General features: G+C 43.4%; 2 protein-coding genes and 1 long non-coding RNA gene across 11 annotated transcripts; 2 read left to right on the forward strand and 1 right to left on the reverse strand.

The window, feature by feature from the left end:
• Positions 1–346: 346 nt before the first annotated feature.
• On the forward strand, positions 347–99,863 carry PPP3CC (protein phosphatase 3 catalytic subunit gamma). 4 transcript variants are annotated; one of them, XM_003937162.4, is made up of 15 exons: positions 347–783; positions 35,801–35,998; positions 36,347–36,471; positions 55,105–55,216; positions 69,070–69,215; positions 70,903–71,042; positions 75,199–75,276; positions 75,363–75,457; positions 81,135–81,260; positions 82,253–82,324; positions 89,159–89,185; positions 90,077–90,158; positions 90,778–90,875; positions 98,178–98,207; positions 99,330–99,863. In XM_003937162.4, exons 1-15 carry the CDS (start codon positions 735–737, stop codon positions 99,512–99,514), a joined length of 1,563 nt encoding a protein of 520 aa, XP_003937211.1. In that variant the 5' UTR covers positions 347–734; the 3' UTR covers positions 99,515–99,863. The 4 variants fall into 4 exon arrangements, with proteins under 4 accessions (XP_003937211.1, XP_010346013.1, XP_003937210.1 ...); XM_010347711.3 differs by lacking the exon at positions 98,178–98,207; XM_003937161.4 differs by lacking the exon at positions 89,159–89,185 and having other exon boundaries at positions 348–783.
• An 11,115-nt stretch (positions 99,864–110,978) lies between these two features.
• Positions 110,979–134,651, forward strand: SORBS3 (sorbin and SH3 domain containing 3). 6 transcript variants are annotated; one of them, XM_039461064.2, is made up of 21 exons: positions 110,979–111,315; positions 113,784–113,940; positions 114,194–114,311; positions 116,188–116,381; positions 117,847–117,910; positions 120,704–120,742; positions 121,204–121,297; positions 123,817–123,907; positions 124,108–124,194; positions 124,291–124,344; positions 125,092–125,178; positions 125,621–125,667; positions 126,074–126,213; positions 126,400–126,452; positions 126,547–126,593; positions 126,784–126,898; positions 128,376–128,501; positions 130,102–130,413; positions 130,906–131,015; positions 131,528–131,634; positions 133,830–134,651. In XM_039461064.2, exons 2-21 carry the CDS (start codon positions 113,839–113,841, stop codon positions 133,889–133,891), a joined length of 2,049 nt encoding a protein of 682 aa, XP_039316998.1. In that variant the 5' UTR covers positions 110,979–111,315; positions 113,784–113,838; the 3' UTR covers positions 133,892–134,651. The 6 variants fall into 6 exon arrangements, with proteins under 6 accessions (XP_039316998.1, XP_039316999.1, XP_039317000.1 ...); XM_039461065.2 differs by having other exon boundaries at positions 123,820–123,907; XM_039461066.2 differs by having other exon boundaries at positions 121,231–121,297.
• Positions 122,348–124,184, reverse strand: LOC141580867 (uncharacterized). Its single transcript, XR_012513267.1, has 2 exons — positions 124,098–124,184; positions 122,348–123,011 (listed from the first exon to the last, which is right to left on the reverse strand). It is a non-coding gene; the product is annotated as an uncharacterized LOC141580867 (long non-coding RNA).
• Positions 134,652–136,392: the final 1,741 nt, after the last annotated feature.

The following is a 136,392-nucleotide window of genomic DNA, read 5'->3' on the forward strand; positions in this document are numbered from 1 at the left end:
GGCTCTCGACGAGGGGGTCACGGGAGGTGGCGCAGAGCAGCTGCGAGGCCGTAGGGGCGGGTCGCAAGATGGCCGCGGCCTGGCCGGCCTCCCCGCGCGAGCCACGCGGACTGGTTTCAGGCGCTCTGGCCCCGGCCGGGGCAGCCAGGAGAGAAGGGCCGACTAAGAGGAGGGCTGGCAGAGAAGGGAAAACGGGCGGTTGGCAGCAAGAACCCGCAGGCGGAGGAGCGAAGAGGCGCGCGTGCGCCGAGGCCGACGGCCTCCCGGGAAGGCGGAAGCGCGGGGAGGGCGGGGCTCGGGGCGGGAGGCCTGGGCAGCGGGGCGCGCGCTGGGCCTCGGCGCGGCAGGGGGGGCGCGCGCGGCCGCTGAGAAGTTGTGAGAGCGGCGCGCGAGGGCGCGCGTGCGCGCACGAGGGCCGGAACCGCGAGCGGCGGCGGCCGTCCGGGTCTCCTTCCTCAGCCGCGGTCACGGTCGCTCCCGAGTCGGTGTTCCCGGCCTTAGCCGCTGGCACCTCGGAAGAGAGCGGCTGGTGGACCCGCGTCCTGTCAGTGGCGTCGGAGGCCGGCGCTGCGGCGGCCGCGCCCTTTTGGTGCTCTGGCAGTGCTGAGGAGCCGGGGCCGGGCACTGCGGGCTGACGGCTCCGGGCAGCTGAGGCAGCCCGAGGAGAAGGCGGCGGCCGCTGCGAAGACGCACGTCGGGCAGGCTCCCGGAGCCGGGAGGAGGCCTTGGGGACCATGTCCGGGAGGCGCTTCCACCTCTCCACCACCGACCGCGTCATCAAAGGTGCCTGGTGGGCCGGGCTTTCCTCCGGGACCCGCGGGAAACGGCCCTCGACTGGGCGGCGGCTCGGGGCGGAGGGAGGCTGGGGCCGGGCTGCGCCCACCCTGGGAGGGCTCGGAGGGGTGTGGACGGGGCCGGGCGGCAGCCCCGGGAGCGGCCCCCCCCGGACCCGGCGTTTTCTGCTGCACCTGGCCGGCTGCCTGGCCGTCATTGCCAGGTTCCTTCCCGAAGCGTTCAGGGTGCAGTAGGGACTTCTCCCACTACCCCCAAAGGGCCCAGATCCCTCTCTTTTTTTTCTCTTTAAGAAACGACTCTGGGGAAGCCATCTGGGGTGGTGTGGGCAGGGAGTTGAGTCGACTCTTCCAAGTCACATCTTTCTTTTAAGATTAGATCTTTCTTGACACCCGCTCCCCACCCTTTTTTAGGACGTATACCATGTGCCTTTTGACCCACTTTCTCTAGATCATTGTAAGTCACTGCCATTAGCGAAATAAACTTAGTATGGTGAAGTCAGATAAATCCATTATATGATGTTTAAAATAAGTTTACAGAGCTCTTAACATGGTATTGGTATTTTATTTTCACTTTGGTTATAGATTTGGAGAATGATGTTTTCTGATTCCTATGTGTACCTGGGTTAGATTTCTGTCGTTACAAGAACAAAATGTAAAGTGCTCCTTTCGTTCTAAATCTTGTAGGGTTTTAGGTTATAGTTGTTTCTGCCTTTAAACTAAGGACACGGATTAAACATAACCACTAATTTATGTGCTGCTTTTTATTCAGCCATAAGACTTAGGCACAACCCTTCTCTCTGAGTTTAACAATCGGTTTGAAAGCGCTATTTTGTAAGAAGGGAATAGACTTGGACCAGCAGTGTTAGTGGCCTTTGGATGCAGGGGTTAGTGTGACAGTGGGGATAATTATTAAAATACTTTCCTTCTTTTTCATTTTGGTATTAGAAGGAAAAAGGCAACTAAGATTGGTGATGGGAATACATTTTTAAAAGGTGAAACCCTATTGCATGTTCAGGGAGGGGGAAGAATTTTAGTGTATAATTTAGATTTCCCCCATCTCAAATCAGCCTCATAAATGTTAATTATCTATACGACAAAATTATAATGGGATTTTTGAGGTTTATCTACTTAGCATTTGTATGATATCATTAGAGGTTTAACTGAATTGTTCATATAACTGGCATTATACCCTAAACAGCTACATTATTTTGACCATTTAAATGCGATTCTTCATATTAATAGTGGATACCCTATAATAAGTATATAACCCTCTCTTGAGATTCAGAGTGTACTAAACATAACCTTTTTGAGGAATCAAGGTCATCATTATGTACATTAATTTCTGTACTGTGCTCTTAATATGGCCGGTGCGTTCTGCTGTATAAGGGTGTTGGCAGTTTCGTCCTGTACTAAAATGACTCCACACTGCTGTACCAGTTCAGTGTTTTGTCTGCTTTTAGTTTCTCTCTCCAATACTGTTTTCTGTCAAAATATGCCCTTACTGCCTTCTAACCTGCTACATCTAAGCTGAAGGAGGCAGGGAAACCAGATAAGCCAGAACTGTGGGTCAAGTCAGAGTAAATAGGATCTTAGTGAAGCTTAGTGGCAGCCTTCAGGAACCTCACTATCTAATCACCATTGCACTGTGTAATTTCCACCATAACATGGCATAAGATCAAAAGAAAATTTAAAAAATTTAAATGACCCTTAAACATAGTAAAATAAAAATATAATAAAATAAAACTGTTAAAATGCAGGGGCTGGGAGCGGGCGTGGTAGCTCATGCATGTAACCCCAGCCCTTTGGGAGGCCCACATGGGCAGATCACCTGAGGTCGGGAGTTCGAAACCAGCCTGGCTAACATGGCGAAACCTCATCTCTACTAAACACACAAGAATTAACTGGGCATGGTGGTGGGCACCTGTAATCCCAGCTACTCAGGAGGCTGAGGCAGGAGAATCGCTTGAACCTGGAAGACAGAGGTTGCAGTGAGCCCAAATGGTGCCACTGCATTCCAGCTTAGGCGATAGTGAGGTTCATGATTAAATAAACACCATCATCATATCCTGTAGGATGCAAATTTGTTCTTTACCAAAATGAATTACTGAATGTTGTGTACTTTTAAGATTGCTCTTAAATAAATGAAACAAATAATTTCAGGCCTTTAGAATGTGTGGATTTCTCTCCTATATAAAAGGAGAGCCTAAGAGCTTGACCACAGCATTTGTGGCTTTATAGTGACTTCTGTTGCTTTTTTCAGGGTTTTCCAGAGTTTGAAATAGTTGAAAAAAATGAGGTGTCACTGTGTGCATAGCTAAGGTCCGTTGTATTGGGTACTAAACCCTGGTCCAGTGCTATACTGTTTAGCCAGAGCTGTGGGTTTATTCACAGCTTGAAAGCTTTTTCAGAAGTGATACCACACCCCAGTTTTTTTTGGTTCTGTCATTTCCTGTTAACTTTAAAGGGTACCTAATTGTTTTGTTTGAGCAAATTTTGGAGAAGACTGAGTACTTGGTAGTGATTTGTGTTTTAAGTGTCCTTTAAACAGCAGCTTTCTTAAGTTGAAAGACTTAGATTACTGGCCAGAAAATCTTGTTTTTACTCCTGCTTCTGGAACTCATTTGTGACTTTGCCTTTAAAAAAAAAAAAATTTTTTTTAAAAAAACTTTTTTCTTTTTAACTTTTTTTTTTTTTTTTTGCTTTAATAATCTCATCTGTACGCTGGACATAGTGGCTCGCACCTGTAATCCCAGCACTTTGGGAGGCCGAGGTGGGTGGATCATCTGAGGTCAGGAGTCTGAGACCAGCTTGGCCAACATGGTGAAACTCTCTCTACCAAAAATACAAAAAAAAAAAAAAAAAAAAAAAATTAACCAGGTGTATTGTGGCAGGCACCTGTAATCCCACCTACTTGGGAGGCTGAGGCAGGAGAATCGCTTGAACTTGGGAGGCAGAGGTTGCAGTGAGCCAAGGTCCACCACTGCACTCTACCCTGGGCAATAAGAGTGAAACTCAGTCTCAGAAAAAAAGAAAATCTCATCTGTAAAATAAGGTTAATAATACCTTCCCTGTTTAGCCTGGGTCATGCAAATGACATAAAGGATGTGAAAAGCTCAAGTTAAGATAGTACTGTGAAACATGATAGTAGGTTGGTAAAAGACTGCTTACTACAGAAGTGGTTAGTAGAGAAATCATTAACATTTTAAAATATCAGAATTAGAAAGTATGTGAAATTACAAGCTATGAAACTGTTCCTAGTCAGGAGAATACCTGTTCTACAACATCATGGATATGTGGGTGAAATCTCATCAGTAACAATGTGAAGAGACCAGCACACTTCTGTCTGGTACTTCCCAGGCAGTAAATTTCTCCTCTGTCTGTTGAAGGTGTTTATGTTTAAACATTCTTATGATTTTGCTCATTCATTAAATGTTTACTGAGTGCCATCTGCAGTGTACCCTGGTAGGTTACTCATTCATTTCTTCTTTGCTTTTAAAGTAGCATTTCTCTGAGTCTCTATAGCAGTTTGTATGCATTGGGGCACTAGGAACTCAGATGATTAAATTGTGGTATTCTTTCTGCTTTACTTTTTTTTCTAGTTTCCAAGTTTCTTTTCCTGTTTGAGGACATATTTTTTCTTTAACAGTGATTTTTATAAAAGCAGTTTATTCCCCTGGAATGAATCTTTTCAGTAGCAACAAGGAGATTTCAGTAGGAATTAAATGATTAATATGGAGAATCTGTTGTCTTCAGTTTGTTATTTGATGGCCAGATGGGGTTTAATAGAAAAGTCAGATTTATTTTCAGTAAGGTGCTGATACATTTCTCCCTTTCTCTTAGAATTCACATATATTGTGCATTCACAGAGTACTGTGCCATTTTTACCACACATGGGAGGCGACTGTTTCCTTAATATCCTGGCACTGGGAATATTGTGCTTATGGCTTTCTTAAAAGATATTAACATTAGTGTGGAGAAAAATTGCTATTTCTTTTTTTCTTTTCTTTTTTTTTTTTTTGAGACGGAGTTTTGCTCTTGTTACCCAGGCTGGAGTGCAATGGCGCGATCTCGGCTCACCGCAACCTCCGCCTCCTGGGTTCAGGCAATTCTTCTGCCTCAGCCTCCTGAGAAGCTGGGATTACAGGCACGCGCCACCATGCCCAGCTAATTTTTTGTATTTTTGGTAGAGACAGGGTTTCACCATGTTGACCAGGATGGTCTTGATCTCTTGACCTTGTGATCCACCGGCCTCGGCCTCCCAAAGTGCTGGGATTACAGGCGTGAGCCACCGCGCCCTGCGAAAAATTGCTATTTCTACAAGCATACCCTGAACCCAATTTCAGTCTCTGGTGCTATACCTAATTTCTTTCCACAGCTCTCACCCCCCTCTCCCTTTTTTATATCGAGAATGGATTTACCGAGGATTTAAAATTTTTTCTCTTAAATATAAGCGTAATCCTGCTACTTACACAATTTGAAAGTCAGAAAGGGAAGAAAACTAAGACTTCATATTCCTTCCAACCAGAAATAACTGCTTCTAATACCTTTGTGTATTTCCATCTGCAGGTATATTTTGAATTCAAAGGAAAATGGATCACACATATTCAAGCTTTTGTTATACAAATATTTCATATTATTTTAACATAAATATTGTTATTTTACCTAAATATTTCCATAGTGGTTTCAAAGTGCTTATATTGCTGGGTGTGGTGGCTCATGCCTGTAATCCAAGCACTTTGGAGGCCAAGGCGGGTGGATCACCTGAGGTCGGGAGTTCAAGACCAGCCTGACCAACTTGGTGAAACCCCGTCTTTAAAAAAAAAATTGAAAAAAATTAAAAAGTGCTTATATTAATATTTTGGTTCTTTACATTTTCAGTGGGGCACGCTTAGTCATTTGATACAATACCAACCCAGAAGAAACATTTTCAAGTATAAATTTTCAGTGTGAATATGTTTTAAAGTTGGTATCTCCTGGATTTTTCAACAGTATTTGTTTAATTTATGCTTCATTTATTATTATAGTTAACAAGCTGCCAAACTTTCGAAGCATTCAAAATTAGTGCTAATTGAGATTCATACCTCTGAGTAGAAGTCTGCAACCTCTGAAAGGGCATCTTAATTTAAACACTTCATTTTTTTTTTTTTTTTTTTGAGCAAGGATAAAGTATTCTTTCTTACCTATATCTTATTGGTTGTGATCAAAGCTTCATTTATGGTCTAACATTTGATAATTAAGCTTTATCTCTTTTTTTGCATTTTAAAATGGGATTAAAAATTTTTTTTGCCTTATGTAATTTTTAGTGTACCATAACTTCTACTGGAGTATATATGGGAAAATATACAAATTATAAATGTACAGCTTAGTGAGTTTTTACAAATTTAGTACCCAAATGCCCATGTAACTGCTCAACCAAAGTAAGAAACAGATTACCAGAACCCCAGAAACAAGCATGAGTTCACTTTCAGTCACTGCTTTCCATCCCTAAATGGGCAACAGTGGGAAAAATATGACACTTGTAACCATTATTCTGGCTTCTAACATCGTATTTGTGAAGTGACATACTAATCACATCTTTACTGTAAAGTGAAAAAAAATGGGATTCTTTGAGAGAAAAATGCTAAGGACTTACTTAAAGTGAAATAATTAATTAAAGACCTTTTCCCAAGCAGTATTTGATACTAGGAATTGAGTATCTTTCCATTAAGGTAGCATTTTTTGAAAAAGCTCATTTTTAGGCCAGGCATGGTGACTCACGCCTATAATCCCAGTACTTTCGGAAGCTGAGGTGGGTGAATCACCTGAGGTCAGAAGTTAGAGATCAGCCTGGCCAGCATGGTGAAACACTGTCTTTACTGAAAATACAAAAATTCGCTAGGCATGGTGGTGCACACCTGTAGCCTCAGCTACTCAGGAGGCTGAGGTAGGAGAATAGCTTGAATCTGAGAGGTGGAAGTTGCGGTGAGCTGAGATTGTGGCACTGCACTCCAGTCTGGGTGACAAGAGTGACACTCTGTCTTACAAAAAAAAAAAAAGCTAATTTTTAGACACATATCCGTTAGAGACAGAATGATTCAGTTAATTCTGGGATTTGTAGTCGTTTTGGAACTTTGCTGCTACTTAATTACTAAGTGACTAGTGGAAATAAAAGGATGTCTTACAATCATTACCATCCTTTAGTGCAATCATTACTAGATTATAATACTCTTTTATAGTTTTTTTTGTTTTTTTTTGTTTTTTTTTGGTGGGGACAGGGTCTTGCTCTGTTGCCCAGGCTGGAGTGCAGTTGCATGATCACGGCTCACTGCAGCTTCAGCCTCCTGGGCTCAGGTGATCCACCTCAGCCTCCCAAGTAGTTGGGACTACAGGCATGTACCACCATGCCCAGCTAATTTTTGTATTTTTTATAGAGACAGAGTTTTACCATGTTGTCCAGGCTGGTCTCGAACTCCTCACCTCAAGTGATCCTCTTGCTTTGTTGGTGTCCCAAAGTGCTGGGATTACAGGTATGAGCCACTGCACCCTGCCTTTTATAGTTGAATGTTAAAATTTAGCAGCATTTTAAATTTCAAACCTGAGGCCTAAAACTTTCAACCTAACCTAAGTGCCATATTTCTTACTTATCTTTATGTTCTACCTAGTTATCTAGATGAATACAGAGAGAACTGTTAGTTCGAAATACTCAATTTTGTTTTGTTGGCACATTAGATTATCCTGGAATTTTTTTTTTTTTTTTTTTTTAGAAGGAGTTTCGCTCTTGTTACCCAGGCTGGAGTGCAATGGCGCAATCTCGGCTCACCGCAACCTCCGCCTCCTGGGTTCAGGCAATTCTCCTGCCTCAGCCTCCTGAGTAGCTGGGATTACAGGCACGCGCCACCATGCCCAGCTAATTTTTTGTATTTTTAGTAGAGACAGGGTTTCACCACGTTGACCAGGATGGTCTCGATCTCTTGACCCCGTGATCCACCCGCCTCGGCCTCCCAAAGTGCTGGGATTACAGGCTTGAGCCACCGCGCCCAGCCTCTTTTAGTTTCTTGAGTCTTTGCTTGTTGTTAGAAAAGGGTATAACTTGGTAACCAGGATCTCCAAATTGGGCGCAGAAAGATATATTGGATGACTGGACAAGACAATGTGTTTCTTTGATGATCATGATTAGATTTACTAATTGCTAACAATTAAGGCTTTGTTTTTGCAGCATCTAGACAATGTCAGCCCAAGAGTGTTTATTCTAAATGAACAAACACTGAGAGATATTTTAATAATTCATTTAGTAGGCTGCGTGCAGTGACTCACACCTGTAATCCCAGCACTTTGGGAGGCCAAGGTGGGCGGATCACGAGGTCAGGAGTTGAGACCAGCCTGGCTAACATGGTGAAACCCCATCTCTATGAAAAATACAAAAATTCGCCAGTCATGGTGGCGTGCACCTGTAATTCCAGCTACTCAGGAGGCTGAGGCAGGAGAATTGCTTGAACCCAGGAGGCAGAGGTTGCTGTGAGCCGAGATGGCGCCACTGCACCCCAGCCTGAGTGACAGAGCGAGACTCCATCTAATTTTAAAAAATCCATTCAGTCATTACCTATGTAGCATTCTTGCTAAAAGTGTTTAATTTAAGCTGAACCTAATTATAGTAGACAATCAGACAAATCCAGCTTGTGGGACTTTGTGCAAGACAGTTGGCCTGAACTCTAAAAATGTCAAAGTGATGAAAAAGAAAACAAAAAGGGCAGGAAGACTATTCTATATGAAAGAAGTTGAAAGAGAAATGTCAGTCAAGTACAGTGTCAAGTCTTGATTAAGAAAATAAAAAACTATAGAGGATATTTTGTGGATAACTCGGAAGATATGAACATGGAGTATATATTACACAATATCATTGTAAATGTCTCGAATGTGATATATGGTATTATATACACATATATGGCGGTTATATAGGAAAATGGTATTATTTTTAGGCAGTACCTGATGAAGTATTTATATTGAAATGTGATGTTTGCAATTTGCTTTTAAATTGTTCAAAAAAACATATATTTGTAGAGATAAGCAAAAGTGGCAAAACGTTTACTGTGGCGAATCTAGGTAAGAGCACATGAGTGTTCTTTTTTTTTTTTTTTGAGATGGAGTTTCGCTCTTGTTACCCAGGCTGGAGTGCAATGGCGCGATCTCGGCTCACCGCAACCTCCGCCTCCTGAGTTCAGGCAATTCTCCTGCCTCAGCCTCCTGAGTAGCTGGGATTACAGGCACGTGCCACCATGCCCAGCTATTTTTTTGTATTTTTAGTAGAGACGGGGTTTCACCATGTTGACCAGGATGGTCTCGATCTCTCGAGCTCGTGATCCACCCGCCTCGGCCTCCCAAAGTGCTGGGATTACAGGCTTGAGCCACCGCGCCTGGCTTTTTTTTTTTTTTTTTTTTTTTTTGAGATGGAATCTTGCTCTGTAGCCCAGGCTGGAGTGCAATGGTGCGGTCTCAGCTCACTGCAACCTCCGTTTCCCAGGTTCAAGCAATTCTGCCTCCACCACCCCATTAGCTGGGATTATAGGTGCCTGCCACCATGCCTGGCTAATTTTTGTATTTTTAGTAGATACAGGGTTTTGTCAGGTTGGCTAGGCTGGTCTCAAACTCCTGACCTCATGATCCACCCACTTCAGCCTCCCAAAGTGCTGGGATTACAGGCATCAGCCACCGCAACCGGCCTGGGTGTTCATTTTATGATCCTTTTACTTTTTAAATAGATTTCAGTTTTTCAAAATACGAAGTTGGGGAGACCCAGGCATTGTGGCGCTTGCCATAGTCCCAGTTGTTTGAAAGGCTGAGGCAGGAGGATTGCTTGAGCCCAGGAGTTCCAAAGCTTCAATGAACTATGATTTCATCACTGTGCTTCAGCTTGGGTGATAGAGTAAGAGCCCATCTCTTTTTTTTAAAAAATTAAGTTAGGGAGAAAAAAGTACAATTAAGAAAGCCTTGGCCGGGTTCAGTGGTTCATGCCTGTAATCCCAGTACTTTGGGAGGCCAAGGTGGGTGGATCACTTGAGCTCAGGAGTTTGAGATTAGCCTGGCAACATGCTGAATCTCCATCTCTACAAAAAATTAAAAAAAAGCCGGGTGTGGTGGCCTGCACTCATGGTCCCAGCTACTCGGGAGGCTGAGGTGGGAGGATCACCTGATCCAGGAGGTGGAGGTTGCAGTAGGCCAAGATGGTGCTACACTCCAGCCTAGGTGACTGAGACCCCATCTCAAAAAAAAACCAAACAAACAAACAAAAAAAAAAAAACAGAAAAATGAAAGAAATGTCTCAGAACAGCTACAGCTAGGTTTAGGAAAGGCTGTCATCATATCTAAGGATTCATTAGTGTCTTAATGGGGGAAAACTGAAAAGAAGTAAATGAGCCTTAAAGTATATTATAGCTGATGTGAAGTGGAAGCAACTTGTTTAGCAGAAAAAGTAGTTGTTTCAGCTTCATGATGGGGCTCGGAAAGACATACAGAAGTCGGGATGGAGAAAGAAAGTATACTTGACTAAGGAGTAGAGGGAAGATGGGCAAACTGGAAGGGCCAGAGAACTGAAAGACATACAATCTAGAAAAGGAAGAGGGATAGTTGAAAACTGCTGGGGCTGTTGACAGAGATTTCACTAAGGGGACAGCAAGACTATACGCTTATAAACCTATTCTGAAATTACAGAAAATTCAAATGTTATCCAGATAGATGATGTGGAAAGTTAAACGACCATTTTTATGCTATTTTATTGAAGAGATTGAAGTGAAAAAAAAGGGAGGTAGTGTGATAAAATAAATATGAAGAACACTATTGAGTAGAGGAGAAAGAAAGGATTTGCTAAGTGTATTTCCCATTCTTGTTAATTGCATCACTTACCCATTAAGTCACTGGCTCAGATGGTGAGCCTGGGAATCAGGCCAAACTCTTGCTTCTCCCTTTCACTGCCTGTCCAGTCCCACCAGACTAAATGCTGTGAACCTTTGGTTTGTACATATCCTCTTCTTCATCCTTCTCTTAAACCTTTTGCTGTGCCATTGCAGGTGCCTCTTGCTGAGAGTATGTAATCTCTCTGTGCTGTCTTCGTGATCTGTAAACAATGTCAAGGGTCATTCTTGCGCTCAGAATCCTTCATGAGCGTTTCCTGCCTGTGGAATAAGCTCTAACTTTGTTGATGGGCAGTACCCTGCATGCTAAACTTCTCTAGCCTTTTGTTCCACTTCTTCCTTCTCGTTTCATACACCTCATTGCCAACCTACTTTATTTATTTTTGAGATAGAGTCTTGCTCTGTCACCCAGGCTGGAGTGCAGTGGCACAATCTCTGCTCACTGCAGCCTCTGCCTCCCAGGTTCAAGCGATTCTCCTGCTTCAGCCTCCTGAGTAGCTGGGATTACAGGCACACCACCACACCCAGCTAATTTTTGTATTTTTAGTAGAGATGGGGTTTCACCCTGTTGGCCAGGCTGGTCTAGACTCCTGACCTCAGGTGATCTGCCCTCTTCAGCCTCCCAACGTGCTGGGATTACTGGTGTGAGCCACCACACCCGGTCCCCACCCTAGTTTAATACTACAGGTTGAGTGTTCCTAATCCAAAATCTGAAGCTTTTTAAGTGTCAGATGATATCACAAGTGGATGTTTTCATTCCTGATCTCATGTGATGGATTGTAATAAAAACCTGGGGGCATAACCCAAAGTTTCTTCAGTGTCCCCAAGGGAAAAAAGACCCTCTCTGCTCCCTTTGGTTGCAATATGTCTTTTCCATGCACAGTGTGATGGTGATGTCAGGCAGCCACAGATTATCAACATCGGTGGCTGTGATAATGACACATTTGCTTTCTAATCATTCGGTGTATTCACATTTGTTTCATGCACAAAGTTGTTAAAAATATTTAGAAAATTACCTTCACATTCTGTATATAAAGTGTATATGGAACATAAATGAATTTTGTGTTTAGTCTTGGGTTCCATTCCCAACATATCTCATTATGTCTATGCAGATATTCCCAAATCTGAAACAATCCAAAATCTGAAATGCTTCTGGTCTTAAGCACTTTGGTTAAGAAGGCATACTTGTAGTCCCTAGAATGTTTTATGTCTGTGAATGGGCTCTTTGCTTGCTTCTGTGCGTAATTTTTTTTTTTTTACGTTTTTAGGGATAAGGTCTTACTCTGTTGTCCAGGCTAGAGTGCAGTAGTCCAATCAGTGCTCACTGTGGCCTCAAACTCCTGGCCTCAAGTGTTCCACAAAGAGGTGGGATTATAGGCATGAGCCACTGTGCCTGGCCCTGCATAGAATCTTGTCCCTCAACCTGACCAGCTTCTGTTTTATCTTTAAAGATTTAGCCAAGGGGACTTCTGAGAGGCCTTTTCACCTTTGCTAAGAGGCTGTGGAGAGTAATTATTTGAGAACATGGGCCTCAGTCAGACACACCTGGATTTAAATTGTATATATATATATATTTTTCAAAGAGATGGGGTCTTGCTCAATTAGCAAAGCTGAAGTGCAGTGGCACCAATAGCGCACTACAGCCCCAAACTCCTGGGCTCAAGTGATCCTCTGGCCTAATCCTCATGCCTAGGACTACAGGGATGTGCCACCATGCCCAGCTCAAATTCTTTTAGTGATGCAAGACCTTGGATAAATCACTTACCTTTGTTTTACCTCCATTTCTTTATCTGTAGAAGAGGGATAATAAAACTTGCAGTGGCAAATACATAGTGAGTGCTCTACATGTGTTATGTTAAGGGCTATCGCTGCCATTATTATCATCATCATTTTCATCATTTTCTCATCATCATCATCATCATCAGAGTTACTGCTAATTATTAGCTCCCATAAACAATCTCATTGCTTTGCAAATCTCTTTAAATGTTTTCCTGTCCTTTCTTCACAATTAACTCTTCTCTTTAAGGGCAACCACTGTGTATTCTTAATGCTGAATGCAGTGCCTAACACATGCTTAGGTGCATAGTAAATATTTAAGTATGTGCAAGCATAAGAAGCTTATTTTATGGATGACAGTGTAAGAAAGAGTAGAGACGGTGCTAATTACCAGCCATGTCTGGCCTTGGACCTTAGTTATTTATTTTCCTTGCCACAAGTGTAAAATGGTAGATAGTGCTTGCCTCAGAATTTAAAGATTACATCTCATATTGTGTGTAAAGTGCTTAGCATATTGTCCATAGTGGGTGCTTAATAAATGTTAGCTATTATTTTTTAAATAAATTAGTTTTATGTCTTGGCAAGATTAGACAGCAGATCTATTTTACTTTAACTGATGTGTGAAATGAGTATTGTATTTTACAAAAATTAGCTGGGTGTGGTGGTGGGCACCTGTAATCCCTGCTACTCAGGTGACTGAGGCAGGAGAATCGCTTGAACCTGGGAGGCGGAGGTTACAGTGAGCTGAGATTGTGGTACTGCACTCCAGCTTGGGTAACAGAGCAAGACTCTGTCTCAAAGAAAAAGAGTATTGTATTTTATATAGTCATGCTTATAGCTGCTTAATGATTGAGAGTTCTGAGAAATGCATCCTTAGGTGATTTCATCATTATGCAAACATCATATAGTGTAGTTATCCCTTGGTATCTATAGGAGGTTGGTGCCAGGACCCCCACATGTACCAAAATCCCTGAATACTCAAGTTCGGAAGTTGGCGCTGTGGAAACTGAGTATTCAGAAGTTGGCCCTCTGTATTTGCAGGATTGGGTTTTTCATCCTGTGTTTGGTTGAAACAAAACTGCATTATAGGTGAACCAGTGCAGTTCAAACCCATGTTGTTTGAGTTAACCATACTTACACAAACCTAGATGTTATAGCCTGCTACACACCTAGGCTGTATGGTAGAGCCTGTTGCTCCTAAGCTACAAACCTGTACCCATGTTACTGTACTGAATACTGTAGGCAATTGTAACACAACAGCAAGTCTTTGGGTATCTAAACGTATCTAAACCTAGAAAAGGTACAGTAAAAATGCAGTATAAAAGATAAAAAAATGGTCCACCTGTAGAGGGCATTTAACACGAATGGGGCTTGCAGGTCCGGAAGTGGCTCTGGCTGAGTAAGGGGGTATGTGGTGAGTGAATGCGAAGTCCTAAGACATTACTGTACAACACTGCAGGCTTTGTAAACACTGCACACTTGGGCTACGCTAAATTTGTGAAATATCTTTCTTCAGTAATAAATTGGCTTTAGCTTACTGTAACTTTTTTACTTTATAAACTTAAAAACTTTTAAAGTTCTCAATTCTTTTGTAATCATACTTAGCTTGAAACACAAACACATTATATAGCTGTACATATTTTCTTTCATATCCTTATAACCTTTTACTGTTTCAAACATTTCTTATTTTAAAAACTTTTTTTGTTAAAAATGGAGACACACACACACACACACAAACACACAAACACACACACACACGCGCGCCGAGGCCTCCACAAAGTCAGGATCTTTAGTGTCACTGTCTTCTACTTCCACCTCTTGTCCCACTAGAAGGTCTTCAGGGGAATTAACAGGCATGGAGCTGTCATCTTCTATGACTACAATGCCTTCTCATCGAATACCTCCTGAAGGACCTTTCTCGGGCTGTTTTACAGTTACCTTTTTTTAACAGAATTCGAGGTGGGGTCTTGCTGTGTTGCCCAAGCTGGAGTGCAGTGGCTCAATCTCTGCTCACTGCAACCTCTGTCTCCTGGGCTCACGCAGTTCTCCTGCCTCAGCCTCCCAAGTAGCTGGGATTACAGGCGCCTGCCACCACACCGGGCTAATTTTTGTATTTTTAGTAGAGATGGGGTTTCTCCATGTTAGCCAGGCTGGTCTCTAACTCCTGACCTCTACCCACTTCGGCCTCCCAAAGTGCTGGGACTACAGGCGTGAGCCACCATACCTGGTCTTTTTTCTTTTAATAAATAGTAGGAGAATACTCTAAAGTAAAGATAGAAGGGTGGTATATTAAAAAAAATAAATAAAATTAAAAAAAAGAAGGGTTGGTATAGTAAATGTATAAGCCAGTAACATATTTGTTATCATTATTTGACCGGCAGTGCAGTAGGTTTGTTTACACTGGCGGTACCACAGATATGAGTACTAGTGCCTTACACCATGATGTTAAGACAGGCGAAAACATCAGTAGGTGATAGAAATTTTTCAGCTCCGTTATAATCTTGTGGGATCTCTGTCATATATATATGATCTGTTGTTGACTGAAATACTGTATTTGGCACATGACTGTTTTCCAACTTTAGTCTCTTAGTGTTGAAAGGATTTAAACCTAAAATGCTTAAGAAGAAAAATGGTGAAATTTTCCTTTTCTGTAGTATGGATAGAATTTTGAAAATGATGTATTCATAAATATTTGATGAGTTCCTAATACATGCAGCACATTTATGGTTATGCTTAGAAGGTTAACTACTACTTGAAAAGTACTCACACAGTGTAGCATATAACAGCCTCTCAAAAGTGTCACAGAAATTTATAACTATTTTTTTTTTTTTTTTTTTTTTTGAGACGGAGTTTCGCTCTTGTTACCCAGGCTGGAGTGCAATGGCGCGATCTCGGCTCACTGCAACCTCCGCCTCCTGGGTTCAGGCAATTCTCCTGCCTCAGCCTCCTGAGTAGCTGGGATTACAGGCACGCGCCACCATGCCCAGCTAATTTTTTGTATTTTTGGTAGAGACGGGGTTTCACCATGTTGACCAGGATGGTCTCGATCTCTCGACCTCGTGATCCACCCGCCTCGGCCTCCCAAAGTGCTGGGATTACAGGCTTGAGCCACCGCGCCCGGCCTAATTTATAACTATTTAGTGACCTATGACTAATCCCTCTGCAAAAGGTGTAGATGACTAAATTGTAGACAATACATGGTATGAAATGTTTTTTCCCTTGATGTATAAATTGATAATCCTTTAATATTTAAACAGACTGTGATTAGTGGCCTGAAGAGGTAAGGCTTCATCTGTGTTTTTTTTCCATGTGTGTGCCTAGGTATGTTTTTTTCTTATGACCCAAGGCTTTCTGAAAGTTTAAAATAAATGGCTGGAGTAATAAAAGATAGTTGGTGGGTTTCTCCATGGAGGCAAGTTGGTTATTTTTAACTATTTTGCACTGCTTTACGGAAAACATATGCCGCTATAGCAGTTATTGTTTCTGTTGACTGTCACTGGTAGTGGTTACTACTTAGTTGGTTCTAGGAGGGCCAGTTCTTAGCTAATACTTTGAAAGTGAGTTCTATGACTATCAAAGACCAGAAGGAATAATCTCAAAGAACCTGACCAGATCATTAAAATAAAATCACTTGTTCTAGTAAGGAACAGTTGAAAAGGCATGTATAACTTTTGGTAATAACATTTAATATAAATTATTTAGCAGTATTTTACTTGTTCATGATGGGCAAGGCAGGTGAGTAGATTAGGAAATGAATCTGAAAAAGTGGGGCAAGCCTGCTGGCTTAAAATAGGAATGAAAGCAGGGTTATTTGTAGTGAACAGAGGTAAATCCTAGTGTCCCATGAGGATAAGACTACACAATAATCTAAAGATAATAGCTTATAGGCCAATAACTGTTAAGGTTTACATTTCTTTCTTACTGCAGATCATCACCAATGTGGCTGTTCTTATTTATGCAGATCTACATCAGGTTTTACTTGTGTTTACCTGAAAATGCATATTGTTTATGTAGTCGATGTTTATTGTAGTAGCATACAGAATCTGACCTTGAAAAGGCTGCAGAATTTCTTGAGTGTACTTTAGGAACTTAGATTGTCAAAATTTATTTAATTTTTATTTTTATAATTATAGATTCAAAGGATGTTGTAAATAAAGAAATGGACAGGGAAGTCCCATACACCTCTCCCCAAAGCCCCTTGCCTCTCTTTGCCAGCATCAGTATCCCACACCAGCACAGTACTATACGAAAACCAGAAAATTGACATTGGTACAATCCATAGAGCTTGTTCAGATTTCACCAGTTATACATGCATTCCTGTCTGTGTATGTTTACCTTTATGCAATTTCACATAGAGGTAACATAATTACCAGCACAATAAAGGTGTTCAACAGTACCTTAACCACAAGATGTAGTTACTTTCCCTGTATAGCTACACCAACCCCCTTTCTCCACCAGAAATTTGGTTTTATAGTTTGGCTGTTATTTTTAGTCATGTGCAAACCTAGTTTGATTAAGGTTTTTGCTTCTGAGTTGAAAGTATTGTAAAATAATTTTTAATGAATTATGGGTAATCTGACAGCAACTGACACATGGTGGAAAGCTAGATTTGGGAGCACTGAAAGACTTCTTGGATGATGCATAGACCTAGAATGATTCTCGGTTCTCAGCTCTGTTTTCCCTTCCCCTTTCCTTTTTTTTTTTTTTTTGGCAGAGTCTTGCTCTGTCAACCAGGTTGCCCAGGCTGGGTTCAAACAATTCTGCTGCCTCAGCCTCTTTGGTAGTTGAGACTACAGGTGTATGCTACCACAGCTGGCTGATTTTTCTATTTTTGTAGAGTTGAGGTTTCGCCATGTTGGCCAGGCTGGTCTTGAACTCCTGACTTCAGGGAAACCATTCCCCTATGCCTCCCAAATTCCTGGGATTACAGGCGTGAGCCAATATGCCCGACTAAGAATGATTCTCATCTCTCATTACCAACCAGAATCACCTGTGGAGTTTAAAATTCCATGCAGAAAAAAATGGTTACCTTGGCCTCATTCCCAATAAATCTTTATTGAACATAAAAATGCCAGTTAAAAAAAGATGCACAGGATGATAACCATTTAAATAAAAAAGTTCCAAATATACTCTACAGTGCATAGATGCATTAGTAACAAAATTGCATCCACATAGAAAGGATACATAACTACTTAAAAGTACTAGTTACCCCTGGAGAGGAAGGAAGAGGAATAGAAGGTGTCTTCAACAACATCTGCGACATTTTAGTTTCTAAAAAAAATTTGAAACAGATACAGAAAACTTAATATTTTACATCTACATGAAGGCATGTGGGTATAAATTTTGTAATATTGAAATATTTCATTAGAAATATACAGTATATTACATATATATGTGAAATTTCCTCCTTTCTTTATTTTAGTATACCTTCTACTTATTTTGGTACCAAGAGTGGAGTGCAGCTATAACAAATACCTAGAAGTATGGAAATGGCTTTGGAACTTCTGAGAGACCCAGCCTAAGTCTCAACTTCCTTTTTTTTTTAAATAAGTTTTTTGCCCAGGCTGGAGTGTGAGTAGCACAATCTCGGCTCACTGCAACTTCCGCCTCCCAGACTCAATCAATTCTCCTTCCTCAGCCTCCGGCGTAGCTGGGACTACAAGCATGCACCACCATACCCGACTAATTTTTGTGTTTTTAGTAGAGATGGGGTTTCACTGTGTTGGCCAGGCTGCTCTTGAACTCCAGGCCTCAAGTGATCTACTTGCCTTGGCCTCCCAAAGTTCTGGGATTATAGGCATAAGCCATGACGCCCGGCCCAAGTCTCAACTTTCTCATACCCTTACTTGATTTCTGTAGCCTTCGTTGATTTCCTCCTTTGTAATTTTCCATACTTATTGTCTGAACCATACAATGTACTGCTTAACTTTCGTGTTTATATTTTGTTTTATGTCAGTTCTACTCAACTAGAGCATACAATTCTTCAAGGTAGAATAAATGTATTAAATTTGTATATTCCACACATTACGCATACAATGTGACCATGTAGTAGGTACCAGGTAAACATTTAATTATTTAACTAGAATGTAATTACTGCCCCAGTATTTTTCCCTAGCACTTTTGAACTTAAAGAATCCTTCTAGCTTTTTGATATAGATTTTAGAACTTCACTATTAACAAATATCAGCCGGGCATGGTGGCTCACACCTGTAATCCCAGCACTTTGGGAGGCTGAGACAGATGGAGCATCTGAGGTCAGGAGTTCGAGACCAGCCTGACCAACATGGCAAAACCCCATCTCTACTAAAAATACAAAAATTAGCCAGGCATGGTAGCTAATGGTACATACCTGCAATGGTACCCATCTTTAATCCCAGCTACTTAGAAGTCTGAGACAGGTGAATCACTTGAACCCAGGAGGCAGAGGTTGCAGTGAGCCGAGATTGTGCCACTGCATTCCAGCCTGAGTAACAGAGTGAGACTCTGTCTCCAAAAAAAAAAAAAACAAAGGCCGGGCGTGGTGGCTCAAGCCTGTAATCCCAGCACTTTGGGAGGCCGAGGCGGGTGGATCACAAGGTCAAGAGATCGAGACCATCCTGGTCAACATGGTGAAACCCCATCTCTACTAAAAAAATACAAAAAAAATTAGCTGGGCATGGTGGGGGTGCCTGTCATCCCAGCTACTCAGGAGGCTGAGGCAGGAGAATTGCCTGAACCCAGGAGGCGGAGGTTGCGGTGAGCCGAGATCGTGCCATTGCACTCCAGCCTGGGTAACAAGAGCGAAACTCCGTCTCAAAAAAAAAAACAAAAACAAAACAAAAACAAAAAAACGCATAGACACACACACACCCCCTCACTATTATCTAGGATTTTAGGAAGGCTAGCTATAGAAACTTAGATATATTCAGTTACTGAATGGTTTGTTTTTCAGTTGGTAATATACTCTTTCAGTGTTTGAAAGGATGACACTGGATAATTAGATTTGAATTGTAAATCTCTGAAACTGGTGTTGGAAAAACTGGAGGAGTTGATGATTTTACACACAGTCTTTCCTAGCTCTTACTATTGGGAAAAGAGTGTTAATTGTAGTCAGTGAATTTCTTCAAAGTTTGCTGCTTTTAAATCAAATTAAGGAAGTTAGCAACCATAAGTAGAATTATATGAATAAAATGTTTCTTTGTTATGAAGAGTTAGCAGTGTATGGCATTATATGTTTCACATATTGAAGTTGACACCAGAAAGATACATTTGTGATTTTCTTTTTTTCCTGAGACAGTTTAGTACTGTTGCCCAGGCTGGAGCACAGTGGTGCAGTCATAGCTCACTGCAGCCTGGAACTCCTGGGCTCAAGTGTTATCTTTCCGCCACCATCTTGACCTCCCAAGTAGCTGGAATTACAGGTGCATGCCACTGTGCCCAGCTTACTTTAGTGATTTATTATTTTTTAATCTCTTTTCTTTTTTAATACAGAGCTGCAAATTTCTTACTTTTCCTTAGTGCAATCCATGTGAGAAATGTGTTATAATTTGTTATAATATTTCAAGTCCTGAAGTTTTTGAGTGATTTTGTGTGTATGTGTAAGATTAGAGTGAATTCATGGTTTCCACTAATAACATTTCATCATTATCACTTTGTTGTGTGTGCATGTTGAAAGAGATAAACTTTGGCCGGGCGCGGTGGCTCACGCCTGTAATCCCAGCACTTTGGGAGGCCGAGGTGGGTGGATCACGAGGTCAAGAGATCGAGACCATCCTGGTCAACATGGTGAAACCCTGTCTCTACTAAAAATACAAAAAATTAGCTGGGCATGGTGGCACGTGCCTGTAATCCCAGCTACTCAGGAGGCTGAGGCAGGAGAATTGCCTGAACCCAGGAAGCGGAGGTTGCGGTGAGCCGAGATCGCGCCATTGCACTCCAGCCTGGGTAACAAGAGCGAAACTCCGCCTCAAAAAAAAAAAAAAAAAAAAAGAAAGAGATAAACTTCTAGGTAGTTTGTCTAGAATTTTGTAAAATCCTTACGTTTTAATGAGAGAGTATCTTGTATGTGAATATTATTTGTCACGTGTTATGCCTACATATTGGTTGGACTTAAACTTTAGTGGCCTCTCAGAGATTATTTTCATTCTAGTTCATGTCATATTACTTTGTTATATGTATTAAGAAGTACAAAAGATTATTTAATGCTATAGAATTTGTATGTTAAAATGCTAATCCCCAGTGTGATGGTATTAGGAGGTATGGTCTTAAGGGAGGTAAAGTTTTTTACAAATTTCTGAAAGAAAATATATGAGAAATCTTTGTGACAGTTTTCTTAGCTAGGTCATAGAAGGCATGAATGATAAACACTGATAATTGGACTTTAAAAAAATTGAAATCTTTTGTTCTTTTAAAGATGTTTGATTAAGAAAATGGAAAGACAAGCCAGAGAATGGAAGAAAATATCTAAACTACATTAATGGAGCTTACTACTAAATTAACAAAACATTAGGAGATTGTCTCTGTAGTATAACCGATTATGAAATAATGTGTTGACATATTTAAAATATTAAGATATACATTGATATCTTAAGTAGCTGTCTTTGGCCAGTGAGATTCTAAGAGATTTGTTTTTGAGGTGGTTATTGCTTTTTCTTTTGTGCTCTTTATCTTTTAAGAAATTCTTTTGCCTCAAGTATGTAGTATATTTGATTCTTTGATTAAAGATGTAGAAAAACCTTTAAATAAAGGATAGTTTGAAAGATTAGCAGAATGTTTACAACCGATACTTGATACTACATAGATAATACTTTGCTATCCTATTTTTGTAATTTCTGTGCTTGAAAATTTCAAACAGTTTTTTGCATGTGAGTGTGTGTTTTGAAGTGGAGTCTTGCTATATTGCCCAGACCACCACTCTCAAACTCCTCAAACTCCTGGCCTCAAGTGATCTTCCCACCTTGTCCCCTCAAAGCATTGGGATTACAGGCATGAGCCACCACTCCCAGTCTGAAACTTTCAAAACTTTAAAAAATAGCTTGAAAACCTTTGTTTTAGTCCAGGTGCAATAGCTCACATCTGTAAATCTGGCACTTTGGGAAGCTGAGATGGGAGAATTGCTTGAGACCAGGAATTTGAGACCAGCCTAGGCAACATGGTGACATCCTGTCTCTACAAAAAAATTTAAAAATTAGGTGTCATGGTGCATATCTGTAGTCCCAGCTACTCTGGAGGCTGAGGTGGAAGGATTGAAGAGTTCAAGGCTATAGTGAGGCATGATCAAGACACTGAACTCCATCCAGTCTTAGTGACAGTGAGAGACCCTGTCTCTAAACATAAAAAAGAAAATCTTTACTTTATTTACAGGACTTTATGAGCCATATTTAGCAAATATATTTCTACATATTAAGTTTGTTTTTAATGATAAGGGGTTTTAAAACTTGATTTTTAGTAAATAGTATAATAAAAGTTTGTTTACATTAGATATGAAGCTAATTATCACCCCTAACTGCTGGCTGGTTTTCTAGCATTGTAGAAGTAGATGGTGAATTTTCCTGTCTGCTGATATCCAAAATACTCTGATTCCTGGGTGAGTTCCTGCAATATTGGATGTTGGTAATATTACTGTTGGTTGATTAATTTATGATAGTAGTATATACATCTCTAAGCCTAATTCTGTTTGTTTTTGAGTAAATAATACAATAACATGGCATAATATTTTAAAAGGTATGTGGCAAAAAGTCTTCCTATCTCTAACTGTCAGCCACCTGTTCCCTGCCTTGGGACTGTTAAATCCCACTACCAAAGACCACCAAGGAAACACCTGTAGTCAGAAATAAGTTACACTGATTTAGCTTGCTGCAAGAAGGAGTAACATACATCAGAAGAGCTGTGGGGCCTCTCAGAAGGATGGAGTTAGAAAAGAGGACATGTAGGGTTTTAGGAGCTGTTTGTCACAGAGTGATGTTAGGATAAAATTAGTAGTCTGGACAGGGATTGGCTAGAATATGTAATTTGAATGAGTTCCTGTAACAATCAGTAGTTTTTACTCCAGGACACATATGTTACTGAGGATTTACTGTTAGATCAATTTGTGGTACTAGAACATAGGGTCTGGGTGAGCTGATATTAATAAGGGTTTGCGGCTGGGCACAGTGGCTCAAACCTGTAATCCCAGCAAATTGGGAGGCTAGGATGCAAGGGTCCTTTGAAACCAGGAATTTGAAACTAGCCTGGTCAACATAGTGAGACCTCAGTCTTTTGAAAAAAAAAAAAAAAAAAATTTTTTTTTTTTTTTTTTTTTTTTTGAGACAGAGTTTTGCTCTTGTTGCCCAGGCTGGAATGAATCTTGGCTCACTGCAACCTCTGCCTCCCGGGTTCAAGTGATTCTCCTGCCTCTGCTTCCCTAGTAGCTGGGATTACACGTGTGTGCCATCACACCTGGCTAATTTTGTATTTTTGTAGAGATGGGGTTTCTCCATGTTGGTCAAGCTGGCCTCAAATTCCTTACCTCAGGTGAGCCACCCACCTTGGCCTCCCAATGTGTTAGGATGACAGGTATAAGCCACCGCGACTGGCTGAAAAAATTTTTAAAAATTAAAATTCATTGAGTGTGATGGCACACACCTGTAGTCTTAGCTACTTGGGGGGCTGAGGTAGGAGGATCACTTCAGCCCAAGAGTTAGAGGCTGCAGTGAGCTATGATCTTGCCACTGCATCCCAGCCTGGGTGACAGAGGGAGACCCTGTCTCTTAAAAAGGAAAAAGAAAAAAAGGTTTGAGCTTAGATGGACTTTGATGCACAGTACGTTGTGGTTTGGTTTGGTTCAGTTGATCTGTTTTGCAAGCACTAGTGCTTTTCTGAGCATCTACAAGCAATTTGTAGTGTAGTTTCAGTTTTGTTTCAATTTTTAATCTCTGTTTCTGATCATTCTTCAGCTAAACTGGAATCTTTACCGTTTAGGGGAGGTGATCAATCAAGATTTCAAACTGTTGTTTGATGGGTTGTGAATGTTTGTCAAGCTTTGATGGTAGACATTTTGGTCTCTGCAGGCACTGGGCCATTTTGTTCTCTTTCTTAGATGAATCAGCTGGTGTGACAGAGGCTGCACAGCAGCATTTAAGCATCTGCAACACACTGAAACTCAGACAATTATTATTAACGTTTGAAATAACGTCCCATATATCCCATAATCAATTTGGATTTTCTTTTGGGTAACCAAGTATTTTTTTTCCTTTAATTTGGATATGGGTCATTCATGTCTGCAACTGTCCTATATTTGGTTTATATTTTGGTGAGGATAAGGGTCTTGATAATACTAAGGAAAAGACGTCTATTGACAGCCTAAAATTTTACAACAGTAGAGAGAGAAGAAAATGCTGAGAGAATAAAGGACAGAATCATACAAGTGTCTGGTAATCAGTGGCTTCTGGCATCTGGGAGGTTGTGTTCTGATTATTTTGGACATAAGTAGACTATTCACATTATCTTCTGCTTCTGGACTATAACAGTTCTGGAAATGCTGACTCAGCCACTATTTGTCCATGGCAGTGATGTTGGCAGTATGCATCATTACTTTATTCTCTGTAGTGTCAGTAATGGGTACATGATACAAACATTTACAAAAGTTCTTTTGATAAGTCTTCCACAAGGCTCAATTCTTATCTTTATCTTATAGCCAGGAACTTTAGATGAATGTAAGGAAGAAGCAGAAACCACCATGGATCATGGGACTATAGGTTTTAGTTAATTTATTATATTAATCAGCATTATCAGAATGGAAGGGAATGGAATCTTTTATTACAGAAAATTCATAGTCAGTTTTATGAGTATTTACTCACTGATTATCCTGGAAGTAAGAATAGCTCACACAGGGAGGACATTGACAATCTCTAGGTCTTTCTTTTATTTATCTTATAAAGTGTATTATGAGTTTCACCAATCCAAGTTTAGTGAAACCTGGAAATAAAGCCCTCTTTTAGATAGCTATTCTGTCAGTCTTTATACTTGAGTGTGTATTTTCTTTTCTTTTCCCTTTTTTTTTTTTTGAGACAGAGTCTTGCTTTTGTTGCCTAGGCTGGAGTGCAGTGGCACGATCTCAACTCACTGCAACCTCTGCCTGGGTTCAAACAATTCTCCTGCGTCAGCCTCCCAAATAGCTGGAATTACAGGCATGCCCCACCTCGCCTGGCTAATTTTGTATTTTTAGTAGAGATGAGGTTTCTCCATCTTGGTCAGGTTGGTCTCAAACTCCCGACCTCAAGTGATCCACCTGCCTTGGCCTCCCAAAGTGCTGGGATTACAGGCGTGAGCCACCATGCCCGGCCTGAATGTGTATTTTCTTTAAACTGAAAGATACTTAAATGTTGAAGTATATTTATTTTTAACACATTTTGTTATACATGGTTAAATTAGCAAGGCTTAACTTTCCTTATGATTTGTGAGGGTTTTTTTTCCATTTAACCCAAATTTAATAAAGCAGAGTTCTCACAATAGTTTTGAGTTAATAGAAAAATTCAGAGTATGCCAAACAAAGCTAATAATTTTTATAATCCTTTAAAAATTTTTTAATAAGATAAAGGACTAAAGCTCTGTTTTACCTAATGGCCATTTAGTATAAACCCAAAGATGCTGTAGATGTAAAAAACATATTTTTTTTTTTTTTGAGGCAGAGTTTCACTCTTGTTACCCAGGCTGGAGTGCAATGGCACGATCTCGGCTCACCGCAACCTCTGCCTCCTGGGTTCAGGCAATTCTCCTGCCTCAGCCTCCTGAGTAGCTGGGATTACAGGCACGCACCACCATGCCCAGCTAATTTTTTGTATTTTTAGTAGAGACGGGGTTTCACCATGTTGACCAGGATGGTCTCGATCTCTTGACCATGTGATCCGCCCGCCTTGGCCTCCCCAAAGTGCTGGGATTACAGGCTTGAGCCACCGCGCCCGGCTGTAAAAAACATCTTAACAGTTTCCTATTATTTGTTTATTTTTTAAGAGACAGGGTCTCACTTGATAGCATAGGGTCAGGTCACTGCTATACTTTAAATATGACCCCCAGAAAGCAATATGTTGGCTGTTTGGGTGATGGGTCTAGTAGAAGCCAAAACCTTACTATTATGTAGTATATTCTACACATTATGTAGTATATATATATAGTAAAAAATCTACACATATATCCCTTGAATCCAAATTTAAAAATAAAATTTTAAAAGTATGTGTTGGAAAAGTTATCCCAATGCAATGGGAGGTGGGGCCTAATGGGAGGAGTTTAGGTCATGAAGTCCACCTCTCATGAATGCATTAATGTTGATTATAAAAGGTCCTGAGGCTGCAAGTTCCCTCTTTGCCCTTCTCTTGTCCCCTCTTTGCCCTTCTGCTACAGGATGATGTAGCAAGAAGGCCCATGCCAGATGCCTGGCCCCTCAATCTTGAACTTCCTAACCCCCAGAACTGTGAGTGAATAAATTTATATTTATTATAAATTATCCAGTCTATGGTATTTTGTCAAAGCCACACAAAACAGACCAAGACAGAGATTACAGAAGAGTATGTAGGATGAGAAATATTATTCCAGTTATTTTATTGTTTTGTTTTTGCTTTTTTCTTTTTTGAAACGGAATCTTGCTCTGTCGACCAGGCTGTAGTACAGTGGCATGATGTCAGCTCATGGCATCCTCCTCCTTCCAGGTTCAGGTGATTCCCCTGGCTTAGTCTCCTGAGCAGCTGTGACTACAGGTGCATACCACCATGCCTTGCTATTTTTTTTGTATTTTAGTAGAGAGGGGGTTTCACCATATTGGTCAGGATGATCTCAATCTCCTGACCGTGTGATCCTCCCGCCTTGGCCTCCCAAAGTACCGGGATTACTGGTGAGAGCCACTGTGCCCAGCCTGTTTTTGCTTTTTGAGATGGAGTCTCACTCTGTTGTCCAGGCTGACGATTGTAGTTTACTGCGGCCTCAACTTTACCAGGCTCAAAAGATCCTTCTGTCTCAGCCTCCTGAGTAGCTGGGACTACAGGCAGATGCCACCACACCTGGCTAATTAAAAAAAAATTTTTTTTGTACAGATAGGGTCTCACCATGCTGCCAAGGCCGGTCTCAAACTCTTGACTTTAAGCAGTCCCCCCAACTTGGCTTCCCAAAGTGTTGGGATTACTGGAGTGAGTCACCATACCTGGCTGATTGCAGCCATTTTTGGAAAATGAGATGTGCTACAGATATTGTAAGAGAAAAATACTTAACTGAGATTTCTAAAAATTGAAGATTGGCTAAATATTAATAAATTGTGATGTAAGTAAATTGTATCTACCTAGGAGAAAATATTTTATGGTATTTTAAGGTATCTATGTATGTACTTATGCATTGAGATATTTGTCATCAAAACTTTTTTACTAGCGCATACAAGTACCTAACACATAGTAGCAATTCAGTAAAATTATGTGAATGAATTAAGGATACTTGTCGATCATCATTTTTATGGAGAGAGTTTTCATTTTGTTCTATGTCTTATTTTTATGTGTATTTTAGTTAGATGTCCACTTAGTCTGTTCAAGAAGTTATAACAAAATGCCTGAAAAAAAAATTCTTCCTAAGGTTGCTGGGAAAAAAAAAAAAAATGCCTTAGACTGGGTAATTTGTGAACAACAGAGATTTATTTCTTATAGTTCTAGAGGCTGGGAAGTCCAAGAGTTGAGTCTCCAGCAGATTCTAAGTCTGGTGAGAGCCTGGTCCTTATAGGTAGCGCCTTCTATGTGTCCTCATGTGGCAGAAGAGACAAACAAGCTCCTTTGGACCGCTTTTTTTTTTTTTTTTTTTTGAGGTGGAGTTTCGCTCTTGTTACCCAGGCTGGAGTGCAATGGCGTGATCTCGGCTCACCGCAACCTCCGCCTCCTGGGTTCAGGCAATTCTCCTGCCTCAGCCTCCTGAGTAGCTGGGATTACAGGCACCCACCACCATGCCCAGCTAGTTTTTTGTATTTTTAGTAGAGACGGGGTTTCACCATGTTGACCAGGATAGTCTCGATCTCTCGACCTCGTGATCCACCCGCCTCGGCCTCCCAAAGTGCTGGGATTACAGGCTTGAGCCACCGCGCCCGGCCTGGACCACTTTTTTAAGGGCACAAATCCCATTCATGAGGGCAGAGTCCTTATGACCTAATCATTTCCCAGATGCTCCACTTGTTAATACCACCACATTGCGGATTAGGTTTTAATTTATGAATTTTTGGTGGACACAAACATTCAGATCATTGCAGCTGTTAAGAAATGTTGAATCAGAAGTTGCTAGTTAATTTTTTTTTTTTTTTTTTTTTTTTTTTTTTTTTTTTTTTTTGAGGCAGTCTCTCACTGTGTTGGCCAGGCTAGAGTGTGTGATCTCAGCTTACTGCAGTCTCTGCCTCCCGGGTTTAAGTGATTCTCCTGTCTCAGCCTCCCAAGTAGCTGGGATTACAGGCACCCACCACCACGACTGACTAATTTTTGTATCTTTTTTTTTTTTTTTTTTTTGGAGATGGAGTTTTGCTCTTGTTACCCAGGCTGGAGTGCAATGGCGTGATCTCGGCTCACCGCAGCCTCCGCCCCCTGGGTTCAGGCAATTCTCCTGCCTCAGCCTCCCGAGTAGCTGGGATTACAGGCACAGGCCACCACGCACAGCTAATTTTTTGCATTTTTAGTAGAGACGAGGTTTCACCACGTTGACCAGGATGGTCTCGATCTCTCTTTTTTTTTTTTTTTTGAGACGGAGTTTCGCTCTTGTTACCCAGGCTGGAGTGCAATGGCGCGATCTCGGCTCACTGCAACCTCCGCCTCCTGGGTTCAGGCAATTCTCCTGCCTCAGCCTCCTGAGTAGCTGGGATTACAGGCACGTGCCACCATGCCCAGCTAATTTTTTGTATTTTTAGTAGAGACGGGGTTTCACCATGTTGACCAGGTTGGTCTCGATCTCTCGACCTTGTGATCCACCCGCCTCGGCCTCCCAAAGTGCTGGGATTACAGGCTTGAGCCACCGCGCCCGGCCGGTCTCGATCTCTTGACCTTGTGATCCGCCTGCCTCGGCCTCCCAAAGTGCTGGGATTACAGGCTTGAGCCACCACGCCCGGCTTTTTTTGTATCTTTAATAGAGATGGGGTTTCACCATGTTGGCTAGGTTGGTCTCGAATTCCTGACCTCAGGTGATCTGCCCACCTCGGCCTCCCAAAGTGCTAGGATTACAGGCATGAGCCACTGTGCCCAGCTAGAAGTTGCTCATCATTCTAAACTGGAAGCTTGACATAATATTTTGAATCAAGCATTTAAAAAATGCATGCTTTTCATCAACAGTTTGTTTTTATCCCTTTCATTCATTTAGAAAAGAAGAGTTTTCCTAAATGAGTTGTTTTTTTTTTTTTTTAAAACAGGTTTTTGTTTTCCTTGAATTTTTTTTTTTTAACAGCTGGCAAATCAGAGAAAATATTTATACAACTTACAACAGGCATTTCAAATTATTTTGAAACATTTGGGAATATATCTTCTGTAATGTTTTGCCTGTAATAATTGAATGGATATTCTCATTTGGTAATAACTTGGAAAATACAGAGTGGCCCATTTAAAATGTACTCTGATTTAAAGGTACTGTTGGAGGCATTGGTGACCAGGCCATTTTTCCTTTTAAATAGAGAAAGTATGACAGAATCTATTTTCAAGAAACAGCCATAGCAGTATTTTTAGTCTCACATGCTCATACAGAATGTTGTCACTCTCCACCGACAGGTGGAATCTATTTCCACTCTCCTTGAACCTGGGCAGGCTTGTGACTGTTCCAACCAATTGAATATGGTAGAAATTATGTGATGTGATTTCTAAGGCTATGATATGATATAAATAGGATGTAGCTGATCTAGCAATCCCACTACTGAGTATCTACCCAAAGGAAGATAAATCAACATATTTATTGCAGTACTATTAACAACAGCAAATATATAGAATCAGTGTTGAATATCTATTAGTGGATGAATGGATAAAGAAAATACAATATATATATACAATGGAATATTGTTCAGCCATTAAAAAAACACAAAATCATATCACTTGCAGCAACGTTGTTGGAACTGGCGGTCATTATCTTAAGTAACGTAGGCACAAAAAGAAAAATATCATATATTCTCACTTATATGTGGGAGCTAAAAATTTGAACACATGGAGATAGAGAGTGGAAAATAGATAATAGAGACTGGGAAGGGTGAGTCGGGGTTGGAGGAGGATGAAGAGAAGTAGGTTAAAGGTACAAACATACATAAAGATAGGAGTAAATTCAATGTTTGATAGCAGAGCAGGATGACTATACTTAAAAAAATGTATTGTACCTGGTGATGAACATCCTGAAGACCCCAGCTTGATACTATGCATTATATACATGTAATGTAATTCCTCTTGTATTCCTTAAATATGCATAACTAAAAAGAGGGAAAAAAAGGTATAGCTTCTTCCTGGCTCTCTTTTTGTCTTTTGATGCTTGTTGTTGGAATTCAGTCATACGAAGAGGCCACATGTAGATATTCTCATCAAAAACTGGAGCTAAGCTGCAGCTGACAGCTAGTATTAACCATGATATGAGTGAGAGAGCTTTCAGGTAATTCCAGCCCCAGGCTGTCGAGTGTCCTGCTGAGGCCCAGAAGTTGTGGAGCAGAGACAAGCCAGCCCTGCTGTGCCCTGTCTGAATTTATGATCTACAGAATCTGTGATAGATAATAAATGATTATTGTCTGAAGCCACTAAATTTTGGGGTAATTCATTACATGGCAGTAGATAATTAATACATAGAAGTTGTAGAAACTTATAGGGAAATAAAGATTTGGACAAAGACATTTATGTATATATATGACCCATATGGATCAGATATGATTCATATATATGTATATATGATATGGGTCATATATATGTGTGTGTGTGTATGTGTGTGTGTGTGTGTGTGTGTTTATGTATATATGGATGTTCTCTGTAATATGATTTATTTTTTCTTTTTTTTAAAGGCAGGGTCTCACTCTGTCACCTAGACTGGAGTGCAGTGGCTCAGTCATAGCTCACTGGAGTCTTGAACTCTGGGGCTCAAGTGATCCTCTTGCCTCAGCCTTCCAAAGCACTAGGATTACAGGTGTGAGCCGCCATGCCTGGTCCTGCAGTATAATTTACAATTTTTGAAATAGTCTAGCTATGTAACAATAAGAAAATGTTTAAATAAATTATCATAAACACTATTTTCCTAAAGAAAAGTTGTCTACATTTTCTATATTCATAAACAAAGTTTAAAGAATTGGTATATAGTCAATTATATTATAATGATAAACCTAATTAATTGAATTGTTTACCTAGAGATGAGTAAGAACAAAAAAGACTTTACATCTGTTAAAAGGACATGTTCCCAGAACATAAAAGAACTTTCACCAATCAGTAAGAAAAGATATTAAATGTTTTAAATGGGCAAAAGAATTGAACAAGGATGTCCCTGTGTTTAGTTTAATATGTGGTGTTAATGAACACTTATTTAGGGAATCTCACCTCCCAATTTTTTAAAATTTAAAACTGGTTTCAAATTTCTTTAAACCTTTCTCTTTAAATCACCTTGGTTTCGGAAGACTAAAAGAAAGAGCTTATTGCACAGATAGCTCAAAGCACAAATTATAAAAAGGCTAACTTTTATCTACACCCAGCTCCAAATATTCCCAAGTATTTCCTTCCTCCTTGATCATTCTTTTTTTTTTTTTTTTTTTTTTTTTTTTTTGAGAAGGAGTCTTGCTCTGTCGCCCAGTCTGCAGTGATAGATATATATGGTCCCCTGTTTTAAGGTAATACAGTCCTGCATCTGAGCAATGTGTCATGAGATGATTTTTGTCGGTGTGAGAACACCATGGAGTGTACCTACCCAAACCTAGATGGTATAACTACTACACGCCTAGGCTATGTGATATAGCCTATTGCTCCTAGGCCACAAACCTGTAGAGCAGGTTACTGCACTGAATACTGTAGGCAGTTATACTACAATGGTAAGTATTTGAGTATCTAAACATATAGAAGATAACAGTAAAAACACAGTATAAAAGATAAAAACTGATGCACTTGTGTAGGGCACTTAACCATGAGTCGGGGCTTACAGGACTGGAAGTTGCCCTGGGTGAGTTGGGGGTGAGTGATGAGTGAATGTGAGGGCCTAGGACATTATTATACACTACTGTGGACTTTATAAACTTTATAAATACTGAACACTTAGGCTACACTAAATTTTTTTTTTTTAATTTCTTGGCTGGGCATAGTGGCTCACGTCTATAATCCCAGCACTTTGGGAGGCTGAGGTGGGCAGATCAGTTGAGCCCAGGAGTTCAAGACCAGCCTGGGTAGCATGGCAAAACTCCATCTCTACAAAAAATATAAAAATTAGCCAGGCATGGTGGTGCACACCTGTAGGCTCAGCTACTTGGGAAGCTGAGGTGGGAGGATCACTTGAGCCTAGGAGGTTGAGGCTGCAGTGAGCCCTGTTAGTACCACTGCACTCCTGTCTGGGCAATAGAGCAAGATCCTGTCTCAAAAACAAAAACAAATTTCTTTCTTCAATAATAAATTAGCCTTAGCTTACTGGAATGTTTTTACTTTATAAACTTTTCAACTTTTAAAAACTTTTCGACTTTTTTATAATAACACTTAGCTTAAAACACAAGTACATTGTATAGCTATAGAAAATAATTTTTCTTTATATCTTTATAGGCTTTTTCTATTTTAAAAAGTTAAATATTTTTTTTAACTTAAAAAAGAGGCCAGTTGCGGTGGCTCACGCCTGTAATCCTAGCACTTTGGGAGGCTGAGGCGGGTGGATCGCCTGAAGTCAGGAGTTCAAAACCAGCCTGGCCAACATGGTAAAACCCTGTCTCTTAAAAAAAAAAAAAATTTAAGTTTTTTGGTAAAAATGAACACACACACACACACACACACACACACACACACACACACAACTTGCTGAGTGCCTAGGCCTGCACAGGGTCAGGATCATGAATATCCCTGGCTTCTCCCTCTACATCTTGTTCCACTGGAACACCTTGAGGGGCAGTAGCAGGCATGGAGCTGCCATCTTCTAGGTTACTTCTTCTGGAAGCCCTACTGAAGGACCTGCCTGAGGCTCTTCTTGGGACAGTGTCACACTTTTCAGAAATATGCCCATGGTGTTTGATTTATTTCTATTTTTTGTTGTAGACTTGTTCGTAAGCAGTTAATGCAGCATGAACAGTCCCGTGTATTAATGAAAACCTTTCTGTTTTAGGGGTTCATGTTTTCATACTTCTTAAGGAGTTTGTTAAGATCTGCAGAAGCTTCTGTCAAATCCTTCACTGTGAGATTTCTTAGGGGTTCTTTTTCTTCTCCAGCAAACTGCCTTCTCTCTTGCTGTTTCTTCAGCTATGCATTCCTATTCCAGTTCCAACTTATCAGTCAATTCCTGAGATGTTATTGTGGCTATAACATCACTAGGAGATTAGAGATTTTCAACTCCATTTAACTATGGTCCATTTTTGACCAGAACATCATTATGTGACGCACAACTGTATTTCGTTATTTTACTGGTTAGTTAGCTGCTATCATTTTTTCAGTGAGATTTAAGTAGTTAAAATGAGTAAAGAGGTAGCTAGAAGCATGACAAAACTTACAATAGGACTTTCTTTACTTGGAAATGATACAATATGGAATGGCTAGATCAAGTCTTTTAAAAATACCCATAGATTTCAACTTGGTTCTTAAGCTTGGTTGTATAAAGCTGGCAATGCAACCATTGGACATATATCAGAAATTCAATTGAGCACCTCCTTTTTAAGTGTATGGTTTGTAGACTTGTGGCTCTTAGATCCCAGGAGGGCTAAAGTAGACTGTGTTACAAACTAGGCACATAACAAGACAACAGCCATTTTTTTTTTTCTTTTAGACAGAGTTTTGTTCTTGTTGCCCAGGCTACAGTGGAATGTCGTGATCTCAGCTTACCTCTGCCTCTTGGGTTCAAGTGATTCTCCTGCCTCAGCCTCCCGAGTAGCTGAGATTACAGGCCTTCGCCACCATGCCCGGCTAATTTTTTTTTTTTTCCTGAGACAGAGTCTTGCTCTGTCATCTAGGGTGAAGTGCAGTGGCATGATCTCAGCTCACTGCAACCTCTGCCTCTCAGGTTTAGACAATTTTCCTGCCTTAGCTTCCTGAGTAGCTGGGATTACAGATGTCCACTAGTACACCCGGCTAATTTTTTTTTTTTTTTAAATAGAGACAGGGTTTCTCCATGTGGGTCAGGCTGGTCTCAAACTCCCGATCTCAGTTGATCTGCCTGCCTTGGCCTCCCAAAGTGTTGGGATTACAGGCGGGAGCTACTGTGCCTAGCCAACAGCAGCCAGTTTTAAAATGTCAAAAGTGTTTTTCTATTGAAATGGCTAATTCTCCATATTATATATATAAACTTTGTACCCAATGTAAACTGAAGGTAGTGGTTAACATTTCCAGATTAGAAAACATAACCGATTTCCCTTATCCATTCTTTTTTTTTTTTGAGACGGAGTTTCGCTCTTGTTACCCAGGCTGGAGTGCAATGGCGCAATCTCGGCTCACCGCAACCTCCGCCTCCTGGGTTCAGGCAATTCTCCTGCCTCAGCCTCCTGAGTAGCTGGGATTACAGGCACGCGCCACCATGCCCAGCTGATTTTTTGTATTTTTAGTAGAGACGGGGTTTCACCGTGTTGACCAGGATGGTCTCGATCTCTTGACCTCGTGATCCACCCGCCTCGGCCTCCCAAAGTGCTGGGATTACAGGCTTGAGCCACCGCGCCCTGCACCCTTATCCATTCTTTTATGCTCTGTTACTACAGCAAATTATTCTTAGATATAGCTCCATTCTGTTAGTAGTGTTCTTATTATTATCAGTAACCAAGTACATTAAGCTACTGTTTTTTGTTTTGTTTTGTTTTGTTTTAAGACTGTCTTGCTGTGTTGCCCAGGCTGGAGTGCAGTGGTGTGATCTTGGCTCACTGCAACCTCTGCCTCCTGGATTCAAGTGATTCTCCTGCCCCAGCCTCCCGAGTAGCTGGGATTATAGGTGCCCACCACCACACCTTGCTAATTTTTGTATCTTTAGTAGAGATGGAATTTCCCCATGTTGGCCGGTCTTGAACTTCTGACCTCAAGTGATCTGCCCGCCTCCACCTCCCAAAGTACTGGAATTACAGGCATGAGCCACCATTCCTGGCCTAAGCCTTTTAAGAATGAAGTATATATACATGATTCCCCTCTTCAGGAACTACAGTGAGACTTCTATTTTATTTTTTGGAGCTGGAGTTTCATTCTTGTCACCTAGGCTGGAGTGCAGTGGCACAATCTCATCTCACTGCAACCTCTACCTCCATGGTTCAAGTGAGTCTCCTCCTGAGTAGCTGGGATTACAGGTGTGTACCACCATGCATGGCTAATTTTTGTATTTTTAGTAGAGATAGGGTTTCACTATGTTGGCCAGGCTGGTCTTGAACTCCTGACCTCAGGTGATCCACTCACCTCAATTTCCCAAAGTGCTGGGATTACAGGCATGAGCCATTGCACCCACCTGAGACTTCTAAAACATAGGTTTCATTAGGTCAGTTCTATGGAAGAAATAAATGCCATTTTAGTATTGTGATTACTTTTCTTTTGTTTTCTTTAACCACAGTTTCATTTTTAACACCTTTTCCACAGACAGAAGAACAAAGATATTTTTATCATCTAGTGCCTTGTCTCATTTGTATCTTGTTCCCTGAATCAGCTTCAGATCTTTCATGTGTATATATAAAACATTATAGGGCTGTGCATGGTGGCTCATGTCTGTGATCCCAGCACTTTGGGAGACCAAGGTGGGTGGATTACTTGAGGTTAGGAGTTTGAGACCAGCCTGAACAAATGACGAAACTCTGTGTCTACTAAAAATACAAAAATTAGCTAGGTGTGGTGACATGCACCTTGTACTCCCAGCTACTCAGGAGGCTGAAACAGGAGAATTGCTTAAATATAGGAGGCGGAGGTTGCAGTGAGCCAAGATCATGTCACTGCACTCCAGCCTAGGCAACAGAGCGAGCCTCTGTCTCAAAAAACACAAAAATCAAACAAACAACAGCAACAAAAATTATACTTTATGTACACACAAATCTTTAAAATGCCTTTGTGACCTTTTTATACTTAGAATTGATCATTTATTTAGTATCTTGGGATTTTTTCCCCACGTAGTACTGGTGCTATGGATGTGAAATCATGGTGATTTATTAGTTTTAATTTGTCGCGTTAAAGAATTGTATTCTGTTTATTCTCTATACATTTAAATATTCTAAATTATTATTATTATATATATATTTTTTTGTAGCTGTCCCCTTTCCTCCGACCCAACGGCTTACTTTCAAGGAAGTATTTGAGAATGGGAAGCCTAAAATTGATGTTTTGAAGAACCATTTGGTAAAGGAAGGCCGACTGGAAGAGGAAGTAGCCTTAAAAATAATCAATGATGGGGCTGCCATCCTCAGGCAAGAGAAGACTATGATAGAAGTAGATGCTCCAATCACAGGTATAAAAAGTATTTGCATGATACTGTTTATAGTTTAGATTTGCATGAGCAGTCTTGAGAAATAGTTACAAATAACCATCTAAAAAGTGGTATGATAATTTTTCTAGAAATTATGAGACAGTCAGGATTGGTTAGGATATTTGTTGCTAATTGAAGAAATACAATTTTAACTGCCTCATATTTCCAGTAGAACTATTTAATATGAACAGATTGACTATAGTTATACAGCAGTCCTGTCAAAAGCTAGAGTGATTTAAATTAGAAGTTAAACTGTGATCCCTTTTAGTGTAATGCCCTTTTTCTTTTTGGATATAATTTCTCATCTCACCTTATAACTTTTTTTCCTAGTGTGTGGTGATATTCATGGACAATTCTTTGACTTAATGAAGTTATTTGAAGTTGGAGGATCACCTAGTAACACACGCTACCTCTTTCTGGGTGACTATGTGGACAGAGGCTATTTCAGTATAGAGGTAAAAGTTAAACTGGATATGTTGGGACTATTATATTGTCTTTTTAAAAAAGGATTTCCATTCTTCAGTAGAAGAAATTAAAATGAGAACTCTGGCAGAATTTGTGAACTTTGTTACTTTCAAAATTAAAGTAGTAGCAATGTTTTCATTGATATAACAGTTATTCCTTTTTTTAAATCAGTAGAAAATCTGATAAATAGGCTATAGATTAATATTAACCCAACTGTACAAATAGTTAAATATTCACTAACTTTTCTTCTTTGAAGATAGTGTACAGGCTGTATAAAAATGACACAAATTGCTGTTCACTCTAAATGGGATTTATATTAGCTGACCTTAATTATAAGACCATAACATGCAGAGCTACAGTAAACACTTAGATTAACTGCCAGTGCTGAATAAGTACTAAGTTCATTGTAGGAATAACTTCTGATACTGTTACACATAGAAAGCACTTAATAAATGTTCATTGAAGGGAAAAATGAATTGTAGACAATGAAAACTTATACTTTCCTTTTATATATTTTGAAAAGGGAAAGGTAGGAGCATGGTTAGAATTAAATAGAAGTTTTATGTGTAAAAGATAAAACTACTTTGGAACTTTATGCAAGAACTTGAGTACCAAGGACTTGAGTTGAACGACAGCACATTCATACTTAATGTTCATTGATTCAAATCTACATGCTGGCAAATAAAAGAGAAAAAAACTTTTGAAAATAGTGTGGGTAATGGAATTTGTAGTGTGCCCAAGAATAAGCATGAGCTCAGAAATTGAGTCTGCTTTCTGTCTTTGCTGTCTGTAGTTCTGCCTGCCCTCCTTGTGTGGGAATCTCACTGTACTGTGTTTCTGGTGGTGAAAGGTTTATTGTCCTGTAGCCTCACTCCTAAATGCAAGTTGGCCCTCTCACCTGATACCCAAGCAAAGGAGCAGCAATTGCTGTATAGCTGCAGGAAAAATAAGCAACCAAATCGATTTTTAGTTTTCAGTTAGATAGGTGGTCTAAATTCATGAATCAGAAAAGTTAAATGTTAACTGCCAGTATGCAAATTTATTTAGTGTCAAATGTGAAGACAAAAGTTAAAGGTATCAACTGAGAAAATGGTAGGGGCCATTTTTCCTGCTGTGCGGTAAATGTCCAAGATCTCTAAATAGGTACCGGGAATAGATGGAGATCATGCTTGTAGACTGTATCATTGAAGAGCTTCCCTGTTGCCATTCACATCATGTATGTTTCATTAGACCGTAAGTCAAATGTATGGATATGCAGCCAGGCAAGGTGTCTCATGCCTGTAATCCCAGCACTTTGGGAGGCCAAGGTGGGTAGACCACTTGAGGTCAGGAGTTTGAGACCAGCCTGGTCAACATGGTGAAACCCCATCTCTACTAAAAATACAAAAATTTGCTGGGCATGGTGGTGGGCACCTGTAATCTCAGCTACTTGGGAGGCTGAGCCAGGAGAATTGCTTGAACCCTGGAGGCGGAAGTTGCAGTGAGCTGAGATCGTGCCACTGCACTCCAGCCTGGGTGATAGAGTGAGATTTTGTCTCAAAAAAAAAAAAAGTATGGATATTAGAAAGACACACTGAGTGTTTATTTCTTTGTGTATTTGCTAGCATGAGGAAGTTTTAGAGGGTAAAGATTAGAAGAATATAAAACTTCTAATTAGCCATTTTATTTTATTTTACTTTATTTTATTTTGTGTTTTCAGAGATGGGGTCTTGCTATGTTGCTTAGGCTGGAGTGCAGTGGCTCTACACAGGTGCAATCATTTTGTACCTCAGCCTCCAACTCCTGAATTCAAGCCATCCTTCTGCCTCAGTTTCCTGAGTCTCTGGGACTATAGATGTGCACCACTGTGCCTGGCTAGTCATTTTATTTCATAAAACAACTTTTTAATGATAAATTATTATGCCAAATTATCTTCTAATTAACTTATATAACTTAAAATAGCTTTATAATAGTTTTAATTCATTAATACTATTAATAAAGCACATATAAAATATCAACAATTATTTTGTGCACATACAGCAGAGACTATTTTGTGTTATGCATTTTTTTCTCATGCATCAATAAAGTTTCCTGAGTACCAACTTTATGGCAGGCTAAGAGAATAAAATAAAGAATAAGATTTATGCTCTCTGTAGGAGCTGCCAGTCTAATAGAAAAGATACACTTATGAATAGACCTTTCGGTATATTATAAAAAGTGCTTCTTGAATTCACAGTGTTTTTCATATTAGGACCAGTGTGCTTCATATTAGCACAGTGCCTAATACGTAGTAGACACGCAGTTAATATTTGTTGAATGAATGAATGTTAATAAATCATAGTTTGTATTTAGCTTTATCCTGTTAATTGGATGTTTGCTAACTTAAAGGAGTTTTCTGCAATAACTTCAGAGATAAGTGAATGAAAACTTTAAGGTGACAATGAAATTTTATACCAGTGTTAAAACTGAACTATGAGATATAGTGTTCATTGGAAGTCACTTATATATAAATCACTAAGATAATGAACTTCTATAGTCTGTAGCTTAGTCTAACATGTTACACGTATACACTTGAAAAATATTTTTTTGCCATAGTTTCTCATAGGACTTTATACCAAAAAAAGAAAAGAGAAATAATTTTTTAATCAATATTCTTGATAACCATGTGTGTGATGTTTTTGTTTAATAGATGAAAATAAGGTCATAGAATCCTTTTTTTGGAGTTTCGCTCTTGTTACCCAGGCTGGAGTGCAATGGCTGGATCTCAGCTCACTGCAACCTCCTTCTCCTGCCTCAACCTCCTGAGTAGCTGGGATTACAGGCACGCGCCACCATGCCCAGCTAATGTTTTGTATTTTTAGTAGAGACGGGGTTTCACCATGTTGACCAGGATGGTCTCGATCTCTTGACCTCGTGATCCACCTGCCTCAGCCTCCCAAAGTGCTGGGATTACAGGTCTGAGCCACCACGCCCGGCCCATAGAATCCTTATTAAAATTTAAAATTTTTTGTTATAGTTTAGGTTTTTTTTTTGTTTTTTTTTTTGAGACGGAGTTTCACCCTTGTTACCCAGGCTGGAGTGCAATGGCGCGATCTCGGCTCACCGCAACCTCTGCCTCCTGGGCTCAGGCAATTCTCCTGCCTCAGCCTCCTGAGTAGCTGGGATTACAGGCACGCGCCACCACGCCCAGCTAGTTTTTTTGTATTTTTGGTAGAGACGGGGTTTCACCATGTTGACCAGGATGGTCTCGATCTCTCGACCTCGTGATCCACCCGCCTCAGCCTCCCAAAGTGCTGGGATTACAGGCTTGAGCCACCGCGCCCGGCCTAGTTTAGTTTTTTGTTTGTTTGTTTGTTTGTTTTGAGACAGAGTCTTGCTCTGATGCCAGGCTGGAGTACAATGGCACACTGCAACCTCTGCTTCCCAGGTTCAAGCTGTTGCCCTGTCTCAGCCTCCTGGGTAGCTGGGACTACAGGCGCGTGCCACCACACCTGGCTGATTGCTCGTATTTTAGTAGAGACGGGGTTTCACCATGTTGGCCAGGCTCGTCTCAATCTTCTGACCTTGTGATCCACCCACCTCTGCCTCCCAAAGTGCTGGGAATATAGGCATGAGCCACCACGCTTGGCCATAAATAGTTTAGTTTTTAATAGAAAAATTGGGAAATGCAGAATATAGAAAACAAAAACTTTTTAGAAATCAAAGATAATCACTGTTAGTGTTTTATTATATTTTCTTGCAGTCTTTTTTCTTCTTTTATGTTTGTATATATTGTTTTTAAGAAAATCGAGAGCATTTTATATGCTTCTTTTCTGATCTTTTTCCACTCAGGATTGTGGGGAAAGCATTTTTCTCTTGTTAAGGTTTCTCCAGAAGTGTAGTGTCAAAGTCAAATAAAAGAGACAAATCTCTGAAATAAAAACATTTTATCTGGGAAGAAAAAAATGCAGTTTTGGGCATACACACAGATTGCTCGGTTTTTGTTATGTCTGAAGAAAAGAGAAAGTTAGGCTTTATGAAAAAGGAAAATGTTATATATTGTTCTTTGAGAAAATTCATTGACGCAAGTTTCTGGAGAGCTGGCAAGTTTTGCTTAATCTCAGTAATCAATTTATATTCTGCTTGATCTCCATTAGTAGTTTCATGAGTCCATCATTTTGTTTATTAGAGTTGTAGAAATTTTTGTTTAGCCTATTGCTCTTAATGTTATCAGCAACCTATATATAAGAGTATTTGTTGAAATCTTTCCATGAATTTGATTGTGTGGTTTTTAGAGACAAAACAATACCTGTGGATGATAAAAGCTTAGAATAGCCATGGTTAAAATCTGATGACAGTTGATAAGGAATTTTGTTATTTCTATTATAGATAGCATTTTAGGATACAATAACCAGAATTAACTGAAAACGTAATAGATTTTAACGAATTATACAATTTTCAGAACATTTATATTAACAACATACCCATAAATGTAACTAAAAGAAGATCTACTATCACTTATGATTTAACAGTTTCTTATATAATTTACTAAAGAAGCCTAATCATTTCATATCTGTGTAAGATGAGAGATATAGATCTTTTGAAGCTTTCCAGGGGCTGAACCGGAAAATCCCAAAGTTAATTTAATTTTATTTTTTTGAGATGAAGTGTTGCTCTGTCACCCAGGCTGGAGTACAGTGGCATGATCTCAGCCTACTGCAACCTCCACCTCCCAGGTTCAAGCAATTCTCCTGCCTCAGCATCCAGAGTAGCTGGGATTATAGCCGCCCACCACCACGCCCAGCTAATATTTATATTTTTAATAGAGCTGTGATTTTACCAGGCCAGGCTGGTCTTGAACTCCTGACCTCAGGTGATCCACTTGCCTCAGCCTCCCTAAGTGCTGAGATTACAGGTGTCAGCCACTGTGCCCAGCCCCAAAGTTATTTTAGGTCAAAAAAAAAAAAATACTTACTTGAGGCCGGTCACAGTGGCTTAAGCCTGTAATCCCAGTGCTTTGGGAGGCCTAGATGGGAGGTTCACCTGAGCCCGGGAGTTCAAGACCAGCCTAAGCAAAACCTTGTCTCTATAAAATTAAAAACCAAAAAAAGACTTAATTGAGGATTTGATTTTGGGGACATTTGTCAAAGTTGTCAAAAGGCTCAGAACAGCTGATCAAAACAGAATTACACAGGTCACTGTAAAACAGTAGTCATTTGGCTGGGCTTGGTGTATCTGAATGTAGCCATTCAGATACATCAAGAAAAACTGAGAATTACACTGGAGGAAAACATTGCTTTTCTAGGCTTTTCCCCCAACCCCAAGACAGAGTCTTGCTCTGTCGCCCAGGCTGTAATGTGACCTCAGCTCACTGTGACCTCTACCTCCCGGGTTGAAGCGATTCTCCTGCCTTAGGCTCCCAAGTAGCTGGAATTACAGATGCCTACTACCATGCCTGGCTAATTTTTGTACTTTTAGTATAGATGGGTTTTACCATGTTGGCCAGGGTGGTCTTGAACTCCTGACTTTGTGATCTACCCACCTTGGCCTTCCCAAAGTGCTGGGATTACAGGCGTGAGCCACTTCACCTGGCCATTTTTCTAGGGTTTTAAGATAAACCTCTCAGTGTCAGATCATAATAGTAGAGTTAGAACAGGAGAAAAAAAGTTACAGGAGCTGATGAAAAAGTTGGAGAGAGTTGCCTTCTAGCCAAGCAAAAAGATACACTTTTTCAAGTGGAGAAAGAACAGAAGGCAATAATACATGATGTACAATCATGTATAGTGAGGGGCAGCTAAATTTGAACTTGTGAGATATGTGTCTGAAAAGTTTCCAAAAGAAACAGATTTCAGGCCAGGCGCGGTGGCTCAAGCCTGTAATCCCAGCACTTTGGGAGGCCGAGGCGGGTGGATCACAAGGTCGAGAGATTGAGACCAACCTGGTCAACATGGTGAAACCCCATCTCTACTAAAAATACAAAAAATAAGCTGGACATGGTGGCGCGTGCCTGTAATCCCGGCTACTCAGGAGGCTGAGGCAGGAGAATTGCCTGAACCCAGGAGGCGGAGGTTGCGGTGAGCCGAGATCGCGCCATTGCACTCCAGCCTGGGTAACAAGAGCGAAACTCCGTCTCAAAAAAAAAAAAAAAAAAAAAAAAAAAAAAGAAACAGATTTCAGAATTAAAAGTCAAAACCTCTTACAGTTTTACTAAAAGAAAATCAATACTTTAAGAAAAGCCTTGCTCTATTGTAGGAGACCAAATTTTTTAGTTTTGTATTAGTGTCTTTTTAATATCAAAGCTCAATCTTTAGAAAGACCATACATCATTTTATTTATTACAGCCAACTTGATCACATACAAAATTCCGTTTATTCCTTTTCACAAACCATATTACAGTTTCACTCAGACCATTAACGATGTGCTTGGACTTTCTGCTTCATCCTGTATTTCATTTTTCTTAAGTAACTGTTTTATTGGCTGGGAACGGTGACTCATGCCTGTAATCCTAGCACTTTGGGAGGCCAAGGTGGGTGGATCACAAGGTCTGGAGTTCAAGACCAGCCTGGCCAAGATGATGAACCTCTGTGTCTATTAAAAATACAAAGATTAGTCTGGTATGGTAGCAGGCACCTGTAATCCCAGCTACTCAGGAGGCTGAAGCAGAGAATTGCTTGAACCTGGGAGGCAGAAGTTGCAGTCAGCCTAGATTGCGCCACTGTGCTCCAGCCTGGGTGACAAAGCAAGACTCCATCTCAAAAAAAAAAAAAAAAAAAATAGCCATTTTATTTTAGGACAAAAATTTGGCACACAAGATTCTTTATCATACCAATTATTATATTTCTCAATAAAGAACACATTTTTATGCCTACCTTAAAATTTAAAGCATTTTTTAAAGAGATAGGGTCTTGCTCTGTCATCCTGACTGGAGTGCAGTGGTGCAGTCATAGTTCACTGTAACCCTGAACTGGGCTCAAGCAGTCCTCTTGCCTCAGCCACCCCAGTTAGCTAGGATTACAGGGGTGCTACTACACTCAGCTAATTTTTTTTTTTTACATTTTTGTAGAGATGGGGCTCACTATGTTGTTCAGGCTGGTCTTGAACTTCTGGCCTCAGGATATATTACAACCTCAGCCTCCCAAAGTGCTGGGATTACAGGTGTGTGCCACCACAGCCAGCCTTTATCAACAATTTTAAAAACAATTAATTTATCAAAGATTTACTTAAGTCACAAGAACTGAAAAAACACTTGGGTTAATTACTATGTATTTTATAGGGATTTCCGACTGACTACATCAGATTTCATTATGTAGACACAGCATACGACATAGTATATGTATGTAATACATATGTACATCTACACAGATATACATAATTGTAAATAAATTCTTACAGCTTTTATTTTAGAGTTTTGGTCGTGAGATAGTAAAACACTCACCCATTTATTAAAAACAGTTGGATCCAGATTATCTCTTTGACAAAATGGAATAAGGCTAAATTTTAAGATTCTTTTTTAAAATAGGCAATCTTAAATGGGCTGTGAACCAAATTTTGAGTAAAGTAGTTTGAGTCAGTTACCAATAAACTGGATTGGACACAGAATAGTTAACTGTGAAAATATGACTGATTTATCTGGGGAGTCCCAGAAGATACAGAGTTATTCTAACAAGGTCTGTTCAGTATTTTCTTGGTCTCAATTCCTTTATCCTTGAAGATAAAAGTGTTGCCATTCCTCTTAGTATGGGCTGGCTGTCTTTGTATGGGAATCACATCTTTGCAAAAGAAACAACATGAAGGTCAAAATGATTTTCTTTTATATCTCCTACTTTTAAGTGTTTTATTTAAATGGTCAGTATGCAGGAAGAGCCAAAGAGTTTTGAAAAAAAGAGAGTTTAGTTTAGAAAAAGATGAAGAGGAGAAATTGTCAGAGGGGGAGGGGAAAGCTGTAGAAAAGAAAGTGTTTCAGCTAGCTTTGAGGCAGTAGTTTGTAGTGAGTCATTCTTTGAGTCCTGAATGCTTTTTTTAGCCTTAAAATATCAATGAGATATGCATATCTTATTTGGAGTGTATTATTTTATAACTGTGGTCTTAGTTTAAAGAACAACAGACTGTTTGAGTGATCCTTAGAATGTTTGAACATGTTATCGGCTGGAATCCCAGAAAATATCTTGGCATGCCTTCGAATTTTGAGAGCCCATTTTATTGTGGTGCTCTGGTTTAATGCCAAATATACAAAAACCAATTAAATGTAAGGACTGAATTTGCAAAGGCCAAATAAACACAAGCACAGATGGGAAAATGCAGTACTCACTTACTAAGAAGGATGATAAGAAGCCTTCTCCAACTGAAGGAAAAAAGAGAGATCTCAAGGCCTCAACCCAAAGGGAAAAATCCCTTTCCTGAGACCCCCACAGCCAGACCCCACAAAAAAGGAGGAAAAGAGTCTTCCTGAATAGTAGATCTCTCAGGCAAATCTGACAGGAAGGGGAAAGACACCATCCCATCCAAATCCCAAATAAAACAGAACTGAACCAAAATCAGGAGTTCAGTCCAAGAATGACTCTCTAAGGAAAAGAGGCAATTTGCAGAAGTTGGTAGGGGAGGGGTTGGTTTTCAAAGGGCCCCAATGTGGCTACTTCATGCTACAGTTTCAATGGCTGGTGATTTTCTCTGAGATGAGTCAGCCTTGGACTTACACTTGACCAAATATGTCAAAGTCAAAACATAGAGATGAATCTCTGAAATTAAGATGTTTTATTTGTGAAAGAATTGCAATTTAGGGCATGCATGCAGACAGAATGGTATGTCCAAAGAGAAGGTTAGAGGTTTTATGAAAAAGAAAAATGTTACGTATTGCTGTTTGAGAAAGTTTATTGACACTAGTGAGGTTCAGGAGAACTTGCCAGGTTTGATTGGTGAGTGATGGCAGTGGGTAAAATTAGCCTTAGAATTTCAGCAGGTCATTTCAGTAGCCATTAGATAAAACTGGCTTCCAGTCATAGCAGGCAGTTTTGGCAGACAGGCTTGCAGAGAATTACATTTTTGGGGCTATGTTATATATACCCTGAGTGCTTTTCTTCCCTGGCCTCTTGACTCTGTTTTAGTTGCGTATGACAGGAATAACCCATGATCAACTTTCACAATAGTTAATGGTATAAATACCTTAATTGATTTTGCCATTCCTCTACTGTTGGAAAAATAGGTTTATAGCAGGTCATGCTATTACCTACATTTCCCTCCGTCTTCCTTACAAACAATATCTCCATTTTATTCAGATAAATGGGATTGGGGTTGCAGGGAGAACGTTTGATGTCAGAGAAGGAAGACCTTGCAATCAAAGGTTCCTTATCCCAGTGCCCGGGAATGAATTCTTGTTGGTCTGAACTAGTCAAGAGAATTTCCTGTCACCAGTTACTGATCTAGGGATAAACATTAGATTTTCTTTTAACCAGTTGTATGCTGGGGTTGGTTTGTTTGTTTGCTTTTGGAAACACTCTTTCTTGATGAAAAGACTGTTGCAACTACCATTTCACTTTGAACGTGGATGTGTGTACTGTAGCAGCCATAGTATGACTATGAGGAGGTGACTTCACTAAGGAGGAAAAGCAGACCTGCTGTCAAGCTCAGATCACAGAGGTACAGAGGGCTTGGTTTCTTGGTGATGATGTTGAGCTAGTACACCAAACATGGACATCTCATCTCCAGACTTCACGTGTTTATTTTATTTATTTTTGAGACAGAGTTTCACTCACTCTGTCACCCAGGCTGGAGTGCAGTGGTTTGATCTCAGCTCACTGCAACCTCTGCGTCCCAGGTTCAAGCAATTCTCCTGCCTCAGCCTCCAAAGTAGCTGGGATTATAGGCATTCACCACCACACCTGGCTAATTTTTGTATTTTTTAGTAGAGACGGGGTTTCACATGTTGGCCAGGCTGATCTCAAACTCCTGACCTCAGGTGATCTGCCTGCCTTGGCCTCCCAAAGTTCTGGGATTACAGGTATTAGGCACCGTGCCCAGCCCAGACTTAATGTTTTATGAGATATTTAAATGTCTTATACAACAGCAAATTAGATTATGTATCATTTGTATTTAAATGGTACAAGGTTGTTTTGCAATTATTTCCATTCTGCACATTGCTGAAGTTAACATCTTTTTGAATATATCTGTGATGGCATTTCAGATACTTACTTAGATCAGATTCTCACACTAGAAGTAACTAGATTAAAGATTTTTTTTTTTTTTTTTTTGAGACAGAGTCTTGCTCTGTCGCCCAGTCTGGAGTGCAATGGCACAATCTCAGCTCACTGCAGCCTCTGCCTCCTGGGTTCAAGCAGTTTTCCCTAATCTGGAGTAGCTGGGACTATCGGCGCCTGCCACCATGCCTGGCTGCATTTTTAGTAGAGATGGGGTTTCATTATATTGGCCAGGCTGGTCTCGAACTCCTGACCTTGTGATCTGCCCACCTCGGCCTCCCAAAGTGTTGGGATTACAGGTGTGAGCCACTGCGCCCAGCAAAGACTAGAGCATTTTTAAGACTTCTGTCACTGATAAAATGGAATAGTGAAGTTTTATTTTTCTTTGAGCCTTTTGATGTCCCCTCTTCATTTGTACCTATTTCAAAGTGCTGGCCAGGTGTGGTGGCTCATGCCTGTAATCCTAGAATTTTGGGAGCCAAGGTGGGTGGATCACCTGAGGTCAGGAGTTAGAGACCAGCCTGACCGACATGCTGAAACCCTGTCTCTACTAAAAATACAAAATAAACAGGTGTGGTGGCACATGCCTGTAGTCCCAGCTATTTGGGAGTCTGAGGCAGGAGAGTCGCATGAACCTGGGTGGCAGAGGTTGCAGTGAGCTGAGATCATGCTACTAGTCGGTGAGTGAGTGATACTCTGTCTAAAAAGAATAAAAATAAAAATAAAGTGCTTCCTCTGAGAGAAGAATCTACATTTTAGTTTTTTTTTATTGATTTTGTGAGAAAAGGAAAGATTAAAAGGAACATTTTCAGCAAAGATATGTTGTATTAAAGGCACAGAAGCTACCAAAGAGAAAAATGTTATCAGATGACCTGGCGATACAAATGTTATTAGATGACCAATTGATGAACAGGGATTGACACACACAAATGATTCTGGAGGTGGAGTGAAAATTCTGTTCACATAGAAGTGAAGAAGAAATTGAGTGGTTCAGCCAGGCATGGTGGCTCACATTTGTAATCCGAGCACTTTGGGAGGCTGAGGTGGGTCATCACCTGGGGTCAGGCGTTCGAGACCAGCCTGGCCAACATGTGAAACCCTGTCTCTACTAAAAATACAAAAATTAGCCAGGCATGGTGGCAGGCACGTATAATCCCAGCTACTCAGGAGGCTGAGGCAGAAGAATCGCTTGAACCAAGGAGGCAGAGGTTGCAGTGAACCAAGATCACGCCACTGCCCTCTAGCTGGGCAACAGAGCAAAGAGCAAGACTCTATTTCAAAAAAAAAAAAAAAGAAAAAGAAAAAAAAGAAAAGAAGTAATTGAGTGGTTGAACAGATCTCTTGATAATCATGACCTTGTAATTGAATTATATAAGAAAATTGTATAGTTGCATCCTGATATATAAAATAAGGAAATAAAACTTGAAATTAGAAGCTGATAAGCACATCACCAAACACTGGACACTTATGTTACACTACATTTATTAAAAAGTTTTTTTCTTTTTTTTATTTTTAGAAAGAATAAAAGAATAATAAGAAAAAGAATTTTAAAAAAAAGAAAAAGAATAAAGAAGAGGAAGAAAGAGAAAGAGGATGAGGGAGAGAGAATGGGGGTATTGCTTTGTTGCCCAGGCTAGAATGCAGTCTAAATATGGGTATGCCTGTAATTGTCCTTAATAATGGAGACATGAAAGAAAATGAGGGAAGAGAATAACAAACAAGGAGCCAACCAACATTTCATTTAAACTTCTAAGTTGATATGATGTGGTACTGATAAGAGTGTATATTTTGTGTAAAGTGGAGAGTTCTATAAATGTTAATTACGTTTACTAGTTCCAGATCTGAGTTCAAGTCCTGGATATCGTTGTTAATTTTCTGTCGCATTGATCTGTCTAATATTAATGTTGAAGTCTCCCACTATTATTATGTGGGAGTCTAAGTCTCTTTATAAGTCTTGTATGTCTGGGTATTCCTGTATTGGGTGCGTATATATTTAGGATCTTTAACTCTTCTTGTTGTTGCGTTGATTCTTTTATCATTATATAATGTCCTTCTTTGCTTCTTTTGATCTTTGTTGCTTTAAAGACTATTTTATCAGAGGCAAAAATTGTAACTCTGCTTTTTATTTATTTATTTTTGCTCTCTGTTTGGTTGATAAATCTTTCTCCATCCCTTGTTTTGAGTCTTTGTGAATCCTTGAATGTGAGATGGGTCTGGATGCAGCAGCATACCAATGGGTTTTAGTTTTTTGTCCAAATTGCCTGTCTGTCTTTGAATTGGGGAATTTAGTCAATTTAAATTTAGAATTAATAATGATATATGTGAGTTTAATACTGCCATTTAATATTAGCTGGCTATTTTGCCCATTAGTTGATGTAAATTCTTCATTATATTAATGTTCTTTACTTTTTGGTATTTTTTAGAAAGGCTGATACTATTTGTTCCTTTCTATGTGTAGTGGTTCTTTCAGAGCTCTTGTAAAGCAGGCCTGGTGGTGATGAATTCTCTGAGTGCTTGCTTGTTCACAAAAAACTTTATTTTTCCTTCACTTATGAAGCTTAGTTTGGCTGGATGTGAAATTCTTGGTTGAAAGTTCTTTTCTTTAAGGATGTTGAATATTGGTCCCCACTCTCTTCTGGCTTGTAGGGTTTCTGCTGAGAGATCTGCTGTAAGTCTGATAGGCTTCCCTTTGTGGGTAACCTGACCTTTCTTTCTGGCTGCCCTTAGTATTTTCTCCTTCATTTCAACCATGGTGAATCTGACGATTATGTGCCTTGGAGTTGCTCTTCTTGAGGAATATCTTTGTGGTGTTCTCTATTACCTGGAGTTGAATATTACCCTGCCTTACTAAGTTGGGAAAATTTTCCTGAATAATATCCTGAAGCGTATTTTCCAGCTTGGATTCATTCCCTTCGTCACATTCAGATACACCTATCAAGCGTAGATTAGGTCTTTTCACATAGTCCTATATTTCTTGGAGATTTTGCTCATTCCTTTTTATCCTTTTTTCTCTAATCTTGTCTTCTAGTTTTATTTCATTGAGTTGGTCTTCGACCTCTGATATCCTTTCTTCTGCTTGATCAATTCGGCTGTTAAAACTTGTGCATACTTCACGTAGTTCTCGTATTGTGTATTTAAACTCCATCAATTCACTTATTTTCCTCTCTAAATTTTGTATTCTTGTTGACATTTCGTCAAACCTTTTTTCAAAGTTCTTAGTTTCTTTAGATTTTGTTAGAACAAGTTCTTTTAATTCACGGAAGTTTCTTATCCACATTTTGAAGCCTGCTTCTGTAATTGGAACACACTCCTTCTCCATCAAGCCTTGTTTTGTTGCTGATGAGGAACTGGGATCCTCCGCTGAGGAAGAGGCCCTCCGATCCTGGGCATTCTCAGCCCCCCCTGACTGTTTTCTTCCCCTCGCTGTAGACCCATCCATCTGTGGTCTCCACAATTACCGTCTTTGCAATTGGGCTTGTGAGCGGACGTCCAACCCATTGATTCCCAGCGCCAAAATCTGAGCAACCCACTGCGCTGACTAAATCAGCGGCGTCAAGATTGATGGTGCCCTTCCAACTCTGCACCAAGAACCAACGCTCCGAGGCGCCGGCAAAACCACCTGGCCGGTCACAAGAGTCGCACCAGCGACCCGCGGGGCTCCCCCGCTGGGCTCCCCCGCTGGGAATCTCCCGGTGCGTGAGCAACAAGAATTCACTCGAAGGTGTGACGTCCTCCCGTTCTTTGCGTTTTCACTGGGGGCTACAATCCTGAGCTGCTAGTGATCAGCCATCTTGGATCTCTCCCCTAAAAAGTATTTTTCATTCTTCAATAATAAATTAACCTTAGCTTACTGTAACTTTTCACTTTGTAAGATTTTTATTTTTTTTTTAACTTTTTGACTCTTGTAATACCACTTAGCATAAAATACATTATGCAGCTGTACAAAAATAGTTTTTCCTTATATTCTTTTTTTTTTTTTTTTTGAGACGGAGTTTCGCTCTTGTTACCCAGGCTGGAGTGCAATGGCGCGATCTCGGCTCACCACAACCTCCGCCTCCTGGGCTCAGGCAATTCTCCTGCCTCAGCCTCCTAAGTAGCTGGGATTACAGGCATGCACCACCATGCCCAGCTAATTTTTTGTATTTTTAGTAGAGACGGGGTTTCACCATGTTGACCAGGATGGTCTCGATCTCTTGACCTCGTGATCCACCCGCCTCGGCCTCCCGAAGTGCTGGGATTACAGGCTTGAGCCACCGCGCCCGGCCCTTATATTCTTATTCTATAAGCTTCATTCTATGAAAAAATTTTTTACTTTTAAAATTTTTTGGTAAGAATGAAGACAGACACACCACACACGCACACGCACATGCACACACGCACACACGCACATATGCCTAGGCTTACGGAGGGTCAGGATCATCATTATCGCTGTCTTTCACCTCCACATCTTGTCCCACTTGAAGGCCTTCAGGGGCAGTAGCAGTCATGGAGCTGTCATCTCCTATAACAGTGCCTTCTGCTAGAATTCCTCCTGAAGGGCCTGCCTAGGGATGTTTCACAATGAGCCTTTTTCTTTTGTAAATGGAGAAAACTTGAAAATATACTTACAAAAAGTATACTATAGTAAATATACAAACCAGTAACATTTATTATTATCAAGTATTATGTACTGTCCGTAATTGTATGTGCGGTACTTTTATATGGCTGGTATTGCAGTAGGTTTTTTTACATCAGCATCACCACAAACATGTGAGTAATGCCTGCATGTAGACATTATGATAGCTACATCACTAGGATGTAGGAATTTTTCAGTTCCACTTTAATTTTATGTGACCATTGTCCTATATGTGGTGTGTTGTTGACTGAAACAACATTACATGGTACATGACTGTGTTGATATATCTGTTTCTCAATATAGGGCTCTGTGTTAGTTCTTTTTCATGCTGCTGATAAAGACATACCCGAAATTGGGAACAAAAAGAGGTTTAATTGGACTTATAGTTCCACAAGACTGGAGATGCCTCACAATCATGGCATGAGGCAAAAGGCATTTTTTTGGTGGTGGCAAGAGAAGAATGAGGACGAAGCAAAAGTGGAAACCCCTGATAGTTACTGTCAGAGGTTATATAATTTACATTAGTTATGATAGTTACATTAGTAACTAGTAACATATGATAGTTACATTAGTAATTAGATAGAAACCTCATCAAATCTAATGACACTTTTTCACTATCACAAGAATAGCATGGGAAAGTCCAGCCTCTGTGATTCAGTTATCTCCCCGTGGGTGTGAGAATTCTGGTAGATACAATTCAAGTTGAGATTTGGGTGAGGACACAGCCAAACCGTATCAATTTTTTCCTTGTGTTTGAGGCTGTGAAATATATACAGAATATTTCATGATTGGTATATACAGTTGATTATCACCATTCATGGGTTCTGTATTTGCACATATGCCTGTGCCTCTTGATAAAATTTATTTGTAACCTCAAAAGCAATACTTACAGTCCTTTTGTGCTCACTGGTAGACATGTGGAGAGTGAGTCTGCCAATGCGCATGTTGCCACCTCAGACCAAACAAGGCCATACTCTCCCTTCTTGTTTTAGCTCTCATGCTGTAAACAAGTATTCTTTTCATGATCTATTTAGTGCCTGAATGCCAGTCTCTGTAGTTTCTGCTTTATCTTTCCTGCATTTTTTATGTACGAAGTAGATATATACATATGAATTTCTTTTATATTTTTTCTTTATAGAGGGTGGCATACTATAGCTACTCTTGTACTTTTTATTTTTTTTTAAGACAGAGTCTCATTCTGTCACCCAGGTTAGAGTGCAGTGGCACGATCATGATAATAGTTCACTGCAGCCTCAAACTCCTTGCTTCAGGGGGTCCTCCTGTCTTAGCCTCCTGAATAGCTGGGGCTGCAAGCATGTGACCACCGTATCTGGCTAATTTTTAAATATTTTGAAGAGATGGGGTTTTGCCATCTCTTCAAAATATTTAAAAATTAGCCAGAAAAACAGTCGGGGGGGCTGAGAATTGCCCATGTTGGTCTTAAACTCCTGGCCTCAAATGATCCTCCTGCCTTGGCATCCTAAAGCACTGGGATTGCCTTTGTGAGCCATTGTGCCCAGCCATACTTTGCTTTTTAAATCTAAAAACATATCCTGGAAATCACTCCAAATCACTTTATCACAATCTTTCTCATCCTTGTGCTTTATTATTTGGATGTATCATAGCATAGCCTTTCTCCTGTCTATGGTCATTTACGTTGTTCCTAATATATTACTATTACACACATGGTACAACCTTGTGCATGTTTATTTTCATATTGTTGGAGGGTGAATCTTCAGGGTAGATTCCTGGAAGTGGGCCAAAAGTTGAATGTGTATTTTTGTCAGTTTGACCAAATTTTTTTTTTTACTATGGAAATTATTATTATTATTATTATTATTATTGTCATCGAGATGGAGTTTTGCTTTGTTGCCCAGGCTAGAGTGTAGTGGTGTGATCTTGGTTCACTGCAGCCTCCACCTCCCAGGTTCAAGTGATTCTCCTGCCTCAGCCTCCAGAGTAGCTGGGATTACAGGTGCCCACCACCATGCCTGGCAAATTTTTGTATTTTAGTAGAGACAAGGTTTCACTATATTGGCCAGGCTGGTCTTGAACTTTTGACCTCAGGTGATCTGCCTGCCTTGGCCTCCCAAAGTGCTGGGATTACAGGCATGAGCCACTGCCCCGGGCCTATTTTCATTTTTAAGTATGGTCAAATTTATCCATCTTTTATTACCTCTGAATTTTTAGTCATTAGTTACAAGTTCTTACCTACACCAATTTTGACCTACCGAGGTCGAGAGATCGAGACCATCCTGGTCAACATGGTGAAACCCCGTCTCTACTAAAAAAAAAAAAATACAAAAAATTAGCTGGGCATGGTGGCGCCTGTAATCCCAGCTACTCAGGAGGCTGAGGCAGGAGAATTGCCTGAACCCAGGAGGCGGAGGTTGCGGTGAGCCGAGATCGCGCCATTGCACTCCAGCCTGGGTAACAAGAGCGAAACTCCGTCTCATTAAAAAAAAAAAAAGAAAGAAAGAAAAAAAAAAAAGAAAGAAGAACTCATTCATGTTTTCTTCTAGAACTTGTGTGGTTTTATATTTTTTCATTTAGATTCCTCATTCTTTTGTTGTTTATTGTACATTGCATGAGATATGGATCTAATTTTATCTTTTCTTTAAAAATGGCAACTACTTGTCCCAGAGCCATTTATTTAAAAGTTCATCATTATTATTATTGTGATTTGAGATGCCACCTTTATCATATAACAGGTTTTTATAAGTACTTTTATACTATATCTATAGTATAAAACTCCACTGGTATATGTATCTACTTAAGGGCCAGCACCACTGTTTTGATTATAGATGCTTTATAGTATGTTTTAACATCTGGCAGGAGTAGTCTGCCCTCATGTCTTTTTTTAGTGTTTTCCTGGCTATTCTTGGATGTTCGTTTTTCCATATTAATTTTAGGGTCAACTTGTCTAACTCCATAAGATAGTTTGTATTTTTCTTGGAATCGCAATGATTTATAAGTTAAATTAGGGAGAACGGTAATCTTTTAATGTTATTTTATTCTATCCAAGAACAGGGGTTGCCTTTTCATTATTTCATGTCTACTTTTATGTCTTAGAGGGACATTTTAAAATCTTCCTTGTATGGATTTTGCACATTTCTTGTTAAATTTATTTCTAAGTCTTTAGTCCTCTTTGTTGCTGTTACAAATTTCTCCATGATGTTCTGTTGATTGTTTCTGCATAGAAGGTCTACTTTTTTTTAAGATGGGATCTCCCTATGTTGCCCAGGTTGGCCTTGAAGTCCTGGGCTCAAGTGGGCCTTCTGCCTTGGCCTCCTGAGTAGCTGGGACCGTATGCATGCCACTGTGCCCCAGGGCTATTGATTTTGTATGTTAATTTTATATCCTGCTACTTTACTGAATTATTTTATTATTTGAGTTAGTTTTATCATTGATTTTGGGGACGTTACATCTTTACCCATTCTTAACCCTCTATTTGAGGTGTAATCCCATTGGCTAATACCCTTGCACCAGTTTTGAATAGTAGCAGAAATAATAAACATTCTTTCCTTGTTTCTAGTTTTAGTGGAAATGCCTTTAGTGTTTCAGAATTAAATAAAATACAGGTTTTAGGATTAATACATATGTGAGTGGCTTTCCGAGAGAGTTCTAGATATTTGGACAGAACTTGAGAACAGAGATTAGAGAGAGATTTCTATGAAGGCTACTCTATATGAAATTCTAGGGCAGTAAGTATATCACATTCAAAAGCTAGAAGGTTCCATTTTCGATTTGGGAGTAGCAATGAGATATGCCATTATAGCAAGTCACTTGAATTTATATAAATTGTGTTTATGCATTATGAACATCACAAAGAAAATTTTATCCTTGAATTTGTCTTGCAGTGTGTGCTGTATTTATGGAGTTTAAAGATTAATCATCCCAAAACATTGTTTCTGCTTCGGGGAAATCATGAGTGCAGGCATCTTACAGACTATTTCACCTTCAAACAGGAATGTAAGTATAATCTCTCCTCCAGAACCTTTTTAGTTACTTTTTAACCTGTCCTAAAATAAATCAAACATAAAGAGAAAAGAAACTAATGGAATTCAAATGCTTCCTGTCCTTTTGTTTGTTGTAATTTTTTTCACCTGCTAAGAACTAGGTTCTTTCTTCTAATACATTTATTTTGAATATAACTTTTGGGTTCTCCCTTATTTATAAAATAATTAATTTGAGAATTTAGAAAGCATAGAGAAGTCTAAAGAAGATAAAAGTGTCCATAATCATGGCACTTAGAGGTAATCCCTGTTATCATACTGTTTGAAATATGGTCTTCTGTTCTTTTTTTATGTATATATAAAACCTATTATGAAATAGTTCAGGTATATATATCTGTATATATTTTAAAAATAAAATTGGGCTCATATGTACTGTTTAATAAATTTCTGTTTTACCTAATATAGTAGCATTTTTTCCATATCGTTAAATATTTTTGAAACCATGATTTTTTTGTTGTTTTGTGTTTTGTATTTTTTAAAAAGTTTTATTTGGCACCAGATGGCCAAGAAATCATTGTTTTTAAGTTTTATTTTAATTTTTTTAAGTAATCCATCTTACGAATGCACAATCATATATGTAGCCGATTTAGTAACAGTCATAGGATATTTAGTTTTTTTCTAACTGTAAGTACTACTGTAATGGTAAAAATAGGTTTAATATAAAACTAGAATTATTGGCCAGGTGTGGTGGCTCATGCTTGTAATCCCAGCACTTTGGGGGGCTGAGGCAGGTGGATCACAAGGTCAGGAGTTCAAGACCGGCCTGGCCAACATGGTGAAACCTCATCTCTACTCAGAATACAAAAATTAGCTGGTTGTAGTGGTGCAAACCTGTAATCCCAGCTACTCAAGAGGCTGAGGCAGAAGAATGGCTTGAACCCAAGAGGCGGAAGTTGCAGTGAGCCGAGATCACACCACTGCAGTCCAGTCTAGGCAACACAGTGAGACTCCATTTCAAAATAAAAAAAAAAAAAAAAAAGGAAAAAAAAAGTAGAATTATTTAGAAAGTCAAAACATTACTAGCTGATTTAAAAACAAATAACATAGTGGGAGGCTGAGGCTGGACGACCCCTTCAGCCCAGGAGTTCTAGAACAGCCTTGGCAATATAGCAAGACTCCATCTCAAAAAAACAAACTCACAGATTTCTTTGACTAGAATCTGCTACTGATAATTGGCTCCTCACTAACAGACAGTATGCTGGAGACTATGTTGGGGATGTTTGAGAGATCCTGCCCAGGGCATTTGCATTTTTAGTTCTTCTTTCCCCAGATATCTATTTTCTTACAAGATATACATTCTATTTCATTCATGTGATTTTTTTCAGAGATTTTCTCCTTTGGTTGCTTTTCTAAATCATAATCTCATCATTTTACCCTCATACTCGTTTTTTTTTTTTTCATTGTGTTTAGCTATACCTGTAATTTATATATATTTATTTGTTTACTGTCTTTCTCTGCCACTAGCTCCATGATAGCAGGGAAATGTTTTGTTCACTGTTCTTTTCCCCAACACTCAAAACGGTATCTAGTTGCTCATAGGAGTTGCTTAATAAATATTGGTTGAGTTCATTTGAATGAATGAGCATCTAGGATTTGTATCTTTAGAACAAACTCTCAAAAAAGAATTTCTGGGTTAGAGGGCAGGCACATTTTAAAGACTTTTGACATACTATACTCTTAAGTCCTCCAGAAAATATGTATATTGGGTTATACTCCAAAAAATTTTTTTTTAGTTTTGTAATGAAAATACTGAAATAAACAAAAGCAAAATTTTACCTGATTTGATTTCTAAAATGTTAGGATATTCTCTATAAAATAAGGAAGCTAAACTAAATATCTTGGGTCCCATCTGGCTCTAAAATCTACCCCTCTTAAGGAATCCTGAATATATAAATATACTTCAGTGTTCATTTGGTTGATTATTTTGATCATGGATTTCATTTTATATCCTATTCAGATTTTTCTGCAGATTATTATCTTAGAAGAATATATTATAAAATATTTAAACTTTTATTTTAAGAATAATTTTCAACGTTAAAAAAACTTAAAAATTTGTTTTCAGAGACTCGGACTTTATCCAGCCACCCACAGATCTCTTTACTGATAGGTAGATTGCAATTTATGGTGTTTTATATGCTCATATGAATTCCTGCTATGCGTAGCTTTCTATATTGGAGATAGTAGTTGTAATGACAACTTCCCTCCTAGTAGAGCTTCCAAGAAAAGGTCTTTGTTATTAAAATAAATTTTAGAGGATAAGCACTTCTTAAAAATTCTGTCGAAAAAGTCAGCTACAAGAGGGTGAGATACAGATCCTTCCAGCCCTTGGTGACTTACTGGAATAAACACTTTAAATCAGCAGCTAATTATCAGGAAGTTTTAAGTCTACTGTTGGTGGGTGTTTAAATTGCTGTAGGCTGAGCGAGGTGGCTCATGCCTGTAATCCCAGTACTTTTGGAGGCCGAGGTGGGCAGATCACTTGAACCCAAGAGTTCAAGACCAGCCTGGGCAACATGGTGAAACCCCAGCTCTACAAAACAAAAACAAAAACAAAAACAAAAACAAACACACACACACACACACACACACACACACACACACACAAAATGAGCTGTGCATGGAGGCACTCACCTGTAATCCGAGTTACTCAGGAGGCTGAGTTGGGAGGACCACCTGAGCCTGGGAGTTTGAGGCTATAGCAAGCCATGATCACCACTGCACTCCAGCCTGGGAGACAGAGTGAGACCTTATCTCGACAACAACAACTACTACTACTACTACTGCTACAAAAAAGGTGTAAAGTATTTGAAGAGCAATGTTGTATATATATAAAAATTTTAAGTACATATCCCCATTTTAAGTGTGACTGTGATCTAGCAGTCACACTTGGTAGGAATTTATTATGAAGATTGTATTAACTTTTTAAATGCTGCATTAAAAAATAATCACAAATTTAGTGGCTTAAAAGAGCACATTTATTATCTCATAGTTATTATAGGTCAGAAGTCCAGGCACACTGTGACTAGATTCTCTGTACAGGATCTCACTGAGCTGAAATCAAGGTGTTGCCAGGGTTTCAGTTCTCATCTGGGGCTTGGGGTCTTTTTCCAAGGTCACATGTTGGCAGTCCTTTTAACTGTAGGATTACGGTCCCTGTTGTCCTGTTAGCTGTTGACCAAGAATGGCTCTCAGCTTATGGATGTTGTTTGCAGTTCTTTAACATGTCACCTCCAGTGGTAGTTCCCAATATGAATATTTTCTTTTTCTTTTTTTTTTTTTTTTAAGATAGAGTCTTGCTCTGTCACCCTGGCTGGAGTGCAATGGCGTGATCTCGGCTCACTGCAAACTCCACCTCCTGGGTTCAAGCAATTCTCCCGCCTCAGCTTACTGAGTAGTTGGGATTACAGGCACCTGTCATCATGCCCGGCTAATTTTTGTATTTTTGTAGAGACAGGGTTTCACCATGTTGGTCAGGCTGGTCTTGAACTCCTGATCTCAGGTGATCCACCTTCCTCAGCCTCCCAAAGTGCTGGGATTACAAGTATGAGCCACCACACCCAGCCCAAATGTTTGCTTTTTTCCTGGCTGGCCTGAGTGCAGCTCTCTGACTTTCTCTTTTGTGATTGGCTAGCTGCTCACTCAGTTTTCTAAGGGCTCACCTTAGGTCAGGCATGGTGGCTCAGGCCTGTAATTTCAGCACATTGGGAGGCCAAAGGGGAGAGGATCACTTGAGGCCAGGAGTTCAAGACCAGCCTGGGCAACATAGTGAGACCTCGTATCTACCAAAAAGAAAATTAAAAAATTAGAATCAGTCAGCCTGCATGGTGGTGCAAGCTTGTAGTCCCAGCTACTTGGTAAGCTGAGACCAAAAGATAGGCTGAGCCTGGGAGTTTGAGGTTTCAGAGGGCTATGATTGTGCCACTGTACTCTAGCGTGGGTGACAGAGTGAGACTCTTTTCCTAAAAATAAGTAAATAAGTAAATAAGTAAGTAAGTAAATAAATAAATAAATGGTTCATCCGATTAGGTGAAAATATCTTTCTTTTGTCCCATATAATGAGACAAAATAATGGGAGTCTCATTATCATACGTAACCGTTTCCATCCGCTGAAAGAGGAGTGGGTTATACATACAAAGATGTAGGTCAATGCAAGTCATTTTAGAAATTGTCTACCATACAGATATACTCACAAAGAGAAAGATACGGATGCTTAAGGATGTTCATTGCAGTGTTAATTATAACAACAACAACAGTAAAAAGATAATCTAAATGTCAGCAAGACACTGATGAAATAAGTGATAATGTGCTTTTTAACAATGGAATGCTAGGCGGCTGTTGCAAGTCCAAGGTGGCCAGGTGTGTGGCTTATGCCCGTAATCCCAACACTTTGGAAGGCCGAGATGGGGGCATTGCTTGAGCCCAGGAGTTCAAGACCAGCCTGGGCAACATAGTAAGACCCTTTCTCTACAAAAACTTAAAAAATTAGCTGAGTGTGGTGGCATGTGCCTATAGTTCCAGCTACTTGGGAGGCTGAGGCAGGAGGATTACATGAGCCCAGGAATTCGAGGCTGCAGTGAGCTGTCATCACCACACTCCAGCTTGGGTGACAGAGCAAGAGTCTATCTCTGACAGCAAAAGAAAGATAGGCAGACCAAGATATACCCATAATATATGCTGATATGGAGAGATGCTAAGATATTTTGTAAGCCATTTGCAGAGCATGTAAATGGCCATCTCCTTTGTAAATTAAAATATTTAATATACAAAAGAAATCATTAACAGTGAAAGTTGGGTTAGGAGAACTTATACTTTTTTTTTTCTTTTTTTGAGATGCAGTGTTGACACATTGCCCAGGCTAGTCTTAAATTCATGCAATCCTCTAGCCTTAGCCTCCTAGGTAGTTGAGACTATAGGTACATGACATCACACATGGCTTACTTTTAATTTTATGTCCTCTCTAGTATTGTTTGAATTATTTTTTACTACCACTGTGTACTACTGTTTTACCAACACTATGTACCACTATTTTTCAAAGTAATTTAAAACTTACCCAGTTTGGGTCCAAGCATTTGAAAAGCTTTGTAAAGCACCTGAGGGGGTTCAGCTGTGTGCTGCTGGTTAAGAATGACTACTCCAGAATCTTTGGGAAGCTTCTGTTATCTGTCCTTTGGGAACCACTTCACCAAATACAAAAATTAGAAATATTTTATTTTACATTATTTTTCTAAATCAAACGTTGGGGTATTCCTTAACACCTTCATTTCTTACTTGAGAAAATTAAATAATGCATATAGCAGTTAACAAATGCCCTGGAATGTAATGCTCACTATAAGTCAGCTATTTTTATTAATTAGGAGTAGATAAGTAGTGAAGAAAGCTGCCTGTGACTGCATTTGTTTTGAATTAAGTTTCAGAGTTTTTTAGGTGACATTTTATTTAATTATTCTCTGTCTTATCAGAGTTTTTAAAAAATTTTTAATTTTTATGGGTATGTAGCAGGTGTATTTATGGGATACATGAGATATTTTGATACAGAGATGCAATATGTAATAATAACATCAGAGATTCTTTTTGACAGGTATAAATGGTTCAGACTGTTTTTAGAAGATGGAACAACAATAGGTCCTGGAAACATTTTAGGTGTCTTATTTTGCCCAGAATTTCTTTGGTTTTTATTTGCTTTTCACATGACTTAACTGTAATTAAACCTGATGGCTTTCTTCTTCTGTCTACCAACATAGATTGTCTCTTTTGTTATAATGCTGCATCTGAAATGTAAATAAATCTTGGAATGAGCACACAAATTCAAGTATACATTGAAAAATTTATTCCTGTGTAATTAGAGAGCATGTGTGCTGCTCTGCATGGATGTTTTTACTGATAAGCTGATCACTCTTAAAGGGCCACTGTGGCTTCTAGAATTAGCACCTTATAATTACTAAGGGATGCCGAGTTTCAGATTGTGCAGCTGTAATCTTGTTCATGTTTTTAAGCAAGAGGTGGGTGAAGGCTTTTCTTATATCAACCTTAAGTTGCTTTATAATGCACAGATTTTTAAAAAATATTCCTTTCTTCAGAGAAAAGTATGATTTTTTTCCTTTTTAAAAAATTGTTATATAATAGTTGTACTTATTTTTGAGGTACATTTGATGTTTTGAATATACATATATATAATTATAATTATCAAGTCAGGGTAACTTCAATATCCATCATCTCAAACATTTATCTTTTCTTTGTCTAATAGTTAAACAACAAAAAAAATTTTTTTTAAGAGACAGTGTCTCATTCTGTTGTCCAGGCTGGTGTACAATTGTGTAATCATAGCTCACTGCAACCTTGAACTCCTGGGCTTAAGTGATTCTCTTGCCTCAGACGCCTGAGTAGCTGGAACTATAGGTGTGTGCCACCTTGCCTGGCTAATTTTTAAATTTTTTGTATACACTGAGTCTTGATTATGTTGCCAAGGCTGATCTTGAACTTCTCAAATGATCCTCCTGCCTTGCCCTCCCAAAGTGCTGAGATTACATGTGTGAGCCGCCATGCCCAGCCACTAACAGTTAATTTTTGACATACAGGTATCATTTGTTTTTACAAACATATTTCTTTATTGTTATGTCCTTAGAAAGCAAGAAACCTAGTATTTTCCTTTCTTTCTTTCTTTTTTGAGACAGGGTTTTGCTTTGTTACCCAGACTGGAGTACAGTGGTAAAAATCGTAGTTCACTGCAGCCTCAACCTCCCATGCTCAAGTGGTCCTTAAACCTCAGCCTCCTGAGTGGCTGGAACTACAGGCGCAAGCCACCATGCCCAGCTTATTTTTATGTATTTATTTATTTTCTTTGAAGGAACCTAGTGTTTATATTATTCTGTAAAAAGCTCTGGGTCCAAGCTCATAACTCTAGGTTGAAGTTTCTAAAGTAAATGAATTTGTCATTTCTATGAACCATTTTTTAAAAAATGTACAGTTATGGCCAGGCACGATGCTCACGCCTGTAATCCCAGCACTTTGGGAGGCCGAGGCAGGTGGATCATTTGAGGTCAGGAGTTCAAGACCAGCCTGGCCAATATGGTAAAACCTTGTCTCTACCAAAAATACAAAAATTAGCCAGGCGTGGTGGTGTGTGCCTGTATTCCCAGCTACTTCGGAGGCTGAGGCAGGAGAATCACTGGGAGTCGGAGGTTGTGGTGAGCTGAGATTGTGCCACTGCACTCCAGCCTGGCAACAAAAGAAGACTGTGTCTAAAAAAAAATGTATAGTTAAATAGCTTACTGACATGTTCCCGAAAGTCCTATAATTTTACTAATGAAAGCAGTATTGTTATGACAACTGAATTTTTTTAAAAAAAGAAACACATACTGTTTGTCATTAGTCATTGCAGCATGATTTAGAGCAGCAACAGATTGGTCTAATTAGATTGTGATATATCCATAAAGCAAAATACTATGTAGATGTTAAAAAATTACAAAGCTCTCCTGTAGGGGAGGCAGAATTTTACCTTTACTCTCTTAGGGTTTTTCAGCTGGGCCTGAGAATTAAATTGACATAAGGTAATTTTTTTTTTATTGCATTTTAGGTTTTGGGGTACATGTGATGAACATGCAAGATTGTTGCATAGGTACACCCTTGGCAGTGTGGTTTGCTGCCTTCCGTCCCCTTACCTGTATCTGTCATTTCTCCCCGTGCTATCTCTTCCCACCTCCCCACCCCCGCACCCCTCCCCCATTCCCCCCCAACGGACCCCAGTGTGTAGTGCTCCCCTCCCTGTGTCCATGTGTTCTCATTGTTCAACAGCCACCTATGAGTGAGAATATACGGTGTTTGATTTTCTGCTCTTGTGTCAGTTTGCTGAGAATGATGGTTTCCAGGTTCATCCATGTCCCTACAAAGGACGTGAACTCATCGTTTTTGATGGCTGCGTAATATTCCATGGTGTATATGTACCACATTTTCCCTATCCAGTCTATCATCGTTGGGCATTTGGGTTGGTTCCAGGTCTTTGCTATTGTAAACAGTGCTGCAATGAACATTCGTGTGCACGTGTCCTTGTAGTAGAATGATTTATAATCCTTTGGATATATACCCAGTAATGGGATTGCTGGGTCAAATGGGATTTCCATTTTTAGGTCCTTGAGGAATCGCCACACTGTCTTCCACAATGGTTGAATTAATTTACATTCCCACCAACAGTGTAAAAGTGTTCCTATTTCTCCACATCCTCTCCAGCATCTGTTGTTTCCCGATTTTTTAATGATCGCCATTCTAATTGGTGTGAGATGGTATCTCAATGTGGTTTTGATTTGCATTTCTCTGATGACCAGTGATGATGAGCATTTTTTCATATGTTTTTTGGCCTCCTGTATGTCTTCTTTTGTAAAGTATCTGTTCATATCCTTTGCCCATTTTTGAATAAGGTAATTTTTTTCTTTTCTTGAGACAGAGTCTTGCTCCATCCCCCAGTCTGGAGTGCAGTGGCACAATCTTGGCTCACTGTAACCTGCGCCTCCTGGATTCAAGCGATTCTCTTACCTCAGCCTCCCGAGTAGCTGGGATTAAAGGCACGTGCCACCACACCTGGCTAATTTTTTGTATTTTTAGTAGAAACGGGGTTTCACTATATTGGTCAGGCTGGTCCTGACCTCGTGATCTGCTTACCTTGGCCTCGCAAAGTTCTGGGATTACAGGCTTGAGCCACTGTGCCCAGCACCATAAGATAAATTAATAGGAGAAGAGCACACAAATTTGTTTAATGTAAGTGCTACATAACATGGGAGCCGCTATAAGGAAATGAAGACCCAGAGACTCAGAGGTGAACACTTACATGCTGAATTGGACAAAAAGTAGTTAAGTTGTGAAAAATTAACTAAATGATGTGAGAAGACTGGAAGATAAGAGTTATTTGAGTTCAGCCTCAACTATTAATCCTTGGTAATAACAATGTTATTTTCCTTCTAGTAGAGGGAGGGAATCTTTTTTTTCTTTTTGTTTTTAACTTTTGTTTTAGGTTCAGTGGTACATGCTCAGGTTTGTTATATAGGCAAACTTGTGTCATAGGGGTTTGCTGTACAGATTATTTCATCACTAGTACCCTGTGACACAAGTAGTTATTTTTTCCGATCCTCTCTCTCCTCCTACCCTCCACTTTCAAGTTGGCCCTAGTGTCTGTTGTTCTGGGAGGGCATCTTTCAAATGGGACTTTCATATCCTGCTTTTAAAAAGCAGTATGAGCTGGGTGCTGTGGCATGTGCCTGTAATCCCAACTACTTGGGAGGCTGAAGTAGGAGGTTTGCTTGAGTCCAGGAGTTTGAGGACCATCCTGTTCATGTTAACAAGACCCTGTTTCAAAAAAAATTAAAAAAGAAGAACAAACAGCATTAAGGTCACAATGATCTTCTTGCACCTGGTGTTTTTCAAGTGCCTTTAACTCAAAGTTGTCAGTGTGCCAGAGGGGCATATTTTGGGGTGATATTCTTAACTCCTTCACTCTTCATCTGAAGATAGGGCATAATGGCCAAAATGTTTTCTTAAGTACAAAAAGCAAGTAAAGAATATTATATCTATGCTATCATTTATGTAAAAAGCAAAATGATATTTTAGAAAGAGAAGGAGCATACATATCTGCATATGTATGCAGAGAACATATGTGTAAAGACACCCAGGAAACTGGTAATATTGGTTACTTGCTGAGAGGGCAGGAGGCACAATATACCCTTCTGTGGCTTTTAAAATTTGAGCTGTGTCTCACACCTGTAATCCCAGCACGTTGGGAGACTGAGGTGGGAAGATCTTTTGAGGCCAGGAGTTCAAAGCTGCAGTATGCTATGATATTACCACTGCACTCCAGCTTGGATGACAGAATGAATCCCTGTCTCAAACAATAATAAGTACATAAAGCAAATAAAAATTGAAACAAAGACATAATCAGTGACTAGGCCAGATTGTGATTTCTTGCAAGTAATGCTGACTCTCAAAGTTGCTTTCAAAGAATTTTGTTGAAAATTTTGTTTTGTTAATGTCATATTATTGATAATAGTTAGAACTTATATCAGCATCATCCTATGACTGTAGTGCATTTTTCCTTCATTATAGAAATAACCGTTTTATGGGATATATCTTAAAATTTGTCTTGAATACAAAGCACTTGAATCAGCTAATTTAACCTCTGGGAGTTATGTATTTGGCTATTTAGATTCTTCTATTCAAAATCTTATTTTAAAATAATGATTAAGAGAAATATTAGAGGGTAGTTAATAGAATGAACAGGTTTAAGTCCCAGTTCTGCCAGTTACTAGCTTGCAGCTTTGGGAAAGTAAGCCTAATTTCCTGTTTTTAAATTAAGACAGTAATAGCTACTTTATTGGGTTTCTGTGGGTATTAAATACTTTTATCAGTTAACACATAGTACATACTAAGTGCCAGCATTATTCTGCATATGTTACATAAATTAATTAATGTAATCCTTACAGCAACCCTGAATCTACAATTCAGAGTATTATTATTATGACCATAGATAAGGAAACCAAGGCACAGAGAGTTAAAATTTCTATCCAAGGTCCCATAGCTGGTAAGTGGAGGGGGCTGAGGTTCTTCGAGTCGTGCAACAAATTCCAGACTCCATTCTCTTCACCACTCTGCCATGCCAAATGTTTAACTCACTGATAGACACATCATGAGTCTTCAATATATTTAAATAATAAAGGTAATTGGGCCAGGAACAGGTACCAGTACCTCATGCCTATAATCCCAGCACTTTGGGAGGCCAAGGTAGGAGGATTGCTTGAGGCCAGGAATTGAAGACCAACCTGGGCAGCATGTTGAGACCCTGTCTCTACAAGTATTTTTTAAAAATTAGTTGGTTATGGTTTCACATGCCTATAGTCCAAGCTACTTAGAAGATTTGGCAGGAGGACCGCTTGAACCTAGGACTTTGACGTTACAGTGAGCTCCAATTGCACTACTGCACTCCAGCCTAGGCAGTAGTAAGATCCTTTCTCTAAAAAGTAATTTAAAAATAGAGATAGCATAATAGTAAATGTTATTATATAAAGATTACGTATTCATCATAAAAATTGAGAAAATACAACTAAACTAAGAAAAATATAGATACCATCATCAATCAAACCCCTCAGAAAATTAAATGTTGGTAATTACATATGCAGTTCATATATTTTGAAACAAAGATTTTAACATTTCATAGCCTATTTAATTTACATATTAATATAAGATGAACTCCTTTTTGCTTCATTTAATTTTTGACCTCCTGTTAATTTATAAAATGACAACACTCTTCCTTACTTAACGTCTTCAGACTTGGCATTCTTTTTGGAAGTAGGGTAAGAAATTATGTTGAATCATTCTTAGGGTTGAAAGGCATTTATCAATATAAGATGTTATGGAGCATGAATTAATAAGTAATGTAAATCCCTACCTATATTCAAGTGTAGGACTCCCATGGATGAATTTCTTACTGGCATTGGCAACAGAGAGGGAACTCTGGTTCCTAGGATTTTCAGGAGAAAAAGTCAGTCACTAACCATAAATTAAAGAATTTTTTGTTTGTTTTTTGCTTCCAGCAGACTTTCTGGCCAATGCTAGATCTACTTTGAAATGGGCAAAATGTATTTAAAACAAAGCAGAGAGTATAAGGATGTAACTGTAAGGAGAGGCAACAATGCATGAGACATGGGTCTTGTTAACTTGGAGCTCCTAACTGCTATAACAGCAGTACAAAATGTTCTGAAAACCTCAAAGAAATCCACAGGCTCCCTTAATGAACTCAAACCCTGATCACCCATATTGGCATTAAAGAGACATCTTCACACTCAGGGATGGAAGGCCTTACAACCTCGAGCATGGTCTACTGGTTTACGCCTTCCTTAGGGATCTCTAATCATTCCTGCCACCCATATAGTACTGCAGTCTGGCCCAAGTCTAGATCCATCATTCTTCACTTTATTCCCTAAAGCCTTGCCAGGACCAGGCTCTGATCCTGAAACATGTCTTTTCTAAAGGCTTAGAGATCGCAAAAATAAAATAAACACAGAAATAATGACTAGATAGTGTTACTCACTCGATATAGCTTTGTTCTCTTGACCCTTTAGGCTACCTCATCTTCCCAGAATCTTGGAAGAGGAGAAGGAGCTCATAGTTCTGCTGGACTGCCTGAGTATATGGGTTTTTTTTTTTTTTTTTTGAGGCAGTATCTCGTTCTGTCCCAGACTGGAGTACAGCGGCGTGATCTCAGCTCACTGCAATCTCCACCTCCTGGGTTCAAGTAATTCTCCTGCCTCAGCCTCCCTAGTAGCTGGGACTACAGGCAGCCACCACCACAACCAGCTAATTTTTGTATTTTTGGTAGAGATGGGGTTTCACCATGTTGACCAGGATGGTTTTGATCTCATGACCGCATGATCCGCCCGCCTCAGCCTCCCATAGTGCTGCGATTACAGGTGTGAGCAACTGCGCCCGGCCTCCTGACTGTACTTCTGGTCTTCTCTACCCACACACACCCTGAGCACAGCTTGACTTTTGGAAACCAAGGCCAAGAAAGAAGAAAATGTTCCTTTTGTTCTTTAATACCCATTTTCTAGTTTCCCACCTATTATTTCATGACGTTTCCTTTCCAGAGATTTGTGGATACCCCTCCTCCCAGCCACTGATGTGTTTCCTTATTCTGTAGCCCCAAGTTGACAACCCATCAAAATATAATTTGTTAAGCCAAACATTTATTTTCTATTGTTTAGAGACAGAGTCTCACTCTGTTACCCAGGCTGGAGTGCAGTGGCACTATTGTAGCTCATTGCAGCCTCAGACTCCTGGGCTCAATCTGTCCTCCCACCTCAGCCTCCCAAGTAGGTGTGTGCCCCCACAGCCAGCTAATTTTGTGTTTTAATTTTCTGTGAAAATGAGGCCTCACTGTGTTGCCCAGGCTGGGCTCAAACTCCTGGCCTCAAGTGATCCTCCCACCTCAGCTTTCCAAAACACTGGGATTACAGGCATGAGCCACCATACCAGCTTAAGCCAAATGTTTTTACAGAAAAAAGGATAATTTGGAAAAAGACATAATTTGCTTACAGAGCTTAAAAATCATGAGTAAAAACATTATTGACATTTTATTGTTATCACTTAAGACTCCAGTTTCCACTTATGTATCTTCAATACTCCTAAGGGATCTTTAAGACTCAATAAAATATTCAGAGTCACAAGACTACCTTGGACCCTACTTGTCATCCATATACTTAGAAGGATACAGGTCAGGAAAGGCAGCACTGGGTGTCCTTTTCAGTGGAGTGGTTCTCACCGGAGTGCATACTGCAGTCCAGTGGCCTTCGGTCTCTCTTGCCTTCTCCCATCCTCCCACCAGCTCAGGTAGAAGGAAACAATATCCACAGAGGGAAGATTAGGTAGCCATCCTGGTATAGAAGCCTCATGAATCAAAAGTGTCGATGTGTGTTGTAAAACTACCTTCAGAGGGGCCCAAAGCTGTAGCTTCCCACCAGGTACCTGGGTAATTTTTACCACAAGCCATGTTGCCTAGTAACACAGTGGACAGTCACCTTATCAAGTTTCCAAGCAACAGAACTTGAAAGTTAATCCAAGGACATACTTGTCTTTAAGAGGAGAGAGATTTTTTTTAACTTATTATCTACAACTTTTCAAAAGTATCTTTACAAATATAATTGTGCTTTCAGATTATCTGAAATAAATGTCTTTAAAATAGCTCCATATTCTCCTGGCCTATATCCTTTTTCAAATGTGATACATTTTACATTTTAGCTTTTCTTCAATTGACTGGTTTTCCTTTTTTATTAGGTCGAATCAAATATTCTGAACAGGTATATGATGCTTGTATGGAGACATTTGACTGTCTTCCTCTTGCTGCCCTCTTAAACCAGCAGTTTCTGTGTGTACATGGAGGAATGTCACCTGAAATTACTTCTTTAGATGATATTAGGAAAGTAAGTAATCTTTTATTTTTCTCATAATTTTTAAAATTTGTTTTGTTGTTGTTGTTGATTTTGAGACAGAGTCTCTCTCTGTCGCCCTGGCTGAAGTGCAGTGGTGCAACCTCAGCTCACTGCAACCTCCACCTCCCTGGTTCAGCCTCCTGAGTAGCTGGATACAGGTTCGTATCACCATGCCTGGCTAATTTTTATAATTTTAGTAGAGACAGGATTTTACCAGGTTGGCCAGGCTGGTCTTGAACTTCTGACCTCAAGTGATCTGCCCACCTCGGGCTCCCATAGTGCTGTGATTACAGGTGTGAGCCACTGAGCCTGGCCTAAAATTTGTTTCTTATTGCAGTCAACCAGTCTATCTTTAGCTGAAATCTTTAAAATACAGATAATCAAAAGTAAGAAAGTGGAAGTTACCTCTGATTTCATCACTATGAGATAACTACTGTTGACATTTTGATATGTATCTACCACAAATTATAATTTTTAATGAGCTCTGTTCTTACCAGCTAGAAACCTAACATTCTCGTAGTATAGTCCTGAAACTTTAAATGATGTCACAGTGCAAAAGGAAGGAAACCAGTGTTCTAATCACAGTCCTGCCATTAATTGTGTAACCTGGACCAAATTATTGAACCTCTTAGTCATATTTCTTCTCTGTGAAGGAGTTGGAGAGGATGGTCTGAGGACACTGCCAGCTCTGAAATGCATTGGCTTTGACATTTTAGATGATAAAATTTCATTGTTATAATTGCCTTCTTTGGTGACTGTTATTGCCAGGATTCTGTATCTTCATTTTGGAAAAAAATGACTAATTTTTATTCTACATGGCCATCTTCTCTTCTCTACCTTTGAATTCTTCTACTTCTCTCTCTTTTTTAATCAAAGTGATGGATACTCATCCTCTCTTATAGGTACTGAGACTAAAGATTTTTCTGTTTATAAAACTATTTTCCGTGAATGAAAGTCAGTTCTGTCTTTTAAATAACCAGCATTTCTCTTTTGCATGGGAAAATATGAACTTTATAATTCTGAATCAATTGTATCAATAAAAAGCTCTTTTACTTAGTAGAAATTCTCTTCTTGGAACTGAGCTATTGTAGTACTTGCTTTCTCTTGGTTTTTAATGCTTTTAACTAAAGCAGCAGTGACTAAAGGCTTAATAACTCGTATTGAAATACCTCAACTGCATAGAATTTTCCATTCTATGGAAACGCCCTTACAAACTTAGCATTCTTTAAAATAAAGAAATCTCCACTGGACTGAGGTTTACAATGAACAGAACCAGAGTAAAACATTTCTGCTCTCATGGTAACATTGGCTCACCTAGATAATTAAAAATAATTTTATATAGTCATAGTCTTTCTAAAATAGTATATTTCTATAGTGGTTGATTTCACATTTGAATTAAATTGGTACTGCTTTACAATTAGGATGTAAGAGGGTCCTTTACTGCAGTATGGTTAGATGACAGGGATATTGATAAAAATTTATTCCAGAAAAATTATAAAAATTATATATCTAAAATGGTTAAATGTTCCTTTTCTTGCTGGAAAATCTTTTAGGGGCATGCTGGCGTCGCTCCTAATACATTCTTGTGGGTGGGAGGAGCTTTTCTGTGACACATACCAATTTCTAAGAGCCTTTTGCTCTCCTGATTTTTTTCTTTTTGCTTTTGTGTGTCTTCTAGTTAGACAGGTTTACGGAACCTCCTGCCTTTGGGCCTGTGTGTGACCTGCTTTGGTCTGATCCCTCAGAGGATTATGGCAGTGAGAAGACCTTGGAGCACTATACCCATAACACTGTCCGAGGGTGCTCTTATTTCTACAGGTAAGCTAGTCCTTGAGGTTGAAAATTATGAGAGGAAATGGTAATACATTTTATCAGATTGTTTTTCAGCATTTTGTATTTCAAATCTACATAGTATAAGCACTTATGTTTGACTTTTTGATTAATGGGGGACAAGAAACTTGTTTGTTTGTTTGGCTTTTTATATTTTCTTAGGTATTATGCCCTAAGAAGTATAACACACCAAACATGATTGGACTTTCTGCATACTTTTTGTCTGATTTTAAGTGATCCAGACTATTTGTTCCTAAACATTATCTATACACTTTTTTTTTAAAAAAAAAATAAAGATTTCTTGGCTCTTTCCCCAGGATTCTGATATACTAGGTCTGAGATAGAGAAATCCTATTGTGTTTTGAAAAGCTCTCCAGCTTTTGTAACCACTGGTATAGACTAAGATATAAAAAGAACAGGACATTGTGAACTAAGCCCAGTACATTTCCTGGAAGTTGGCTGTTGTTTTAAATTTCACATGAGCTTTCATTGTGATTAGACACTCAAAAATAGGAAGACAGGCAGGGCGCAGTGGCTCACACCTATAATATCAGCACTTTTGGAGGCCGAGGTGGGCAGATTATTTGAGGCCAGGAGTTCGAGACCAGCCTGGCCAACATGGTGAAACCCCATCTCTATTAAAAATACAAAAATTAGCCAGGCATGGTGGCACATGCCTGTAATTCCAGCTAATTGTGAGGCTTAGGCAGGAGAATCACTCCAGTCCAGGAGGTGGAGGTTGCAGTGAGCCGAGATTATGCCACTGCACTCCAGCCTGCGCCACAGAGCAAGATTCTGTCTCAAAAAAAAATTAAATAAATAAATAAATAAATAAGGAAGATGTAGAGAAGTTGGAAATCTAAATTATTTTTAATCCCAGTATTTTATTGTGGCAAATAATACATATACTTATTCCACCTAAAAATCTGCTAATTGGCTAAGATAATGTGTTCATTAAAATACACACATGCACATACACACATGAAACTTTGATTTTGTTACTTTTAGCATTCTTCTAAACAACCATTTTTCTTTAAAAAAACTTTTTTTTAATTTTCATGGGTACATAGTAGGTATATATATATATGGGTTATATGAGATATTTTGATGCAGTCATACAACATATAATAATGACATCAAGGTAAATGAGTTATCACCTCAAGCATATATTTTTTTGTGTTACAAACAATCCGATTATACTCTTTTAGGTATTTTATTTATTTCCCGCTTCCCCCCCGCCCCCCTTTTTTTTTTCGATACAGAGTCTTGCTCTGTCACCCAGGCTGGAGTGCAATGGCATGATCTCAGCTCACTGCACCCTCCACCTCCCAGGTTCAAGCAATTCTCCTGCCTCAGCTTCCCGAGTAGCTGAAATTATAGGCGCCCACCACCAGGTCTGGCTAATTTTTGTATTTTTTTAGTAGAGATGGGATTTCAACATGTTGGCCAGGCTGTTCTCGAACTCCTGACCTCAGGTGATCTACCTGCCTCAGCCTCCCAAAGTGCTGGGATTACAGGCATGACTCACTGCACCTGGCCTCTTTTTGAGTTTTAACAACTTAAGGATAATGCATCTAAGTGTTTACCTTATTTGGAGACCTTTAGGGGCTTCATGAATTGAAACTTTCATTTTCCTCCCTAGATTTGGCTAACAAGTGTTAGCCTTTACTTTTTAAAAATAAGCCTTCTGCCCCTTTTTCTTTTCCTTCTTTAACTCCCATATGCATATATTATTTTCGCTTGATGTTGTCCTGTAAGTTCTGTATACTTTCCATACCCTTTTTTATTCTTTTTGTCCCTCTAGTGGTATCATTTCAAATGACCTGTCTTTTAAGTTTGCCAGTTCTTTTCTTCTGATTGAGACTGCTGTTAAAGCTCTCTTTTGAGCTTTTCAGTTCAATCATTGTATTCTTGAGCTCCAAAATTTCTGTTTGGTTCTTTTTTATGGTTTTTGTTTCTTTCTTAAACGTCTGTCTTTATTCATTTATTGCTTTCCTGATTTTGTTTAGCTGTAGTTCATTAAGCTTCTTTATGATGATTATTTTGGATTCTTTGTCATGCAATTCATACATTTTTCTTTCTTTCTTTCTTTCTTTCTTTCTTGCTTTGCTTTGCTTTGCTTTGCTTTGCTTTGCTTTCTTTCTTTCTTTCTTTTCTTTCTTTTCTTTTCTTTCTTTCTTTCTTTCCTTCTTTCCTTCTTTCCTTCTTTCCTTCTCTTTCCTTCTTTCTTTCTTTCTTTCTTTCTTTCTTATGGAGTTTTGCTCTTGTTGCCCAGGCTGGAGTGCAATGGGGTGATCTGGGCTCCCTGCCACCTCCACTTCCCAGGTGCAAGTGATTCTCCTGCCTCAGCCTTCCGAGTAGCTAGAACTACAGGCTTGTGCCACTACGGCCAGCTAATTTTTGGATTTTTAGTAGAGATGGGATTTTTTCATGTTGGCAAGGCTGGTCTTGAACTCCTAACCTCAGGTGATCTACCCATCTTGGCCTCCTGAAGTGCTAGGATTACAGGTGTGAGCTACTGCACCCAGCCTACTTCTCTCTTTATTTAGGGCCAGCTACTAGAACTTTATTAGTTTCCTTTGGTTCTGTCATTGTTGCCTGGTTCTTTATAATTCATATAGCCTTACATTGGAGTCTGCATTTGAAGGAGCATAGGCCTTCCAGTTTTATGGACTAGTTCGTCAAGTAAATATCTTTTCCTACCAAGTCCCTGGATTGATGCAACTGCCTGTGGTATTGTGATTGAGCAGGGCTGAAGCTAAATTATGGGGTTACAGTAGGGTTTACAGTCAGTGGGCCTGCCACTAGGGGCATGGACGAATATGTCCCCTGGGTGAGGATGGTTGTCTCTGGAACTTAACAGGGTGGGACCCAAGCTGGGTCATAGGCTGGTTTGGGTTTATGTTTGGGTCCAGTCAGTAGTCCTTTTACCAGAGGAATGGACAGGCAGGATTCCCGCAATGTCCCTGGGAAGGCAAGACTTCCTCTTGGCCACAGTAGAGCAGACTGGAGCCAGGTGAGGGTGCTGCTTTGAGTTTGCAGTTGGGTCTGGTTGGTAGGTCTGTTACTAGGGGCATCGATAGGCATGGTTCCTTCCCAGGTTGGATGAGGCTGGTGGTAGGACTGCAGACAAGTGGGACGGGAGCCAAGTTCACAAGGGACAGGCTGATTCTGGTTCTGTAGCTGAAGGTCAGTGGGCCTGCCTTCTCAAAGCAGCCCTCCTTAGTCTTAGACTCCACCAAGGTTTCATAACCACCTGCCTCAATCCCAAAGTTCTCACAATGGCACTTATGGCCATGGATGGCTACCAAACTATTGTTTCTTTATGAGGACCAGGGCTGGGGACATTTTCTTCTGCCATCTTGCTGATGTCACATATAATCTACTTTAAAAGTTAACTTTTTTCTAATGAGCGTAATGAGAAACAAAGATTTTAAAAATAAACTAAATAATTAATACCTAAGTAATTCCAGGTTAATTTCATGTACTCCAATTCTTCCTATCAAGCATTTGTCATTCAGAGAGGTCATAGTGGAAAAAGAGAAAAAAAAAAAAAACAACAGAGAAGTCATAGTATGAAAAGAATATTTTAGGAGTATATGAGAATATGGTGTTTTTTAAAAAAAAATGATTGACTAAAATGTTTACATCTAAAATATTCCTGCATAAAATTGTCTTGGTGTTGGTATTACCCATGAAACTATAAATAAGTTCTTTTATTTTTCTAACAATTTGACAATTTGATGATTGAGGAAAAGTATGTGTTGAATTTTTAGCACCTAACACACAGACACACACACTCTCTCTCTACTGTTGTACTTTTTAATATCAAGACACTGATAAAAGTTTTGGTGTTGCACTGTCATTATGGATTAAGATCAAAAAATTAAAAGATGAGATGGAGGAGCTCTTTCTATTGTAAAATTATCTATTGTCTTCATGTTTGATCTATAGTGAGGTATATTAGTGAAATAGAAAAACAGAATCATGAATACTAAACTATTCATGAAATTTCAGTAGTGTGTAATACTTGAAATTTTGAAACAAAATCAGCTGATATGTTGACTTTTCCCAATCTTCTTGTTAAAAAAATAATTGTTTTAATTCTGGATTTATGTTTTCTAATTTTCTTTTTCTTTTTCAGTTACCCTGCAGTTTGTGAATTTTTGCAGAACAACAATTTATTATCAATTATCAGAGCCCATGAAGCCCAAGATGCTGGGTAAGTTACATTAAAACTGTACCAAATATCACTACAGCGTCTTTTGATTTAATATAAAGACAGACGGGCTTTCATCTCTTTTTCAGGTATCGAATGTACAGGAAGAGCCAAGCAACAGGCTTTCCATCACTTATTACAATTTTCTCTGCCCCCAATTACCTAGATGTCTATAACAATAAAGGTAAAGGAGTCTAGCACTATTTGAGTTTGACTTTGTGAGTAAACATGAACTCTAGTTTAGTTGCATGTACTGTATATGTGTGTGTGTGTGTGTGTGTGTGTGTGTGTGTGTGATTTTAAAATATGAAAAGAGGGATCTTAGTTGAATCAAAGGCCAAGAGATTTAGAATTTATGCTGATGCTTGGTCTTTTATCTTTTAAGGATTACTGACCTCTTTGTAAGTATAAATAATGGTCATAATAGGTCAGATTGATACTTCAGACTCAAGGTATAAGAAGAATAAATTGCTTCAGGCTCATTTTAGAACAGTTAGCATAAATTATTGGTTTTGGTGAATTTAATGTGTTTATAACAGTATCTTAAATAAAGTTACTATTGGTATTTTAATCTTTATGAATTATTAGACTGTTTTTCTTCTTCTTGAGATATAATATAGATAGAGTGAATAGTGTACAAAGTAAAATAAATAAATAAATAAAAATATAAAAAGAAAACTTCATTTTTAGTTTAAGCCCTGTCAGAAACCAATACTGTGACTTTGGGTGAGTCGCATTATCTTTCTAATCTTCATTTTCTCATATGAAAAAAGAGGAATGGATATATACAGCCTTTTGTTCCAGAAATTTTACTTCTAAGACTTTATCCTGTTAAAATCATTTAATTTAAAACTTTTATGATTAATAGCTTCCAAATTTTCTTTCAAGGCAGCGGTCCTACTAAAAACTTCACATTTCTAGAACTATTTTGTCATTTATAAAGTATGAGTATAAATTAATAGGACTTTGAAAATAAACATACCAGAACAAACATATCCAAATAAGTATTGTCCCTTCAAAGTAGTTAACCTTGGGAGGCTACACACCTCTTCCAACAATGCTGTCCTTGTTCAGAAACATTTTTGGAACTCCTCTTTTGGCATTGCCTTCAGAGTCTGCGACACATTCTTTTGATTATCCTCAATGATGGGAAATCTTCGTCCTTTGAGGGTGGATTTGATTTTTGGACAGCCAAAAGTCATTCGGAGTCAAGACTGATAAATAAGGTGAGTGATCAAGCTAGACGATACCATTTGGGGTCAGAAGCAAGGTATGATTATAAGGTAATGAGACTGGTTTTTCTCGTGTTGCTGATACAGTGGCTCTGGAGGTACTTCCAAAAGAGGAGTTCCAAAAACGTTTTGAGTAATGGCAGCATCTCTGGATTAATTATATGGTAAGGCAACAAGTTGTGCTGAAAAGAACACAAAGCAAGGAGTCAGTCTAGTCCTGCTTCACTTTTAAGCATGTCACATTTAACAAGATACTTAACTTCTCTGAGCCTCATCTTTAAAATATATGTCATATAGTGTTGTTGAAGATAAGTTGGATTAAGGAAAATGGATATTAAAGTGTTGTTGAAAATATAAATTACTATAATAATATAGATTTTACTCCTAATGTGTCTGATGTGATGATGTCAAAGGACCACACTCATCTGATACCAAGGTCAGGTGTGTTTGTAGCTGGTGGTTTCTTAAGTCTCATTACTTTATAGTTATACCTTGTATATGCAGTTGGGAAGAAAAGTTTCGAAGAGGGCCAAATATATTTACTCTAAGTAAACTATAGAATGGCACATCTCATTTAAATCTGATTTGGGTCAGTCATTTTAGTGTGTCCTCCAGTGACTTGTCCATTTTAAAAAGCATGTCTTTGACTTAAGTTCTGTCCTAGCCTTATGTTTTCATTTAACTTAGGATTCTTCTCTGAGCCTTAGCTGTCCCACAGTGCTATGCTTCTCCCTGGGTACATTTATTACTTCCTTTCTCCTTATATTTCCAATATATTAGCAACTTAGGTTTTATTCTTATTTATTCTCTTATCAGTACGGTGGACTGTTTGTGTTGTTAAACATCTTCAAGGACTCTTAGTGGCCCTAGATCTCATATTTGTAATGAAGGTGTTCCCTTCTCACTTTCTTTTTTAACTTCATCAAAAAGAGTATCTGTTGCTTAATGGATTTATCAGTGTGCTAAGCTGAAACATGCCACCTAAGTCAGCACCTGCTATACAGCTCATCACTGCTAGCTTGTTTGCTTGTTTGTTTGTTTGTTTTTGTCTCAATCTAATCTGGTTTTGTTCTTGACTGCTTCTTTAGCAAACTTTTAATGTCACAGTCCTGGCCAGGCACAGCGACTCATGCCTATAATCTCAGCACTTTGGGAGGCCAAGGGGAGGATCACTTGAGGCCCAGAATTCAAGACCAGCCTGGGCAACAAAGTGGCACCCTGTCTCTACAAAGAAAAACTTAAAAGTTAGCCAGGCAAGGTGGAGCATGCCTATAGTCCTAGCTACTCAGGAGGCTGAGGTAGGAGGATCCTTTGAGCCCTGTAGTTCAAGGCTGCAGTGAGCTGTGATCAAACCACTGCATTCCAGGTTGGGCAATAGAGCAAGATCCTGACTCTAAAAAAATAAAAATAAAAAATAGTAAAAGACACCGTTCATTCTACCTGAGTTTCCTGTCAGCTTTGACATAATTAGTAACTTTATTTCAAAACAATCTTATTTTTATTGGTTGTTTCTTAAGCATTTTAAAAGAAAAAAGGTAGAAAACGTGGCATTTGAAACAATCACTGGTGGTACTCAGTTACTCTCAAGTTCCTTCTTTTCCGAAAAAGGCAACTCTGTTGTTCTTTTTCTTCTTCCCTTTCTTCTACTATTGCTCTTCTTTTCTTTCTTTCCTTCTTTCCTTCTTCCTTCCTCCCTTCCTTCCGTCCTTCCCTCCCTCCTCCTCCTCCTCCTCCTGCTCCTCCTCCTCTTCTTCTTCTTCTTCCTCCTCCTCTTCTTCTTCTTCTTCCTCCTCTTCTTCTTCTTCTCTCTCTCTCTTTCTTTCTCTTTCTTTTTTTTTTTTTTGACAAGGTCTCTGTCATTCAGGTTGGAGTGCAGTGGCATGATCTTGGTTCACTGCAGCCTTGACCTCCTGAGCTCAAGTGATACCTCCTACCTCAACCTTCCAAGTAGCTGGGACCACAGGTGCATGCCGCCACACCTGGATAATTTTTGTTGTTGTTGTTGTTGAGATGGAGTTTTTTTGTTGTTGTTGTTGAGACGGAATTTTTCACTCTTGTTGCCCAGTCTGGAGTACAGTGGTGCAATCTCAGCTCGCTGCAACCTCTGCCTTCCTAGTTCAAGCGATTCTCCTGCCGCAGCCTCCCGAGTAGCTGGGATTACAGGAATGTGCTACCACACCTGGCTAATTTTGTATTTTTTGTAGAGACAGGGTTTCTCCGTGTTGGTCAGGCTGGTCTCAAATTCCTGACCTCAGGTGATCTGCCCACCTTGGCCTCCCAAAGTGCTGGAATTATAGACGTGAGCCACTGCGCCTAGCCTGGCTAATTTTTTTCTGTTTTTTTTTTTTTTTTTTTTTTTTTTTTTTTTTTAATAGAGATAGGCCTTCATTACGTTGCCCAGGCTGGTCTCGAACTCCTGAGCTTAAGCAATCCTCCTGCCTCAGCCTCCCACAGTGCTGGGATTACAGGTGTGTGCCATCATGCTTGATCTCTTTCATATTATTTTTGTGTGGGTTTTTTGTTTTTTTTTTTTTTGAGACAGAATTTTGCTCTTGTTACCCAGGCTGGAGTGCAATGGCGCGATCTTGGCTCACTGCAACCTCCGCCTCCTGGGTTCAGGCAATTCTCCTGCCTCAGCCTCCTGAGTAGCTGGGATTACAGGCACGCGCCACCATGCCCAGCTAATTTTTTGTATTTTTAGTAGAGACGGGGTTTCACCATGTTGACTAGGATGGTCTCAATCTCTTGACCTCGTGATCCACCCGCCCCGGCCTCCCAAAGTGCTGGGATTACAGGCGTGAGCCACCGCGCCCGACCCTTTTGTGTGTTTTTTTAGAGACAGAGTCTTGCTCTGTCACCCAGGCTGGAGTGCAGTGGTGCAGTCTCTGCTCACTGCAACTATGCCTCCCAAGTTCAAGCAATTCTCCTGCCTCAGCCTCGGAGTAGCTGGGACTGCAGGTGCACACTGCCACAATTGGCTAATTTTTTGTATTTTAGTAGAGACAGAGTTTCACTGTGTTGCCCAGGCTGGTCTCAAACTCCTGAGCTCAGGCAATCCACCGGCCTCGGCCTCCCAAAGTGCCAGGATTACTCTTTCATATTCTTTAGACTTCTTGGTATCTATAAGTATTTCTTAGTTCCACTACTTATGTGAAAGAGCTTTAATCATGATTTTTAAAGATTCTTATTCTTGTTTTCTTCCATTCACTGGCAACATACCCAAAAGCAGTTTTTTTTTGTTTTTGTTTTTAACTCAGGGTGGAGAGCAATGGCGTGATCTCAGCTTACTGCATCCTCCACCTCCTGGGTTCAGGCAATTCTCCTGCCTCAGCCTCCTGAGTAGCTGGGATTACAGGCACACGCCCCCATGCCCGGCTAATTTTTTTTGTATTTTTAGTAGAGATGGCATTTCACTATGTTGACCAGGATGGTCTCGATCTCTTGACCTCATGATCCACCCACCTCGGCCTCCCAAAGTGCTGGGATTACAGGCGTGAGCCACCGCACCCAGCCAAAAGCAGTTTTTTAAGCTCTTGTTTCCAGTCATCCATTGTTGAGACTCACCTCAAACTTCTTTTTCCTGGGTAGATTGAGGGAGTTGTTGAATAATAATATATGATTTATTTACTTAAATTGAATAAAACACATGTATGTGAAAATAATGGAACACGTACATTGTAGCCAGTGTTAGGTTTTTTAAGAGCTAGAGATTCTATTTTAATTTATTTTCTTAATAATCTGTGGTGTACATTTTAGACATTCAATAACTTAAATTTTAAGAACATTGTATTATCCTATAGCAAAGAAACAGGAACCAGGACATGACCTATGTCTGTCATTTCTAGAGAACCATTACACCCTGTTTTATCTTATGACTGTAGAATAATTAAGAGAATAGTGCAAACAACATTGCTGATGATAAAGGCTAAGGAATTGGATTTTAAGACTTTAAAAATATAAAGAAAATCAGTTTGGCATCAAAGTATGTATGCAGCTATCTGAATGGTTAATATTAAACATAGCTTGCTGGCAATATACTGGCTGTGTATCAGAGAAATTGGCAATTTTAAAATCCACTATATTGACTACAGAGATGATTTAACCTAATTTTGAACATGAATTGTAAATTGCTTCAAGTTTGCCATTTGTATCTCCCAGTATGAGTTGATGAACTGCAACATATAAATTCCCAGGAAGTATACAATCTTCGACTCTGGCTGATGACTAGCAAAACAAGCTGTGTCCATTTAGTGAGTGATATTTGCCCTCAAAGGAGAGTTGTAATTATAACCATTTGGCCTATAAAAGAAAATTACGGGGAAATTTTTCTCATGTGAATCCTGAGATTTATATACATAGTTCCTGTGCAGTGATCCTCAGAAGTTTCAGTTTCTTTTGTTCTTTTATTATATGAGCTCTTCACATAACTTTGCTCCTTGGAATAACTCTTAAGATAATGAACAAAATAAAAGGCTATAAAATTTTCCATCTGCCCTTTACCTAGACTAGGCCTGACTTTACAAACGGGAAGTTCCTGAATTCTGTGTAGTAGGTACATAGCTGTACAAAACATACCGCTTGCCATGCCATGTTCTCTGTGCCAGATTTTCTTGCTTTTTTCCTTTTTAGCTGCTGTTTTGAAATATGAAAACAACGTCATGAATATCAGACAGTTTAACTGTTCTCCACACCCCTACTGGCTTCCAAACTTTATGGATGTTTTCACATGGTCTTTGCCTTTTGTTGGGGAAAAAGGTAAGGGAACTAAAACACGTATCTTATCAGTTGTTCAGTGACTGAGAACACTTTATATTTGCATGAGCCCTCTCATGGTTCAGAAATGTTTTCTTATTTTGTTTGTTCTCAACATAGATTTTCTATTTTTTTTTTTTTTTTTTTTTTGAGAGGGAGTCTTGCTCTGTTTCCCAGGCTAGAGTGCAGTGGCACGATCTCTGCTGACTGCAGCCTCTGCCTCCCAGGCTCCAACGATTCTCCTGTCTCAGCCTCCTGAGGAGCTGGGATTATAGGCGCATGCAGCCACGCCTGGCTAATTTTTGTATTTTAGTAGAGACAGGGTTTTACCATGTTGGCCAGGCTGGTTTCAAACTCCTGACCTCAAGTGATCCATCCTCCTCAACCTCCCAAAGTGCTGGCTGAGATTACAGGCATGTGCCACTCTGCCCAGCCTCTACATAGTTTTTTAAATGGCCTGTAATTGGTTCTTAAATTTTAATATATTAAGATTTTCTTATTGTAAATATCAAAGTAGCTGATCTATGATCAAGATGTTAAAATAACATATTTACTTGTCATTCCCTCAGATTTCTTCAACTGAAGAGGTTTAAACAGAATTTATTGTCCTTACAGTTTTATTTGTACAACTACTCAAATAAGCTAAGCCTGCTGGACATAGGCCTGTTGGCTTAAATTTGTAAAACGGGAAAAAATTTTCTCATATGCATATCAGTGTGGAAGAAGCTCTGAATAGCAATCCAGTAAAATCAAGTTATTATGCATTAGATCTTCAAAGACTCCAGACTTTTACTGGAACAAGTAATCTACCCAAATTCTTTTTAAACCTGGAAGTTTACACTTAATTCTACTCTTTGTAGCTATTCTTAATAACATGATGATAAATGATTTTTGTTTATGCTTACTTAACCTGTGTGTTTATTTAGATATCTACAATATTTTAGTGAAAGTACCTCATTAATTATGTAAATTTTGGATAATTTTGTCTTACATAGTTACAGAGATGCTGGTAAATGTGCTCAACATATGCTCTGATGATGAACTGATTTCTGATGATGAAGCAGAAGGTAAACTTTTCTTTGAACTAAAACTAGGGAGACGTTTGGTTTTGATTTTATTTATTTTGAATGATTTTTCTTTGTCTCACTAAAAATGAATTTAGTTGATTTAGAAAAATAAAATTGAAAAATACAAGAAACTATAAATAAAACAAAATGAATTTAGTTGATTTAGAAAAATACAATTGAAAAATACAAGAAACTATAAATAAAACAAAAAAGTCACCCATAATGTCATCATCTTATAGATATCCACGGTTAACATCTTAATGTATACTGTGTTAGCTGTCTTTTATCTTTGCTTACAGTTTTCCTTTGTGTTTTTTTTAATGAGAATGAGGTCATGTAGTAAGATCTAGTACTTTTACTATTTTTGTGGAGTTTCTTTGTTGACAGACTAGTTTCTAATGGATCCATACTTGTCCATGTTGATTGGTGTTTTAACCAATCCCATGTTGTTGGATATTGGAGTTTTTCCCAAGTTTTTGCTGATAAAACCCATATAGTTTTGAAAATTCGTATAGATAAAAATATGCACATCCTCTTAACCAATATTTATTACGTACTTGATATATTTATTACATACTTGATATATGCCAAGTACCATACTGTTTAGGTTCTTGCTCTCAATAAGCATAGTTGCTAGTGTAGGGAGAACAGACAGTAAATAAATATGTCAGATGAAAGAAAGTAAAGCAATATTAGAAAATCAAGAATAACACTTTTTTTTTTTTTTTTTTTTTGAGACGGAGTTTCACTCTTGTTACCCAGGCTGGAGTACAATGGCGCGATTGGCTCACTGCAACCTCCGCCTCCTGGGTTCAGGCAATTCTCCTGCCTCAGCCTCCTGAGTAGCTGGGACTACAGGCACGCGCCACCATGCCCAGCTAATTTTTTTTTTTTTTTTTGTATTTTTAGTAGAGACAGGGTTTCACCATGTTGACCAGGATGGTCTCGATCTCTTGACCTCGTGATCCACCCGCCTCGGCCTCCCAAAGTGCTGGGATTACAGGCGTGAGCCACCGCGCCTGGCAAGAATAACACTTCTTGATTATTTCCTTAGGATAAATTTCTAGAAATCGAATATCTGTGTCAAATGGTACTTAAAATTTCAATTTTGATACAGCCTCTAGAAAGGCTGTACCACTTTACATTGTGCAGGGTGCATAGTCACAGTGCTGTCTCCAATACTGTATGATACTTGTTATCGTCTGGTGTTACTACATTTTTAGTTTGTATTTTTATGATGACTAGTGGACAGTTTTTTCTTGTGTTTATTGGCCATGTTTATCTCTCTTTTGTGACTTGTCAATTCGTATCTTCTATCTTTGTGTGTGTGTGTGTGTGTGTGTGTGTGTGTGTGTGTGAGACAGCATTGTTCTGTCACCCAAGCAGGAGTCCAGAGGTGCAAGCTCGGCCCACTGCAACCTCCACCTTCTGGGTTCAAGTGATTCTCCTGCCTCAGCCTCCCAAGTAGCTGGAATTACAGGCGTGTGCCACCATGACTGGCTAATGTTTGTATTTTTAGTATAGATGGAGTTTTTTCATATTGTCCAGGCTAGTCTGGAACTCCTGAGCTCAAAATGATCTGCCTGTCCCTGCCTCCCAAAGTGCTGGGATTATAGGCATGAGCCATTGCGCCCAGCTCCATTTTTTTTTTTTTCTTATTGGCCTGTGAGGGATCTTTTTATACGGTAACATTTTGTTACATATGTAGCCAAGTATTTTTTTTCCTGGTGTGTTGTGGGAGGTTGAATTATAAAAGAAGGTCCTGACTAGTCAGAGAATGCGAGACATTCTGGAAAGATGGTGGTCACCCAAGCACAAACCAGCCTCATCCTATCAAGGCCCTTTGCTAAGATGGTTCCCTCAACTGTGAGGATAAACCATCTCTATAGTGGAGAAAACAGAACTCCCTTTGGGAATCTAGATGAAATTACCATACACTCGCATGCTTCAGGTTCCACACTGAAGATCAACAGCACATGGAATATACCTTACAAGTGCTGTTATTTATGGTATAGGAGATCACTTCAAGGAACCAGTTCTTCTTGAGGAAATAGTGCAGCCGAGTGAAAAACAAAAGAAAAACAATAAAGAATTTAAGTTAGGGGAAGATGAAATAAGGAAGAAACAGATCTAGAGAAATTTATATTCAAGTCTAGGTGGAAATGGAAATTATTATGAACTCATATATGTTCAGAAAAGATTCTTGATTACCATAAGGATATGTTTACAGAAGTATACTGAATATTATATATGGGAATATTTATTGAAATATTGCCTCTAATAGCAAAAGGTTTAAAACAATCTAAATATCCTTCAGTGGAGAGCTGGGTAAATCAATTATGATATATCCATATGATAGATTTTCTACCAAGAATATTATTTCCTTTATGCAAGCCTCCTTCCTCCCTTTTCCTTACAGTAGGCTTCTGTTCAGCTTGTTGTTACTTCCTCACAGAAGACATTACTAACATCCCTGACTAGATCCAATACCCCTGTTATGCTCTCTCATGCCACCATGTACCTCCCCTAGCATTTGTTAGTTGCAGGTCTACATTTATTTATATCTTTACATGATTAATATGTTTTACCCCCACTCAACTGTAAACTCCTTGGGTGCTGGGACAAAATTGGCTTTTGATCACCATTACAATCCCCTAAAACCACATATAATACAAAGAGCAAAGTGGTGAGTAGTTGTTGAGATAGGTGAATTGTGTGATATGAAGTACATCTATTTGTTAAAAAATAAGAATTGGCTGTCTACAGTGGCTCACACCTGTAATCCAGAATTTTGGGAGGTCAAGGTGGGAGGATTGCTTGAGCCCAGGAGTTTAAGACCACCCTGGGCAACAAAGTGAGACATCCCATTTCTACAAAAAATTTTTTTAAAAAATTAGCCAGGCATGGTGGCATGTACCTATGGTCCCAGCTACATGGGAGGCTGAGGCAGGAGGATAGCTTGATCTCAGGAGGTTGAGGCTGCAGTGAGCAGTGTTCACACCACTGCATTCCAGCCTGGGCAACAAAGCAAGACCCTGTCTCAAAACAATAAACCTAAATTAAAAAAAAAAAAAAGAAGTATGGCTATTGGAGCTGATATGGAAAATATATTAGATACTCTGTTAAGTGCAAAAGTAAATAGAATTCTTATTCCCATTTTTGCCAAGTTGTGCAGATACAAGCTGATAATATGTTATTTTTTTTGAAAGGAAATAAAAAATGACTTTTTAGGTTAAGGTGGTGAATTGAACAGACTCCTCATTCAATTCCCTCCTGAAACCACTCAAAAGCTACAATAAAAGTTTAGATTTTTATAAAGTGATATAAAACTAAGGATTTCGGGCCAGGCACGGTGGCTCACGCCTGTAATCCCAGCACCTTGGGAGGCCGAGGCGGGTGGATCACGAGGTCAAGAGATCGAGACCATCCTGGCCAACATGGTGAAACCCTGTCTCTATTAAAAATACAAAAAAAATTAGCTGGGCATGGTAGCGCGTGCCTGTAATCCCAGCTACTCAGGAGGCTGAGGCAGGAGAATTGCCTGAAACCAGGAGGCGGAGGTTGCTGTGAGCTGAGATCGCGCCATTGCACTCCAGCCTGAGTAACAAGAGTGAAACTCCGTCTCAAAAAAAACAAACAAAAAAAAAAAAAAAATAAGGATTTCCACTTCATCAGTTGCAGACTAGATAGTTTACATCAATGCTGACTATTAAGACAACTAGAAAAACTCTACATACTATTTTTTGAGCTTGTTTCAAAGGCATCAGAAAGTGAATGAAGCATAAAGAATTCCCAGTTTGCGACCTGGAGAAAGGTAGAAATGGAGAGAGGTGAGACCAGTATTTGGGACTGTTTCTCTTTTAAGGCTATTCATGAATTTTAAAAGAGGAGGTTAAGAGGTTGAGCAGCCCTCTTGATAGCCTTGTGTGACTAAGCTAAAAAAGTTAGTGTTCAGGGCTTGCCAAGGAGGATGTGAGTGCTAGAAGTCTTCTGTTCACTGCTTTGGAACCTCAAAAATTGCATCTGTGTAGGAGTTAGGGTGAGCTGGGAATAGAACAGCTTTGGAAAGGAATATAGCCTACCTCCAAATCATTCAATCCCTGAAAGTTTAAATAAGGTGGCCCAGGCATCTAAAGAGAACAAACCTCTCTAGACTAAGACAACATCATGTAGGACCTTAAATGATTTCTACAAATAGTCTTTCGAATATAGTATGTGGCTCACAACCAGAAATAACCAGGCATGTGAGGAGATATAACAACATGAATGAGAACCATCAGAAATTGCAAAAATAAAAACAGACCCTCAGGTTCTCCAGATGGTGGCTGTATCAGATCAGACTTTTAAATAACTGTGCTTAAAAAAAAAATATATATATATATATATAACTATGTTTACTGTGTTCAAGGACCTAAAAGTCTAGACTGAGAATTTTAGCAGAAAACTGTGAATTGTAAAAGGGGATATAGCAGATTTGATAAAGCACCAAAAGAAAGTTCTGGACTGAAAAATAAAGTAACAAATTTAAAAACTCAAAAGATGAATTATTCAACAGCAGAGTCAATAAAGCTAATGGTAGAATAAGTTCACTGGAAGATAGGTCTCAGAAGAAACCATTTAGAATGAAGCATGAAGAGGAAAACCGAAAATACAAAAAAAAGAAAAAGCATAAGAGACATAGAGGATACCATAAATAGGCCTTGCATACATGTGGTTGGAGTCCCAGAGAAGAAGAGAAAATGGAGTAGAAGCAACATTTGAAAAGATGATGAGTAAAAATTTTCCAAAACCACTAAGACATTAAGTCGTATATTAAAGACTTGTAGGCCAGGCGCAGTGGCTCAAGCTTGTAATCCCAGCACTTTGGGAGGCCGAGGTGGGTGGATCACGAGGTCGAGAGATCGAGACCATCCTGGTCAACGTGGTGAAACCCCCGTCTCTACTAAAAATACAAAAAATTAGCTGGGCATGGTGGCACATGCCTGTAATCCCAGCTACTCTGGAGGCTGAGGCAGGAGAATTGCCTGAATCCAGGAGGCGGAGGTTGCGGTGAGCCGAGATCGTGCCATTGCACTCCAGCCTGGGTAACAAGAGCGAAACTCCGTCTCAAAAAAAAAAAAAAGACCTGTAAATGGAAGCATAACAAATACACATAGTACTTTAATGCTTAAGATGAAAGACAAAGAAAAAAGCTTGGCTCAGTATGGTGGCTCATATCTGTAATCCCAACACTTTAGGAGGCTGAGGCAGGAGGATCACTTGAGTCCAAGAATTCAAGGCTTCTGTTTATTTGGTTTAGCCATGAGCTATGATCATACCACTGTACTCCAGCCTGGGCAACAAAGTGAGACTCAGGGCAACTGCCTCCTCTCCAAGTCTAGAGGCTAATCTCTAAAAAGTATAAACACAAAGATTTGTGGATGGAGGATACAATTAAGGGCATCAGTACCTTGCCAAAAGTAAGTGACTAAATGGATACTGTATTCTCTAACAAAGGCCAACCCTGATCACTCAATGTAAAGCACAGAGTCAGCAATCTCTACCTACCAATTCTGAAACCGTTTTAGCCCCTTACTCTTAAATCATGAGTGAACACCAAGGATTATCAACACCTAAGGGAAATCTTTTAAGAGACAAACCACAACAACAAAAAAGCAACTTAAATGAACTTGAAATTCTGAAGAACATTCAAAACTTTAAAAAGGAAGAACTGACTGGGCGCGATGGCTCACACCTATAGTCTCAGCCCTTTGGGAGGCTGAAGTGGGCAGATCGCTTGAGCACATGAGTTCAAGACAAGTCTGGGTAACATGGCGAAACCCTATCTCTACTAAAAATGCAGAAATTAGCCAGGTGTGGTGGTGCAGGCCTGTGGTCCCAGCTACCTAGGGGCCTGAGGTGGGAGGATTACTTGAACCTGGGAGGCTGAGGTTGCAGTGAGCCAAGACCTCGCCACTGCACTCTGGCCTGACCAAAAGAGGGAGACCCTGTCTTAAAAAAAAAAAAAAAAAAGAACAACTTACATATTTCCTATTCTTTCCCACCACAAACATAAAAATAAATAAATAAAAAGAAGAACACCCAGTCAGGCATGGTGGCTCACACATGTAATCCCAGTACTTTGGGAGGCCGAGACTAATGGATCACGAGGTCAGGAGATTGACACCATTCTGGTTAGCACGGTGAAACCTCGTCTCTACTAAAAATACAAAAAATTATCCGGGTGTTGTGGCATGCACCTGTAGTTCCAGTTACTTGGGAGGCTGGAGCAGGATAATTGCTTGAAACCAGGAGGTAGAGGTTGCAGTGAACTGATTGTGCCACTGCACTCTGGCCTGGGAGACAGAGGGAGACTCCATCTCAAAAAAAAATAAATAAAAATAAACATAAATGAAGAACGATTATATCCCCTGAAAGAGAAACTATTGAATCCATTAAACAAAAAACATACTGTTCCTGTGAAGAGACTTGCACACTGTTTTGTCCTCTGTTTTAGTTTCTTGGTTTGGGCATCATTTGCTCCACAAATGGTATCTTTGTTTAATGTTATTTTCATGATCTGTGAGAGCAGAAAATGTTGAATGCTCATAGATGTGAATTAATGTGAAACCATAAACTTTTAAGAAATGAAACTACTGACAAAAGAAACCTGTAGTTCAATGTTGTAGTTCAATGTTGTATCATGATACCAAAGATGTCCCTTGTAAGATAATAGTCTGTTTCTTTCATTGCATTTCACGTTGATTTTTTTCCTCTTTTCCATGTAAACTTAAATTTCTCTTCTCATATTTCTGTCTTCATCTCCTTGTTTCTTGGTGTCTCTTCTCCCTGAAGATCACTACATTCCAAGCTATCAGAAAGGTATCCAACTAAACTGTGCTAAGAGCTTAATGCTTATTCTCTGTCTCACCACAGCCTGTTGGTTAGAGTTTTAAAATTGGTAGTTGAATAATTTCAAACAGGTTCTCCATCCTCCCCTTCAGTTTTAATGTATATGTTTTCTCTGGACCTTTTGAATGATCTGGCAGGGTCTTGAGGCTTGGAGATGAGGAAGGAGAGGCCATGTTTCTTTTTCTGACTTTTGACTGTAGTCTCCTGGTGCATGCTGGACCGTGGCTTCTCATGTGTGGGCTATTTTCAGAATCTTAGATGAGAAAAAGTCATCAAGTCTTATATTAACTTTTTCTGTTGTTGCTTTTTAAAATAGTGCACCCTTGTCAGTAGTGTTGTGAGGCAATAACTCACTAATGTAAGTGAAGATTATAGAATTAAAGCAGCCCTCACTAAGTTCAGGAGTGCTACCTGGGGGCTGTGTTTACATATGGAAGACAGCTGCTGGAATGATCACTTGCCATTTGGCAGGCCAAACTCTGTGCCCTAAGGTGGCCCACAGCATTCTCAAAAGAGATCTTTGCTGTAGCAGCTTTCTTTGTGAGGTTTGTTTATGTGTGTGTGTTTTATATTCTTTGCTGTGTTCTACATTTCACAACCACAAATAAGTTCTTCCCTCTCATAGATCCACCCAGTCTGTCTTTTTTGTGGCCTGTCATTTTTTACTTCATCTTTTTATCTTCTGGGTTATTTTTTCTCTTGCTCCTTATAACTTCCTGAGATTTTTGTTTAAACAACTTAAACCTTCATTTCTTTTTTAAAAAGCAATGTTTTTTTAGCTTAGGACACTTCATCCTGAATTTTTTAAAGGCAATCTATTAACACATTCCTTTAACTTATGTATTCTTTGTATTCTCTAAGGAAGCACTACAGTTCGTAAGGAGATCATCAGGAATAAGATCAGAGCCATTGGGAAGATGGCACGGGTCTTTTCAGTTCTTCGGTAAGGATATCTGTCATTACAGTGTGGATTAAAGGCATTTTGAGAGTAAATTAGAAGTCAAATTCAGAGCAGATTTTTTAGAATTGGAATTTGGTATTGAAATTGCAGGTCTTTAGGTTGAGTGCAGATTGAATGGACATGTTAAAATGACTAAAAATGTTCCAGCAGACATTCATTTGTTAGTAGCTTAGACGTAGTGAATGTAGTGGTTTAGTGTGGACTTTCCAACCAGATTGCCTGTATTCAGATTCTGGCTCGACCTCTTCTTAGCTGTGTGATCTTGAGTTTTGTCTCTGTGCCTTAGTTTCCTTGCCTATAAAATAGAAATAATAATAGACCCTAACCACAGGTTGTTAGGTATACTGAATGGGATAATATATGGGAAATGTTAGAACACTGCCTGCATGTGAAGTGCTTCTAATTGAAAAACAAAAACTGGCTGATTGTTTAAAATGAAAATATTTGCAGAAAACATCCCTTGCTTTGAGTCAGGGAAGTGTTAGGAGGTCGGAGAACCTGTCTTCCATCTCTGTTCTCTTTCTTCACTTCCTTCAGTATCTTTGATTGCTGAGTGGTGGGCTCCCTGGCATTAACCCAGGGCTTTGGTCTTCCTTTGCAGGCAAGAAAGTGAGAGTGTACTGACTCTGAAGGGCCTGACTCCCACAGGCACGCTCCCTCTGGGTGTCCTCTCAGGAGGAAAGCAGACTATCGAGACGGGTGAGTATGAGAGCACTCCTCTGTGGACGTGTGCTCCCCTTACCCAACAGTCAGCGCACACATACAAATGGGGCTTTCCTCAGTAAATGCCATGAGAGCAATTGGTTATACCATCTGGGGTAAAGAAATCTTCACTCCTACTTCCCTCATACAGAAAACCAAATCAGAATGGCTTGTTAAAACTTACATGTAAAAAGCAAAAAAAAACAGTGAAATGAGAGGAAAGCATGGGGAGTAGACACTGGGGTAGGCAGAGCCCTTAAGTAGGATGCAAAAAGTACCTTAAAAGAAAAAGCCCAGTTGAATATCATTAAAATTAAGAACTTTTCTTCTTAAGACTATATGAGCACTTTGGGAGGCCGAGGCGGGTGGATCACGAGGTCAAGAGATCAAGACCATTCCGGTCAACATAGTGAAACCCCGTCTCTACTAAAAATACAAAAAATTAGCTGGGCATGGTGGCATGTGCCTGTAATCCCAGCTACTCAGGAGGCTGAGGCAGGAGAATTGCCTGAACCCAGGAGGCAGAGGTTGCGGTGAGTCGAGATCGTGCCATGGCACTCCAGCCTGGGTATCAAGAGCGAAACTCTATCTCAAAAAAAAAAAAAAAAAAAAAAGAATACATGATTAAGAGAGGAAAAAGGGGCCGGGCGCGGTGGCTCAAGCCTGTAATCCCAGGACTTTGGGAGTCCGAGGCGGGTGGATCACGAGGTCAAGAGATCGAGACCGTCCTGGTCAACATGGTGAAACCCTGTCTCTACTAAAAATACAAAAAATTAGCTGGGCGTGGTGGCGCGTGCCTGTAATCCCAGCTACTCAGGAGGCTGAGGCAGGAGAATTGCCTGAACCCAGGAGGCGGAGGTTGCGGTGAGCCGAGATCACGCCATTGCACTCCAGCCTGGGTAACAAGAGCGAAACTCCGTCTCAAAAAAAAAAAAAGAAAAAGAGAGGAAAAAGGCCAGACACAAAATGGAAGAAAATTTCGGCACCATATATGTCTGACAAAGTCCTTATATCCAGAATATATAAAGAACTATAAATCAATAGGAAAAAACAAATTTCAAAAATAATCAAAAAATGTAAACTAGCACTTCACAAAAGAGGACATCAAAGTGGCCAACAAACATATGAAAAGATCTTAATATAGTTACAATTTTTCATCTAGGAAGTAGATATTAAAACCACAGTGTGGTGGCTCATGCCTGTAATCCCAGCACTTTGGGAGGCTGAGGTGGGCAGATCCCTTGAGGCCAGGAGTTCAAGAAAAGCCTGACCAACACATTGAAACCCCACATCTACTAAAAATTCAAAAATGAGCTGGGTGTGGTGGCACACTTCTGTAATCCCAGCTACTCAGGAGGCTGAGGCACTAGAATCACTAGAACCCGGGAGGTGGAGTTCCTGTGAGCCAAGACTGCACCACTGTACTCCAGCCTGGGCAACAGAGCGAGACTCTGTTTAAAAAAAAAAAAATCACTGTAGGTACCATTACATACCCACTAGAAAGGCTAAAAATTAAAAGTTTGGGCCAGAGCGTGATGACTCACACTTGTAATCCCAGCACTTTAGGAGTCTGAGATGAGAGGATCTCTTCAGGCCAGGAGTTCAAGGCTGCAGTAAGCTATTGGTGTGCCACTGCACTTTAGCCTGGGTAACAGGGTGAGACCGTCTCCAAAAAAAAAGAAGTCTGGCAGTACCAACTATTGGTGTGTTCGTGGAGAACTAGAACTAGGTAGGTACATTGCTGGGGGGTTTGTAAATTGGTGCAAGCACGTTAGAAAACTACTGGGCAGGAAAGCTAAACATACGTCTACCCTGTAACCCAGCAGTTCCAGACCTGGCATATATCAAAGAGAAACTAGGTATGTTCACCAAAGGATATGCATAGGAATGTTCATAGGAGCTTTATTCATAGTAGCTCAAAGCCGGAAACAACCCAAATGTCCATCAGTAGTAGACTACATAAATAAACTGTATTTCAAAATATAAATAAATAAGTAAACTGTATTCTATTTATACAATGGAACATACTCAGCAATAAAAAATAGCACAGTGTGGACACATGCTACAACATGGTTGAATCTCACAGGCATTACAGTAAACTGCAAAAGCCAGACACAGAAGAGCACAGACTGTCTGATTTATATAATGTTTAAGAACCATCGGACTAATCAGTGCAAATAAAGTGAGAATGTCACTTCCTCTGCTGGGAGAATATTGTCCCAGAAGGGCACAGGGGACATCTAGAGTGTTAGGAATGTTCTATATCACTATCAGGGTGGTAGTTATACGTATGTATACACATGTAAGAATGTATAGAGCTGTACAAATTTGTGTACATGCTATGCCTCATGTATATTTTGTACCTGACTGAAAACAATCTCAGTGGGGAGGGAGTTACAGTGTCTCAATCAGAGAGGGAGTTTGCCTCTTTCCCTGCAGCCATATTCTAGTCCAGTGCCACAATCACCACTTCAATCAGAGTACCAATTCTAAAAATTACCTGGGAGCTGACTTCTTAGGAAATGGCTTTCTGAAATCCTGGAATGAAAAGATTGATGTTTGTGAGACTAAACATACAAGGGGAAGAGACAGGAAGATCCCGTCACTGAGTGACTAACTCTAGGTATGAAAACTGGCATTGAAGCAGTAATATCTTAAACTACAGTTTCACTGCTTTTTTTGCTCCCCATGTTTTGTTTAATTGTTTCTACTTAAGTTTTTTTCCCATATCATCCTTCATCTGGCCTTTTTTCTTTTTTTTCCCAAGAGACAGAGTTGCTCAGGCTAGAGGCAATGAGTATCACAGCTCACTGCAGTGCAGCACCTAGTTCCTGGCCTCAAGCAGTCCCCCTGCCTGAGCTTCCTGAGTGACTGGGACTACAGGCGTGTGCCAGTGTGCCTGGCCATCCTACCATTTAGAGGAGTCATTTTTCTTTGGTAGAAATTTCATTGCTATTGACTAATAGGGACAAACCCCTTCTTTTTTTTTTTTTTTTTTTTTAGACAGAATCTTGCTCTGTCACCCAGGCTGAAGTGCAGTGGTGCAATCTTGACTCACCACACCCTCTGCCTCCCGAGTTCAAGCAATTCTCCTGCCTCAGCCTCCTGAGTAGCTGGGACTGCAGGCGCACACCACCATGCCTGGCTAATTTTTTGTATTTTAGTAGAGACGGGGTTTCGCTGTGTTGCCCAGGCTGGTCTCGAACTCCTGAGCTCAGGCAGTCTGCCTGCCTTCACCTCCCAAAGTGTTAGGATTACAGGCGTGAGCCACCACGTCTGGCCCTTTTTTTCTTCTTAATTAAATTCCTCCTTCTCTTTTAAGTTGAATACTGAAATATTAGAGTTCAGCTGTTTAGAAGGAAGACTGAACATTTTCTTTTTGGAAGTATAGTTTATTTTCCTAGTTCCTTTAGTTTCACAGAAAGTATCAGTGAACTATTTCTGGTTGAATATTCTTCTCAAATGTATAGTTTTTTTTGTAAGCAGAATTATGTTCCCACCATTGCTTTGCTTGGTAATTAGTCATGTGAGATATTCTGAGAACAACTCTAACAAAGGTATGTTATAATAATAGGCAATAACACGAGTTAAGAGGAAAAACAAAGAATAATGTCCTATGGCATCCTTACATGAACATTATGAAAATTTGCTGATTCACAAAGTTTTTGTTTTCGTCTAAACCAACTTTGTCTAGACCTTAAGAGAGCAAATCCGCAAATTAGGACCAAGTAACAGAATTATATAGCTTTGTTATTTGGAAATCTTTTTTTTTTTTTTTTTGAGACGGAGTTTCGCTCTTGTTACCCAGGCTGGAGTGCAATGGCGCAATCTCGGCTCACCGCAACCTCCGCCTCCTGGGTTCAGGCAATTCTCCTGCCTCAGCCTCCTGAGTAGCTGGGATTACAGGCACGCGCCACCATGCCCAGCTAATTTTTTGTATTTTTAGTAGAGACGGGGTTTCACCATGTTGACCTGGATGGTCTCAATCTCTTGTCCTCGTGATCCACCTCAGGCCTCCCAAAGCACTGGGATTACAGGCTTGAGCCACCGTGCCCGGCCCTATTTGGAAATCTTGATCACCTTTTGGACTCAGCCCCAACATATTAAATTTCTCTCTGTTCCTGAGTTGAATATGAGTGTTTGAATCAATATAGGACCATTTATTGATACTTCCAAAATTGACAGAAATCTTCAGTAATGTGTGAGAACAAAGGTAAAGGTGGAGCCAACTTTTTAGAGATTCTTACTGATTCACAGGAAGTGAGTTTATTTTGTTATTTTCACATCGGAGTCTTGGTTCCACTGGCAAACTGGAGCATTAGCTTAAAAAGACCTTTTATTGTTGATATAACTTTACTTGGAGAGCTTTCAACCAACAATATCCCATGTGGCAATGTAACATACATTCATGTATGCCCCACCTTGATCTAAGAGGGATTGGCATGAGTTACAGCATACATAAAACACAGTGGATAAAATAAATGTGCTTGGAAATTGAAGCACAAAGAAAAACAAAAAGAAAGCCAATAGTCGGCCACAAATTTGACTCTAAGCATCCTAATAGCCAAAATAGTGGGGAAAGCCAAGGACAGAACAAGATTCACAAAGACCATCAGATTAAAACAGATCGGTTATAAATTGGACTACATCAAAATTAAAATCTCTTGTACTGCAAATGGTACCATAAAGAAAATGAAAGCCGGGCACTCACGCCTGTAATCCCAGCACTTTGGGAGGCAGAGGCAGGCAGATCACCTGAGGTCAGGAGTTCAAGACCAGCCTGACCAACACAGAGAAACCCCATCTCTACCAAAAATACCAAATTAGCTGGGCATGGTGATGCATGCCTGTGATCCCAGCTACTCGGAAGGCTGAGGCAGGAGAATTGCTTGAACCTGGGAGGTGGAGGTTGTGGTGAGCCTTGATTGCACTTTTGCACTCCAGTCTGGGCAAGAAGAGCAAAACTCCTCAAGTAAAAAAAAAAAGAAAAAAGAAAATGAAAAGACAACCCACAGAATAGATGCAAATGTTTTCAAATTGTATATCTCATAAGAGATTGGCATCTAGAAAATGTACTCTTACAACTGAATAATAAGATAATCGAATTAAAAATGAGTAAAGAATTGAATTAACGTTTTTCACATGAAGACATACAAATGGCACATTAAATGATGTTTGACATCATTAGACATTCAGGAAATGCAAATCAAAACCACAGTGGATACCACTTCACAGTCAGTAGGATGGCTGTGAAAAGACAGCAGTTAATAAGAAGTGTTGAGAATGTGGAGAAATTGGGACCTTCTTACACTTCTGGTGGGAATGTAAAATGGCGCAGCTGCTCTGGAAAACATACTGACAGTTCTTCAAATGATTAAACTTAGAGTTAACATATTACCCAGCAATTTCAGTCATAGCTACCTACCCCACAAAGAAATAATGAAAATATGTCCTCACAAAAACTTGTACACCAGTGTTCATAAATGGCATTCATCCTAGTAGCCCAAAATGGCATTTTCATAATAGCCAAAAAGTGGAAACAAGCAGTTGTCCATAAACTGGATAAACAAAATATGGTTTACACAATGGAATACCATTCAACCATAAAAGGGAATGAAATACAGGTATATATGTCAACATGACTGAACCTTCACCACATAGTATATGATGTCACTCATATGAAATGTCCAGAACAGACAGATCTACAGAGGAAGTAGATTCGTGTTCGACTAGGATTAAGGGGAACAGGGGAGGGAAGAAAATGGGAAAGGACTGCTAGTAAGTTGGGGGGTTTCTCTTTGGAGCGATAAAAATATTCTAAGTACAGATTTTGGTGAGTTTGCACAACTCTAACTATATTAAAACCATTGACTTGTATGCTTGAAACAATTGAATTTTGTGGTATATGAATTCTGTTTCACTAGAGATGTTAAAAAGAAAAAAAGTTGAGGTAGTTTGATATGTTCTTATAATGGCCCTTATGGCAGGCCGCTGTCTTTATAGCCAATGTGAATAGCAATTCTGGGAGGGCCCCAAGCAACATAATATCATACACATTTTACCACATGGCTTTTAAGCTCTAATTAGACCAACACTCAGTACACAGTTTCAGCAATGCTTTCTCCTCCCACTTCGTAACAGTGACATCAGTGATGTGCTGTTAGGCACTGTAGCTTTCTCATAAAGTGCATTTGTTCTTCTTAAGGAGATTAGAAAGGGTGGGACTGATTTAATACATGCCTACCTATGGTTGACAAGTGAAAGCACTTCATAAGTAGATTCCAGTGATCCATTTTTCACATTGTGTTAAGTAGTTAATGTAGTTCTTTCAGTTTCTCTTCCCATATTGATATATAAAGCCTTGGGAATAGCAGCAAACTGTTACTGCTCATTGTTTTTCCCTGCCTTCTTTTGGCAAATTGGTTCTGGAGTAACTGACAGGGTTCTCCTAATAGGATCTTTCTTGCCACCCCCTGTACCTTTTCATATGTTAGAGCTTTTGCTCTCTGAGAAAGGAGGTGCAAGGCAGTTGACCTGTTGGTAACTAATTGTTGGTGCTAATTTTTAAGTTGCTTCCTTTTCCATCGCGCAGAAAGAAGAGGGCTTTCTTAGTTATTGGCCTACTCTCTTGAACACTGTTGGGAAGCCATATGGATTGGAAATATCAGCCTCTGCTATATTTTTAAGCCCAGATGGGTTCACACGTTAGGAATTGAATAGTTCTTTGCCTTTGTTAGCTTTATATTTCACTCCTGGACAAGAAATAACCCTTCACATGGAATCTGTTTTTCTCTCCTTCCAAATGCCAGTCTGCTATCCAAAGGCTACTCTTTAAAAAAAAAAAAAAGAAGTAATTAGTAGGACAGTTGGACTCCAAATAAGATAGTCAGGAGCAGTAAGATGTAGTTGTAAATAAGCTTTTCTAATAGGACCCAGTAGTAGCTCATTTAGTATCACCTGAGCTATTCTATAAACTAAAGATGATTGTGATGTCAAATTTTTTTATTCTTCATGTTATGATTTGTGGATGTCAAGATATAAAGTAGCAGTTGGCTATTTAAAATGAAGAGAGCAATGATCCCATGCCACCCGAAATGTTAAAAATATTAGAAACTCTCCCCACCCCAGTTGAGTCTCTCGCAATAATTTTCTTGCTTCTCTAACTAGTTGACTTTCATTACGGATGGGGATAGGCTAGAAGACGGGACCCTGGGATGGCTATGCTGCCAGCAGTGCTGTTGGTTACTCACTCTTTTTCTGTCTTCATTTTTGCATGCTACTGCTCCTGCCCTCTTACAGCCACAGTAGAAGCGGTAGAGGCCCGGGAAGGTATGGCCATATTACTCTGATAGATGTGATCATGTGTCTGTCTACTGGTTTTTCAAAGCTTTATCAACATTTCAACTATTTTATTATTGCATCACCAAAACTGTAACAGTGAGAAAAGGAATAGCTATTTCTAGGCATGTTCACAAAGCAGGTATTTCCTTTGTATCCTATCTTTGCATTAATTTTAAATATCCTTAACCACAGCTACAGTTTTTTCTGGGCTCTATCGGCTTTAATGCAATGGCAGAAGCTTAAGTAACTGGTCATGAGAGGTCAAGTGGTTTACTCCTATATCTCTTCCATGTACAAGAGACATCCATTTGATTGTAAAGAGAGCCAAATAGGTCAGCCTCTTTAATCATTCTAAAATATTTCAAGAGCAGATGCAGAAGTAGACTGGAATTTAGTTCAATTCATTACTAAGGTTGCCCTAAGGTAGGCAAGTTAAATTAATTTTGTTTCTATGAAAACCACTGGAATTGATAAACTTGTATTATACATTTAATTGTTTTATTAGGTAAGATGGTTTCAAAATTGGAATGCCTTTCCTTGGTGATACAAAAGTTGAATCAGGAAGAAAATATCTGGAAGCTATTTTTAAGTTTTTAACTTACCTACAGCTCCTGGTTGTGCAAGATAAAAACCTGTCCTAAACAAAAAGATTAGCTCTTTTGTTACTTTTTTTTTTTTTTTTTTTTTTTTTTTTTGGTGATCTATGTGGTCTTTGTGCTAAAAGCAATTACTCTGGGTTTAACTTGTTCTGTTATTCTAGTGTTGCCTTTTTTCTAGCATTGAGCACTTTTCTGGTGCATAAGATACCCTTTCTCAAATGTACTGGGGCCCAGTAAGTACTTGTTAGCTTTCTACCATGATTACGCGTATAGAGCTTTTATGAAAATTACTTTCACAATTTCAGCTGCCCTTTGGGCTTTAAGGAAGCAGTAGCTTCAGGGAAGACTGATTCAGTCAAACATTGCCTGTGACCTTCACCAGACTTATGCTTCATAGCCACCTTTCTGTGTGTTTCTTTAGGAGGTTGCTATGTGCTAAGAAACTTTTTCTTAAGCTTGTTGCTTTGCAGCCTAATTGAGCTCTCTCTACCCCCTTCCTGTTTTTCTGTAGCCATCAGAGGGTTCTCGCTTCAGCACAAGATCCGAAGTTTTGAAGAAGCCCGAGGTCTAGACCGAATTAATGAACGAATGCCACCCCGAAAAGATACTATACGCCCTGATGGGCCAATGAAATCTATAACCTCAGCCCACTCACATGCTGTGCACAGGAGCGACCAAGGAAAGAAAGCCCAATAATGACTTAGAGCCCTGCTGTGGCTCAGGTGGATCTAAAACTCAAGAACAAATTTTATTTATTTATTATTGGAAAATGAAACTAAAGCAACTCAAACAACTTCAACCTGGAGGTGCACTTATAATTCAGTCTTCATTTGTTCTGTAAAAAAGGTGACTGTTTTATAAATTCTTTTAATTTATGTTCACCATATATAAAAAGTACATCTGTTTTGTTTTTCCCTTTTTTCTCCATAATTTTTAGAAATGAATCTGATTGTTGTCAACACCGTTTGTGAAGTCTTGTGCTGTAAAGGGGAACTTCCCCTAATAAAAGGCCTTGGAAACCTCAACCCTGGGTTTCCGACTTGAACTCGTCAGCCTTCATTATTGCTGTTTGGAAGGTAATGTCTTCCATGTAAGACTAATAACTTTTCAAATGCAAGAAGATTTTTTTTTTCTTTTTTTTCCCCTTTCTGCTGCGTGCCATTGAAAAAAGGCCTCTTAGGTTTCAGTGGCTAAAACTGCTACTCTTCTGATGGGAAACTGGATCATAGTAAAACTTCAAAGTGACTAATCCAAATCCAGTGATTTTAGTGGTGAAGGGAAATGTTTTCCACAATAACCTATTTTTTCTGGACTCTCAGTTCCTTTAAATATGTTCTAGCAAAGCAAAATAAGAAATAACAAGAGATGTTCTTAGAGTTACTTAAAATCTGTTCATCTAACCATGGTATGATTGGTTTAAATTTCCTTAGAACTTTGAAGGAGAAAGATTTTCAGCAAGCTTTCACAATTGCCAGATTCTTTTGCTTTCATTTTTGAACCCCAGGTGACTTGCCCCATCTGTAAAGGAAGTCACTTTCTAAATATTTGATGAATGCCCTCAGCAGCACCTTCTACAGCAAGATGTATATAGGCCCTTGTAGGCTTTTGGCATCAGCTCTCACATCTACTTTCCCATCATCTTCTGTTGTTCCCTGTCGATATTACTGAAGCCAGCTGGGGTAGTAGAAATTGACAAGGGCAGAGTGGTCCCCTTGTGAACGGAAGTTCTCACTGAAGGACACTGGATAAGTGAGGATTCCTGTGTTCTATATCAGTTACTCTTTAGGTTTAACGGAGTTCAGCCTCCATTAGCATATTTTGGAATGCAAAAAACAAGTGTTCAGATGTAATGTGTGAATTATCTTCCCTTAGCTTGATTTTCAAGTCACAACCAACTAGTGAAGGAAGTTTTGGGGCTACTTAAGCTCCCATTTTGGCCAGCCTCATGGCAGGAGCTATGTCACAATACTCAGGTCAGCTCTGCAGTGAATGTGCGTGCCTGGGAACACTACATCAAAGCATGGAACGTGCACATTTATGGCATTCCTTAGTGTCATTTGTGATGTGGCAATCTAGCACTAAAGCAAGTATTTCAGACAGTAACACTTCATACTGGGAGTTTCCAGGAAACCAGGAAAACAAAAAACGACATAATATTTTTTTTTTTTCAAACAAACTATACTTTTCATTAGAAGAATGAAGACTTAGCCCATCTACCTCTGTTTTCCTACGCCTTTTTTTCTTAGCTTGCTTTCTTTTTGAGACAGAGTCTCACTATGTCGCTCAGACTGGAGTGCACTGGCGCTATCTCAGCTCATTGCAACCAAAGGGGTTGTGAGTAAAACCTGTCAAAGAAGGGAGAAAAAGTCTCAGGTATTGTCTTTCCTGATTGTCATTCATCTCAAATCAGGTATTAACTACCTAGATATCCTCATGCTGCTCTCTCTTCCAATCCCAGGATTAGAAAAGATCCTGTCTTTGGAAATTTCACTGATGAAAGTCATTCCACATACCAGACTGCAGAGCTGGTAGTCCCTTATCCCTTTCTCCTTTTCATTAAGGTTGTTGTTAGATATATACAACCCATGGGTAGCAACCACTCTTATGGGCCTCCATCTGCAGGCGGTAGTAGAAATAGTTACTGTAAATCTTTATAAGCAAAAAGTAGTATTTTGTTAACTTAAAAGGATGATTATTTAGTAATGGCTTCACTGTTGTCTCAGAAAGCAGAACGATAAAGCAAGTTTCCTTAACAGAAGCATCACAGAATCATATACAGTATTTCACTGGTTCCCTCTGAGCTGTTGAGGAATCAGCCAGAGTAGAGAGGTAGGGGTCCTGGTTCAAGAAAACCTGAGTGAGTTTTAGAACAGTACCAGCTTTTAGAGGAGGCTAGGTTTGAACATTCTGTTGAATTCTAAAGGTAAAGGTATCCCTTCTGTTCTGTAGAAGGCTGGGGTATGTTTTTCAGCACTTTAGAAAGTTGTGTACTACGTGTGTCTCTGATACCGGCAGCTTCTTAAGTGAGGCTCTTGATCCATGTACCTGTACACACCTGTGCACCTATGACTCAAAACCATTTAGAAGGCATGCACCTTAGGAATAATGTTGTAATAACTACTTTTTCTTCCCTTGAGACTTCATTGGAGGGTTTTCACACATTTTTTGATGTTTTAATATAAACAACAGCTTCCAAGGTGGCTGGACGCCTGCCCTGCATTTGTTCTAAGACTACTTTTCATGCCTGGGGCCATCATTAAATGAACATTTTAATTGCTGTCAAAGCTCTGCAGTCTTGGTGTTTTCAAAGCCCCTTCTGTTTTGTTAAATCTTGCTCCCGTATGTTCTAAAGATACTGGAAATAGTTTGTGTTCTCCTTCATAGGACCTTCCCTGTGGAAGGCCCACAGGGACCTTCTTTTTCTGTAACTTCTTCCATTTAGGAAGAGAAAAACAAGTCCCCAGGCATGTTAGGACTCCTCTGTAAACATTTCTGAAGTACCATTTTGAAGGTGATGCTTCACATGGACTAGTTTTCTCACTTTTGGTGACATACGTATCACAGGACATTTAAATCCATCAGATGATGATTTCTTTTAAAAATTTGAAAACTCATCTAATGTAAGTTCAAAACATGTACCCCTTTTTGATCTCCATGTTCTGGATGTTTGGAGCAAGAGAAAAACAACCGATTGTGTGTGTGTGTGTGTGTGTGTGTGTGTGTGTGCGCGCGCGCACGCGCGCGCTTGGCGCGCACATCTCTTTAATAGAATGCTAAAACAAAAATAACCTGTTTTCCTTCAATTCTCAAGGTGACACTTTGGTTACAAGTACAGACATTGCTGGTTTGCTGGTCTTTTGGGAGTAGATACTGATTGGCAAGGTAAAAATTGCTTATCCCACTCTGATGAGCTTGACACTGCTCCTTACCTAGGAGTAAAAGACTCAGCCACTCCAGGAACATCAATATTTTTCATATCTTTCATTGACTTTTTTGGGTCTTCCATGAACAATTCAGTGACACAAGTTTCAATAAGCAAAGATTTGCCTTATTTAGCTTTCTTTGCCATCCGGTAACTTAGGGATGATTTCCTGACCGACGTTGTTCAAAGTAGGAAGGGAAAAACCCTCATTGTTTTGTCAGTAGACTATTATTAAATGTCATTAAGGAGCAAGGGTAAGATTTTTAAAAATTGGATAACTTCAGGGACTTTTTAGCCTTTCGGCTCTTCTCTCTGAGTAACATAGTTTGAGGCAGCTAATCTTTATAGGAAAAATATTATAAGCCGTGTCTGCATGAGACACAGCTGGCCTTGCTGTTTATGGTCATTACTCAAGAGTCTCTCAGCCTCAGAATGAATGAGGTTAAAATCTGTTCCCTCTACCTTGCCCAACTTCATGTAAATAAGGTAGCTGATCCCCAAAATTTTCGGCTGTAGCATATCTATAACATTCAAGCTCTTAAGAATTTTCATCTTGACCAGTCTGGGTGGCCAATCAGTTAAATTGATTTAGGAAGAGCTTGCCCTAGACTGGCTGATTCATAGTTTTGCTTTGTACTAATTTTCGGTTTTTCTCTCTAATCTCTGCATTTAAAATTATTTCCTAAGCCATAAAAACTTGTTGCAGTACTATTCTAGAATCCCCTGTGTGTATTCTAGTTGTTATAGTAACAGTGGAACCCAAGTTTCTCCTAAAGAATTACTCAGCTTTCCTTGCCCAGGCAGAAAAGATGTCAGAGGGAAGGTGAACCCAGGGCCCATCTGTGGGTATGGGCTCCAATTACCTAAATTGTTTGTGGTTATAACCATGGCTTCCACCTTGTCTGGTACATGAAACACATCTTTTCTGAGATCTGTTAGAAGGTGAGTAAAGGACAGCCTAGAAGGCCCAGCAGTGGATTCAGGAGAGTCAGGTTACCTGGAGGCCGAGTCCCAAGCACTGCCTTGCCATAGTCCCTTTCAGTGTTGCTGTGATGAGACACCCAGAGGAAAGCTGTCAGAGCAGATGTGTGTAGAGGAAGAAAGTTGTGTAGTAGCCGGGCGCGGTGGCTCAAGCCTGTAATCCCAGCACTTTGGGAGGCCGAGGCGGGGGATCACGAGGTCAAGAGATCGAGACCATCCTGGTCAACATGGTGAAACCCCGTCTCTACTAAAAATACAAAAATTAGCTGGGCGTGGTGGTGCGTGCCTGTAGTCCCAGCTACTCGGGAGGCTGAGGCAGGAGAATTGCCTGAAACCAGGAGACGGAGGTTGCGGTGAGCCGAGATTGCACCATTGCACTCCAGCCTGGATAACAAGAGTGAAACTCCGTCTCAAAAAAAAAAAAAAGAAAAGAAAAAAAAAGAAAGTTGTGTAGTCGAAGGACAGTGGTTTACTCTTGAGTATGAGTAGAGAACTGTATTAACAATAGGGCTTTGTGCCATTGACAGTGTGAAAGAGGGAGCCTATGTTACGTTGGAACTTGGGACCTGACCTGCCTGTATCTAGCCAGCCAGAGTGAATGGGGTCAGTGTTAGCTGCCTTCGTCTATGCAGTCACAAAGGTAAAGATGATACTGAAGAGTATATTCCCTCCCAGGAGGCCGTGGCCTCACACCCCTGCCACCTTGGCAAGACCTGTGAAACAACACCTTTGTCTAAGACAGGGTTATGCATCATCTCCTCTTCTACACCCTCGTGACAAGTCTAGGTGGCTTAAGATCAAGAAGCGAGGACATGGACGCCGACTGTCCCTCTGAGCAGCTCTAAAGTAGGGCCAAGCACACTGGCTTCCAGTAAGTTCTTGCCCACATTCCATCAGTCCCTTGACATAGATGTCTCCAAATGCTTTTTTTTTTTTTTCCGCATGTTAATGTGAAATGCATGTAATGAGGAGCAGGCCTACCATAGATCTTGATTTGGGGCAATAAAGAGGTGTTTTTGTCACAGAACCTTGCTGAAGGTAACAGTATAAACCCCCACTTTTCCTTTCTCAGTGCATTATGACCACAATAGCTGTTTTTCCCAGTAGGTCTGTCAGCAAACATTTTCCAAGAAGGGGTCCCAGTATTCCTTCCTAAATGGCATGGTGGTCAGATGTGAGACTAGGCTGGTGGTGTGATATTTTTTCAAGGTTCTTCTGAATGATGGATTATCTGCTTGTGCTTAAGAGATTGCCGACTTTTTCTTGCTTTCAGTTATGTTAAAGAAAGTGGTGGAAATGTTACTTATTGGCCGAAATCATCTAATGTCTTTTTTTGTGAACAAGAAATTAATTTGTTAGGACTTTTGTACTGTAAATTAGAAGTCTTCTTAAGATTAAAAAAAGAAGAAGACATCCTTAAATGATAACTTTATTGCCTTCCTGTGTCTTTATTTCCTGTATTTCCTGGTGGAGGCACTTCTATTTGGCTTTTACTCATTTAACAATTCCAGAGGCCAGGGGAAAGCCTGGCTTTTGATGTCTGATCTGGTCTCTGATGATGCCAAGAAATTCCCCTCCCAAGGGAAGGAATCCCATCACAATAAAAAGGACCTCTTTCTTTCATCTCTCTAGCCCTTTTGTTTTAAGGCAGCTGTGGTGGCCACAATGTGTTTCTGTTTCTCCCAGCTCAGAATCCACTCCCTTGCCCTGGCCTCCTTCTTGCTCAAGTCCCAGCCCCCTCTGTGGCTTCTTCAATAGAGGCTGATGCTTGAAGAAAAGGAAGAGAAAGACATCCCAGAAAGCATACATTCTTCACCAAGGATAAAAATAGTTTTGTATTCTTGTAATTTAATGACTGTGCATATGATCCAAATAATAGACATGGTGAATTCCATCTCAGAGAAGTCAAGGCAGCCAAAGAGGATTTGAATGTGGAGCTGGGCTGCCAAGAACGGAAGTGTCAGACTAGCCTTTTCATTCCTCTGAAAAGTAGAAATATCGGCTAGGTATGGTGGCTCATGCCTGTAATCCCAGCACTTTGGGAGGCCAGGCAGGCAGATCACCTGAGGTTGGGAGTTCGAGACCAGCCATGCCAACATGGAGAAACCCTGTCTCTACTAAAAATACAAAATTAGCTGGGTGTGGTGGCACATGCCTGTAATCCCAGCTACTCTGGAGGCTGAGGCAGGAGGATCGCTTGAACCCGGGAGGCGGAGGTTACCGTGAGCCAAGATCACACCATTGCATTACAGCTTGGGCAACAAGAGTGAGACTCCGTCTCAAAAAAAGAAAAAGAAAAAAAAAAAAAGTAGAAATATCATGAGGTGCTGTGGGTTCACAAGGAAAAATAAGCTCCCCTGGGCAATTGGGGGATTGGGACCTGTAGAGGAAACTGTCAGTGAGGGGACTCTGCAGGTTACGGCAGTAGAGGTAGAAAGGCTGAATCCAGCACTGCCAGGCCCAAGTGAGGTGACCTTTACACTAAATACAGCCACACTAAGGGTCACCGTGCAGTTTACGGGCCAGGAAAAGGCCCAGGTTTTTAATTTCCAGTAAGCTGAGTATGCATTGGGTTCTTTGTTATCCCAATGGCATCTTGATGTAGCAATGTCCCTACACCTTAGCTAAACCTTCGGTAAAATTAGGTAATATTTCCTCTTATTTCTGGAGTTGTGGAAAGCTTTTTAATAACCTGGAAATGAAGGCCTTGAATGCAAACTCATATTAACCTGTCACTCCGTCTAGATCTGGTCCCCAGTTTGTTGCCTGCTGCATGTAATTGGAAGGTCTTGCTTTTTTTTTTTTTTTTTTTTTTTTTTTGTCACAACTTTCAGGCTTTAGAAGAAAATCTAATTTTGATGCAGTGGATGAATAATGGTAAATGAAGCAGTCTTTTTAATGCTGATGCTGTTAAGGAGACGGTTCATCATAGAATTCAAGGAGGTGGGAAGACAAAGTTATTCTTTGTTTGGAAGCCAGAGCCCTACCTCACGGTATCCACTGGGCCAACAGATCAGCCCTCTTATCCTAACCATCGCTGTCTACCTGAGCTGGGAAAGAAGGCTGATGCAGACCTAATTTTCCAACTCCTGGGTCTGTGCCCTCCTTTGTGACTGAGTTGACTTGGCTTGGTTTTCCCTCTGAGGTCATCACTTATTTATCCTTCCGTTATAAAATGTGCTTTCTAGAGCTGACAGCCACTGCCTGTTTCATCTTTCCCGAGAACTAAGAGAGGTTTGCCCAGCTCAGTTCTTCTCAGAGACACCCCATCTGTGCACTGTGCTTGTTTGATCATCCATGAAAAGAGGCAGAACAGCCGTGGATGTGATGTCAGTGTCAACACTTCCTTGAGGACAGGCGGGATCAATTGGGCAAATGGCTGAGTTCTCCTGCAGCCTTTGGGAGACTGGCCCTGAGAACCCAGAATAGATGTGCCCATTACATCATGCATGTGCTATGGAAAGGTCTGTGCCAGGCAGGCCTGAGAGTCTCATTCTCTATTCCCATGGGGTTCCGTGCACCCATCCTGGCTGCCAGGCCCCAACACCCATCATATTTGACCTGTACTGGGAGTTTTTTCACTCAGATCCTTCACTCTACAGTGACTCTACCAGAAATCTTGAATTCCAGATGAGCCAGGTCATGCCCTTGTCAACATAGGAGGGCCTTTGAAATCCCAAAATGGGTCATTTGCACTCTCCTCTTCTGCCTATCCCTGTTCCCATAAGTGGTTGGCACAGAAAAGGCCATCAGTAGAACTTGGCTGGCAACATTTGCAGGAGCGAAAATCAAGAGAGGACCCAGGAGAAAGGGATGGAGCCCAGGGGATGAAACATAGTCCAGATTCTTGCTGGTGTGTTCATGTGACTTGGTTTCAATTCCTCACCATTGTGTCACTGTGGCCTTCTAGAGAAGTCCAAACTGCTGGAAACAGCAGTGCTTTCTGTGCTAACCCCTTCTGTTCTGCCTGCTCAGCTCAAAGGAAGGAAGAAAACACTCTTCTGAGAGCAAAACCCTACCCCCCAAAATCTACTCAAAGCACCTGAAGTTCATCCTGGGGTGGAAAAGAAAGGAAGAGCAGACGCCCTGTATCTCCATGGGGTACTGAGGCACAGGGCGAGGGCTGGCTAGCTGCCCAGGATACATCTCAGAGGATGACTCATTCCAATGGCACCAGAGCAAGGCGCTCCTCAAGAACTGAGTCGGGGTGCATGTCTTCTGGGACCCCTGGCTTCCCTTTTCCCCACTTGAGAACTAAAACTGGGTGCTCTGCCCACCCCGCTCACCCCACCTTCTCTTCAGTGCTCTTTCCCCTCATCCTTCCTCTTGGTGGTACAGGTTGCTTTTCAGAGCAACCCGCATTTCACTGCCTTCTTCCCCTCCTGTGAAGAGTCACATTTACTGGTAGTCCCATGGCTTATCCTCTCCCCTGGGAGGGGTGTGGACAGACTCCTGCTGATGGTGATGTTGGGGGCTACCCAAAGAACAAAAGGTACAGCTTCAAGGGCTCGAGCCGGGGATACTGGTGCCTGGGATCAGGTAGCTGGGAAAACGGGGCAGTTACGTAACTGTATTGACTGTGGCTCAGGTGGTTCTGAGAAGGCAGAGGCAGCCCCCAACAAAGGGCAGTGCCAGAGGTGGGGAAGCTCGCAGGGAGGGAAATCCCTCTTAGAGGTGTCATGCGTGCAAAGGGGAGAGTGCACTGGGATTTGGAAAGGAAAAGAATCTGTTGTTGACAACCAGCCGGCCAGCTGCCTTATCTAGGACAACCTTCCCAGCCTCAGCCTCTCCCTAACTGTGCCAGCTGTGGAGGCAGCAAGGACAGCTCATGCTAGAGGCAGGCGTTGGGAAATCAGACACCTGGTTCCTGGCGGAATCTCTACCAGGCGTCCCCAAACTATGGCCCGTGGGCCGCATGCGGCCCCCTGAGGCCATTTATCCGCCCCCTCCCCCCCCCCCCCCCCCCCGTCGCACTTCAGGAAGGGGCACCTCTTTTATTGGTGGTCAGTGAGAGGAGCAGTATGTGGCAGCCCTCCAACGGTCTGAGGGACAGTGAACTGGCCCCCTGTGTAAAAAGTTTGGGGACGCCTGCTCTAAACCTTGCTAAGGAATTCTCTTTAAGTAAGGGCAGAAAGGAAGGAGTCAAATTTTCTTGTTTTCCCTGCCCTGTGGTCCCACTGTCTGTCTCCCATCCTCTCAGCTGTGAGGCCAGATGGGAACCACAGAACATGGTGGATTCTGACCTGAGAGAGGTGATAAGCCCAGCAGGGTCCAGGCCTAAGTAGACAGGCAGAAGTCAAAGTGGCTCCGGAAGAAAGCTCAGGTCTCCCGTGGGACCTGCCCCGCCTCCTCCTACAAAGCTGTTTACTAAACTCCCGATTCCCATAGGGATGAAACTGGTAGCCAGTCCCCAGCTCCTTGCCCATGTCTGCCACCTCCCTTTGTGAGAAACAGGAAGTGGGGACCTTTGTCAGCTCAGCTGCACCCTCTACACTAAATATTTATCTTGGAGTCCAGGTCAGAGCCCTAGAGAATAAGAGAAGCTTGCTGCTGGTGAGAGGGTATGGCCAGGATTCCTGGAGTCGGAAGAACTTCAGCTTCACCATCTTGGGATAAGAAGGAAGAAAGTGAAAGTGATGTGGTCCTTCTTAGTCCCAAGGACCCTGACAGGTGGGAAAAAATGCGTGTCTAAGGAAATGGGCACCTATTTTATCCCTGAGGGAGGGAAGAGGCTACCTGGGGTGGGCAAGGAGGTATCTGAGCTTCAGGGGAGGGGCAGTGCACCGCTGCCTGCCCTCAAGAAGTGTCCCAGGTTCCTCCACTGCTTGGCCGTCCCCCACAGCAGTGCCCCGCATACCCGTCTCTTTCGATTTCCTGAAGAGTCAGAGGTTCTTGGAAGGAGTCTTGAAGGTCATCTTGTTCAGCTCCCGCTCATTGCAATGGTTGCCTTTACACACATGTCCCACTGTTGGCAGACTCGGAACCCCTGGAATCATGTAAAAAATCTTCCTGGGAAGCCTTGGACCTGCTTCCCTGTGATGTGCTCGCAGTGGTCCCACTGCTGCTGATGGGGCTGTGTCCACACAGCAGCCGCGCAGGCGCTGGAGGCCAGCAGGCCCATCTGAAGCTTCTCAGCCCAAACAGCTCCTCCAGCTTTCACATGTGCTGTTGATTCAAGGCAACTGGGGCAAGCCTCTTTACTTGGAGAGAGAAGATAAGACTAAAGCAGTAATGTCGGTGGGGACTGAAACTCGCTTCGTCTTTTCTCCACTCTCCTTCCTTCCAACCTTTGAGTTGAACAGAGAGCTTGGAAAACACTCCAAAGCTCATGGTGGCCTCTGGCACCAGCCTGACACCCAGTAGGAATGCAGAGATGACATTAGTTTTCATCGTTTCGCATTGATCACTCCCAGCTGGTATCTAAAGTTGATCATAACTATTGGTTGGTTGATTGGTTTGAGGCTTGGGGACCCGTGAGTCAACCCAAGCACCAGAAAGGATCTCAAGTGTTTCCCACTATCCATCAGTGTTCCTTAAGCATCCTCGCTTTCTGAAGCAGGCCCTGTGGCACACAGAGGCTTGGTGCAGAGAGGGGAAGAGGGAATGGCCACAGTGGATGGGGAGCCAGAGGGCCGGGGCTCTGGGGACCCAGCTCAGAACAGCGAGAACAGCGGAAAAGCAGGCAGATCAAAACAAACACAGTGTCAGGGAACAGCAAGACCCTCCTAATCCCATCCCCGCCAAAGGGACCACGCCCTTATCCTCTTTAGGTGCGCGGCACGCCCAGAGGGGCCGCTCCCTTGGTCCAATTTCCTCCCGGTGCTTGCACGTGTGTGAGCGTCGGCACGTTTGCAGTGCACGCGCGCGTGTTTGTTTGCACACGTCCAGTCGCGCGCCGCCGCAGGCACATAGTCCCAGCGCCGAGGGGCGGCGGGGCCTTCCCTGGTCTGCTCGGCCGCTCTGCCCGCGGGGCGCCCTCATCTAGCTCCGGGTCTGTCCGCCTCTCCCGCCTCCCGCGGTTCCCCACTCCTGCCCTCTGTCCTGACTCCGCAGCGCGGCCGCTCGCTTCCCACACTCTGGAAATATCGCTGGAAACTCTGAGTGGCCCGCGTCGGCCCGCCCGACCCCTCCCCGACGCCAGCACCGCGGTGCGGGCCGGGATGGCAGCTGGGAAACCAAAGCGGGCTCCCTGGGGACCCTCGGTGGCCCCTCCCGGCACCGCCTCCCCGCCGGCCCGGCCCCCTCGGCAGGGGGCCACCAGTGTCCCCGCGCCCCGACGGCCAGAGGGCACTCTCACGGCCCCTCCTCTCCAGCCCAGCCCCTGCTCGCAGTCCACATCCGAGACCCAAACTCCGCCCGCCCTGCCGCGCTACTCTCCTGATCCTGCCTCCCGCGCGCGCTCCTCTTCGGCCTCCCTCTTCCTCCTCGGGCGCCCGGCCTGGCCCGGCCAGTGCTGACCCGGTCACGAGGGCCGCGACGGCCCGCGCGTCTCCCTGCCCTTCCTCCTCGAGCGCCCGCGCCAGGCAGCAGCGGGGCAGGGATGCTCCTGCGCTCCCAGGCGACGTCGGGCCCGGCCACCTGCTCTCCGGGGAAGGTAGGTCCCGGAAAGGAGGGGCAGGGAGGAGGCGAGGCCGGCGGGAGGGACCTGCGCCCAACCCCGGGAGACGGCACTGAGCCCCTCCCTGGGGTCCATGTCCCAAACTCTGGGAAGAGGTGGGAAGTACCACCGACCCAGTCCTCTTTCCAGAAAAAGTGAAATTCAAGAAAAGTTGCCCTAGTCCACGTGGCCTTGTCGCTGAGAAATACCTGGGAAAGCGCTTAGGGCCAGGCCCTTACGGCCAGAGCAGTGCTCAGAGCAGGAAGGCCAGTGCCCACCCCAGCAGAGCCGCTGCCTCTCTCCTGCTCCTGGGGCTGGCTGCCTGCCTGGAGGAGCGGCCTGAAAGCTGGGAGGGCCCCTCCGCTCTCTGCTGGATGGGGGAGCAGTCACCAGATGCTCCCCTCTTCCTTGGAAGTCCTCCCTAAGTCTCCTGACCAGGCTGCCAAGAGAACTCAGACCACCCTTCCCTGGAGGTTCCTGGGGGCGTTTCACAGGGAGCAGGGTTGAGGAGGTGCAGATGGGGGCACCAAGGGTCAGCAACCCCTGAATACGGGTTGTGGGGGGACCTCCTGCCCTGCCCATCCTCCACATGGGCAGTTCTCACTGAGCACGAGGTGGGCGGGGAGGCCAGGGAAGGAAGGCGCTGTCAGCTGATGGCCCAGACCCTGGCTGCTGAGCAGCAACTTGGCCTGAAGCAATCAGCTGGGCAGGGAGGGACGCTGAGAGGAGCCAGCCTGCTCCAGGCCTGCGGAACTTCCACCCCACCCTGCCTCAACTTCCCCCAAAAGGGGAGGTGGGGCTCTGGGACTGGGGTAGGTCTGCATGTTTTGCTTTGGTGGGAGTCCTAATTGGACCCAGCTGGGGAGCTGCTTCTCCAGCCTCAGCGCTGCACTCTCCCCTCCCCGCAATCCGTCATGGGCACAGAAGAGCTGTGTCACAGCAGCTCAAATGTCAGGAGTCCCCACAAACGCAGACCAGAGACAGGGAGCTGCCCCCAGCCTTGGCTGCACCCTCGCCAGCCCTGGGCAGGAACTGGGTCCAGGGGATGAGACATCCCAGCCTTATTCTACCATCATCCCCTCTGGGACCCCCAACTCTTACACTGCTCATATGACTGCACCCCCACCACTGTTCAGCTGACACCCCTCTGTATCCACAACCCCCTTGCAGCTCATGTGGTCTCCCCGGTGGCCCCTCCAGAAGTCATATTTACAGTTCTACACCCAGATTCCAACACACACACACACACACACACACACACACACACACACACACACACAGAGAGAGAGAGACAGCTCCTCCTGATGCATTTGCAGCCCTCCCTGAGAGCCCCCAAGGACCCCACAGGCACAGGCAAATGTGATTCAATCCAGTCCTGGGAGGTGGCAGAGCCTGGCTGTTTCTGGTCCAGTCCAGCAGCTGAGGTGCGGAGAGATGGATGCCATAGCGCAGTGCTCTGGGTCAAAAAGCCCCCTCGGACACTCCAAACTGGGAGCCCCTTTTTGTCCTCTTGCACCCACCCCTCTGGGCTCCCCTCTTCCCCTCTATTCCCTGGGTGCCTGGGGCTCCCTTCCCCTTCCCCAGTCTTGGCATGGGGCAGAAGAATCTGGCTGTGGGCAGGTGTGGTGTTGCCAGGAGAGACCCTCCATTCACAAAACAGCCTGGTGGGACAGGGGAAAGTGGAGCCTGTGTGTGTGTGTGTGTGTGTGTGTGTGTGTGTGTGCATACACACATGCCCTCATGCAGAACACCCAGGGCACTCAGCACCACCCCTCTGTGGGCATGAGCAGGTTCAGCTTTGCCTCCACCCACCTGGAGCCCTCCCGAGTCCTCATTCTGTGAAGGAGGCCAAGGAAGGGCCCCGTGCTCCCTGTGAGCTCACAAGAGTGGCTCTTGCTGGCTGGAAATGCCCCTGCCACTCCCCTTGGCCTTATCGGGCTGAGGGCCCTGCTGGCCACTTCCTGGAGGGCAGTGGGCGGGTGGCCTGAGTAATCCCTTGTGCCCGCGGGCAAGAGATGCCCACACAGGGCCTGGGGGAGACAGAGGGAACTGAAACAAAGTCCTGTGTGCCCAGGCCCCCTCTCTGCCAGCTGCCCCAGTTTCCCTGTGCCTTTCCTCTGGGGGGAGTAGGGAAGCTGACTGCACTAAGCAGGGAGAGCCCCACAGGCTCCTGGCCAGCCGCCCCTCCCCTCCCTCCTCCTCACCCAAGCTCCCCCACCCCCACTCCCACCCGGAGCTCCTGCCCTGGGCCTAACAAGTGGCCCATTGTGCCTCTGGGAGCAGGCAGGCACGGGCAGCCTGCAGGCGGGTGCCTGGTGTGGCCTGTTTCCTGGGTCCTTGAGCTTGCACCCAGCTGGTCCTGACCCCCTCCCACAGCTGGCCCCTCCTCCCCTACCCCAGGGTTGAGCCAAGAGGGCAAGGGCAGCCCAGCCTAGCAGGGCTTTCCCTTCCTTCCTCCTTCTCAGAGGACACGCAGAGGAGCAGCTGGCTGGCCCGGGGTCCTCTGACCTTGACCCAAGCATGCAGGGCCCACCCCGAAGCCTTCCCACTGGGCTCAGCTTGGACGACTTCATCCCTGGCCACCTCCAGTCCCATGTAGGGTCATCCTCCCGGGGGACACGGGTGAGTGAGACAGTAGGGAAGAGGGTGCCCTGGGGGCCCAGTTGGTCGGGAGGCTAGCAGGTCAGGTGGGGTCAGGAGGATGAAAGGGATGGAGGGTGGGCTGAGGATAGCTCTGGGGTGGGGTTGCTGGTTTCCCACGAAAACATCAGGCAGGCCTGGGACCATCACCAAGGGGTGTGGGCTGTGCCTAGTAGCCATCCCTCCCTCCCGCCCTACTGGGCCCTGAGCTGCTGCTCCTGGCCCCTCACCGCAGGTGCCCGTGATCCGGAATGGTGGCTCCAACACCCTTAATTTCCAGTTCCATGACCCCGCGCCCAGGACTGTGTGCAATGGCTGCTACATGCCAGGACAAGATGCTTCCCAGCACCCAGGTAGGTCTGCTCAGGAGCCTCATGCAGGGGGCGGAGGGTCAGAGTTCCCTGGGCCCTGCCATCTGGCACTGCCCTATGTCAAGCACGAGGGGCAGCACTGGGAGGTGAGGGTCTCAGGGCCATGAGGAGGTTCCTCAGATGTATCTGGGCTCACTACAAGCCCCTCCCTGTGGAGCTTGCTGACACTGCAGAAGACATCCACCTGGGGAGAGCAAGCTGACGCATCCTCTCCCCTGCCCTCCAGCCTGGTGCCAGGGAAAGGAAGTGTACAGGAGCCCTGTGCCTGGGGACCTCCTGCAGGGACTGGGGATGGAAGGGTGGAGGTGATGTGAGCATCTGTTGGCTTGAGAAGGGTTGGAGACAGTCTCATTTAGCCCAACAGGCTGCCCAGCAGGAAGCTGGGGAGGCAGCTCTAGGGCCCGGTCTAGAGGTCCTGGGAACTCCTGGGTACAGGCCAGCCCTGAATACATTTCTCCTAAAGTGACATCCTTTATTGAGCCTTCCCCTGAGGCAGGTGCTGGGTAAAGGAGTTTATTTATTTAACAAATAATCATCTAGCCTGGGCAACATAGCAAGACCCTGTCTCTATCAGCCTGGGTGACACAGCAAGACGCTGTCACTTAAAACACACACACACTGGATGGCCAAGGTGAGTGTATCACCAGGAGTTTGAGACCAGCCTGGCCAACATGACAAAACCCCGTCTCTACTAAAAATACAAAAATTAGTTGCCAGGCTCAGTGGCTCATGCCTGTAATCCCAGCACTTTGGGAGGCCGAGGCAGGAGGATCACAAGGTCAGGAGTTTGAGACCATCCTGGCCAACATAATGAAACCCTGTCTTTACTAGAAAAATACAAAAAATTAGCCGGGCATAGTGGCAGGTGCCTGTAATCCCAGGAGGCTGAGGTAGGAGAATCACTTGAACCCGGGAGGTGGAGGTTGCAGTGAGCCGAGATCGAGCCACTGCACTGCAGCCTGGGTGCCAAAAGTGAAACTCTGTCTCAGAAAACACACACACACACACACACACACACACACACACCCCACACACAATAATTATGGAACACCCAGAGCATGCTGGACACTGTAAAAACACTTTACAAGGCTCTCCTTATTTAACCCCTTGATAGCCTGAGAAAGTAGGGGTGATGATGATTCACAGCTTCCCAGGGAAGAATCCCATCTGCAGAGATGTTCAGCCACAGAGGCTGAGCGCAACTCACACCCTTGTCCATCTGGCCTCACAGCCCTCATGCTGGTGCCGTAGCTACTCAGGGACTAACAGTTCTGGAGAAGTTAAGGACTCAGTCATAACCATGTCTGTGGAATGGGCTTCTGACCTTCACTGAGAGCCTCTCAACTGTGTGTCAGGCACTGTGCTGGGTACGGTCACACACACTAGATGTCACTGAATCCTTGTCACGGTGGCCCTTGTTTTACAGAAGGGGAAACTGAGGCACTGAGAGGGTGACTTATGTGCCCCAGGTCGTTGCAGCCATTACGTGGCAGAGCTGGGGTCTGAATTCAGGTCTGTCCCCCCATCCAGCTCATCTTCTTTTCTGCCACACCTCTGCTGGGATGTCCCCTCCATTCTCTGCAAGTAATGATTTCCAGACCTTATTCTGAAAGCGCTGAGGATAGTCCCAGGAAAGAAGAATGGGGGTAGGGCCAGCACAGCACTCTCAAAACCAAATCCATCTAAATTCACTTAAACAAACAGAGGCCCGTGGTGCTCTGAGTCATCCACTCAAACAAACAAGGTGATGTTGAAACTTTGAACCCGCAGAGATCCATGGTCTGAGGAGCTACGGGACACACAGGTTCGGGTGGGGACCCCTGCCTTTCACTAATGCCTTCCTGCACGTACTCCACAGACCCTGCGTGGTATCAGACCTGGCCAGGCCCTGGGACCAAGCCCTCTGGAAGCACAAAGACCCCTGCCCGCCAGCAAGCCCAGAACTGGTCAGCCACGTGGACCAAGGACAGCAAGCGCCGGGACAAGCGCTGGGTCAAGTACGAGGGAATCGGGCCCGTGGATGAGAGCGGCATGCCCATTGCCCCCCGATCCGTGAGTCCGGGGCTGGGGGCCACGGAGACATGGGGCCCGGAGATCTGCAGGGATCTCCACTTTTGTGCATGAGAGTGGGAATGGGGCAATAAGGCCACACCCAAACCATCGCAGACCAGGCAGGGGGTCAGCCATGGTGGGCTTCAGGGGGCCGTGGACCTCATAAAGCTACGGACACCCTCGTGTGTCTGAGTTGCACAACTATTTTGTGCAGGGTACAGATCTGGAACTCCCATCAGGGTCTCAAAGGTAGAGAACCCCTGCTGTAAGGGCTGAGCCTGGGGGGACCCTCTCTTAGTTTCATACCCCCAGGGCCTGTCACTGCACTCATGAAATGGTCATTGAATGAATGAATGACTGGCCGAATGAGTGAGTGAGTCTCGTGTGAGAAGGTCTCTCACTGTGGCAGGCATGGAAGGATCCAGGAGTCCACTTAGGACTGGGGATACTCTGCCCTTTTCCATCCACCTTTGTGTTTTGAACCAGCACCATTTCCTCATATGGAAACTGGAGCTGGTGACATCCCCTTCGTGCCTCCCAGGGCTGTTTTGAGGCTTGGATGAGGCAGGTGACGAGAAACATGCAGCTCACTCTTCCATGATTACTGTCATTGTTGGCTCAGGTGCAGTGGCTCACTCCTGCCATCCCAGCACTTAGGGAGGCTGAGGCGGGTGGAGCATGAGGTCAGGAGATCGAGACCATCCTGGCAAACATGGAGAAACCCCGTCTCTACTAAAAATATTAAAAAATTAGCCAGGCATGGTGGCACGCACCTGTAGTTCTAGCTGCTCAGGAGGCTGAGGCAGGAGAATCGCTTGAACCCAGGAGGTGGAGGTTGCAGTGAGCTGAAGTCGTGCCACTGCACTTCAGCCTGGGCAACACAGGGAGATTCCATCTCAAAAACAAAACAAAAACAAAAACAAAAGAAAAGAAACCAAGAGTTCCAGACCAGCCTGGGCAACATAGTGAGACCCTGTTTCTAGGAAAAATAAAATAAAATTAGCTAGGCATGGTGGTGTATGCTGGTAGTTCCAGCTACTCAGGAGGCTGAGACAGGAGGATTGCTTGCGCCCAGGAATTGGAGGCTGCAGTGAGCTATGATTATTCTACTGCACTCTAGCCTGGGTGACACAGCAAGAGCCTGTCTCCCCTCAAAAGAAAAATGTTCTTTGTAGAAACATTGGACATGAAGAAAAACAAAGAGAAAAAATGTAAATTGCCCCAAATCTCACAACACCGTTATTGTGTACACTTCGGTGGAGATCCTGTCATATATCCTACTTATATAAGACGTATTACATGAAGCCATTGTTATGAAAGAGATCATAAGAGAAACCTTCCCCAGCCCTGCTACGGGGGCTTCAGGGATGGCCAGAGAAAGGTCTCACTGAGGAAAAGCTTTTGTGGCTTGATATGGGGAGGGTGAATAAGTAAGGAGGACTGACTTTGCATTTTCTGATCCCAGAGCGTTGACAGCCCCAGAGACTGGTACCGGAGAATGTTCCAGCAGATTCACCGGAAAATGTCAGGTGAGATACCCTTCCAGGGCCCTCTCCCTGCCAAAGTGGATTCTGGCCTGTGGGACTTGGAGAGACAGGGACAGGGGACTTGGCAGCTCAAGGGGTTCTTCTCCACCTCCTCCCAGGCTCTAATGAGTAGTCCTGAAAATAGGCTGTCCCCTCCCTGTCCTCAGGGCCAGCAGCAGTCTATAGAGCATCCTCAGAAGGACACTGACCAGCCACTGTTCCCCAGTGTCCTCTGAGGGGACTGAGAAGCCATTCCTTTCCTGAAATCCCTCTCTGATTTCCCCGCCAGGCTGGAATGGTACTGCTTGTGGTCATTCCCTTACTGGAAGCATGGCTTTCTTCCACAACTCAAACTGCAGCCACCCCTGGGTGTGCCTGGGAGCTGGCTGCGAGGTCACTCATCCATTCAGCGAGTCCTTGACCTTCTATTGAGCATGTACCACATGCAGAGCACTATTCTAGGTGCCAAAGATCAAAGGAAGTCGCACAATAAACAGACACACCTTTGACATGGCAGACGGTGGAAAGGGCTAGGGAAAAAATAAAGCCAGACTAGGGCAGCGCCCCATGCAGGGAGGCCGCTACTTCACCCAGGATGGGCGGGGCAGCCACTTGTAAGTGGCACTTGATCAGAGCGTGGAGGCAGTGAAGGAGGGGAGACCTGGCAGAGCTGGGGGAAGCATTCCAGAAAAGGGAGCTCCGAAGACCCAGAGGTAGAAGCAAGGAGACCATGGCCTGCAGTGAGGAGCCTGTAGTGGGAGACAGAGGGAGAGACATGGTGGCGTCAGGGCACGTGGGGCCACGTGGGCCATTATAAGGATTTCAGCTTTTACCGTGCAAATGAGGAGGAGCCACTGGGCGGAAGAGTGCCATGCTCGGACAAGTCATGGCTGAAAAGGTTGCCTCTCGCTGCGGGGCAGGGAAGGAATGATGGAAGCAGGGCGACCAGTTCCCTTGCCTGGTAAGGGCTAGGGAGAAAAGGCTGTTACAACTTTGCTTTAATCCAGGCGAGAGATACCATGTGTTAACCAGGGCGATAGCAGTGGGCCTAGTGGTTCACGGCGAGATTCTGAATACGTTTCAGTCACTGGAATTTGCCGATGGATTGGGTATACCATGGAAGAGAGGAGTCAAGGATGGTTTTAAACCTGAGCAAGTTGAAGATTGGAGTCGCCATTTGTCAGACAGAAAAGACTACAGGAGAAGCAGGTTTAAGAGGCATTCAGTTTTAGACACGCGTTCCGTCTGAGTGAAGAGGTGGGGTAGGTGGTCGAATAGCCAAGTCTGTAGTTCATGGGGCAAGGTCTAAAACTGCAGATGGAAATACCTGGAACTCACTCAAAAGAGATTTGGGGACCAGCCTGGCCAACATGGTGAAACCCTGTCTCTACCAAAAATATAAAAATTAGCTGGGCGTGGTGGCATGAACCTGTAATCCCAGCTGCTCAGGAGGCTGAGGCTGACTTGAACCTGGGAGGCAGAGGTTGCAGTGAGCTGAGATTGTGCCACTGCACTCTAGCCTGGGTGACTCAGTCTCAGAAAATTAAAAAAAAAAAAAAAAAAAAAGAGATGTTGATTTAAAGTTTCCCCAGCAATTCTTATGTGCAGCCAAGATTGTGAATCATGGGGAAGAGACGGTGTTTTAAAAGCCCTGAGACTAGCTGGGTGCAGTGGCACACACCTGTAGTCTCAGCTGTTTGGGAGGCTCAGACAGCCCAGGAATTCAAGTCCAGCTTGGGCAGCATAGCATGACCCCCATCTCTGAAAAACAACAATCCGTAAGACTAGACAAGATCACCTAGGGAGACAGACAAACAGACCGCAGGACTGAGCCCCCGCGCACCAGGATGCTTAGGAGTTTGAGAGATGAGGTGGCACCAGAAAGGCAGCTGAGAAGGTAGAGCCAGGGAGGTGGGAGGGAAATGGAGAGATCTCCCTAGGGCCAGGAGGAAAGGGAATTTCAAAAGGAGGATGAGACCAGCAGTGACACATGTAGCTGATGGGTTGAGTAAGATGAAGACTTAGAACTGACCATGAGATTTGGCAATGTGGAGGTCACCAGCATCCTTGATAAGAGGACATCCTTGATGTCCTTGATAAGAGTGGGTGGATAGGCGGCAGTGAGCAAAAGCCTGTTTAGGGAGACGGGGAGTAGGGATTGGGGGATGGTGAGGCCTTTATGGTCACTGGCTACAGTTTGCTGTGGAGGAAAGCAGACAAATCCAGGAGTGGGAGGAGGGCGCAGGGGGCCCAGTGAGGGTTGGTATGGTTGGCGTTTAGGCAGGAGCTGTTGTAGCGTGCGCGCGTGTGTGTGTGTGTGTGTGTGTGTGCGCGCGCACGCCATGGGGTGCAGTCGGTTAGCTGGTCAGTAGCTCCTCCCAGGAAGCCACAGACATTCCCAGCACATGAGGAGCTCAGAGTGGGTCTGGGCAAGTGGGGAAGGAAAGTGTTTGGAAGAGGGTGCAAGTGGAGTTTCCCCTGCCTGAGTGGTGAGAGCAGGTCCACCAAGGTCAGGAGAGGGTGCCTGTGGGAACGGGGAGGGAGGAGCAGGAGGAGGGTTTGGGCAAGGTGGCTGCCTGCTTGGCTCACTTAGGCCCCAAGCCTGCCAGAGGCATTTCAAGCCCTCCAGGGAGCCGCCTTCCTAATTCCTTCCCTCCCTTGGGACATTCTTCAGGCTCTGACTCAGCCTTCAGCCCCCTGCTCTAGGGAGGCTTGGAGCGGCTGAGGTTGCCTCCCAGGGCACCCTGCCCTCGCTTTCTGCCCTGTCCCATGACCTGGTCCTTTCTGCTCCTGCAGACCTGCAGCTGGACTGGACCTTTGAGGAGCCGCCCAGAGGTGAGGGGATGTGGGCACCCACCTGCCATAGCCCTGTGCCTGCATCCGTCCCTTCCGGGGGCTGGAACCTGCAGCCCCGCCTGGCTTTGGGGCTCTCCAGTTGGCTCCGTTCAACTTGAGAGGTTTTTATAGCTCATTTCCAGAGCACTCCAAATCCCCCAGTAGGTGGCAGTTAACAGCCTGAGCCTGCACGGGGAGTGCGCCCTCTACCACTCCCTGACCGGATTTCTCTGGGCCTCCCTTTCCTCATCTATAAGATGAGATCATCACCTACCCGGAGTTATTTTGAAGATTTAGTAAACGTCGTAAAGCTCTGGGGCAACGCACACAGGTTCAGTGTCCCTGAGCACCAACCACTCCTGTCCCCACGAGCCACCCAGGAGCAAAGGGGTGGTGCTGAAATCCTAAATAATCAACCAGGCATCCTCAGCCCGGTCCCAGCTGTCTCCTCGCATTTTCAGTGGTTTCCTCGCGTACCTCCTCTGCAGACCCCAGGCATCCAGGAGCCCAGCAAAGACCTGTCCCCAGGTCCGGCACGGCAGCACCTTCCAGCGGGTGAGCGCGGAGGGGTGCGGCCCGTGGGACCCCATGGGATGGGCGCCCCCTCGTGATCACAGCCGGCACAGCCTCGGAGCAGCAGCCACAAATGGGGTCTGGCTCTGTCCCATCTCTGGGTCTCCACCAACCCCGTAGATTCTCTTCCCCGAAGGGCAAAAGGGGAAGGGTGAGTAGGAGTAGACCTGACACCTGCTCCTGGCCAGGAGCACCTGTGATGTGTTTGCGGTCAGCAGCAGGAACTGCTTGCCCCAAAGATCCTCCGGGTCGGGGCGTGGGGCGGCCAAGGCAGCCGTGGACAGAACCGTTGAGGGGAACTTGGACCTAGGGCCATCCACTTTGAAACCTGAGAGAAAACAAGGGATGTGGAAGAACCCGAGTTCCTGCCTGATACCGCGGAGAGCAGAGCCCCTCGGAGGGATGCAGGGGGACATTCCTTTCCTCTGTGCAAACCACAGGCCCTGCCGGGCTGCTGGGGCCCCGGCGGGGTCAGCACCACCGTGGGAATCAGGATCTTTGTTCTCAGAGTTAAATCCTTGAGTTTCTTACTCCCTCACAGGGAGGGGCTAGCCTCGTTAGCATGGCTGAAACTGGCCGGTGGGTTCGAGCATCACCCATAAGCTAGAGGCAGAGGGCGCAAGATTTGGATGCAGAGTTTTGGGTTTAAGCCTGTGCACTCCCACTAGCCATGTGACTGTGGGCACCTCACCCAGTCTGAGCCTCTGTGTCCCCGTATTTTTTTTCTTTTTGAGACAGAGTCTCGCTCTGTCACCCAGGCTCTGGCGTTCAGCGGTGCGATATCGGCTCACTGCAACTTCCACCTCCCAGGTTCAAGGGATTCTCCCACTTCAGCCTCCCAAGTGGCTGGGGCTACAGGCACATGCCACCATGCCTGGCTAATTTTTGTATTTTTATTTATTTATTTATTGTACAGACAGGGTTTCACCATGTTGGCCAGGATGCTCTGGATCTCCTGACCTAGTGATCCGCCCGCCTCAGCCTTCCAAAGTGCTGGGATTACAGGCATGAGCCACCTCGCCTGGCCTAATGTTTGTATTTTTTTTAGTAGAGATGGAGTTTTGCCATGTTGGCCAGGCTGGTCTCAAAATTCTGACCTCTGGTGATCCACCCACCTCGACCTCCCCAAGTGCTGGGATTTGAGCTGCTGCACCCGGCCTGTGTCTTCATCTTTTAAGTGGGGACCCTAGAAGGGTGTGAGGGCTCAGTGTGATCATGTATATATCATGCATCACATTTCACACATAGCAAGTCTGCGCAAACATTAGTAATATACAGGCTTAATTATGATTACAGCTTCCTTAAGTTAGGAATGACACATGCCATTCTCACGGTCACTTTTATTATTACCAAAATCAGAGTGGAGTCATAATTACAGCCAACAAATCCCAACCCTCAGTCAGACATTGTATAATTTGATAAGCATATGAAGCGGTTCCTCTCAGTGGAAACCTTCAAAGAGAGGCTGGAACATTCCACGTAAGCCAGCTAGGAAGGGGCCCTGGAGGGGAGCTAAGGCAGATGTGGCCATGTTGTACTGCAGTGGCTGGGGTAGTCTCACAGATGGAGTCACTGAAGCTGGCACCCTCATGGAACTAGGCCCAGAGAGCAGAAATAACTTGCCTGGAGCTGCAGGGCAGGGCTGCCTCTGGTTTTCCCGCTTCAGCCTTTGGGGTGGTCTTGGGGGAAGCCAGGCCTTGGGGGGTGGGAGAAGATGGAGAGGCCCATGGGTGTAAGATCACTCAGCCACAGCACCCAGAAAGACCAGCTTCTTCAAACTGCACAGACGCACATAGCCACAGTCATGGGGTCAGACTAAAGGCACGTGCAGGATACTTCAGCAAAAAGGCCAGTGGGAGAGGCTCAGGCCACTCCTGGAGCACATGTATGTGTGAGGCCCTCTCCTGAGCACCACACACCTGGTGTTCTCTCACCAAATCATTCCTATATTACAGGTTTTGAGCCTGAGGCTCTAAGAATTTAGGCTGGGCGCGGTGGCTCGCGCCTGTAATCCCAGCACTTTGGGAGGCCGAGGCTGGTGGATCACGAGGTCAAGAGATCGAGACCATCCTGGTCAACATGGTGAAACTCCATCTCTACTAAAAATACAAAAAATTAGCTGGGCATGGTGGCACGTGCCTGTAATCCCAGCTACTCAGGAGGCTGAGGCAGGAGAATTGCCTGAACCCAGGAGGCAGAGGTTGCGGTGAGCGGAGATCGCGCCATTGCACTCCAGCCTGGGTAACAAGAGCGAAACTCCGTCTCAAAAAAAAAAAAAAAAAAAGGATTTGGTGACTTGTTCAAGGTCACGCCACCACTAAACAATGGAGCTGGAATTTAAGCTTCCACAGTTTAACCTTGCTTCCAGAGTAAAGGCAGGAGCTGTCAGAAGCAGAGTAGACCCTGCAGCAGGGACAAGGGCAGGGCGAGAGGGCTGTGTGATCACTTCTGCCTCAGTTTCCCTAAAAGGAAGCTGAAGAGATGTTGTTCCCTTTCTTGAGAAGGAGCTGGGACCACTCTGAAGAGTTACCTAGAAGCACCTTCAGCTACGGACCTGGAGCATTCTCCACGGTGCTGCAGCCCCCAAATCAGGTAGCTGGCCAGCGTGTTCCCTGGTCGGCCCCAGCTGTATGCTGTATGGCCGAGCCCCAGTGCTGCACTGCCCTTTCTGAATCCTGCGGAGGACGCTGTGGGCCCAGGGGAAGGGCCAGGGCCTGCAAACCTGCATTTTGAGCCTGACCAGTGTTCCAGTAGCCCTCTACACAAGCTGATACCCACTCACCTCCACGCAGGTGCCCAGACGCCGAGAAAAAGTAGACAGTATCTGGACGGAAGAGTCCTGGAACCAGTTTCTGCAAGAACTAGAGACTGGGCAGAGGGTGAGTGCGGCTGGCTCTCTGGTGTGCGCACGCCCTCAGCTGACACATTTTGGAAAGTGAGTTCACCTGCTCTGACACACGCTTCCTACCCTCCAGCCCAAGAAACCACTGGTGGACGACCCTGGTGAGAAGCCCTCCCAGCCCATTGAGGTGAGTGCTGAGGGTGCTGGGGACAGCCATGTCAGGGATAAACCAGGGAGATTTGGGTTTCCAGGGCCGCGGTGACCATGGGTGTTGGCCATGAACCAAGGGCCCTCTCTCCAGTTACATATGGTTTACTTCTGTAATACCAGCACTCCGGCAGTGGCTAGCATAAAGTAGGTGTTCAATAAACATGTGTTAAATATGTGTTGGCCACAGCAGCCCCAGAGAAGGAAGTGGTCAGTGTGCGCTGGGATTGTCAGGAAGTATTCCTGAAGGTGGAGCTGGACTCTGAGAAGCTCGGAGGGCCTGACCGGGCCGAGTTCCCTAGCAGAGGCTGGGAGGCGGCAGCATAAGGGTGGAGGCCCTGGCCCCTGGGGTGACAGGGGAGTCTGGATGGGCACAGTGAAGCCAGGCCTTGGGGGGTGGGAGAAGATGGGAGAGGAAATGGGGAGCCCCATTGGTGCCCGAAAGAGGCATAACTTGACAGAAACTGCTAGGACTCGGGATCCTGGGATCAGGAAGCAAAGGCACTCCTGGGGAGTACAGGGCAGGTGAGAGGCCGCTGCGGGGATGCCCTCCTGGCACCCTGGGCCACACCTCCTGGCAGGAGCCCGGCCCCCGCGCTGAGGCCTGCTCTTACTCCAGCCCCGGGCACCGGCCTTGCTTCTCACAGCCGATCTTTGACCGCTGGCCCCCGCCCCCACCCCCGCACCGTGCGTTGCCCCTCACTGCCCATTCTCTCCCCGCCCGCAGGTGCTGCTGGAGAGAGAGCTGGCCAAGCTGAGCGCTGAGCTGGACAAGGACCTGCGGGCAATCGAGACCCGACTGCCGTCCCCCAAGGTACCAGCCCCCAGGGTTCACTCCGGGGCACGCCGGTGACCGCAGAGTCGGGGCGGGCGGGGAGCCTCGGCGGCTGGGCTGGGCAGAGGGCGGGCAGCCGAGGTTCGGCCTCGGGCCCTCCTGGGCGCTGGCGGCTGGCTCTTCCAAAGAATACAGGGCGTTGACTTTCACAAGTGACCCGGAGGAGCCCTTCCAGGTGGACTCACGTCAGCCCGATGCCCGGCCACCCACCCCGTCCCGCCCCCACCTCAGTTTCGGGGACCCCCGCCCCTTCCCCTCGTTCCCGCCCCGCTCCGGGATCTTCCGCGCGGGCGCCTCTAGGACCCCGCGTCCCGCCCGCCCTCCTCCCCTCCCGAGCTGCAAACTTTTCCGGAGGCAGCGGCCTCGGCTGCTGCTGGGTCCCCGGGGTCGCGGGCCCTGATCGCGCTGTCTACCCGCGCAGAGCTCGCCAGCGCCTCGACCAGCCCCAGAGCAGCGGCCCCCGGCCGGGTGAGAAGGAGACGCGGGAGGAGGGAGGGGGCTGTCCCGGGCCGGGCGGGAGGGAACGTGGCGCGGCCGGGCGGGGCGGGCGGGGGCGATCGTGGGGCCCAGCCTGGGGAGGAGGGACCCGCAGAGCCCAGTGGCCGGAGTGGACCGCAGAGCCACACTCCGCGGGTTGCCGTCCCCGAAACGCCGAGGGCAGCTGGTCCCGAGCGGGGTCTTGCACTCCCGCCAGGCCCTGCCGGGCCTCACCCTTCCCGGAGCAGCGACTAGGGAAGTAGGACATCCTGTGGAGAGCCCGGGACCCGGGAGGAGGCGGCAGGGATGGCGGCGGTGGGGGTCAGAGCAGTCTAGGAGTGAGCAGGGTGGGGCGCGGAGCCCCAGGCGGGAGGCTCACTCTCCGTGCCCCACGCAGCCCGGCCTCAGCCTGGAGCCCCTGCTCCCCGCATGCACCTTACCTGGGTTCCACCCGGTCCCTGAGCCCCCGCAGAATGGCTGATGGAGGAAGCCCCTTCTTAGGTCGGAGGGACTTTGTCTACCCTTCCTCAACCCGTGGTAAGGACCCAGCCTTGCTCTCTTTCTCATGGAGATGCCCACCCACCAGGCATGCTGGTGGCCCAGGGGTGGCAGGTCACAGAGCCCCTTGCTTCTGCTAGTGCCTGCCCTAGGTGAGGGGCAACCCCATCCCTACCCCATCCCCCAGGCATGGCCTCCCCAGGCTGAGGCTGTGCTTCTCCACAGAACCTAGTGCCTCTGACGGAGGGGGCAGCCCAGCCAGGAGGGAAGAGAAGAAGGTAAGGAGGGATCAGGGTGCTGGGGACCTGGAGTGGTCCTGGAACTGCCACCTGCCCGACTGAGGTGGCCCACTCTGTCCTCTCTCCTGCCTAGAGGAAGGCCGCCAGGCTCAAGTATGACTTCCAGGCGCAGTCCCCCAAGTAAGTGCCCTCCTCCCCGTCCCCTTCCACCCAAGGCAGGCTCTGCCATCCAGAGGGGGATGGGGAAGGGGAGGGGGCTGCAGTGGGCATCCCCCGGGAATGGAGAGGACTGGGGTGTACTGGAAAGGGTCTAGAGGGAAGGAGGCTTGAGAGGCCTCAGCTTACCGTGTGGGTCCTCCCCGGCCTGCAGGGAGCTGACTCTGCAGAAGGGTGACATTGTCTACATCCACAAAGAGGTGGACAGGAACTGGCTGGAGGGAGAGCACCATGGCCGCCTGGGCATCTTCCCTGCTAATTATGTGGAGGTGAGCAGGAGACACAGGAGCAAGCAGGGCCTGGCTGGGAGCGTGCAGGGGTTGGGGAGACATGTACTGCAAACCTCCAGTTTCCTAAGACAAAAAATTGTGAGGGGCTGGGGCATGTCTCAGGATTGTCCTTGGCCCCCACAGGGCGTGGCCCAGTGCTCTGCATGATCCCAGGAAATGTTTGCTGAATGAGGGTGGAGCCAGCCAGGGCAGGACCAAGCAGCCCGATCCTCAGCCATGCCATCCACGCCCTAGACTCAGCACTCAGATCCATCTTTCTAAGGCTGTCTTTGGGAATGATCCCGATGGCAACTAGCAAGAGTGGGAATTGTGCTAGTTTCTAAATCACATCTACACACACAGCCTCTTTCAGGTCCTTCTCACTGCCCAGAGAGTGATGAATTATTTCTGTTTTACAGATGGGTTGCCAAGGTTCAGTGACAAGTTATTAAGAAAAAGATCCAGAATCTGAATCCAGGTCTTTTGATTCCAGTGACAGGTTCTGGGCTTGACAGATAAAGAGTGATAGGTTATTTTTGCTATTTGTGACTTTTAAGGTATGTGAGGGCATCCAAATTACTGGCATAAAGGTGTTCATAATAGTCTCTTACTCTCCTTTTAATGTCAGTAAAATCTGTAGTGATGTCTTCTTCTTCTTCTTTTTTTTTTTTTTTTTTTTTTTTTGAGAGTTGTAGTCTTGCTCTGTGTCCCAGGCTGGGGTGCAGTGGTGTGATCTCGGCTCACAGCAACCTCCACCTCCTGGGTTCAGGCAATTCTCCTGCCTTAGCCTCCTGAGTAGCTGGGACTACAGGCAGGTGCCATCACACCTGGCTGATTTTTGTATTTTTAGTAGAGACCGGGTTTCATCATGTTGGTCAGGCTGGTGGTCTTGAACTCCTGACCTTGTGATCCACCTGCCTCGAACTCCCAAAGTGCTGGGATTACAGGTGTGAGCCACCACACCTAGCCTGCTGCTTGATTTTTATGGGCAGAATAAAGCAAAGAGAACATGCGGATTCTGGGTGCCTGCTGGGGTAGATGGGGAGGAGGAACCAAGACCCTGGAACCCAGGGACACCTAGTTCTCAGCAGTGAGAAAAGGGTGGACCCTCGCTTTGGGAACGCTCCTCAGGTGCTGCCAGCTGCTTCGTAGGCCTCATTGTCTTCTGTGGGCAACTTAACCTCTGCGATGGGACTGGCTTACATCTTTTCTCTTGGTGTTTCTCATTCCTGTAATGCCCACTCCACACACCCCTATAGAAAATTCTTCCTCCAGGGAGCCTTCCCGGAGTCCTGTGCATCCTCTAGCTATCCTTGGCTGTGTCCAGCCTTGGCTGCCCCCAGACTTGTGTCTAGTGTTGATATCTTTCCTCTGCCTGGGAGCAGGTCCACCTTCTCTTTGCTGTTTCACGGGAAGCTCCTGTCTGGGTTCTGTTGCTCCCCAGCCCAAATCTTTCTCACGACCTTTCTTGATGTAGGTGCTGCCCGCAGATGAGATCCCCAAGCCCATCAAGCCCCCAACCTACCAGGTGCTGGAGTATGGAGAGGCCGTGGCCCAGTATACCTTCAAGGGGGACCTGGAGGTGGAGCTGTCCTTCCGCAAGGTGGGCCAGGCAGGAGACGGTGGGGTGGGTGAGGGCAGGCAAAGACATAGGTAAATATGTGCACTAAAAACACCTTTTTTGTTTTTGAGACCGAGTCTCGCTCTGTCACCCAGGCTGGAGTGCAATGGCACGATCTTGGCTCACTGCAACCTCTGCCTCCCGGGTTTAAGGGATTCTCCTGCCTCAGCCTCCCGAGTAGCTGAGATTACAGGCACGTGCCACCATGCCTGGCTAATCTTTGTATTTTTAGTAGAGATGGGGTTTCACCACGTTGGTTAGGCTGGTGTCAAACTCCTAACCTTGTGATCCACCTGCCTCAAACTCCCGAAGTGCTGGGATTACAGGCATGAACCACCTATGACTTTTTTTTTTAAAAAGAATCTGATGTACCGCTCTTTACCCAGGATTTCAGAGTTTTCCCCAGTCTCTTTCATTATGCTTCCTTTAGTGTAATCTTTTTTTTTTTTTTTTTTTTTTTTTTTTTTTTTTTTTTTTGAGACAGCGTCTCACTATGTTGCCCAAGCTGGCCTTGAACTCCTGGGCTCAAGTGATCCTCCTGCCCCTTCCTCAGCCTCTCAAGTAATTTTGGCCCATTTTTAAAAGATCATCATAAACTTCCAGAGTTGTATATTTTTTTCAACTGCAGGTTGCGGGAATCATACTCAGCATTTTTAAAGGCATAGATAGAAATGTGAGCAAGCATTGCGGGCAGAAAGCACTTTATCATACTGTTGGCAGTTCTGTGTGCGCACATATATATGTATTCTGGGCTGTTATGAAAACATTTTTAACTATAGATTGGGGTGAAACAAGTTTGAAAAATGCTGTTCTAGAAAGCAGGGAAGTGGTTCGTCTTTGGCTGATTTTGGGAGCAGCGTCCATGCCCCTGAAATCAACCAAGCCAGACCATAATGAATGCCGCCCAGAAGAGCTGGCCCCAGGGACAACGGGGGACAAAGGTGGCTGGTTGGGGAGAGGTGGGGGCAGGAGAGGGAAGGGGAAGGTAAGGGCTGGAGGCCACACTCCCAGGAGGTGGTTCTGCCTAATGTCAGCCAGCCTGTGGGCTTGAGGACTCCCTGCCTGTCCTGGGGAGTATTTTGGATACACTCATGACAGGGTCCTGCAGTGTGAGGCAGAAATGCAGTCGTGGTAGCTCCTGTCCAGCACGTTTAAGGAGTGGACTGTTGATCTCGTTCACACCTCATACTGACAATATGGTTATTTTCACTTAACATAGGAGAAAGCAAGGCTCAGAGAGGCAGATCAGCCTGCCTGAGGCCACACAGCTTGGCCTGGTGGAGCTGGATTTGCATCTGCATTATTAGCCACGGGCTCACCTGTGGTCGGAGCTCTGGAGAGGGACTTTGCTGTGAGCCCTGAGAGGGGATGCACACCCGATCTCAGCCTCAGCCTCACCTGGGCAGCCTGGGCTTGGCTCCTGGCTCCTGCTCTTACTGTGTAACTCGAGTAACCTGCTGGCCCCCTGCGACCCTGATCCCTCGTGTGTCTAAGATGTTAGGCTGGAATGAGACAGCCCAGATAAGGCACCCACGGGTGCATGGCACCAGGAAGGCGCCACAGATGCTGACCCCTCCCCCAGGGAGAGCACATCTGCCTGGTCCGCAAGGTGAACGAGAACTGGTACGAAGGCCGCATCGCGGGCACGGGGCGCCAGGGCATATTCCCCGCCAGCTACGTGCAGGTGTCTCGCGAACCCCGGCTCCGGCTCTGTGATGATGGCCACCAGCTCCCCGCGTCTCCCCGTCTGACCGCTGCTGCCCGTTCGGCCCGTCAACCCAGCTCCCCCTCAGCACTGCGCAACCTAGCTGACCCCACCGACTGGGGGGGGTTGACCTCCCCCCGCCGCACTGGCTTCTCCTTCCCCACCCAGGATCCCAGACCACAGACCCAGGTGAGGTAGCCTGCCTCCACCAGAGAGCCCACCTGCTCCCCACTGCCTGTCCCCACCCCCCATCCCCACCCCCATGGCTCACCCACTCTTAGGGATCCTTCCCGGACAGCACTGGGTCAGAGTAGTGGGGTGGCAGAAGCCGACGCGGCAGCCCCACCCTGGCCTGGGGGCCTCAACCCACCCAGCTGTAGCCCACGGAGCACTGGGCCAAATCCCAAAGCCGGCCCAGGCTCCTGCCCCTGGGGGTTCCTGGTCCATCTGTGCTGGAGTCCAGAAACCCAGCCACTCACCCTACTTGGGCCTCAGCTTTCTGGCCCCTATGAAATGAAACAGTCACAGCAGGTGTCCCTGTGCCCTGGGGGTTTGGGGGCCAAAATGAGGCTGTAAGGCGTGCTGGCAGGTGGAGTGGGAAGGCACATTTGGGGCCTCCTCCCTCAGACTTAGATGTACCCATCGCCTTCCTCCCTCTGACGTCCCTTTCCTCCTGTCAAGCCCCAGAATCTTGGCACCCCTGGGTCAGCTCTGTCCCAGCCTCGAGGTCCCAGCCATCCCCTGGACCTGGGAACCTCCTCCCCTAACACTTCTCAGATACACTGGACTCCGTGAGTACCATCGAGGGCGCTTGGTCAGGCGTGGGGGGTCACGCAGGCAATGGCACATAGTCCTTCCTCCCCCAGTCCCCACCTGTAGATGTGGGAAACTTCTACCAGGTAGCCCTTGTCCTCAAAGAGTTTATGGTGATTTGGGGCAGGGAGGAGGCGCTGGTCCGTGCTCTTGCCAACCCCTCCTGGCAGCTGTCTGGCCTTATGGCCACAGTCTCCTGATTAGGTTTCTAGCTCTGAGGTCAATGGGTGTCTAAGTGAAGTGTGGAACTGGTAGAATGGACGGGAAGGCACCGGCTGCTCAGAGGAGGTGAGGGTTTGGTGGCTCAGGGCCCAGAAGACAGGAGGCCGGCCTGGGGAAGATCGCACCCAGCCCAGGCAGAGCCGCTCTGAGGAGCTGGGTCAGGGGCTAGTGAAAGTATGAAGGGACCCTGGGGTATTCACGGAAAGTGGCAACACTTGGGGTCAGAGCCGCTGGGCCCATTCTCTGGTTGCCATGACGCTTCTCGCAGGTACCGGGCGATGTACCAGTACAGGCCCCAGAACGAAGACGAGCTGGAGCTGCGCGAGGGGGACAGGGTGGACGTCATGCAGCAGTGTGACGACGGCTGGTTTGTGGGTGTGTGGGCACCCTGGGCACACTCAGGGCTGCAGGGGATGTGGGTGGGCTGCTGCTGCCTCCCCGTGCTGCTTCAGCACAGATTTGTGGCCAACCACCCTCCGCCCGGCTTCTGACAGGGTTACTGGGGGGCCTGGCACCTGATGCTTCCCCAAAGTTAGCACTTCTGCTGACTGCCTTCCTTCATACCCTGAAGAGGGCGAGGCCCAGGAGGAAACTGGCACCAGCCCAGGGTCACTGATGGAGTCACTGGGGACCCAGGCCAGGGCCGCTGACCTCCAGGGCCCCGCCCCTTCCCCCTGCACACCCCCGCCTCTGGAGCAGCCCTCTGGGAAAGCTCCTGGTGGAAAGGACCAGGGCTGACACCTGTGTATCCCCCACCCCCAGCTGGCTCCTCCAGCCTGGGAGGACGAGGGAGTGGAGAATTCCCAGCCCCTCAGGACCGATCCAAGGGCAGCTCTGACCAAGGCTAAAGCAGCAAGCCTCAGGTCAGCCTTGGCCCGGAGCAAGGTGACCAACACACCAGGCTTCCCAGGGCCTCTTTCCCCAGAGTGGGTGGGCCCTGCGCAGGCCTCATCTTCAAAGGTTAGGCTGTCCCCAGAGAGAAGTGAATGGCCAGAAGCTCTCCGCCCCGGGGCCAAAGCAGGCTTTGAGGCCTGAGAGTCTGGGGAACTGCTTGGGCAGCTGCTTGACCTGGCAGCCCACCCTTCCTGATCTGATCCCAGTACAGCTGCCGGCCAGTCTCCTGACCCACCCAGGACCATTAAGCGCTAGCCTGTGAACAGCCCCTACCTTCTGCTGGTGGGGCGGGGAGGGAGGCGGTGCTTGGTGCATTCAGATTTACTTGATACACTTTTGCTCTGGAATTTTTTTTTTTTACAAATTCTAATAAAGTTTTGCAACCCTATGCAGACAGGAAAAAAAAGCACCACTTTGTGTTATGAGCGGTAAGTGCTTGGAGAGGAGCGGGTAACACCTGTGCGCCCTCCGGTACGGCCGCCCCTGGCCTTATGCAGCTGTTTACATGGAGTTCAAATGAGATAAACATTCAGTTTTAAAAATTCACGGGCATATCTCAAGTACCCAGCAGCCACATGTGGCGAGTGGTGACCATTTTAGGTAGTGCAGGTCAGGGAAGGATTCCTGAAGGAAAGGAGGGAGCTGGGCCTGGAAGGGCAGGCGAAGGATTTGGGGAGGCTGAGAGGAAAGGGAGGTACTCGGGGCAGAGGAAGAGGGTGTGCGTGGGACGAGCATAGGCTGCCCCCCCAGGAAGTGAGGGTGCCAGCCTGGAAGGGGAGGCCAAGGATCATCCATTTACCCAAGGTCAGGAGTGACGTTCATTTCAGTGTATATTCCTATTTTTCTATATATAGAAATAGAATATTTATGATGTTTCTGTATTCCTATATTTCTCCACTCCCTCGTCCTCCCAGGCTGGAGGAGCCAGCTGGGGGTGGGGGATACACAGGTGTCAGCCCTGGTCCTTTCCACCAGGAGCTCTCCGTCGGGGCTGCTCCAGAGGCAGGGGTGTGCAGGGGAACGGGGCGGGGCTCTGAAGGTCAGGAACCCTGGCCTGGGTCCCAAGTGACTCCACCAGTGACCCTGGGCTAGTGCCAATTCCCTCGAGGGCCTTGCCCTCTTCAGGGCATGAAGGAAGGCAGCCAGCAGAAGTGCTGGCTTTGCGGAAGCACCGGGTGCCAGGCTCCCCGAGATGCGCTGCCTGCTAGGGTTCCCCCTCCTCCTCTCCAGGACACAAGTTTCTGTGGGGCTGTAGCTGACCAGAGGCCTGGATCGGAGTCCCAAGCCTACTCCTAAACATCGGGTGCTCTTGGGCAATTCACTCAGCCTTCTCTTAGGCCTTCCCACCCATCTCTAAGTGAGGGTGCCCTATGTGATTCCTCCTCCTGCGTCCTCACTTTGCGGAGGAAGGGTGGAGTGACTCGGTGCTGTGTGCGGAGTGGTGCGCATCTGTTTATTGCTCGGATTCTTTGGTTGTCGAGTATGGGAAGTGTAGCTTTGCTCATCTGAGCTTTTGCCGCTAGGGGGCAGGAAGGAGGAGAGCAAATCCAATCTCCTCCCTGGGAGAGGAGCTCCCCCTGCAGTTCTAGGCACTGCCGGCAGGGGGCAGGCCTTCACCCCTGCATCCCAGTTAAAGAAGGGAGTGGGAAAAGCTCTTCCTGCCTTTCCTCTTTCAGGTGTCTCCCGGAGGACCCAGAAATTTGGAACGTTCCCTGGAAATTACGTTGCCCCCGTGTGAGTGGTCTCCATGGCAACTTGGAGCCAACCAGGACGGGGTGGGGAGCCGTAGCACTCGTGGGAGGGAGAGAACCCCCCACATCCTCCTTCCCCAGGACCTGAGCTCCTGGCATCTGCAGATGATCCCTGCAGCTTTTCCCGCGGACCCCCCTCGAAGCCCCCTGGACTGATTCCCACCCACGACTCACAGGCATTCCTCCTACAGCCCTTTCATTTCCTCCCCACCCTACTCCCCAAATACAGAGGTCTGCTTTGAAGTGGAGACCATTTCCAGGCCTTATTGAGACCAGACCCCAAGCCCCCAACCCCCATCCTGCTCCAGCGTTTCCTTTAACAGGGACCAGCTCCCCGCTTCGCCCCCACGGGGTTCCTCTAACCAGGACCAGCTTCCTAGCCTCCTAGAGACCAAAGGCCACCCCCACCTTCTGGGGTTCCTCCCACACACCCCAGCTTGCCGGCTGCCCTCTGCCTTCTGGCCTCCAGCTGCCGCCAGGAGTGGAGCAAGGCGAGACACTGTCCCAGCACCTTCTTAGCAATCCAGGCCTGGCAAGAGCTCTGGCCCCAAGGCCACCTCTTCCCACGGGCTGCCAAGTCCTGGGCCTGGGCCTGGCATATCTCCCTGCACTGTGGGGCCAGGCACCACTGGCCTGGCTCAGATGTTCCTCAGGGAGACTGCTGTGTGCTGCCCACTGCCTACCAGCTCTCCCCCAGTGCCAAGTCCCCTCTGGAAGAGAATGTCAAATAAACCTGCATACCAGGGACCTTGTGTCTGAGGGCTTTTCCTTGGGGTGGGAGGTGCCTCCTGTTGTCTAGGAAGATGGGAATTCCTTCTGCGGGTGGCTGGGCTGGGAGACACGTGGGGCAGGTGTGTATGTAAGAGCAGGGTGGAAAAACACCATTGTGACCTCCAAAGATCTCGGCCCTCGGGTGTCAGGCAGGCTGGGCAGCCACCAGGATTGGGCAGTTGTTTGATAAAAAGTGCTGGGCCCTGGTGGCAGGGAGACACTGGAGATGGCGGACTGAATGTGCCTTGTTTGCAGACTGTTTTGACTCCGGAGCTGCCACCGTGGGGTTGCTGGGCTAGAAGAGATTTCTAAGTATTCTGCTGCTTTCCATCTCTGTGCTCCATTTTTACACCGAAGCCCTGCACGTTTGTTTATTTTCCTCTTTGGGCTCAGGCGCTTGAGCAATCCATTGTGGGAAGCTGGGAGTGGTGGGGCACAGCCAGCCAAAACTACTCTTGAACAAGGCTTATTTATTTACTTATTTATTTATTGAGACGGAGTCTCGCTCTCTTGCCCAGGTTGGATGGAGTGCAGTGGCGTGATCTTGACTCACTGCAGCCTCTGCCTCCCGGGTTCAAGCAATTCTCCCACCTCAGCCTCCTGAGTAGCTGGGATTACAGAGTTGTGCCACCACGCCTGGCTAATTTTTATATTTGTAGTAGAGACAGGATTTCACCATGTTGGCCAGGCTGGTCTCAAACTCCTGACAGGTTGATTCACCTACCTCAGCCTCCCAAAGGGCTGAGATTACAGGCATGAGCCACTGTGCCCAGCCTTGAACAAGGTTTTCTAGTCCTGAGGCTTTCAGGTCCCTGTGGGGTGGCAGTGGTGACACAGTCCAGGTGTGGCCACTCTGCCAAGAAAGGAAGCCCTGTGTCTCTGCTGCTTCGGAGGGGTGAGCAGAGCACCGGGGGTTCCCGTGTGTTTCCTTGCCTGAGCCTCACGTGGCAGGTTATGTTTCCATTTCCAGACGGAGAGAGCCAGGCTCTGGGGAATGAAGTTGTCTAGGTCACGTCATTATTAAATGCTGAATTCAGGTCCACCTCACTTCCTGAAATCTACCAAATGCCCAGGCAGCCCTTGACCATGGGCCCTTAGAAGGAAGGGCATGTGTGAGGTCAGGGACTTCCCTAGGGTGGCCCAGGGTTGGGCTGCTTTTATGCTCTTCCTGGCAATCCTGTCTTCTAGGCCTGTCACCTGAGGCAGGGGGGAAGAGGTGGTGGCTGGAGTGAAAGGTGGTGGTGCCCAGTTCTGTCGGGACAGAGGGAGGGGGCTCGTTGTTGACAGGGCAGTGGCCTAGCCCTGGCAGGTTTCTTGAACCTGGGTGCGGCCTGGGCCCAGCAGGGGTTAAACAGCAGCTGGAAGAACAAGTACCCCGTCTTCCTCCGTCCTCATCCTGGTCTGGTTCTTCATGGGCAGGTCCAGCCCGTCCTGGCCTGGAAACAACCATTCCTCAAAACCTGCTGGCCTGGTTGCCATTCCCCCATCGCAGCTGTTTTTTTGTGAACTCCCTGATGTCCTCATAAAACATATCAGGGTAGAGGCCTCCTCTCCTTGGGATAGAGATCAAGTCCACACCCTCTCTTTGATGGAGCGCTGGCACCTCCCACAGCTAACAAACCCTCCGACCCTGGGCTGCCTGAGAGATGATCACTTCTGTGCCTTGACCTGGCCTCAGTGGGGAGGGGAAGGGAAGATCAGAGGCTGCTGGGGATGG

This window comes from Saimiri boliviensis, chromosome 13 (genome assembly GCF_048565385.1).
Source record: "Saimiri boliviensis isolate mSaiBol1 chromosome 13, mSaiBol1.pri, whole genome shotgun sequence".
NCBI classification, from domain to species: Eukaryota; Metazoa; Chordata; class Mammalia; order Primates; family Cebidae; genus Saimiri; species Saimiri boliviensis.

Bases quoted from the DNA above. Each gene is read 5' to 3' on its own strand.
- PPP3CC (XM_003937162.4), top strand. From the start codon at position 735: ATGTCCGGGAGGCGCTTCCACCTCTCCACCACCGACCGCGTCATCAAA. The intron at 36,472-55,104 runs GTAAAAGTTAAA...TTTGTCTTGCAG, and splicing joins GAGGCTATTTCAGTATAGAG to TGTGTGCTGTATTTATGGAG. The intron at 98,208-99,329 runs GTATGGCCATAT...GTTTTTCTGTAG, and splicing joins AGCGGTAGAGGCCCGGGAAG to CCATCAGAGGGTTCTCGCTT.
- SORBS3 (XM_039461064.2), top strand. From the start codon at position 113,839: ATGCAGGGCCCACCCCGAAGCCTTCCCACTGGGCTCAGCTTGGACGAC. The intron at 124,345-125,091 runs GTGAGTGCTGAG...CCCCGCCCGCAG, and splicing joins AGCCCTCCCAGCCCATTGAG to GTGCTGCTGGAGAGAGAGCT. The intron at 125,179-125,620 runs GTACCAGCCCCC...CTACCCGCGCAG, and splicing joins CCCGACTGCCGTCCCCCAAG to AGCTCGCCAGCGCCTCGACC.